General features: G+C 49.8%; 3 protein-coding genes across 8 annotated transcripts in view; 1 reads left to right on the top strand and 2 right to left on the bottom strand.

The window, feature by feature from the left end:
• The window catches only part of OTOA (otoancorin), a 56389-nt gene extending 21461 nt beyond the window's left edge, over positions 1–34928 (bottom strand). The window contains exons 1-19 of one of the 2 annotated variants that reach the window (XM_054714414.1): positions 34847–34928; positions 34014–34042; positions 33893–33923; positions 33763–33790; positions 32089–32176; positions 29682–29813; positions 26681–26916; positions 22240–22343; positions 17256–17356; positions 15781–15939; positions 14056–14217; positions 12564–12779; positions 9823–9990; positions 8109–8249; positions 7078–7133; positions 6805–6922; positions 4620–4693; positions 1503–1638; positions 289–479 (exon numbers count right to left, since the gene is read on the bottom strand). In XM_054714414.1, the coding sequence (XP_054570389.1) occupies positions 289–479; positions 1503–1638; positions 4620–4693; positions 6805–6922; positions 7078–7133; positions 8109–8249; positions 9823–9990; positions 12564–12779; positions 14056–14217; positions 15781–15939; positions 17256–17356; positions 22240–22343; positions 26681–26916; positions 29682–29813; positions 32089–32176; positions 33763–33790; positions 33893–33923; positions 34014–34042; positions 34847–34928 (2252 nt within the window). The remainder of the gene's footprint in view (positions 1–288; positions 480–1502; positions 1639–4619; positions 4694–6804; positions 6923–7077; positions 7134–8108; positions 8250–9822; positions 9991–12563; positions 12780–14055; positions 14218–15780; positions 15940–17255; positions 17357–22239; positions 22344–26680; positions 26917–29681; positions 29814–32088; positions 32177–33762; positions 33791–33892; positions 33924–34013; positions 34043–34846) is intronic. The other variant, XM_054714415.1, reaches the window with a different exon arrangement.
• Positions 34929–72096: 37168 nt separating this feature from the next.
• METTL9 (methyltransferase like 9) lies at positions 72097–121667 on the bottom strand. Of its 5 annotated transcripts, none has more exons than XM_028127383.2 (5): positions 121588–121667; positions 104603–104793; positions 94610–94819; positions 90932–91116; positions 72097–72738 (listed from the first exon to the last, which is right to left on the bottom strand). In XM_028127383.2, the coding sequence occupies exons 1-5, from the start codon at positions 121630–121632 to the stop codon at positions 72533–72535; spliced, it is 837 nt and encodes a 278-aa protein (XP_027983184.2). In that variant the 5' UTR covers positions 121633–121667; the 3' UTR covers positions 72097–72532. The 5 variants fall into 5 exon arrangements, with proteins under 5 accessions (XP_027983184.2, XP_008150967.2, XP_008150968.2 ...); XM_008152745.3 differs by lacking the exon at positions 121588–121667 and adding an exon at positions 117051–117436; XM_008152746.3 differs by lacking the exon at positions 121588–121667 and adding an exon at positions 117051–117436 and having other exon boundaries at positions 72097–72735.
• On the top strand, positions 74991–83173 carry IGSF6 (immunoglobulin superfamily member 6). Its single transcript, XM_008152744.3, has 6 exons — positions 74991–75089; positions 78404–78763; positions 80081–80187; positions 81274–81321; positions 81634–81714; positions 83031–83173. The coding sequence occupies exons 1-6, from the start codon at positions 75023–75025 to the stop codon at positions 83085–83087; spliced, it is 720 nt and encodes a 239-aa protein (XP_008150966.2). The 5' UTR covers positions 74991–75022; the 3' UTR covers positions 83088–83173.
• Positions 121668–143358: the final 21691 nt, after the last annotated feature.

Below are 143358 nucleotides of genomic sequence, written 5' to 3'. Positions count from 1 at the left end.
ACAATACCTCGGTTATTTATATTATCGCCGTTGTCACTATCATTATGTCATAACAACAACGCTTTCCCTTTCCGCCTGCCAAGCTGTGTGGGGACAGCCACGTGAGGCCTGAAAGCAGCTGCCATGGTGCTCACTTTCCAGGGAGTCTGAGGCCAAAGGAAGAAGCCAATTTGCAGAATAAATGCAAGTGTCAGCCTCATCCTGGGCAAGAGACTCTGTCCGCGGGAGGAGGGCAGGGCTGTGCCCCTCTGCCAGCCAGCCCGCCTGAGCTGCGCCCGACCCGCTCACCCGTGCTGCTCCAGCAGCCGCAGCCTCACCGCAGCCCCCTGCTCGGGGCTCAGGTCTGGGCAGGCCCTGAGGCCGTGCAGCGCCGTGGCCCAGGCCCTGGGGGACACTCCGTGCTGGATGACGGCCGCCGGCACGTGGCAGAGCAGGTTCCCCAGGATGTCCACGGTGTACTCGTCGGCAATGGAGCTGTTCTGAAACCGACAGGTGGCGCCATGGCAGGACCCAGAGGGGCCCAACACGGTGACCCTTGGAAATCACTTCCCATCCCCAAACCTCAGAAAACCCTGGGATCCTCCCACCCGCCCTGCCATGGCCAGTACAGATAGCCCGGGCCTGGCCTCGCCCCAGGAAGACCCGAGTCAGCTCTGGGGAGACCCACGGGAGCCAGTGTGGACAGAGGCCTGGCACGTGGTGAGGGGGTGAATGAGGGCTGGCATCGTTGCCACTGCGCTGAGGAGACCCCGAGCTGGAACCACTGTGACAACAGCACACGAACTAGAAAAGCAGCGCCAGTGCGTGTGGCCCGGGAGTCTTTCTCGGCGTGACGGCCGGGCGAGCTCTTTCTCGGCGTGATGGCCGGGCGAGCTCTTTCTCGGCGTGATGGCCAGGCGAGCTCTTTCTCGGCGTGATGGCCGGGCGAGCTCTTTCTCGGCGTGACGGCCGGGCGAGCTCTTTCTCGGCGTGACGGCTGGGTGGGCGGTTAGAGTGCTCGCTGTGCGGCCCCTGCTGGGTGTTTGCAGGTCTTGGCCCACGTCCATCTCAGAGTCACTGTAACCGCTAACAACACGCCGTGTAGAGATGAAGGCGCTGCCAGCTGGCGGCAAGGCCGGGTCCCGCTGGGCATCGGCACTGAACAGCCCCTCGCCTAGCCCGGGCCCTCGACAACTCTGTGCAGGGAGCGCTCAGCCCACGAGCAGACAGGGACTGGGGCTCGGGAGGGAAGGTGACTCTCCCACAGCCCGTAGACGGCCCCCAGCAGAGGCGGGTCTGGAGCCCAGACACTGTGCTGGGCCCTTCCCGGCCCCAGAGCGGCCTGCCCTCCTTCGGGCCCCAGCCCAGCAGTCTCCAGCACCAGGGACCGCCCCATGCAGCGGCTTCAGAGCCAGCTTCAGACCCACATCGGGCTGAGGTCCCAGCCAGATCGCCAGGGCTCCCCAGGGGCCCCGGGGGGGGGGGGGACATCAGTGAAAGTGTCGCCCAGAAAGGCTCCTTACCAGGCACTGCTGCACTTTCCTGAGGACCAGAGTCCTTTTGTGGGGATCTAACACCAAGGCTTCCAACCGAATCCTCCCCAGGCCGATCAGAAGGGGCACACAGCGGGAGGCTGGCACGGACGCCAGGTAGCGAGCCCTGGAGAGAGGTGGGGACCAAGGGCAGGAAGACGGTGGCTGCTCTGGATTGCCCTGGGAGCCAGGGTCTGCATGCCCAAGAGCTTATCACAGGGGGGGTCTTTAATGTGTGTTCTCCCCGTGACGTGGCTCCTTTGGGCAGGTTGCAAGCCTCCCACCCATCGTGCTTCTCTCCTTTGGATGGAAACCAACTCCCCATCTTGCTCCTCTTCTAGGGATGGAAACCAAACTTCCCATCATGCTCCTCTTCTAGGGATGAGGACCAAACTCCCCATCCTGCTCCTCTTCTAGGGGTGGGAACCAACTCCCCATCATGCTCCTCTTCTAGGGATGGGAACCAACTCCCCATCATGCTCCTCTTCTAGGGATGGGAACCAAACTCCCCATCCTGCTCCTCTTCTTGGAATGAGGATCAAACTTCCCACCATGCTTCTCTTATAGGGATGGGAACCAAACTCCCCATCCTGCTCCTCTTCTAGGGATGAGGATCAAACTTCCCACCATGCTTCTCTTATAGGGATGGGAACCAAACTTCCTATCATGCCCCTCCCCGACTGGCAGAAACCAAACTCCCCATCCTGCTCCTCTTCTATGCTCTAGCAGCATTGATCTCAGAGTAGTATCTCCATAAACATATGTTGACTGATGGACCAGTTGAGGAGAGATGAGGAAAAAATGAAAAGGTAAAGTAGAAAAAGGAAGGGACAAAGAGAAAAGAGAATAAAATAGAAAGTGAGAAAGAAACGTGAGGAGAGAGTGAAGAGAGCAAGAGAAATGACTCCCAATTCCATGTCTCCAGCAGAACTGCCCCCTCAGCTCTGACTGTGTGTCCTCGGCAGGCGCAGTATCACCCCCCGGGCGGAGCATGTTCAGGGCAGGAGGGGAGGGAGGGAAGCTAATGTTGTTACAATGATCTGTGACCCACCAAGCTCAGCCCTGCTCAACAAAGTTATTACTCACCGTTTCTCTCACTGGGAGAAATTAAAATGTCCTCCTTGGGGAGGCGATAACGAAATAAAGGTTAAGAAAGACTGTTCTAGACCCAGGTGCCCTAACTCATCGCCACGTGACTCTTTCAAAACTAAACTTGACATTCTTCCTCTATGCCATCCCAGACTCCTTTTTCCCTTTATCCCAATGTCACTGCACTCGCCTTAATATTATTCAAATCTCTCTTGCCTCTCCATTCCCGGTTCCATTTATTTCTTCATTCATTCACTCACTCACTCGGCAGATATCTGCAGAGCATCTGCTGTGTGTCAGGCACTGTGCTGGCGGCCAGCGACACCATCAACAGGACACGAGGGCAGGCCCCTGCTCGCAGGATGCGTCATTGTAAGGGGGAGGCCCTGCCACCAGCGGGTAAGACAGGAAATTTCAGCGACTGACACACGTGAGGGGACAGTGAATGGCTCTGGAATGGAGAGTGCTGGTGGGCAAAGCCTCCGCAGGCGGTGCAGGTCGAGCTGAGGCGGGCCAGCGGAAGGAGACAGGCAGCCAGGCCCAGGTTACAGAGACCAGCTTCTACGCCACACACACACACGCACACACACACACACACATACATACACACACACATACATACACACACACATACATACACACACACACATATACACACATATATATACATACACACATACACACATACATACATACACACACATACATACACACACACACACGCTCCCGCTGAGGCCCTGCTTTCTGCCACGGGGCAGCGGCGATGGCCTTTCTGAAACATAAATCTGAGGGCGTTCCCAGGACACAGTGAACCCTCAGGGCCCACATAGCCCTCCCCGGTCTGACCGTCCCTACCTCTCCGGCCTTCTCTCTGACACCGACTCTGCAGATCACAGACCCTGTTTCCCAGGGCTCTTCCCTGCACGTATCCCTGCTGGGCGGAGCCCCTGGTGTCCCTGCCCGGAGTGTCCCTCTTAAACCCATCAACCCACCTCATTCTTCAAGCTCTGACTTCCCGTCTGAAGAAAAGACTAGTATTCCCTCCTCTGCTCCAGTGCCCGTTACCCATTCCCACCTGGCTTTCTCGAGAATCACCCCTTCACTGTAAGACCCGGTGCTTTGGGGGGTGCCCATCCACTCTCAGCTCCGGTCAAGTTACCCATCCTTCCAAACCCGGTGACTGGGTCAAGAGGAGCAATGTAGGCCCATGAGAGTTCGACCCAAGTCTTATTGAGAAGAGCGGGAAGAGAATGTCTTTCTTTTCCTCCAACATGACAGCCAGGAAGATGTAACCTTGGATCTGCCAGGGGCCACCACAGGGAAAGACTGTCTGACAGAGAAGCCCACAGAGGAAAGCTGGGCTAAGAGACAGATGACATAATTTTAGCCCCTGGATCTAGCCATGCCTGAAATCCATCCCTGGACATTCCAGCTACCTAAATACAAAACTGCCTTTTATTGCCTAAGCCAATTTGAGTTAAGATTCTATCACTTTCAACCAAATATCAACTTGATATTATAATTCGTGCTTACCTGTTTTTCCCCTCTGAGCTTGTAAGCTCTTTATGGGGGAAATTTAGTTATTTCTAAGAGCTAGTACGTAGTAAGCGTTCAATAAATATTTTTGAATGAATGAAGACAATAACAGCAAGAGGAGAAAAACAGAAACCGTGTCCAGACCGTACTTTGAAAGTAGGCCTGCCCCCAGGATTGAGTGCCCACACATAGCAGGCCAAGCCCCACCGCTCACCCAGCCCTGCCTGCTGGAGCGTGGGCACAGGGGAGGCCCGCCCAGGCCGGATCTGCTTTGGCTTCGGTTTTTAAATAACAAGAAAAAGCAAGGGTCTGAAATTTCTGTGGGACCCAGAATTTACACCCTGCGTCTCGAGGGCGTCACTGTCCAGGGCACGCTCCACCCCGCCTCTGGCTCCTCACAAAACCCACAGGGAGAGGAGACTTTGGTTTGGGTGGGTCCCCCCATCCTATTGCCGAGCCAGAAAGGGGCCCACGTTCACTCACGGGAGCGCAGCCAAGAGGAAGGGCTGCATGAAGGACCTGGAAACCTCCCAGGCTTTCCACGCCAAACAATTAACCTGAAAGATTGGAAAAGTTGTAGCATTTAGTGAAGTGGTAAGAAGAGCAAGCAAGATTGTGCTGTCTGCTCCAAGCACTGCTCTAAGCCCTTCACAGGGGTGTCTTGTTTACAGAACACCCTAGGGCCGTGGTCGGCAAACTGCGGCTCGCGAGCCACATGGGGCTCTTTGGCCCCTTGAGTGTGGCTCTTCCACAAAATACCACAGCCTGGGCGAGTCTATTTTAAAGACGTGGCGTTAGAAGAAGTTTAAGTTTTAAAAATTTAGCTCTCAAAAGAAATTTCAATCGTTGTACTGTTGATATTCGGCTCGGTTGACTAATGAGTTTGCTGACCACTGCCCTCGGGTGTAGGGACCACCATTGTGCCGGTTTGTGCATGAGGAAACTGAGGCAATAGCTTAAAGATGCACACAGAACTTTAAGTCTAAGAATGCTCCCCGCGGTTTTGTTTGTAATGGCAAAAAGGGAAGATACACCGTCATGGCCCTCAGTGGGGGCTGCCTGGTTAGGTAAATTATGGGATAGCCATACAGCGGAACGCTGCACAATTACCTGTTTCCGCAGGTAGAGTTGCACGTATTAATATGCAATGATGTCCATGCCCTATTTTATACATATACAATGTGTTGTATAGCAAGTTAAAGAGAACAGTGTACACAGTATGAGCTCACTTGTGCTTTTTAAGTCACATGTAAGTGTGTTTTATACACGCCCCCTCCCTCAGAGCCAGGAGCCAGCGTTCCCTGCAGTTGCCCATGGAGCAGTCTAGCCGAGCCCTGCTGGTCCCGGGGCCGGGGGGCCACGAGCTGGGCACTGGCACGGGGAGGGGGGTTCCCGTGTGCTGGACGCTGCCGTCTGCATTCAGGGTGTGAAGCTGCAGCCCTGGCCCCCACACACTCGATGCCAGGAGCACCTCCCCTCAAGTGTGACAGCAGAACTGCTGGAGACCACTGTTCTAGGGAAATTTTACTTCTTTCTATTTCTTATATGATAATTATGTGTTTTTAGCAAAACATGTAAAGAAAAAAGGCAACTTTTCTGATGAAGTGGTATTTGAAGGTTGAAGAACAGGAGAGTCCGGGAGAGGAGGTGTTTGGCGAGCTCTGCTCGGACACCAGGCCTCCTCCAAGCGGCTGGCCTCCCCCAGCCCCCGCCTCTGCCTGGCGGACGCTCACGTGCCACTGGGGGACATTGCCACCAGGGAGCGGTGAGGAGGTAGCCCACAGGGGTCCCCCAGACCTGCTCTAAGAGAAGGCCAGCAACCTATATTTTTGACAGTTTTATTGAACTATAATTGTATGCAAAGCACTACACTGTATTCGATGCGTTTGGACGTATGTGAATACCCGCGAAGCCATGACCTCAGTCAAGGCCAAAGACATGCCCAGCTCCGAAGTGTGCCTGCGCCGTGTTTGTTTGTGAGAAGAGCACGTCACAGGGACCTTCCTCACCTCTGAGCGCTCAGCGCATCAGCGCGGGCACTGCCGTCTCCCCAGAGCGTGGGAGAGCGTCCGTGGCATTTGGAGAAGGAAGTTTTAAGTGAAAAGAAAAGACCCTTAGAGCAGCGTCTGTGCTGGCCACCCTGGCCGGGTGAGCATGTGGCTGACGGAGCGGCCTTCGGCCGGGGACGGGACGGTGAGCGTGCGACGCTGCGCCTGCCGGGTGCGCCTTCAGGCTCGGAGCAGAGTGTGAAATGACCAACCTGGGAAAACTCTGGCTTTGAAGGCGGGGTATTCGGAGCATCTAAAAAAGAAACTGGAGCCCGGCGGCGCGGCTCATGGTTGAGCGTTGACCTATGAACCAGGAGGTCACTTTCGATTCCCTGACCGGCACATGCCCGGGTTGTGAGCTGCATTCCCAGGAGGGGGCGTGCAGGAGGCAGCCGATCACTGATTCTCTCCCATCACCGATGTTTCTCTCCCTCTCCCTTCCTCTCTGAAATCAGTAAAAACATACTTTTTTAAAAAGGAAAGACACTGGAGAAAGCCTGGCTCGGTATTTGGCCCCACACCACCATTTGCACCAGAATATTGCCGGCATCACTATCTTCCGAGCCAGTCAATGCAGGGTCGGCTCCCGGGCAGAAAGAGGAGCAGAAGCAGAAAGGTACCTGATACGGTGAAAGCAGAGCGAGGTTGTTCTCAAAATACTGGGAGAGGGCCAGGAAGGAGTCGGCGCTCAGGGCGTCGATGTGGGAGCACGCCATGCCCTTGACCAGCTGCCCGGCACTGCAGAAAGACAGGGGCGGGGAAGAGCGGTTGGGTGAGACGGGGAAGGAGGAGAAGAGAAGGCATAGCCCACGTGGCATGGGCTACAGAGGGCCGGCCCAGCTCTCCCTGCGGGGAAATCAGGCTCCAAAGAGCTGGCGAGCTGCGCTCCCTACCTCAGGAGCTCGGCGGGCCTGCTGGTCTGGGACAGCAGCTCATACAGGAACAAGGCCTGAGGGGAGAGAACAACGCCAGCTGCGGGGGGGGGGGGCGGGGGTGTGGGGGGCATCCACCGACGAGCCCGTGCTGGGCCCAGCACCGGGAAGCCCTGTGGGGAAGGCACACACGACCCATTTTACAGATGGGAAGACAGAGGCTTCCTGGGCTGTGACCTGCCCAGGACCACACGGGTGCTAAGGGGCAGAGCTGGGAGGTGAGGGGTGGCAGGGCCGCGCCCCCACACCAGGCGGGCCCCGCAGGGAGGAGGGAGAGCCGGCTGCAGGGAGCAGGGCTGCCGCTCCTGCCTCTGCGTGGCCAGGCCCACCTGGTAGCTCCTGGACTCAGGACACCCAGGGAGCAGAAGCGGTGAAGCCACTCTGTCATCAGAAGGTGGGACTTTCAGGCCGACCCCTGACCTCCAGGAGGGAGGGAGCTAGAAGCTCAATGGCCGCTGGCCAGCGAGCTAATCAATCACGCCTGTGCGATGCCGCCTCCACAAACACAAGGGACAGGGTTCTGGGAGCTTCGGGGCTGGTGGCGGGGGGGGGGGGGGGGGGGGGGGGGGGGGGCACCTGGGGGCACCTGGACGCAGGGAAGCTCCGCCCCTTCCCCACGCTCTGCTCCCGCCTCTCCCCCACGGGCTGTTCCGTCACATCCTTCCCTAAAAGCCAGTGGCCCAGTGAATAAAGCGCCGCTCTGAGTGCTGGGAGCCGCTGCAGCAGGTGAACCAAACCCACGGAGCGGCCACCGGAGCCCCAGCTGCAGGCGGGCGGGCGGGCGGGCGGCAGCACCAGTGCCCTGGACAGCGCCTGGCAGCGCGGAGGCAGGACTGAGCCCTTCCCGGGGCTCCCTTCCCCTAGCTGGTGTGGAATCGAGGTCATCGTAGGCCCTCCCCAGCCAGTGTTGGGAAGGCCTTGCTGGTGGGGTTCGCTGGCGTGGGGAACCCCTCATACACACCGGAACCGGTGTCCGACCTCAGCAGTCATACCTGACCCCTCCGAAGCGCCTTCTCCTTTAGGACAGTGGAGTTGAGTCCGAGTTCCCTCCTCAAGTCAAAGAGGGACACCTCCTCAAAGAGAGCCCCTGGGACTTCCGCCACAGCCGGGGCGCCCGCTCCCGCTCCGGCCACCTGCAGAGCGAGGACACTGCCTGACCGCGCCTGGGAGGCGCCGCTTTCGGCGAAGGCCAGGCACTGTGCCAAGTGCTTCCCCAGCACAAACCCATCCGGGGAACCGTCACTGCCCCATTGTACAGCTAAGAAAACTGAGGCTTCATGAGTAACTGGTTGATAGTGAGATTCAAGTCTGTCTTATTTCCAAACCTTCGCTCTTTGTTTAACCCTCAGTGCTCCTGCTGCCCGCAGGGGTTGACGTCGGGGCAGACCTCTCGTGTTTGGTTTCTAAGGGATTCTGCGATTGGAAGAGGCAAGTCTGAGGGAAGAGGGGGCCCCCAAGGCCCTGCCGAGAGAGGAGGAGGAGCTGGCGGGACTTGAACCGGAAGGACTCTCGGAAGCACTCCGGGGACTTCAGACTCACTCTGAGATTGGAAATCAACCTTTAAATGTTATTTTATCAGAAACCTAGTTTAAGAAGAGTCCTCCAGGTGTGGTTGGCTAGGGAGAGCAGTGGGGTCTGGGAAGAAGTACAACGGAGCCAGGGACCCTCTGGAGGGAGGGGAGGCGGCAGGAAGAAGCCTTCTCCGGGCTCGGACACCCTCCCCGGAGGAACCCCCTCCCGGAGAAACCCCCTCCCCGGAGGTACCCCCTCCCAGAGGAACCCCCTCCCGGAGGAACCCCCTCCCCGGAGGAACCCCCTCCCAGAGGAACCCCCTCCCCAGAGGAACCCCCTCCCCAGAGGACCCCCTCCTGCAGGAACCCCCTCCTGGAGGAACCCCCTCCCCAGAGGAACCCCCTCCCCGGAGGAACCCCCTCCCCAGAGGAACCCCCTCCCCGGAGGAACCCCCTCCCCGGAAGAACCCCCTCCCCAGAGGAACCCCTTCCCCAGAGGAACCCCCTCCCCAGAGGAACCCCCTCCCCGGAGGAACCCCCTCCCCGGAGGAACCCCCTCCCTGCAGGAATTCCCTCCCGGAGGAACCCCCTCCCCAGAGGAACCCCCTCCCGGAGGAACCCCCTCCCACAGCAACCCCCTCCCGGAGGAACCCCCTCCCCAGAGGAACCCCCTCCCGGAGGAACCCCCTCCCACAGCAACCCCCTCCCGGAGGAACCCCCTCCCTGCAGGAATTCCCTCCCGGAGGAACCCCCTCCCTGGAGGAACCCCCTCCCGGAGGAACCCCCTCCCCGGAGGAACCCCCTCCCTGCAGGAATTCCCTCCCGGAGGAACCCCCTCCCCAGAAGAACCCCCTCCCCAGAGGAACCCCCTCCCTAGAGGAACCCCCTCCCTGCAGGAATTCCCTCCCGGAGGAACCCCCTCCCCGGAGGAACCCCCTCCCCGAGGAACCCCCTCCCCAGAGGAACCCCCTCCCCGGAGGAACCCCCTCCCCGGAGGAACCCCCTCCCAGAGGAACCCCCTCCCCGGAGGAACCCCCTCCCGGAGGAACCCCCTCCCCAGAGGAACCCCCTCCCCAGAGGAACCCCCTCCCGGAGGAACCCCCTCCCGGAGGCTGGGCTAACCCGGCCCACTCACAAACCCCAAAGCCACAGGCTGTGAGCAGCCGCTGGGCACCCGCGGGACCTGCCCCCTCACCTTGCTGAGGATGCCTTGCTGCTGGGCCGGCGACAGACTGGACACGTGCAGGGAGCCGGCGCTTCTCAGGACCTGCGCCAGGGCCCTGGGGTCCATGCCCGAGAGGGCCTGGGCGCCGACGCCCGCCAGCAGCACGCCCATCTGGCTGACGCTGTGGAAGGACAGCACCTGGGGGGACCGGCAAGAGGGGCGAGGCTCTGCGCAGGCCTCTCGCCTGCAGGGCACTGGCCAGGCCCACTGAGTGCCGGGTGGCAGGGCGGGCACCAGGGGCGGGTGTGCTGCCTCCCAGACCTTCCTTCCTCTCTCAGGAAAGAGAGTAAATGTCAGAACGGAACGGAGCAGTACCAGCCCCCGGGGGGTGGGGGGGCACGGGCGGGTACTCTGCTGCCTGAGGCCACAGCACAGTACCTGACGCAGCCCGAGCGCCGCCCTGGCCGCCAAGGGCTGCTTTACGAGTACGTTTCGTCTGAACTAGCTGGCATTTAACATGTGGGGCATTCCCACAAAAACCCAGGTGAGTCTCTGGCTTTTTAAAATCTGGGCCCACACGGGCAACAATGGGCAAGGACGGACCAGCCGCTGCCGCCGGTGGCCCCAGGCTCTCAGGGGCCAGCCCGGCCCCTCTCGGTGCTGGAGGCAGCCCACGCTCGCACCCTGTCCCCTGGCACGCAGCCGGCAGGGCCAAGCCCACGCTCAGCTACCTCCAGGCAGAAACTCCCTGAAATAGAGACATGCTTCAGTCCCAGCCGGTTTGGCTCAGTGGATTCAGCATTGGCCTCCGGACTGAAGGGTTCCGGGTTCCATTCCTGGTCTGGGCACATGCCCGGGTTGTGGGCTCAATCCCAGTAGGGGGCGTGCAGCAGGCAGCCGATCAATGATTCTCCCTCATCATTGATCTCTCTCTCTCTCTCTCTCTCTCTCTCTCTCTCTCTCTCTCTCTTCCTCTCTGAAATCAATAAAACTACATTTTAAAAATAACAAAGGTACGTCTCAGGATATGAGTCTGATGCTTTATGACAGCTATGTCTGTCTGTAGCTGGCACCCCTCAGGTTGTGCATGTTCCCGCCTCATCCGGGCTTCCCATATAAGCAGGCGGGTTCCTTGGTTCTACAAAGGCTGGGTGCGTGGCTTCCCTCAGTTGTGCTCTGAAGGATGGAGCCTCTAATGCTCCCACCGAAGGCAGAGCTGGATCCCTCGGCTCCGACACCATTCGCAGGGAAACGCCAGGTGAGCCCCGTGTCCCCAGTCCACGCAGGCCAGAGCTGCCACGCCTTCAGACTGAGGTCGCCACGAGGCCAGAAGGGACAGGTGGACGGCCAGCCTTGGCCTGGAGGCAGGAGAGGACGGGCTGGCAGGGGTCCCGGCGCCATGCCGAGGCTGTCGGCCAGGAGCTGAGCGAGCAGGCTCCGAAGCCAGGTGCCCGGGCTCAGTCCCAGCTGAGTGCCTTTCCTGCGGCCGCGGCAATGCCCGTCTACGCTGTGTGCCGCACAGGAATGAGCGGGAGAATCAGTTAGGACTCTATCCACCCCGGGGTCCTGGGGGACCAAATGATTAGCTCACTGAGAACAGAACCTGGCTCAGGGTAAGCGCTTAGCGAAGGCTGTTGTCATATTGGAACTGGCCCCAATCCGATCCTCAGGAGCCGCTTTGCTTCCTGGGAAGGGCTGGCTGTGAGCTAAAGAGCGGGACCCACACTGTGCAGGGCCCAGGGCTCTGGCCCTGCCTGCTGAGCCCAGCACAGAGACTCACCCCCAGGAAAAAGGCCCGTCCCCACCCCAGAGCTAGAGCGTGAGCCAGGGCCACGTGCAGGAGACAGGGCTGGGACTGCCCTAGCCCCCTAAGCAGGACGTTCTGTGGGGACAGTTCCCATGTGCAGCCCAGACGGGAATGAAGAGCACTATCCCTGACACGGGGTGAGCGGTGTGTTCGCAGCCTCAACAACTAGCAAGGAAGTCCTGGGGTGACTCTCCAGCTTTGCTCAACGAGGGCTCACACCCATCGAGCGCACACGCGGGGCCACGGGGTGTCCCCATCTCGTCCCGGGTACTGACTACATAATCCTTGCGGCCCCTACGGAATAGATGTGATGGTTACCCATCTTATGTTACAAATAGGGAAACTGAGGCAAAGGGGAGTTAAGCCAATTGTCCAAGGAAGCAAACATCCAGCTAGCAAATGGAAGGACAGGATTTGAACCCAGGAGTCCTCGGCTATCCGCCGTGTGCATAGAACTGGCCCTTGGATGCCAGGCATTGAAAAGAGGTCAGAGCCCTGGCCAGTGGCTCAGTGGTTAGAGCATCGGCCTTCACACAAAAGGGTCGATAATTCCATTCCCAGTCCAGGGCATGTACCTGGGTTGCAGAGTCACCCTCAATGGGAGGCAGCCAATCAATGTGTCTCCTCACCCAAATGTTTATCTCACTCTCTCTCCCCTTCTTTCCCTCTCTCCCACTCTCTGAAAAGCAATGGAAAAAATGTCCTCAGGTGAGGATTAACAACAACAAAAGGAGTTCAGCCCGGCTGGCGTGGCTCAGTGGTTGAGAGTCAACCTATGACCCAGAAGGTTATGGTTCGATTAGCACCTGCCTGGGTTGCGGGCTTGATGCCCCGTGGGGGGCATGTAAGAGGCAGCCAATCAGTGATTCTCTCTCATCACTGATGTTTCTCTCTCTCTCCCTCTCCCTTCCTCTCTGACATCAATAAAAATATTTTTTAAAAAGAGTTCAGAGTTCCCACTGACCTTCTCATGGGCCAGGTACTTGGCGGACAAGATGAGCACCTGGCTCTTGGCCCAGCCTGACACCTGGCTGAGGGTGGAGATGGCGCCGTGCACAGCCTCGGGGGACAGGGCCTCCAGCTGACTGGGGGTCAAGCCCACGACCGCGTCCGACAAAGAGCCCAGGGTCTCGTTGAGCGTCTGGTTCTCCGTGGCAATGCCCAGGAGGTCGGCCTTGAGCTGGCAGGGGAGAAGCTGCAGTGAGGGTCGATAGCACGTGGGACAGGAGTGCCCTCTGGCTGCCTCCCGGCGTGTACGGCTCCACGCCGCCTCCAGCACCCCGCCTCGCCGGGGGAGAGGAATCCAGCCTGGGGAGGGACTCCTGCCAGGCCAGACAGCCAGTCACCCTAATGAGAACACCGCCTCCTCCGGCCTTGACCTTGCGCTTCATTTAAATACTAATCTGTTACTAAATGAGCCTGAAAGCCCGGCAGGAGGAGGCCGTCCATGTCGCCCACAGTGCCAGCCGCTCTCACGGCACCTGTTTCCTGTGTGACCCTGACTCTACCGCGGCGCACATGCTGTCTTCCTTCCCTGAAATGCCCAGGGGCTTACGATAACGCGCAGTCTGTGTAAGAGTAATTCCCGGTGGAACACAAAGTACGTCTCCTGGACATCCTGCCTCACCCAAATAACTATCGGCTGCTAAGACCTCTGTGCTTTATAAACATGTACTTTATAAATAAACTAAGTACATATTTTTACATAATTGGAATATGAACAGAAGTGTACTTTTCTATGTTTTTCCCTTAAAATGATATCTTACAAAACCCCACGCTTCTGTGACCACCCGGACAATTACTTTATGTCTGCCTAGCGCTAGTCAAGTGTTTCCCAATTGCTTCCACGTTACCACCTGTAACGTGACCTCTGCACAAAAGGAAAAAAGCAAGCACGGTTCATGTTCTAACACCTGAATCTGTATGAAGAGCCTATGGATTCACTTGAGAGGTGTGTGCCCGTGTTCCAGGCCGTCCTGAAACGGCCACTGGGGGGCAGCAGAGAGGAGTGAAAGAAATAGCTGTCCCGCTCCTGGTCCCCACGCAGCCGCCTGCCTGCCTTCGCGGGCCCTCAGCGTCCACCTCTGCTCCACGTCTGCCCGGAGGGCACTAGAGCAGCGCCGCTCGCGGGTGGCCTCTGGGCACAGCGCGCCACCTGGGCGCAGTTAGACGCGCAGCCGGCCCCACCCGCGGCCTCAGAAGCTGCCTGACCGGCCCCCAGTGACCGGCACCTCCAAGCTCGCGGTGGCCACGCGGAGAGCTTTGATCTAACCAAACCTTTTCCTAGTTTTGTGTTGCTCCTTCCCACGTCCAGCTCGTGTGTTTGAGACACCTTCTACTCTGGCTGGATCTAGGTCCCAATAACCTTCCGTGTTTCTCTCAAAGCCGGGCCAGACTCCCCATTTCTCTGGCCAGTAAAACTGAGGCCCGGCCCGGGCCCTGCACCCCATCTGCACCTTCTGGACACGAGCCTGGAAGCCCCGGAGACGGCTGCACTTGATCATCTGGTGGAGGAGGACTCGGGCCAGGGCGGCGTCCAGCAGCTCCAGGTCTCCATGGAAACAAACGAGCAGCCCCAGCCTGTGTGAGAGGAGAGGGCCTGGCACCGGGCGCAGGGCCTGGCAGGACAAGCAGGGGGCCCGGCTTGGGGCTGGTCAGCTGTCACTCTCCTCCCGGGGGAGGGGCCTGAGAGCAGCCGGTGCAGTTTGCCACAGAAACGCCCCCCTTTCCACTGGAGACACGCCGCTGCCCGCCAGGGGTCTCTGGGGCCCAGACTCATGCCCAGGATGCTTACAAACCACACCCCAGGTGACAATGACTTTTCAAAAGGAAAGGAACCCGGGAGACAGAGAGGTGTCGGCGGCCGTGGGCTGTGACCCTGGCCCAGCGGGGAGACAGAGAGGTGTCGGCGGCCGTGGGCTGTGACCCTGGCCCAGCGGGGAGCACCGTCCCCGGGGTGAGGAGCACAGCTCAGGCGGCGGACTCAGCAGCTACCTGACCTCCCTGCAAGGCTGCTGCCTGCCGCCCATCTGCCCGAGGCTTGAAAGGGGAGGTCTGCTGTGCTATGAGCACGTCGTCGTACGTGCGATGGGTGTGGCACTGGGGACACTGAGCGTGAGGCTGGGCATGCTGACGGTCAGCACACTTCCCGGCGGGGACGGACGCGCGTCAGTCCCGGCTGCTCTTAGCGTCCATGCTATCTCCTGCACGTGGCGTGGCTGACCGCCCGCTCGGCCGTGCTGCACCTGGCTCCGCCCTCCCAGGACACGGACATGCTCAGACGTGTCCACAGGAGAGCAACCGGGTCAGGGAGGGTCTGACGTTTGTCTAATGAGGAAGGTGACGGGAGGCGAAGGCTGGATATGAATGAGCGCTGAGAATAATAAGGTTTCCTGAGCACATAACTGCGTGTCCCGTGTGCGGTCCTTACAGGGACCTCAGTGCGGTGGCAGGCGGGCTCCCCTTTCTCAGGCAGAGGAAGGGTGGCACGGAGCGGGGCGTGAACACGCCGAAACCACTCGGCGTGCACGTCACAGAGCCAGGATCAAACCAGGAGGCCTGGCTCAGGTCCCACTAGCTGTCCTTTGCGTAACCATAGAAACACGGGACCCCGGCTGCTGGTGAGAATTTCTAGGGATGGAGGAAGAAGGGGTAACACCTTTATGTAAGAACATTCTCACAAGTGAGTTTGGAAAACTTTAAGGAGATGTTGGAGGAGACAGCAAGGCCCTGGAGATCCCCCCACTGCATGCCCAACCCCAGCCCCCCGACATTCGGACTCTTCCTGGGCTCAGCTCCTGCTGGGAATGGCCCCTGGAGGATCCCATTACAGCCCCTAAATTCTAGAGCCTAACCCCCGCCTGAGAGTCTAGAGAACAAGGGCTCACAAGTACGGGGGCCCAGCAGCTGTGTCCAGCACCCCCCCCCCCACCTCGCTGGGATTGCACCTTTACCTTGGGAGGGACAGCGAGCCGCGGTTAAACCCGGAGCGTGACAAAGTTGCATAAATGCCTGGCACCCAGGAGACCCCAGAAAGCCTCTGTCCCCCTCAGGCCTTGGAGAGGTCTCTGGGGAAGCCCCCCTCCCCAGGCTATTCACGGACGAGCCACCCCCCTTCCCTCCCGGAGCCTTTGCTGCTCAGAGGAACCTGCCGCTGATGTTTAACCCCAAAAACATAAAGCATAAGCTCCGAGGCCCTGCCTGTGGACGGTAGAGGCGTTCCTCATGTCGAAGCCGGAGGAGCCGATCCGCTCCAGGAACGCCTGGGCCAGCTCCGGCGTGATGTCATAGACCGTGTCCAGCTGCTTGGTGGCGTTGTCATAGCTGATGAACAGCCCCATCTGGTGGACAAGCACAGAAAGGTCAGGGGGGCGGACGTGGCCAGCGCCATCCCAGACACGGGGTGCCGGTCCCGCCCCGTGGGCGTCCTCAGGCCCCTGGCTGCTGGGTGCCGCCTCCTCAGAGAGGCCCGCTGGTGTTAAGGAAGCATTACTTTTCATATCCATGAAGCTGAACTTTTTTAAGCTGATATTGGCACATTTACTTCTAGATTTGTTGTATTGAGGTTAGAGAATGTGGCCCACACATTTCCTGCTTTGGGGAATCCGTTTTTTGATAGATGAGTGAGTTTACAAATGGCCTCGGGCAATGAAAAACATGTATTCTTTGTAAGATTAAGAAGTGAACTAGAATAGAATCTGAGTAGCAGATCTTCCTTTTCCTGCTCACTTTTTGCCTGTGTCCAAGGCTGTCCCATTAACGCCCGTTTCAATGCGCTGTTTTCTGAGCTTAAAAGCCTCCGACAGCTCCTCTCCCTCGGAGACTGCCCTTTGCCCGTAACACGCCCTCGGCGCTTCCCCCGCCCTCCCCATCCTTCCAGAAGGAGAAAAGGTGCTTTTATCGCGTGCCCCCACCCAGCTTCCTCGGAATCTCACCTGCCTCGTCCCGGACTCGCCCTGGGAGGGCAAAGCGGGTCAGCCCACGTTGTAGTAGGGTGACAGCATCGAAGACATTCAACCCGCGCCCGCCTCCCAGGTGGGAAGGGGAACCCGGTGCTGCCTCCCATCTCACAACGCCCAGGCATTGTGGGTCGGTGGCCCTTGAACAAGCCTCTCGCCTGATGCAAAGACTTCTCTCAGGGAGGGCCAGGGGCGGCGGGCACTCGGGGTGGAAGCGGAGGCGAGGGGCCCCCCCCCTCGGTGAAGGCCTCGGGCTGGCGGCGCGCTCTGGGGGCTGCAGGGTCACTGGTCACCCCAGGAGAGGAACCGCTGGCCGCGGGCTAAGCTCCTCGGGACAGAGCTCAATGCTGCGCCTCCACGTTGCCTTCCACGTGGGCTCATGCCTCCTGGCCGGGAAATGCTAGCGCTATTTTCCGGGGCCTTTCTTGCGGACAAAAATACTCCCGTGATTTCTGGTTCACAGACAGCCTCCTGTCACGTTGGCTCAAGTCAGAGCTGTCTCCGTGGCCACAGCGCCCTGTCCTCGGCTCGTCGGCACGAGGACACCGTCGGGGCTGACGGCGGGAGGCCCTTCCCCGGGTTTTCTTACAGCCCCGGCCGCCCTACGCTGGTCGGTGTCCAGGGCCCAGGGCCCCTCGGCTGCTGGCTGACCTCGCCCCGGGAGTCAGCAAGGGGGACAGTGAGCGTGCCCGACTTACTTCCACAGGACTGATTTTCGTAATTTCTTCCAGGGGCAGGTGGACCATGTATCTGCCCAAAATCCACAAGTTTTCTGCGCTGACCCAGGAAGTAGCCCCATCTGCAAGCAAATAAATAAATGGGTTAGCGCGTGCGTGCGTGAATAAAAGCCTTGCGCTGCGGTGGGACTTGATGGCAGGACCTCCTTCCTGCACTCCTTCACCCGTTAGTTCATCCGCTGACCTTCACCGGCAGCACCCTGCCCCCGGGGCGCACGCCGCGCTGGGAGGCGCCGATGCCGCCGACGGGGCTTTGCTACTCAACAGTGTGCGGCGGTGGCACCAGCCCCACCGGGAGCTGTTAGATGCAGATCATTTGTGAAGACCTCCGACCACAAAAGACAGCTGTGGGTTAGCTCACTTCGTTAGTAACCTGGCAACTTCAGATATATCTGGCTCTTTCACTACTAACAACAGTTATCATCCTTGTTGGCTATCGCCAAACTCTGCCTGCTTGGGCCCTTCCTGTGAGCTAGAATGCCTTTCACCTAACCAGGGGTGGGGAACCCCTGCCCAGCGCCATGTGGATATTTTTAACATCATTCTCGGGCCCTACAAAATGATCACCTTAAAAATGAGCCTGCTCTATTTGGTCAAACATTTAATTAACTTACCCCTAATGCCTTGGCAGGGCCAGACCACATGATTTTGAGGGACTTACATGGCCCGCGGGCCGACGTTCCCCGCTCCTGATACCCTTCTGCTTCCAAATCCTACCTTCGAGATTGAGCTCAAACATTTCCTCCTCCCGAAAGCCGGCCTTGTCCCCAGCCAGCAGTACTTTCTCTCCCCTGAACTCCCAGAGGGCTCGTCACTCTGTCTGAATTTCCCCACCAGTGGGATGTCAACAGAACTTGAAGATTGGTGCAGCCACTATGGAGAACAGTATGGAGGGTCCTCAAAAACATAAAAATAGAATGACCTTCTGACCCAGCAATCCCACTCTGGGGTATTTATCTGAAGGAAATGAAAACACTAATTTGAAAAGATATCTGCACCCCAGCATTATTTACAATAGCCAAGATAGGGGAGCAGCCTAAGTGTGCATCAGTAGATGAGTGGATAAAGAAGTGGTATGTATCTACAGTGGATATTACTCAGCTATAATAAAGAATAAAATCTTAGAAACCATCAACAAAACAACAAGAAGCCCACTGCATGGGAGAACATATTTGCCAATGCTATTTCAGATAAGGGTTTAATCTCCAAAATTTACAGAGAACTTAACAAAAGGAAGATAAACACTCCAATCAAAAAAATGGGCATCGGACCTAAATAGACACTTTTCAAAAGTGGACATACAGAAGGCCAAGAGACATATGAAAACATGCTCAAAGTCACTAATCATCTGAGAGATGCAAATCAAAACGACAATGCGGTACCATCTCACACCTGTCAGAATGGCTATCATCAACAAATCAACAGAAGACAAATGCTGGCAAGGATGTGGAGAAAAAGGAACCCTCGTGCACTGCTGGTGGGAATGCAGACTGGTGCAGCCACTGTGGAGAATAGAATGGAGTTTCCTCAAAAAACTAAAAATGGAACTCCCATTTGACTCAGTGATCCCACTACTAGGAATATATCCCAAGAAACACCAATCAGAAAGGATATATGCACCCCTATGTTCATAGCAGCACAATTCACAATAGCTAAGATTTGGAAACAGCCTAAGTGCCCATCAGCAGATGAGTGGATTAGAAAACAATGGTACATCTACACCATGGAATACTACGCTGTGGTAAAAAAGAAGGAATTCTTACCATTTGCAGTAGCATGGATGGAACTGGAGAGCATTATGCTAAGTGAAATAAGCCAGTCAGTGAAAGATAAATATGACATGATCTCACTCATATATGGGATATAATGATCAACATAAACTGATGAACAAAAATAGATCCAGAGACAAGGGGCGGGGGGGCGGGGAGGGTTAGAGATCAACCAAAGGACTTGTATGCATGCATATTAGCATAACCAATGGACACAGACACTGGGGTGGTGGGGGCCTGCCCTTGGGGTGGGAGTGGCCGGGGGGGGTCAATCGGGGGGAAAGGAGACATATGTAATACTTTAAACAATAAAAAAAAGAATAAAATCTTGCCCTGGCTGGTGTTGCTCACTGGTTAGAGCACCCACTTGCACAACAAAGGGTCTCAGGGCACAGACCTGGGTTGCAGGTTCGATCCCCGGCTCCAGTTGGGGCTCCATCGGGAGCCAACCAAACAATGTGTCTCTCTCACATCTCGCTCTTTCTTTCTCTCCATTTCTCTCTCCTCTCTCTCCTTCCCTACCCTCTCTCCTTCCCTACCCTCTCTTCTACTGTCTCTAAAAATCAATGGAAAAAATATCCTCGGATGATGTTTAACCCCAAAAACATTTGTTTTAATTTGTGACAACATGGATGGATCTGGAGGGCATTCTGCTAAGTGAAATGTCAGAGAGAAAGGCGAATACCATGTGATCTGACTTACATGTGGAACCTAAAGAACAAAATAAATGAACAAACAAAACTGAAACAGACTCATAGGCACAGAGAACAGACTGATGGCTGCGAGGGGGCGGGGTGGGCGTGGTGAGGGGATTGGCAGTACAGGTTGGGAGTTATGGAGTGGTCACGGTGCACAGTGAGCACAGGAATACGGTCAGTGGTACTGCAGAGCTCTGTGCGGTGCCGGAGGTGCTGACTTGCTGGAGGGACCACTCGGAAGGTGTAGAATGTCTGATCGCTGTTGTACATCTCACACTATTATAATAGTGTGTGTCAACTCTGAATGAAAAAAATGTAAATATGTTTTTATTGATTTCAGAGAGAGGAAGGAAGAGGGGGAGAGAGATGGAAACATCAATGATGAGAATCATTGACCAGCTGCCTCCTGCATGCCTCCTACTGGGGATCAAGCCTGCAACCCGAGCATGTGCCCTGACCGGGAATCAAGCCATGACCTCCTGGTTCGAGGGCCGACACTCAACCACTGAGCTGGGCAGATTGAAAAGTTTTTTGAAATTTTTAAAGAACACTTATGCCCAGGATCCAGTTTCAAGTTTCCCTGAGCTAGAACTGGCCCCATGCTCCAGTCTTTCCGTAAAAGACTTTCATAAACAACAACATTCATTGTTGGCGTTTGGGGGGAAGACGGGGGCAGGGGGCCTTTGCGGGGTGCAGTGAGTCGTCACCAGGAGCGACGATGGCAGCCCTGCTGGGGGGCTGAGTCATGTGAACAACAGGTGACCCCCAACAGGAACCAGAGCTTTGGGGTGAGCACAGGATCCCCCAGATGGGGCCTCGGGACAGGTGACTTGGTGATTAGCAGAGTGGCTCCAGCAGGATAGAGAATTGGGGGAGGGGGGCTCCCCACACTCCAACCCCACAGGCTCCCTCTGTCCCTGCAGCAGGGCCCACCCCCACCCACGGCTTTGGCAGAGCCGGCAGGCCTGGCGCCACCCCCATTTTGGAGGGGAGGGACCACGCATTGGGATCAGTTGAAATGCTAGGTCTCCCCGATTCCCTGGCCCAGGGCCTGCAGACCACAGCCCACCCCCTGCGTTTGTCCCACCTGCACGCTTGGTTCTTACGCTTTCCAATCGTTGAAAGAAAAATCAAAAAAGAAAGACTATATTGTGACCCATGAAATTCAAGTTTCAGTGTCCCCCAGTAAGGTTTATGGGACACAGCCAGGCCTCTTCGTCGCCTGCCTGTGCAGCTTTCGCTGCAGCACCAGAGGGGAGCCCCGGAGGCAGAGACCGAGGGGCACAAAGGGTAAACTGTTCCTCTGTCCCTGTGTACAAAATGTGCGCCTGGCCTGGCGGTCTCCCCGCTGCCTCCGGAACCGCCATAGCTCCGCTCAGCCAAGGCCGTCTGGCTCCTCGGGGTCCCCGGGGCCCACAGAGGGGAGGCTTTCTGAAAGCGTTAAAGCTCGTCGGTGTGCACACTAACACTGAACACCCCACAAGCTGAAGCTACCGGAGGAATTGTAGGCATTGCTCATCCCCAGAGCGTTCTTTTTCTGCATCGCTCGTTCTCACTGTGGTCAAATGCACCCCCGTAACCCTTCCGTCTGACCAGCCTGGTGCCCAGCGCGGCGCCTCCGGCACGCCCACTGCTGGGGCCCCTCCTGCCTCCACCGCAGAACTCCCGCATCCGGCAAAGCCCGACCTCTGCCCCCTAAACGGAACCTCCCCGCCCCCAGCCACACAACCAGCACGCTACTTCCTGTCTCTGGGAGCTGGACTCTGTGCCCCCAGAGGGACGTGGCAGGTTTTTGATAAACATCTTCCAAATAAACGGATCCTGACCTATTTCTGCTCTGGTTGCCAGGAAGCTTAGGGCTAAACTTCAGTGCTTTATTTCCTAGGTTTTATTTTTTATTTTTTAAAATATATTATTTTTCGTTTCAAAGAGGAAGGGAGAGGGAGAGAAAGATAGAAACATCAATGATGAGAGAGAATCATTGACCGGCTGCCTCCTGCACGCCCCCCTACTGGGGATCGAGCCTGCAACCCAGGCCTGTGCCCTGAGCGGGGATCCAACCCTGACCTCCTGGTTCATAGGTTGATGTTCAACCCCTGAGCCACGTGGGCCGAGCTAGATTTTATTTTTAAAGGTTACCTTGTGCCACTTTAACACAGGTTTTCATACAGATTTTGAACCTGTGACCTCACTCTAAAGGCTCTCATCAAGTCTAGGAGGCCACCCACTTCCATCCCTCCAGGAACCCGGGGCGCGCCGTCCGGGAGACACGGATGCGGCCTCGTTTCAGGCCTGCGCACACGGAAAGTGCGCTGCCGAAGCGGGTGCATTTCATTCCCCGAGCCACACAAACCCTCCCGCCGTTTGGGGCGGGACAGGTAAAACCCTAAGTGACACAGAACTCGGAGCCCCGCCCTCAGAGATGCGGCAGCCTTTTCTGAGGATGGACGGCCTCGGGCGGTGCCCGCGCAGGCTCACCGGTGGCGCTGGAGGACGCCCGCAGCTCGCCGGCCATCCAGGAGTAGAGGGCTCCCTGGGTCCGGGCCGAGGTTTGGTCGTAGAGGTCTCTGAACACCGCGGACCTGAAGGACACAACACACAACACAGGCGTCCGTTCAGGAGCAACAGGTGGAGGCCGCCCTGAGGGGCAGCGGCTCACGCCCCAGCCCGCCCGCTCCGGGCAGGACGGAGCCTGATTCCCATTCCCCCTCGGCCCTCCTCCGTTGGATCCTTCCCAAGACTGGTCTCCACGTCCTCACCTCAAGGCCACTGTTTTGGTAACATCTTGATTGAAATTGTAACTCACACACCATTTCCCACTTGAAGTGTAACTGATGGTTTTCAGTGTAACCAGAGTTGTACAACCATTACCACAACCAACGTGAGGACATCTTAAGCACCTCACGGAGAATCCCCGTGCCCTCGCCTTCCAGCACCCCCACCCCTACAGACCCCACATGAACTTCCTGTCTGTGGCTTTGCCTCTTCCGGACATTTCAGATAACGGACTCAGACGAGGCGTCGTCCCTAGGACTGGCTTCTTTCATTCGGCGTCATGTTGCCAAGGTTCATGCATGTCAGCACGTCATTCCTTTTCGTGGCCAAATAACATTCCACGGCACGGACAGACGCGTTCTCTTCATCCATCCGCCGGCTGGGGACGGGGGCGCCCGCTTTGTCTATGACGGCCGAGCCGCTGCAGCCATTCGTGTGCAGGGTGCTTGTGGACACATCCTGCCGTTCCTCTTGGACGCATGCCCGGACGGACGTGGCTGGGGCAGGTGGCAGCCGCTGTTAGCCTTTTGAGAATCGGCAGACTGTTTTCCGAAGCACTTGCCCGTTTTACGTTCTCGCAGCAGCGTGTGCGGGCCCTGGCCCTCCGCGTCCTCTCCACGCCTGTCACTGTGACGCGCCGCTGACAGACCCGCTGGGTGCGCAGTGTCCGGGTCCCTGTCGGCCACCCCGCTCCTGGGACCCACGGCACCGTCACCTCCTTGCGATCCCATTTGGCCCAAAGATGAGTTGACCCTTCCCAGCAAGGCGCAGCTCACCACCCTGTTCCACCTGCAGAGCAGCTGGGTCTCCTCTCCGGGGTCCCCCTGCCCCCCACCCACCCACTGAACCAACTCCCCAGCGGACCGTGCCCAGCCCTTCCAAGCTTCCTTCCCCCGGCCGCTCTCCCAGTCACGTCAAGGTGAGCAAGCAAACTGTCCCTCAAGTCCACCTCAACATCTGCTTCCTGCGAGTTTGCTCCCACTGCTTCTTTGGTTTGTGGTGGTTTCCCAGGCCTGAGGGGGTGGGAGGGCGGCACACCGGGTTCTGGGCAAACGGGGAGCCTCCTCCATGGGAACCTCGCCCATCGGTCCCTGCAGTCTGACCTGGGGGTTCATCTCTTCGTGCCTCGGGGTCCCCATCTGGAAAAGGAGGAAGATTAAAGGCCTCCTCCTCACAAGAAGGGGGGCGGCGGGGCAGCGTAGGAAAAGGACAAACCTGGCACGAGTCAGGCAAGCCCCCGGGGGCCACCCACCGTGGGTGCGTCTCCTCGCTGGGCCCCGGATTCTTTATCCATAAAGAGGAGGCTGTTTAGAGGCCCCGTTAGCATGTCTTCAGGGGACGTGGGGCATATTCCGGACCCCCCCTCGAGCGCTGAGAACCGGGATGTTAGATGGGCATTATTCCGTTGTCTTTCCGTCCGCGAGATCGGTAACCTTTCCCCACTCTGATTCCGGGTCCGTAGCAGTTTTGCGGCAGCCACTACACCCCTTTCTCACAAGGCGCCTCGATGGCTCTTGGAGAAACAGTCCTCCCATTCCTGGTTCACCCAGGAGCTCGAGTGGGACTGTCACCCCATCTAACCACTGAGCGTGTTAGGTCCATTTACAGCCGTGACCGGACCAAGACCGGATGTGACCCAGTCTGGACCAGTGAGAATCAGGTCGGGGCTTGGCTTGGACCTGCTGGGAAGAGACTTTCCCCTCCGGACTGGGCGCTCCGAGGACGGGCGTAAGGCCTCGCTCGCAGGGGAGGGAGCCTGCCTGACGCAGGCCCATCAGGACGGCAGAGCTGGGGGACAACAGTCCACAGGTGTTCCTGACGCCGTGGGAGCTTCTGGACTTAACTGCCTGAAACTGTCCAACTACAGGGTCCCATCATTCCCTCTGGGAGACAAGAGCTTCGACAAAAGTTTGAATGGGTGTTCTGACACGTGACTCAGATGAGCAGCGGCCATAACACCCCTCTCCCAATCGCCTTCTCTCCGGTCCACTCCACGCACATCAGCGGGGAGCGGGGAGCGGGGAGCGGGAGCGGGAGCGGGGAGCGGGGAGCGGGAGCGGGAGCGGGGAGCGAGCCGAGCGGACTGTGTAAGGGCACAGAGCAAAGGGCCCAGGACGGAGCCTGCGACGGGACGAGGTCGGCACTAGTTCAGCCTGGGTCCCCGCCGCCTTCGGAGCTGAAAGTAAACACACAGACCCGCCCACGCTGCTGTCACGGTCCTTCCCGTCTCCTAAATCATTTCAGGTTGGGAAAGGCGCTTCAGGGCCATGAAGGATGTGATCAGTAAAGGCAGCTGACAGTGGAGGCAAGGCCCAGGGCCTGTCAAGTCCGGGACACAACCCTCTAACTGGCATCCCGCACCCAAGGTGTAATTTCTCATGACGAGGTGCTGCCCCCTCCCCCCACCCCCACCCCGCAGTGCCCACCAGCCCCCCACACCACTCCCACCCCCCACCCCGCAGTGCCCACCAGCCCCCCACACCACTCCCACCCCTACCCCCCACCCTGCAGTGCCCACCAGCCCCCCCACACCCTACTCCACACCCCGCAGTGCCCACCAGCCCCCCCCACCACCCCCCCTACCCCAACCCCACAGTGCCCACCAGCCCCCCCACACCCCTCTACTCCACACCCCGCAGTGCCCACCAGCACCCCCACACCACCCCCCCTACCCCAACCCCACAGTGCCCACCAGCCCCCCACACCACCCCCCCCACCCCCACCCCGCAGTGCCCACCAGCCCCCCCACACCACCCCCCCCCTACCCCCCCACCCCCACACCACCCTCCAGTCCCCCCACACCACCCCCCCACCCCAACCCCGCAGTGCCCACCAGCCCCCCCACACCACCCCTGCCCCTGCCCCTACCCCCCACCCCCACAGCACCCTCCAGTCCCCCCACACCACCCCCCGCCCTACCCCCCACCCCCACAGCACCCTCCAGTCCCCCCACACCACCCCCGCCCTACCCCCCACCCCCACAGCACCCTCCAGTCCCCCCACACCACCCCCCCCCCCCACCCCGCAGTGCCCACCAGCCCCCCACACCACCCCCGCCCCTACCCCCCACCCCGCAGCACCCGCCAGCCCCGCCCTCGGGAGGAGGGTCGGTGGGAGGGCGCCTTCAGGCCCAGCTCCTTTTCACCGACAGGAGGCCGGGCTCAGGGACTCGGGCACCGGGAGCCGCACGCGTCGCTGGCATTGAGTGGCACCGTTTTTTGCTATCGTCTTTACTTTTACGACTACTTTTACTTAAGACAAATAATACTCATTTCCCATTTGCAGTAATGATATCAAATTTTCTTTTTAAATAAATACTAAGGAAAAACTGAGTTCCTATTCAGAAAAACAGGAAGGAAATAACAGCACAGATGGGTATAGATACGGCAAAAATCGTGAGGTCCGGAATGACTGGAATTTGGAAGCTACTAATCAAACCATCTCTAAACTCCACAGGTTCCAGCTTCTGTTCCAGACCTCACACACTGACCCGTCCCACCGCCTTTCCCTCGGCCCGTACAGGGTGTCCCAAAACATGCACCCCGCTTTCACAGCTGAGAGCCCCACTGATGCTTCTTTCTTTTCAGCCAGGCTAAGCTCTGAACAAAGGAAATTCATCCTAAATGCTCCTGGACGTTTGAAAATGCAGTTGAAGTACGAACATTGCCTTCATATCTAAGTGTGTATAAAAATGTAGACACGCTTTAACAGCGCATAATGCGCTCAATTTTCACTCCGTTTCAGGATTAACCGATTTGAATTAATAGGTGAAGCCAGAATAAGCTTTGAACAAAGAATTTATCCACTAGACTTTTTTGTGTGGGGAGACATAAGAGATAAAGTTTAGGTACAAAACCGGCAACAGCTGACGAATTGAGGGCGCAGGTACCGCACGAGGTGACTTGATGTGGGGATGCCACTGCGTTACCGGCAGTGCCTGGACCAGCCGGGTCACCGGGCGGAACAGGCCCTGACAAAACGTACTCGTTTCTGTCGATTCTTCTAAAGGCTGAAATGAGCGGCTGTCAGCAAACACTGGCTTTACCATCCGCAGTGCGGGTGCACTTTTGGACACCCTGTGTCACCTCCTGGACGCTCACAAGACCCTGCGGCGGGGAGTGGAGTGAGAGGGCGGGGGACTCACAGGTTCCTGAAGGCGTCCTGGCGCAGGCCGGGGGGCAGCCTGGCGGGGAGGCCGGGCTGCAGGAAGCTGCCCGGGGACCCCCGCAGCAGCGCGCCCAGGACCTCCACGCACTCCAGGGCGCTCAGCTCCTGGAAGCACCTCTCCAGCGCGATGAGAAGCAGGCTGCGGTTCACGCCCGGGCTCTGCAGGGCTTGTCTCCGAATCGCTCCCAAGTCCACGACGATGCCTTCCAGCTCCTAAAGGCACAAAGGAAGCGGCAGGGGGGGCGGGGAGAAGAGGAGGAGGGGTCTTGAGCGCGGAGTCTCTCGATGCGGAGGCACTGAAGGGACCCCATTAGCAGCAGCGAGGAAAGGAAGGACCACTGTGTAACCCCACGCTGCATGGCAAGCCTTCTACCACCTGCCGTCGCCTCCAGGACCAAGTCAAGGCCGCCACCTGCTCACCCACCCGGCACGGCCTGTTCTGAGATGCCCGTGACTGCCGCACCCCGGCCCTGGCTCCAGCCGGAATTCCTCCCAACTCCTTCCCCTACTGAAACCCAGCTCCTCCTCCAAGGCTGAGCTCAGGGGCCACATTAATGTCCTCTCTGATCTCCTCCTGCTCAGTCAGACCAGTCCGCCCCCAGCACGTGCTCCTAGGAGCATCTTGAGGCAAACTCTCTGATGCATTCGAGTTGCTCATGGGCAGCCTCACTGGGCAGGCGCCCAGCACCATTGGAGCATCTGACTTCACTGGGGTGGGCTGGAGCCCTGGCACCTGATTCTAGTGTGGGGTCGATCCAGGGGCGTCCTTGAGGCCCAAGCCATGTGTCCAGTAGAATGCCTGCTACGTAGACAACCTTGAGAAATAAGCTGTTGAATGACTGACTGAATGAATGAATGAGTGAATGAATGAATGACTCCTGTGAGCCACAGAACCCAGTAATGCTGACAGGGCTGTCACACCTGATTGGGCCCACTGTCCTTCACCCAACACACCCTCCGAAAATAACAGCCGCCATTTACTGAGCACTGACCACGCACCACGCACCGTGCCTACAGTGTGTCTTCTCAGAGATGCCCCCGGCCCTCCTATAGGGTAAGCCCATGCGTCCGAGGGCCAGGCATCAGATTCAACCCCAGGCCCTGCGCTTACTGTGTGTGTTCCTAATCGCTTCACCCTTAAGGTCTGCGTCCCTCCTCTTTAATGAGAGAGAATCAGTGCCTACCTCTAACCCACCTCGAATGAGATAATACATGTAAGGTGCTCAGGAGACATGCCACAGAGGTTATATTTACACATTTTGATGAATGTATTTCGATAGAATTGGCTTCCTTTGTCGCCATTGTATTTTATTTTACAGATTTAACACATTACTCTGAGAAGGCCCATGGCTCAGCCGAGGCCAGCAGGCTCTCAGCAGGCCTGGAGGCCACGCCTTTAAGCACAAGGTGACGGCCCAATCTCTCCCCGCCCATCTCCTCCTCTGAGTACGGACACGGTAAGATTCATAAGGCCCCATTTCAGGAGGCCCAGAGGGAATCCAGCGCCCGCACAGGGTCCGTCCTGAGAGCACTGCTGGCAGACCGCGGCCCACAAGCCCCTGCCCGCTCCGGGGACCGTGTTACAGGAGCACGTCCAGCCCACCCCCTGCCACCCGTGGCTGCCGGCCTGCTCCGGGCACGGTGAGCCGCAGCAAACCGCACGGCCTGCAAAGCCTCACACACCGATGCCAGGCCCTTTCAGAAACAGCTTCCGGGCCAGTCCCTGGGAACAGGCCTGGCACCTGGTAAGCCCCAACGCACATTCATCAGTATCGTTTTCCTGGAAATCCCCATTTTGCCTAAACTGGCACTTCCTTTTCTGTTATTTACTCTGTATCTTTTAACAAACCCTTTTTTACAAAGTTCAATTCATTTCAGAAGGAAACACTACATTTCTACTGCGAAGCTCACGGGTTCCATGTCTCCATTCTATTTTAATCACAGACGTTAAAGTAAACCCGTGATGGTGAAAATGTGTAAATGGTTCAACTCCTTCTGGGGACACTGGCCCACGACCTGCCTCTGACAGGGAATCTCAGCCTCGAGGTGCCGGGCCGGCCCATGGGCTCTCTGGGTCTGAGGCCGGGCCCACGGGCTCTCTGGGTCTGAGGCCGGGCCGGGCCCACGGGCTCTCTGGGTCTGAGGCCGGGCCGGGCCCACGGGCTCTCTGGGTCTGAGGCCGGGCCCACGGGCTCTCTGGGTCTGAGGCTGGGCCGGGCCCACGGGCTCTCTGGGTCTGAGGCCGGGCCCACGGGCTCTCTGGGTCTGAGGCCGGGCCCACGGGCTCTCTGGGTCTGAGGCCGGGCCCACGGGCTCTCTGGGTCTGAGGCCGGGCCCACGGGCTCTCTGGGTCTGAGGCCGGGCCCATGGGCTCTCTGGGTCTGAGGCCGGGCTTTGCTCTCACATCACCAACTTTTGTGAAAATGATCTGCTTTTTGTCTCCACTCCAGACTGTCAACTCCTTGAGGTCAGGGACACAGTCATTCATCTCTGAACCCAGTGTTCCTGGGGGCATAGCACCCATTCACACGTGTTCATTAAGCCAACCCACTGGAGGCCCTCCATGCCATGCGAATGTGAATCAGACGGCTCTTCCTTTGTTCTTCAGAGAAAGTGAGAAACTGCCAGGGGGTGAGGAGGGAGAAGGAGACAGGAAAGGTCAGGGCCGGCCTGGCCGGGGTGGCTCAGTGGTTAAGCGTCAACCCAGGAACCAAGAGGTCACTGGATGGATTCCGGGTCAGTCAGGGCACATGCCCGGGCTGCGGGCTCCATCGCGGGTGGGGCGTGCAGGAGGCAGCCGATCATGGTTCTCTCTCATCATGGATGTTTCTATCTCTCTCTCCCTCTCTCTTCCTCTCCCTCTAAAATCTATAAAAGCATATTTTTAAAAAAGAAAGAAAGCTCAGAACCTGAATCAGGCTCAACTCGCGTCAACTCAGCACGCACGGCTGGCCCTGCCTCCCCCTCGGAAGCCTCACCCAGCGGTCCTTCTTGTCCTCCCAGACACACTGCATGGCGGTGCGGAACTGCTGGGCGTCTGCTCCCCGCAGGTCCTCCCGCAGCTGCTGGGGCCGGTACAGGCGCTGCTGCAGGTGCTGCTCCACGGCTGCCTGCACATGGTGTGAGGAGGTGCGTGAGGGCGGGAGGGAGCGGCAGCACACAGCGCGGCCAGCCCGCCGCCTCCTACCCTGCAGAGGCCGCAGCAGGAGGCGTCATCGGCTGCCAGCATTTAGAGAAGGGCGTTCCCACAGCAATTCAGACCGCCAGCTGCTCTCGGGAAACACCAAGGTTTGGCAATGCTGGGCGCGCCCCGCCTGGACACCCAGCTCGCTGCCCACCAGCCAGCCCCCTTCCCTCTGCCTGCCTGCTCCCCGGGGGTGGGGGTTCAGGTCCAGACAGTTTACCCCCAGGTGGGCACTCGCCAGGCCCCAAGCTAGAGGGCAAGACAAGCATTCCGGGAGCAAGAACACGTTCCTCCGCAGCCTCTCCGGCCAGATTCCCTCCGCTCCTGGGGAGTTCCTCCTCAGCGCCCTAAAACAGCCGCTCCAGAAAGGCCAGGAGCCGGTGGCACGGGCAAAGGTGGTCTCCGGAGCCAGACAGCCCATGTGCACAGCCCCACCTTGCCACGTCCTAGCTGTGTGGCCATGGGCAAGTTACTTCACCAGTTTGCTAGAGAAAACTCAGGATGCCCAGTTGAGTCTAAATTGCAGGTAAGCAACGAATAATTTTTTTAGCATAAGCATATCCCAAATATTGCATGGGACATACTTATACTTTTTGTTTGTTTGTTGTTCAATGATAGTATTATAGTATTATCATTCATTCGCTCACTATCTAGTATATTTACATATACATGAAGACAGGTAGTATAATACTAATATGTATATATGTATTTCACGAGAAACCACATGCTAGAGACAAAGGGTCAGGCATTTCTTGTCTTAATTGCCTCAGACTGATGAGCAGCAGAGATAACGGTGCGGGCGGCGGTCGCTGCCGGTGCCTGGTGAACGGCTACCAACCAGCTCTCCGAGGCATGCAGCTGCGAGTGTTGGCTGATATTTTTGTTTTCATCAAGTAAACATGGAAACAACAGAGATGTCAGAACGTCACTCATCCATGACATGAATTCTTTACTGAATCAGAGAATTGCTGGAAGCTGCCCATTGCCTTCACTGGCAGAGAGGTGTGGACAAGGAACCCGGAAGGCTGGTCAACCTTGAAGCTCTGAAAGGTCAGAGCCAACCACCCACTGTCTAGTTGAGACAATGGTAGCTGAAGCAACTTCCACCTTTTAGTTTTATGTCAATCCTTGCTGATTGGCTATTATTGGAATTGCCGGCCTAAGGGCTATGGGGGATCCCAAAACCTGAATAAAAGGGAGAGCAGGGCCAGAGCGGGGTGGAGTCCTTCCCCTTGAGTTGGGCTCCCGCCTGGCCCCAATATTTCCAAATTAATATTTTCTAGTCTCTTTCATTTCTGTGCGGCCTCCTCCAGAGCCCGAACCCTGAACCTGAACCCTGAACCACGCGGGACGTGGCGGGGACACTCGCAGAGAATAGTTCTTGAATCCGGGGAGAGTATCCCTCCATTTCCTGTGTGAGCTCTTCCCAGTGCAATGGCAGACCGGCGCACCGGCCCCTGCCACCAGAGGCACAGATCCACGGCCACCGAGTAACATGATTTTGCTTGTAGTTGAGTTAAAAGTGAAGAAAAATATTTCTTGGATGCATGACCGAGATACTGATACTTATTCCCCCGTTGTTCCTTTCAGCATTAGAATCCCACGCGTCCAAGCCTCTGAGAAAGGCCTGCAGTAACGTGACCATGGACTGGGAGCGAAGGGAGGTAAGCAGAAGGAAGTGTGGGAGTGCAGGTCACATCCTTAAAGGAAAAGATGCCCACCTTCACTTCCTGCCCGCCCTCCCCCCCTCCCCTCTCCCCCAGCCTCCCCAGCCTCCCCGCCTCAGGTGGAGAAGGGGTGTGCTGCTTCAGGACGTGGGCGTCAGCCCTAGAGAAGGACAGCGCGGTAAGCTGGAAGGAGCCTGGTCTCTGGACGGTCTTTAGAAATATCCGCTCTGGTCTCCCGCTTAGCTGTGGACTATTGCAGAGACAGAAATAAACTGAATTGTCTGAGCGCTGTAATTTGGGGTCTCTTTGTTACGGCAGCTCAGCTTATACCCTAATGCACCGTGTCTCCATCAAAGATGGAAAGACAAAAACCACTGTAGACAAAGAACTTGTGTCGTGTTTTAAGAAAAACTGGACAGAACCCGTTTCCTTGGGGGCGAGGACCAGCTCTACACCGGGCCCACTCCCCACTTCCCTGGCCTGCGGCTGCACCCCGAGCACAGGGAGCGCATGGGGGTGGGCATCGGCACTCACCTGCAGGCTGGGGGCGGTGAAGGCCGCGTTCCGCGCGTTCAGGTAGGCCAGGACTGCGTGGGGCAGGTCTGCCGTCCACGGGTGGGAGCTTCGGTCAAAGACAGACGGGGAAGGTCACCAGGCAGCTCCCCTCCCCCGTGACGGCAGCTCTCCTGCTAGCTGAGTGACCCGGGGCGGAGTCAGAGGATGGTGGGGGGGGGGGGGCCTGGGGTGCTAGAAACTGTGTGTGCGGAGGAAGGGGACACAGTGGGTGGGGCCAGGGGGAGTTTCCAGTTTAGGAATCCGCCTGGATCCCCTTCTCCCAAGGACAATGATCAACCTCTGCGCTGTGAGCAACATTCCAGCTCCCACAGTGATCCCCCTAAACCAACTGCAGCTCAAACACACTAAATTAAGTTTAAAAACAGGCCCTGGCTGGTGTGGCTCAGTGGATAGAGCGTCGGCCTGTGGACTGAAGTTCAATTCCAGTCAGGGCACATGCCCAGGTTGCGGGCTTGATCCCCAATGTGGGGCATGCAGGAGGCAGCCAATCAACGATTCTCTTCATTGATGTTTCTATGTCTCTCTCCCTCAACCTTCCTCTTTGAAATCAAAAAAATTATTTTTTTAATTAATAAAAATTATAACAATAATAATAAATGAAAACAGGAGCGGTGTGCACCAGGAGAGGCTGGAATAGCATTGCGGAGCGTGGGCTCGGAACCCAGATTTGAATGCTGGCTCAGTCACTCAACTGCGCGGCCTTCAGCAACTCACTGACTTGTCCTGTGCCTCGGTTTCCCTCTCTGTGTTATGCATTGTCAGGATTCAATTTGCTTACACAGGGAGAGTGCTTCAAACGGTGCCAGCTCAGAAAACGCACAGTTCCATTCGCGACAGCCACACGCTGGGAACAGCTCACACCCAGCAGTCGGTGCAAGGCCAGCGAGCCGGCGTGCGCCCAGCGGAGGGCCACTCCCCACCGAGGCGGACGGCCAGGCGCCTGCTCCGACAGAGGCGTGCCTGCGGCGGTGAAGCCTCCTGCTGGAAGCCACTAGAAGGCCTTCATAAGCCCGTTTTTGTTATAAGTGACGAATGGATAACAAATTAATAAATCAACATTTTAGCCTGAAAAAACATACCCCAAACTACCCCTTGGAGCCGTCTTAGGGAGGAGGGTTTACGGGCATCCATCACATTAGCTATTGGGCGCCCCGTCGGGAGGCCCCACGGCCTCCGCTTCTCCCTCAGACACTCCCGGCAGAACAACTATCTGCTGGCGGTTGTCCTTCCACAGGACCCTGCCTGTGCCCCAGGCGTCTCACACGCCATCCGCAGCACGGACGACACCACGGTGAAGGCCATGGGTGGGGCTCCCCCTCCCTCTGCGTGGCCGGACGCACCCCCGGGCCTGGGCGTCATCGCTCCGCCCCGTGGGACAGCCGCAGGGCCCGGGGGCTGCAGGGCCGGCGTGTTTCTGTGATAAAGCACTTGGAGCCGCGAGCACTCAGTAGACGCCAGCCCCTGCGCCAGAGCAGAGGAATAAGCTCGGGGAACAACGGCGTCTGCTTAAAACACACTCGTGCTTCGGTTGACATTGTTTGTAATGCATGTGCATTACTTTTTACAACTGAGAGACTTCCATAAAGAACTTTTACTAAAAATCTACCCCCGCCCCCCCCAAGGGCAGGTTACCTTTGAAACTGTATGAGATCCAGAAATGCTAGAATGGGAATAAAATGAAAGATGCTTAAAAACGAGTCGCTCCAGAGAGATCGGGCACATTCTGTGTGAAATTCTTAGAAGCAGCAGGTGGGGACATTACCATTCAGATAGTTTCCATCTATTACTTCTTCCTAAAAGGCAAAGAGACAACAGTTAAGTATAACATCCAAAACTGGAGAGGAGGTTTGGGTTAAAAAAGAAAGAAAGAGAGGAATACTCACTGCCATTTTCTGCAGCGATGGATGCAAACCTGTAAGAAAGCAATGAATGCACAGCTAGAACTGAGCTGTGTAACCTTCCAAGATACAAATGTGGGTTTGGATAAGCGTCCCCCTAAAAGCCGTGGAGGAAAATTACAGGGAGTTTTAGTCACACCTGCACCTATATGTGCCCAGTGTGAGAAAACCTTGGTTTGAAAACCCCGTTTAGAATAACTGGGGAAACCCTACAGGTGCTCCTGCACGCACACCTGTGCACACACACCTGTACACACACACACACACACCTGTGCACACACACCTGTACACACACACACACCTGTATACACACACCTGTACACACACACCTGTACACACACACACACCTGTGCACACACACACCTGTACACACACACCTGTATACACACACCTGTACACACACACACCTGTGCACACACACCTGTGCACACACACACACCTGTGCACACACACACACCTACACACACACACACCTGTGCACACACACCTGTACACACACACACACCTGTGCACACACACCTGTGCACACACACACACCTGTGCACACACACCCGTATACACACACCTTTACACACACACCTGTACACACACACACCTGTGCACACACACCTTTACACACACACCTGTATACACACACCTGTACACACACACACCTGTGCACACACACCTGTACACACACACCTGTGCACACACACACACACACCTGTGCACACACACTCCAGAATACCTTCCAGCAGCAAGGACCTAATCCGGCCCATCCCCTCTCCATCCCCTAGGATGTGTGGAAACCAGGAGAGGTTTCCTCCCTTGGGACTCACCCTGGCTGGAATTTGCACTGAGACTTGCCACTCCATGGCTCAGAAAAAGGAAAAGGACATATGTCCTAGGTTCCAGAGACATCCTCCTGTAATTAATTCAAGCATAATTGTTATCTAATCTAATAATAGACAAATATGCAAATTGACCATACCTCCGACACACCCACAAGCCACGCCCACGAGCCACGCCCACCATCCAATCAGAGCGAGTATGCAAATTAACCCAAACCAAGATGGCTACAGCCACAGAGAGCAAGGTTTCCTAGGTAACAGAGGAAGCCAAGCTTTCTGCCAGCCGTTGCAGGCCTAAACCTCCATTCAAGCTACAAAGTTTCAATTATAGAAGGTAAACAAATTCAAACAAATGGCGGCAGAATGGAGCTTGAGAGAGCAGGCCAGGGTTGCCGGCGGCAACAGGGGAAGCAAAGCTTTCTGCACACCCTGGCCGGGCCCACCTGCTTAAGGCAACAAAGTTTCAATTATAACCCCAACACAAATGGCTGCGGGCCCTCGGAGGGAGCCCCAGGCTTGGCTCTGCTCCAGGCTACAAAGTTTCAATTGTAGAAGGAAAATAAATTCCAGATACCAGGGCCTCCGCTTGCGTTGCCAGGGGGCGTGGCTGGCCTGCAAATCACCACAGGCCCCTCACTCAAGCCGCCCCACACCCCAAGGGAACCCCACCCTGATCAGGGACACCCTTCAGGGCAAACCAGCTGGCCCCACCCCTGTACCAGGCCTCTATCCTATCTAATAAAAGAATAATATGCAGATTGATCATCACTGCAACACACAATATAGCTGCCCCATGTGGTCAAAGATCCTGCCCCCATGTGGACACAAGATGGCCACCACAAGATGGCCAGCAGGAGAGGGCAGTTGGAAGGCACCCGGCCTGCAAGGGAGGGCAGTTGGAGGTGATCAACCCTGCAGGAGAGGGCAGTTAGGGCTAACCAGGCCGGCAGAGGAGAGAAGTTGGGGACAAACAGGCTGGCAGCAGAGTGGTTAGGGGGTGTTCAGGCTGGCAGGCAGAAGCGGTTAGGGGCAATCAGGTAGGCAGGCAGGCAAGCAGTTTGGAGCCAGCAGTTCTGGATTGTGAGAGGGCAGTCGGACAATGGGACTCCCTTGAGGGGTCCCAGATTGGAGAGGGTACAGGCTGGGCTGAGGGACAACCCCCCTCCGTGCACGAATTTCGTGCACCGGGCCTCTAGTATATCAATAATTCCAGTTTGATTACTTAAATATATTTAAAAGATTCAGCAGACAAAAGGGGAAGACAAATATACCCAGAATCCCTTGAGGTTTTTTCAAAATAATTTTAAAATTCCATCTACTTTGCCCATCTAAACCCCTGTCCTAGTCTAAGACACAAGCCTCTCTCTCCTATTTAAAGTCTTACCTTCCCTCCCATTCCCCTCAATCAAACAAGAGGAGTGCTTAAAATCAAGGACTCTGTTGTATCTGACAAAGAATTTATGTCCAGGATATAAAAGAACTCTTGCAATTCAGTTAGAAGAAGATAGCCAATGGGGGGAAATGTAGAAATATATAAACTTTATTTAAAAAATACAAATCGCCAATAAGCACATTAAAGATGATCAACATCATTAGTTATCAGAACATGCAAATTTAACCCACAATGAGATACCATTACATACCCCCTAAAATGGCTAAATACACTGAGTGGCCAGATTATTATGCGTTCAGAGATCATGATAATCTGGCCACTCGGTGTATACTGGTCTCTGTTCCTGGCTCCTGCACAGAGCCCCAAAATCCTTGTAATTTCCTGGGTGACAAGAGCAGACAGGAAGGCGATTCTAGGTGGCTCCTGGACGGCTCCCGGATGGGAGCTGATCACCGGAAAGACTAAGCCATGATATAAAGCCTGGAATGTTCAGGCCTACCCCACCCTCCAGAGAGAGGCTGGAATGGAAGTTAATGGCTGATCAGCCAAAAGGAGGGAGATCCCAATAGTACATGGTTCAGACATCGCCCAAGTTGGAGGGTGGGCACCCTAATGCCACATGACAAAAGTTCCTGGACTCAGAACCCTCCCAACCTCTCCCTGTGTAGCTCTTCACCTAGCTGCCCATTGTATCCTCTTTCGTGTCCTTTAATAAACTGGTCACTAAACATGAGTATTTCCCTGAGCTCTGTGAGCTGCTCTACCAAATTCATCACACATCAGGAGCGAGGTGGGGACCTCCGATCTGTAAGCAAGTCAGACACAAGTTGTGTGTAACCTGGGGACCTTCCACTCGCAATTTGCATCGGAATGGGGTAAAGAGGTTTGGGGGGACTGAGCCCTTAACCTGTGGGGTCTGACATTTTCTCCAGATAGTGTCAGAATTTAGTTAAAGTGTAGGACACCCACCGGCATCACAGAATTGCCTAGTGTGGGGGAAACCGTCACACATTTAGTGACCAGATGAAGTGTTCCGTGTGGAGTGGTAAAGGAGACACACAGGTGACAGGCTCACAGGAACAAACAAAGAAGGGGAGAACTGGGCTTCTCCCTACTTAGGTTTTTCTTTACACTTAAACAAACGGAGTTCTGCAAGTTCTCCAGCTCACTACCTGGGGTCTCCACACCTCAGCACAAGGAGGGAGAATCCCAACAGAGCCTACAGGTCTCACTGAACTGAGGAGACAGTTGGGGACACTATGAAACATCTAAAATGCATGTAATTAGAGTCCCAGGAAAAAAAGAGGGCGGCAGAACAAATATTTAAAGAAACAATGGCCAAAATATTACCAAGTTTCATAAAACTATAAACCCACAAATCCAAGAAGCTCAACAGACTTTGAGCAGAAGAAACAAAGAAAACCACACTAAGGCACATCATAATCAAACTGCCCAAAAAAAACAATGGCACGCGCGCACACACACACACACACACACACACACACAACAATCAATTTAGAATACATAAAGAACTCTCAAAACTAAACCGTTAAAAAAATAAACAATCCAATTAGTCAATAGGCAAAACACATGAGCAGACATTTCACCAAAGTGGATATCCAGAAGACAAATAAGAACATGAAAAGATATTCAACATCATTAGCCATTAGGGAAATAAATATTAAAACCGTAAAATCATTATAGATCTACCATATGGCAAAAAAAAAATGTTTTAAAGTGATAATGCTAAATGCTGGAAAGGATGCAAAGAAACTGAATCCTCATACATTGCTGGTGAGAAAATAAAATGGTGCAGGTACTCTGAAAAATAGTTTATGTTTTTTCTAAAACTAAACATGCATTTAACACATAGCCCAGCAACTGCACTCTTGGGAGTTTATCCCAGAGAAATGAAAATCTATCCTAATATACAAAAAGCCAGGGTCCGTAACGACCCACCGAAGGCTCAACCAAACACCAGAAGTCAGTCCTGCAGTCAGTGCTGGGTTGCTGGGTGACCCCGCCTCTCTGATCAGGCCTGGAAATAGGCCCGGAGATGCTGACTGGCAAAGAAACTGACCAATCAGAACCAAATCTGGGTGAACTGTGAGGAGCCAATGGCTGCCTAGGAGGCAGACCTTTTGACACTGACTGGCATAGAAACCAACCAATCAGAACCAAATCTGGGTGAACTGTGAAGAGCCAATGGCTGCCTAGGAGGCAGACCTTTTGACACTGACTGGCATAGAAACCAACCAATCAGAACCAAATCTGGGTGAACTGTGAAGAGCCAATGGCTGCCTAGGAGGTGGATCTTTTGACGCTGACTGGCATAGAAACCGACCAATCAGAACCAAATTGGCCAGCAGGGGAGGGAAGTTGGGGGCGAGATCAGGCCTGCAGGGGAGGGCCATTGGGGGCAACCAGGCCAGCAGGGGAGGGCCATTGGGGGCAAGATCAGGCCAGCAGGGGAGGGCAGTTAGGGACGATTAGGCAGGCAGAGACAGTTAGGGGTGATCAGGCAGGCAGGCAGAGAGGTTAGGGGCAATCAAGCAGGCAGGCAGGCAGAGGCAGTTAGGGGCAATCAGGCAGGCAGGCAGGTGAGCGTTTAGGAGCCGGCAGTCCCAGATTGTGAGAGGGATGTCCGACTACCAATTTAGGCCTTAAACCGGCAGTCAGACATCCCCCAAGGGGTCCCCGATTGGAGAGGGTGCAGGCTGAGCTGAGGGGAATCCCCCCTCCATGCACAAATTTCATGCACCGGGCCACTAGTATTCACATAAAAGCCTGTACACAAATGTTTATGGCAGCTTTACTCATTATAGTAAAAAACTGGGACCAATTCAAATATCCTTCAATTGGTGAATGATTAAACAGATTGTGGTATGTCCACGCCATGCAATACTATAAACTATGGATATGCAGTAATTTGAATGGACCTCAAGGGAATTATGTTGAGTGAAAAAAAGGCAGTCACAAAGGTTACACACCATAAATTTGCAGGATTGACAAAGATCAGTGTTGGCCATGGGGAAAGAAACGTGTGGCTATTAAGGTGCACAAAGGAGTCTGTGGTCATGGACCAGTCTGGATCTTGAATAGGGTAGTGGTTACATGAATCTACACGTGTGACAAAACTGTAAAAACTGTGTACAAATGCAAATAAGAATCAGTGCATGTACAACTGGTGAATCCCAGTAAGTTCTATGGATTAGACTATACCAATGCCAGTTTCCTGGTTTTGCTCCTATACCAGTTATGTAAGATGTAACCATGGGGGAGTTTGGGGAAAGAGGACATGTGGGTCTTAACACTTTTTCCGCCTTTTGCAACTTTTTGTAAATCTATAATTATTTTTAAAAAATACATTTTTAAAGCATCCAAAGAAAAATATCACATTATAAGCATAGCAAGAGGAATAAACTAACTTAAGTAAGAATATGGATGCCCTCAAAAATGTAATCCAAACAAAAGCCAATCCCAAAGAGTACAAATTGCATAATTCAATTTATATGAAACTCTAGGACAGACAAAATAATCTACAGTAACAGAAAGCAAATCAGGAGTGCCTGGGACACAGGGATGTACAGTGGGAGGAGTTTATTGCAAAAGAGCACATGGAAACTTTATGGGGTGAAATTACTATATCTTGGTGGTGGTGGCTGTTATACAGATATGTACAAACGCTTATCGAATCTCACTGAACTGTACACTTTAGGTGGATGTATTTTATTTTAATATCAATTATACTGCACAAACGTTTATTTCAAAAGAGAAAAGAAAAGCACGGACTGAGAAGCCAGATGCCTGGTTTGAATCTCATCTCCACCACTTACTAGCTGTGTGATGTTGCACAAGTTACTTAATCTCTCTGGCCTCTGTTTTCTCATCTGTAAGCTGGAGTAAATAATGGTACCCACATCATAGTGTCATCTGAGGATAAAGTAGCTAATAGTACATCACTTACATAGATTGATAGAATCAAAATAATTAGAATGTCTATACTACCCAAAGCAATCTATAGATTCAATGCAATCTCCATTAAAATACCAATGGCATATTTCAAAGACCTAGAAATTCATATGGAATAAAAAAAGACCCTGAATAGCCACAGACAGAAGAACAAAATTAGAGGGATCACAATACCAGATATCAAGCTGTATTGCAAAGCCACTGTTCTCAAAACTGCCTGGTACTGGCATAAAAACAGACATATAGACCAATGGAATAGAACAGAGAACCCAGAAATCGACCCAAACCATTATGCTCAATTAATATTTGACAAAGGAGGTAAGAGCATACAATGGAGTCAAGACAGTCTCTTCAATAAATGATGTTGGAAAAACTTTACAGGTACATGCAAAAAGGTGAAACTAGACCACCAACTTACACCACACACAAAAGAAACTCAAAATGGATAAAGACTTAAATGTAAGACGGGAAACCATAAAAATCTTAGAAGACTCCATAGGCAGCAAAATGTCAGACATATGTCCTAGCAATGTCTTTACCGATACTGCTCCTAGGGCAATGGTCCTGGCCTCCTGATGGCCTCGCCAGCAAGGGGTCAGCAAACAGCAGCCCAAGGGCCGCATTCTATCAGCTGCATGTCTCGTGAGCTAAAAGGGATTTTTACCTTTTTAAATGGTTAAAAAAATCAAAAGAAGAATATTTCTCAGACATGAAAATTTCATGCACCAACTTTAAACGTCAGTGTCCATGAATGAAGATTTGTTGGCACAGCCAAGCTCATGCATTTAAAGTTGAGGGAGAGGAAAGGGCGCCCGATAGGCAGACGTGCGGTGCACCCGTCCCAGGGCCAGGCTGGAAAAGCAGCTAAATCGGAGGAATTAGCCCGGAGACCCAGCGGAGGGGACAGGAGGCCGCCGGGGAGGGTGGCGGGTCTGGGCGGGGGAGCGAGCCGGCCAGAGGTGAGAGGGGCTGTGCCCACGGCCGGCCGGGCGCGCCCCTCGGCGACAGGCCGACGTCCACGTGGACAGGAAGCCACGGCGCGGGGGGGCGAGGGGGGGATCTGGGGCGCGGGGCGGGGGGGACGCGGGAGGGGGGGGCGGATCTGGGCGAGAACCGCGCGGCTGCTCTCAGACGCCAGCGGAGAGAAGCCGGAGGCTGCGCCCGGCTGAGGCCGCAGGCCCGCGGGGAGTTCACAAAAGAAACGCGCTGAGAGGCGCCTCCAATGATGCGCCGGGGAGGGCGGAGCGGCAGGCGGGCCTCCATGAAAATGTTGGCTCTGGGTTGACAATGGGAACTGGGTGGTGGGTACATCAGGTTCCCCACATTCTTGTGTCTACCTTTGCATGTGTTTGAAATTTGGCACATTAACCATTTTTTAGAACAAAATGACTGCTGTGTTTTTAATGAAAGAGGGTGGAGGCGCCCCCCACCGGCACCTCCGGACCGTGCACCTAAGGGAATGCCCAGGGACCCGCGCCGGCAGCTGGCAGCGGCGGGATTGCACCTCCGCGCCCCCCGCCGCAAGGGGCCGCGCCCCGGCCACTCCAGGAGCGCGCGCCTGGAAGGGTTCACAGGTCCGGCCCGAAGGGGCTGCGGGGGTGGCAGCGGCTAGGCGCCAAGCCTGGGGCAGCCTGGGCCCAAACCCACGTGCACCCCGTCCAGCGCCCCCCCCCCGCCCCCCCCCCCGACCCTGTGCGTCCACAGAGGTCACAACCCAGACCCGGGCCTGCAACAGACACCGCGGGTCCTCTGCGCGCCTGGCACGCACCCAGCCTGAATCTGCGCGCCCCATGGGGACCCAGCCTGGACCCTGTGCCAGCGCTGTGCGACCACCACTGACCCACCTCCACCGCGGCTGTGCAGCCACCGCTGCCCTAGGGCCCAGCTGCAAGGCTCCACCGCCGGGGCTGGGGGCAGGAACCAGGCGGAAGGCTGGGGGGGGGGGGGGGGGGCTGGGGGGGGGGGGCGCCTCCCCTGCCCTGGACCTGCTAGGACCTGAGGAGACTGAAGAGGCTGCGGACTGAGAGGAGGCCCGAGGGCACTGGCTGTGGAGACCGGAGTGGGTGCAGCATGGAAGCCTGGGCTGCGTCCCTGGGTAGAGCGGCGCTAGCACCCCACCCTCCTCAGCCTGGGAAGCCCCTCTGACCGGTGGGAAGGGCCGGGCAGTGGAGCTCAGGCCCAGCCTGCACTGGAGGCTCCTGAAGGACACACTGGACATTGAATCTGGGGGCCCCTCTATTTCTTGGATGAACTCGTTTGGGTGAGCAGAAAGGGGGCTGGTCAGTGGGTCAAGGAAGGAGGATCACCCTGCCCACCTGGAACACAGGGGAGGTCCCCTCTTTCCCGGCAAAACAGCTGCTTCTGGCCCAACCTGCAGGGACCCGAGGCAAGAGAACAGCCGGGGCAGGAAATCTGTGCCCCTGCAGGTGGCAGAGCGGAGGTGCCAGCAAAGCAGACAGAGCTGAGGCATTAGAAGGGGGGGGAAGGGCCCACCCCCCCCCAAGCTACTGGCACCACCCCCCACACGAGTCTGATCAAACCATCCCAGCCAAGACCAGGCTACCCGGCAGAGCCCAGCTCTATGGGGGAAGGGAGTGCAGCTCAGAACAGGTTGTGAGACTCAAGGCAGCCGCGGCCTCTGGGCTAAGGAGTCCCCGCCCACTGCACTACTAGGGGCTTCACCCTCTGGGGAGGGGGGGGGGAGCCCAGGATAGATGCACCAAGGGACCAGATTCAACATCAGAGCAAATCCAGCGAGCTCCACAAATAGCAGACCCAAAGGTTTTGAGTGTGTGTATGGGGTTTTGTTTTGGGGTGTGTGTGTGTGTGTGTGTGTGTGTGTATTTTTTTTTGTTTTTTGTTGTTGTTAGTTTCGTCCCTTTTTTTCCTTTCATCTCTTTTTTCTTGCATATATCTAATTTCTCTTTCCTTTGATTCTACTTTTGCCTATTCTTATTGTTGTTAATTTTTTCTTATTTTTCCCTCTTTTTTCTCATTTTTTCCATTTTACTTTTCCTATCTATATCTTAATATATCTATTATTACTACATTTTAAATTCATTATTATTTCATTTCTTTTCTGTTTCCTTTTCTTTTTTCTTCCTACACCAGTTCTTTTAGCTTCCTCCTTGCTTCCATGTAGCCATTTTTTTTTCCTTATTCTTTCTCCCTTTTTCTTTATATCCCCTCTAAGTCTTTGGTCACATGTCTTTTAGTATTCTTTTTCTTTTTTATTTGCTTTGTTTTTTCTTCTTTTTCTTTCTTAGTCTTTCCTGTTGTTGCATTGAGTAGCCTGATTTCCGTGGTGTTTTTTGTTTGGTCCTATTGTGTCTTATTCTGTCCTGTCAGCACCTGTATAACAGGCTGGCACAACAAGGCTGGGGTGGAGCCTCACTGGCAGCAAGTTGGAGCAGATATCCCTCCGACAAATGGGACATCACCAGTCAAGCCCCAATTCCAACAGGAGAGCCCAAAGAATGCACACAAGGGGCTCCTAGAGCAGCCAGTTCAGGAGATCAAGAGACTGCACCACTGGACCCCGCAAGACACTTTCCACATGAGGCCATCCCACGGAGACGGGGAGGCATAAAACTTCCATCTAGTACAGAGAAGCAAATACAGAGACAGCTAAAATGGGGAGACAAAGAAACAACTGCCAAATGAAAGAAAAGAAGGAGTCTCCGGGGGGAGGGGGGAGGACAAAATGAACTGGAGGCAAGCAACCTATCAGACATAGAGTTCAGACTAATGGTTATAAGGTGCTTAAGGAGTTAGTGCAAATTACAAGGAACTCAGGGGAACTACAGCAGCATGAAAAATAAAATAGAAACCATGAACCAGACCCAGACAGAAATGAAGAATAACATATCTGACATCAAGAACACACTGGAAGGAATTCAAAGTAGATTGGATGAAGTAGAGGATCAAATCAATAATTTGGAAGACAAGGTAAAAAATAAATGCCCAATTAGAGCAGCAAGTAGAAAAAAGAATTAAAAAACAGGAAGATAGCTCTGGGATAACATGAAATGTAACAACATCTGCATTATAGGCATACCAGAAGGGAAAGAGGATGAGCAAGGAACAGATAACCTGTTTAAAAAGATAATGACAGAAAGCTTTCTCAACCTGATGAAGGAAAATGTCACACAAGTTCAGGAGGTGCAGAGAGTCGCAATCAAGATGAACCCACAGAGATTAAAAATAGCAGAAGAGTAAGTGGATGCTGCATGGACATGCTCCCAGGAACAAACTGGAATTACAACTAAAATACAGAAAAACTTCCTGAATAATCAACGGAAGACTTGCTGGAGAGAACCCTGACACCCGAGGACTGAAAGTGGGGACCACATAGAGACTGGTAGGAGGGCTGGAGGCGCGAAAGGGCTAGTCGGGTGCCCACAGACAGCAACTAAAGTCCCAGAGAGATATCTCAACTGAGGGGGGCTGCCACTGAGAACTCTTGCATCTAATCCCAAAGCTGGGCTCCCCATCAGAGAGCACCAGAACTGAGAAGGTTACCCACATAACACCTGGCTGTGAAAAGCAGTGGGGTGCTGTCTGCCAGGGAGTGACAGCTGAAAATACAGGCACCCTCTAAACCTTTTGCACTCGGATGTCGAGTGTGACTCGACACGGTTAGCATTAAAATAAAGGAATCGAGAAAAAAGCAAGCGAGTGCAAAGGGTTAAAGGACCAATGCACAAATTTCCCTGTGGAGCCACCCACCTTGTGCTCGTCAGAGGGAGGGTGGAGTGAACTGGAGCTGTGTGAGCAGAAGCCAGGATTGGGGATTTGGGGGTTAGAGGTCAGAAAGCAGACAACCCAGTTTCCTGTGCTGAGCCATTCCCTCACACAGCAGAGGACATCTTTCCCACACAGACATTTGCCTTGCCTGGAGAGAAAACACTTGACCCGCCCTATTGGAAAACACTTTGCCCTGAGGCCACTTAAAAATAACAATTAGCCTCCGGCAGAAGCAACTATCCCACCCTATTGAAAAAAACTCTCACCACATCTGAGGATGATTGCCTGGGGCAATTCAAGTCCTATCAGTCTGTAGACAGAGGCGGTCTCTGAAGGCTTTGAGTCTTTGCCTGTTATAATTAGATTGAGAGGTGTAGAGGATCTACCTAATACATAGTCACAAACCCAAACAGACAGCCAAAATGAGGAGATAAAAAAACAACCCCAAATGAAAGAACAAGAGAATTCTCTAAAAGAAGAGGTAAATGAAGCAGAAATAAGAAATTTATCTGAAACAGAGTTCAGAGTAATAATGGTAAAGATTCTCAACAGCATAAAAAAAGATGAACCCTCAGAAACCAATACCTAGACACATTATAATTAAAATGGCAAATATTAAAGACAAAGAAAGAATCTTAAAGGCAGCAAGAGAGAGACAGCAAATTACCTACAAAGGGGCTCCCATTAGAATGTCAGCTGACTTCTCAATAGAAACACTTCAGGCCAGAAGAAAATGGCATGAAGTCTTCAAAATAATGAAAATCCAGGGCCTAAATCCAACACTATTGAAACTAGCAAGGCTATCCTATATAATAAAGAGGTAATATGCTAATTTGTCTGTTACAGTGTCCGAGTCATGACCAGTCAATGGGTCGAGAACACACAGGAGCTGAGGGATGGGAACGGGGGTGGGGACTTCTGCCCCCAGTGGAAGCACGCCCAGGCCTACCCAGCGCTAACGTCCCGCCCACACTGAGGGTGAAGCTGCCTGCCTGTGTCCCTGACCTGGGATGTGACCCTGCCTGCCTGTGTCCCTGACCTGGGACGTGACCCCTGCCTGCCTGTGTCCCTGACCTGGGACGTGGTGCTGCCTGCTTGTGTCCCCGCCCCCTCCCTGCCCCCCTGCCAGCACAGAGCTGCTTTGGTGTCTCGGTGAACTTTTCAACCAACCCAAGGAGGAAACCAAGAGGGGAGAGGCTGGGAGTTGTGGATTCCCAGTGCTTTAGTCACTTGAAAACAGCCCTGCTTGGAATGTGAGGTGGCTGTTCGGTCAGCTGAGAAGTGAGGGGGCTGAACACCACCGTTGCTGGGCTCCAGTCATTCCAAGGCCCGAGTGTCCACCACGAGAAGGAAAAAACAGAGGGAGAGGCCCGGAGGAAGGGAGGACAATTGAAGGAAATGTGTCTAGACTTTCCCCAGCCCTGTCCCTCTTTCCACTGCCTACAAAAGCCCCAGGCCTGGCCACAGTTCTGTCTCCACCTTTTAGTCCCCTGTTCTCCAACCACAGAGGAAAGAAATAAGGAAGGAGTCCATGCTGCCTCCAGAAAGTATCTATATACCTGATTGGCCAGTCACCTCCCACAGAGGGAGGCCAGACTGAGGCTTAGGCCCACTCCCCATTGGGAACGGGCCTAAACCATCAGTAGGACATCCCATGAGGGCTCCCAGACTGTGAGGGGGGGCAGGCCTGGCTGAGTGCACAAATGAGTACATTACCACCAAATCAGCAATGCAAGAAATGTTAAATGGACTGCTTTAAGAAGAAGAAGAACAGGAGAGAGAGAGAGGATCATAGGTGTAACAAAAATAAAAGTGGCAATAAATAAATACATATCAATAATAACCTTAGATGTAAATGGATTACATACTCTAGTCAAAAGACAGGGTGACTGAATGGATAAGAAAACATGACCCATACATATGCTGTCTACAAGAGACCCACCTCAGAAGATACACAGAGACAGAGTGAAGGGATGGAAAAAAATATTCCATACAAATGGAAAGAAAAAAAAGCTGGGGTAGCAATACTCAATCAGACAAAATAGAATTCAACACAAAGGCCATAACAAGAGACAAAGAAGGCCACTACATATTACTAAAGGAAATGATTCAACAAGAAAATATAACCCTTATAAACATATATGCACCCAATATAGGAGCAACCAAGTACATTAAAAAAAAAAAAAAAAAAAACTCTTTTTTTTTTCTTTTTAATCCTCATCCAAGGACATTTTTCCATTGATTTTTAGAGAGGGTGGAAGAGAGAGGGAAAGACAGAATTATCAATGTGAGAGAAACACCTTGATTGGTTACCTCCTGCACGAGCCTTGATTAGGGCCCAGGCTGGAGAGAAGCCTGAAACTAAGGTACGTGCCCTTGACCAGAATCGAACCCAGGACCCTTTGATCTGCAGGCTAACACTCTATTTACTGAGTCAAATCAGCCAGGGCCATAAAAAACTCTTGATGGACTTTAAGGGAGAGATTGTCAGCAATACAGTCATAGTAATGGACTTTAACAGCCCACTGACATCACTGGATAGATCTTCCAGATTAAAAAAAAATCACCAAGGAAACAGAGGCCTTAAATGACACACTCGATCAGATGGATCTAACTGATATTTACAGAACATTTCACCCTAAAGCAACAGAATATACATTCTTATCAAGCGCACATGGAACATTTTCAGAGATAGACCACATGTTAGGGCACAAAACCAGTCTGTACGAATTCAAGAAGATTTATATAATACCAATCATCTTCTTGGATCACAATGGCATGATGTCAGAAATCAATTACAATAAAAAAAATCAAAAACATTCAAATATATGGAGGCTAAATAGCATGTTATTAAACAATGAAAGGGTTACCAATGAGATCAAGCAAGAAAATAAAAACTTTCTGGAAGCAAATGAAAATGAAAACACAACCACCCAAAACCTATGGGACATGGGGAAAGCATTCCTGAGAAGGAAGTTCATAGCACCACAGGCCTACCTCAAAAAATAAATAAATAAATAAAACAAGAAAAGCACTATAAGCTATCTAACCCTACAACTAAATGAATTAGAAAGAGAGCATCAAGAAAAGACCAGAGGAAGTAGAAGGAAAGAAATAATAAAGATCAGAGTGGAAATAAATGCACAGAGAACAAAAGATCAATGAATGCAAGAGCTGGTTCTTTGAAAAGATAAACAAGATTGATGAACTCTGAGCCAGACTCATCAAGAAACAAAGAGAGAGAACCCAAATAAATAAAATCAGAAATGAAAGAGGAAATATAAAAACAGACACCACAGAAATACAAAGGATTGTAAATAAATACTATGAACAACTATATGCCAACAAACTGGACAATCTGGGTGAAATGGACAAATTCCTAGAAACATACAATCTTCCAAGACTCAATCAGGAAAAATCAAAAACCTGAGTAGGGCCATGACAACCAATGGAATTGAAGCAATAATTTAAAAATTCTCAACAAACAAAAGTCCTGGACTCGATGGATTTACAGGCGAATTTTACCAAACATTAAAAGAAGAACTAACACCTGTCCTCCTCAAAATATTCTTAAAAATTCAAGAAGAAGGAACACTTCCAAGCTCTTTTTATGAAGCCAGTATTATCCTAATATAAAACCAGATAAAGGCACCACAAAGAAAGAAAATTACAGGCCACTATCCCTGATGAAAACTGATGCTAAAATTCTCAACAAAATATTAGCAAATCAGATCCAGCAATATATTAAAAAGATCATACACCACGCTCAAGTGGAATTTATTCCAGGGATGCAAGACTGGTACAATATTTTCAAATCAACAAATATGATACATCATTTAAATCAAATGAAAGTTTAAAATCACATGATCATATCAATAAATGCAGAAAAAGCATTTGACAAAGTTCAGCACCCCTTTTTGACAATAACTCTCAGCAAAGTGCGAACAGAGAGATCATACCTTAACATAATAAAGGCCATACGTGACAAACCTCCAGCAAACATAATACTCAATAGGCAAAAACTAAAACTGTTTCCCTAACAACAGGAACAAGGCAAGGATATCTGCTTTCACCACTCTTACTCAACATAGTACTGGAATTCCACAGCAATCAGACAAGAAGAAGAGATAAAAGGCATCCAAATTGGAAAAGAGGAGGTAAACTGTCATTATCCGCAGGTGACATGATATTGTACATAGAAAACCCTAAAGACTCCACGAGGGAACTACTAGACTTAATAAATGAATTAGGGCCCAGCTGGTGTGGCTCAGTGGTTGAGCGTCGACCTATGAACCAGGAGGTTGTGGTTCAATTCCCGGTTGGGGTAGATGCCCGTATTTCGGGCTTGATCCCCAGTGTGGGGCATGCAGGAGGCAGCCAATCAAGGATTCTCTCTCATCACTGATGTTTCTATCTCTCTCTCTCCCTCTCCCTTCCTCTCTGAAATAAAAAATATATTTTTAAATGAATTAGGCAAGGAAGCAAAATGCAAAATCAACATCCAGAAATTGATGGCATTTTTAAACACCAATAATGAACTCTCAGAAAGAGAAAAATTTTTTTAAATCCCATTTACCATTGCAACAAAACAAACAAACAAAAAAGATACCTAGGAATAAACTTAACTAAGGAGGAAAAAGACCTGTACTTGGAAAACTACAGGACATTGAAAAAATAGAGAAAAGTACAAAGAAGTAGAAATGTATACCATGTTCATGGATTGGAAGAATTAACATCATTAAAATGTGTGTACTACCCAAAGCAATATATAGATTCAACACAATCCCTATTAAAATACCAACAGTATACTTCACAGAACTAGAACAAATACTCCAAAAAATGTATATGGAACTATAAAAGAACCTGAATAGCTGCAGCAATCTTGAGAAAGAAGAACAAAGTTGGAGGGATCACAATACCAGATATCAAACTGTACTACAAAGCCATTATAACCAAAATAGCCTGGTACTGGCACAAGAAAAGGCATATAGACCAATGGATCAGAACAGAGGACCCAGAAATTGACCCACACCAGTGCAGTCAATTAATATTTGACGAAGGAGGCAAGAACATACCATGGAGTAAAGACAGTCTCCTCAACAAATGGTGTTGGGAAAACTGTACAGACACATGCAAAGAGATGAAACTAGACCACCAACTTATACCATACACAAGAATAAACTCAAAATGGATAAAAGACTTAAATGTAAGGCATAAAACCTTAGAAGAAAACATAGGCAGTAAAATCTCAGACATCTCGCATAGCAGAATTTTTGCCAATACATCTCCTAGGGAAAGGAAACTAAGGAGAAAATAAACAAATGGGACTACCTCAGAATAAAAAGCTTCTGCACAGCAAAGGAACCATCAACAAAACGAAAATGGAGCCCACTGTAGGGAGAACATATTTGGCAATGATATATCTGATAAGAGTTTAATATCCAAAATATATAAGGAACACATACAACTCAACAAAAGGAAGACAAACAATCCAATTAAAAAATGGGCAGAAGACCTGAATAGACATTTCTCCAAAAGGACATACAAATGGCCAAGAGACATATGAAAAAATGCTCAAAGCTACTAATCATCAGAGAAATGCAAATTAAAACCACAATGAGATATATCACCTCATACCTGTGAGAATGGCTACCATCAACAAATCAACAAACAACAAGTGCTGGAGAGGATGGGGAGAAAAGGGATCACTAGTTCACTGCTGGTGGGAATGCAGACTGGTGGAAAACAGTATGGAGTTTCCTCAAAAAATTAAAAATAGAACTTCTGTTTGACCCAGGGATCCCACTTCTGGAACTATACCCTAAAACCTCCAAAACACCAATCAGAAAGAATATATTTACCCCTATGTTCATAGCTAAGATTTGGAAACAGCCCAAGTGCCCATCAGAAGGTGAGTAGATAATAAAGCTGTGGGACATTTACACAATGGGATACTATGCAGCTGTAAAAAGGAGGTGTCTCTTACCCTTTGGGGCAGCCTGGATGGACCTGGAGACTATTATGCTAAGTGAAATAAGCCAAACTGAGAAAGACAAATATCACATGATCTCACTTATTTGTGGGATCTAATAAACAAAATAAATTGACCAACAAAGTAAGACCTGAAGCATGGAGGCATGGAACAGACTGACATACCTCGGTGTGGAAATGGGGGGACAATAAGACATAAACCAAAGCGCTTATATTGTTACTAGAGGTCCGGTGCATGAATTCATGCACAGGTGGGGTCCTGCCAGCCCGGCCCTAATTGGGGTGGGTCGGGGGTGGGCCTGTCAGGAGGAGGAGACAGCAGGAGGTTGTCCGGAGGCCTGCCAATCAGGGCTCAATCAGGGCCGGGCCATCTGGGGGAGGGGCCTTGGGAGGTTGGCTGGTCAGCCCCACCCCCAAATGAGGTGGGGGGACATCAGGGGCGAAGCTGGCTGGGTGAGGGGCCGCAGGCAGTTGGCCAGCCGGCCCCACCCCCAGATTGGCCAGTTGGCTGGCTCCAGTGGGCATCATAGCCACTGGTCATTATGGCGTTCAGGTCCCTGGCTTTTATATAGAGAGCTATGCATAGCCCATGGACCCGGGCAGTAGGGTGGGGAAGACCTGGGCAGGTGGGTAGGGGCTTGGAGAAGGGGGATTATGGGTGGGGTGGAAATTGGAAACATCTGTAATACTATCAACTACAAAAATGTATATATTTTAAAAATGAAATAAAAGAGGGTGGATAGGTGCAGAGGAATGGGAATGGGGGCTGTGAGGAATGGGCAGAGGGCTAAGAGGAAAGCATGAGGATGTGGTGTCCTCAAGGTCAAGTGGAGAAGGGGGACCACTCCGAGCTGCTCCCGGGTCAGGTCAGGTGAAGTCTGGGAATTACACTATGCTTACACCCAAATGCAGACACCCCCTCTTATCAGGAACTTGACGGGAACCCCAAATGCACAACTTTCCAGAGTGTTTCAGAGGCATCCAAGTTCTTCCATGGGGAGTTCCCTGGTGTGGTCTAGCCTGTTATGCAAACAGATTCTTTATCCCCCAAGGGGCTTCCACAACCAACTCTGCAAACAGTGATGCTCTTTTACCGCCAGAACAAAACAAACTGAAACCTCGGAGACCTCCAGACACCAAAGCTGCACCTTCCACGTTGGGTTTCAGAGCACTTGGTAGATGCGCTTATCCACCCATCCTGCCCCAGGACGTCTTCCCAACCTCCCACAAGCCCGCTGGGTTTGGGTCTCTTTGGCTCCTGTGTTCGCCCTGCCCTTTGGTCCGCTGCCCTAGGCACTGGCCTCAGCACCTCCTCCAGTTTCCCAGACAATGAGCTTCTTGTGCGTCTGGCACAGCCTCCCGTACTGCAGGGAAGTTTACCATTACTGACCATTACTGACGAGCCCATTCCAAGGAAACCCAGCCGTGGGCTTGAATGGAAGTCCTGTGGATCGTTCTCATTTAGGAGATTGGCCAAGAGGACTGAAAGGCCGAGCAGGGCGATGGTGATTAGGGAGTCAATGGCTTTCTCCCTGCACCCCGCCCCTCGGACCCCCCATTGGCTGCGGGGCTCGGGAGGGGGGTGGAAATCAGGCAAGCAGGACCACCTGGTTAGAACCTAAAATGAAAGCGCAAAAATAACCACAAGCCTTAAATGAACAGTTTCCTGAGACACTACCAGCAGCCCAGTTCCACCCCCCCACCCCCCACCCCGGGACTGTCAGCGGGGAGCCAGGACCCGTCAGTATACCGGGAGGTTCTGCCACCGCTGGGCATTCCATCCCAGACGCAAACCAACAACTCACAGTGACATGGAGTTTTACTGCCTGCGAAGCGGCTCTGCCTGAGATCTGTACCACAGACACCTACGTATGGGCCTGCAGATACCAACCTGGAGATTCCCTCCATGCCCCCCACCCCCAAGAAAAGTTACCAATTTCATTACTATAATGCAAAATGCGCTAACTTGTCCAGCTTGTAGGATACCGGGCTGATTGAACTGGATTTGGATTTTATTTCAAACCTTGGTGTTGGAATGGCCAGGCTCACCCGGGTGTAGAACTCCAAGGGTGAGCGCTTTCTGAACTAGGGGCATGGAGCCTGCACGCCTGTCCCAGCCCGGCCCTGACGGTGACACTCCGGACAGCCAGGCCTCTTCCTCTCAGCCTCCGGAGAACAAATCGGAAGGCTGGAGATTCCACAATGAAAGGAGGAGAGAGAGAAATGGTCTCACTGAGCATCTTCCAGGGCCCAGGCCCTGCCCCCAGCTACTCTTTCCATCGGCCCCGAGGGTTGGAGGGTTCGTCTCGCAGAGGAGTTCAGGCCTCGCAGAGATCACCCAGCAGGCAAATGGCAGGGGAGCCCAGTGCGTGGCTGCCTCACTGCCGGGTGAGCATATCCCAGCAACCACTGCACAGGAGAGAGCGCGGTATATGCCCCTCTACACCCTTGTCACTTCATCCTTGCAGAATCTTGGAGGCAAATATTACCATTCTCTATTTTACAGCGAGGAAAGGGGCTCTAAGAGGCCCAGTACCTGCCCCAGGTCACAGCTGTGAAGCGTCAGGGCCCAGGCTACACGATGCCAAGCACTTACCCGCTCTGCTCTCTGTCCTCTCTGCTCAGCAGCCGTGAACCTGAGCCCCAGGCAGCTGGCACCGCCTCGGGAACAGGAGCCGGGCTTTAAGCGGGCCACCCTTTAACAGCTGTGTGCCATTGGGCCTACCCCTAACCTCTGGGCTCTCGTTCCTCCTCTGTACACGGGTGGCCACGGTAACTCCCTGCGAAGTCTGCAAACATTACTAACGTTCAGGACAGTCTCCGGGCATTTGCTCTCCCTGCATTCCCCGTTTCTTGCTGACAAAAGTCTGAGGCAAACCAGGTAACATGTCAGGATGAGCCCAGCCCTGGCACACATGACTTAACGACCAGTAGCCACTATCATTGTTCTTGCCGCAGGAATATTACAAAGTTTCCGTCATTGCTGTTCCTAAGTGGGCTCGCACCCCTTTCCTGGACGTTTCATCTCACACACACACACACACACACACACACACACACACCCCTCCCAGGGACGCCACCTTCCCGGGACCCCTTAAAGCCCCTGTCACCTGCCGCCCCCCCCCATGCATGCTTTGTGCCCCCTCCCCGGGGAGACCCTGCGGCGAACCCCCAGCCCGCGTCCCCTGTGCTGGCCCTGGGGGGTCCTCCTCCAGGGCTGCAGCGCGCGCCTCACCTGCGGTGCCTGCTCCCCAGCTCTGAGCACCGCCCTGGGATGCGGGGCGGGGCGGGGCGGGGCGGCGCCGCCGGCGCAGGTGGAAGCCGAGGCCGCTGCGCGGGTCCCAGGCCCCGCCCGCCTGGGGCTCCCTCTCCAGCCCCCCCGGCCCCCAGCCCCGTGCAGACACCATGCGCCCTGCTCCGCTGCGGAGCTGCCCGCGGGGAAGGAGGGCGGGCGCTGAAGACAGGGCCGCGCCTGCACCGCTGGCTGTTCAGTGTTGGCTTTCAGGTGTGACAGGTGTCCTGGGGCTTCTTAAAGAGCCCTTCTCTGTTAAGGGTGTGTGTTTACAAAGTTGGGATGTGATGGCTGGGATTTGCTTGGAAATGACGGGGCCAAGGAGTGGGGGGTGTGTGGGTGGAACAGGATTGGCCACGTGTTGGCAATGGCTGAAGGGTGAGGAGGGGTCTAAGACCTTTCTTTTTTATGTGCTTGGAACTTTTCATGCTAAGAAGATATTTTTAATAAGATCTATAAAAATGTTCAGACCCCTGTTCAGTAAATGTGACCAGATTATCTGAGAGAGAAAAAAGAGAACTCCTCAGAAGTAAAAATGGTTTGTGGTTTGTGCACCAAAATATTTGCTGCAGCAACATTACATAGTATATAAACCAAAAAACAGTGGTGGCGGCAGAAAGAGACCCAAACTGAGTGTGCACCATAAAGAAATGGATGCGTAATCTATAACACATCAACTCTATGGGTTACACACCTATTAAACGGGCATTAACAAAGACCAAGCAATAGTACCACAAAGAAATGATTTTATATCCAAAAAGCCAAATGTTAAGTAATCCATTTGAACGCACTTTATTTTTTTTTTTTAATTTCTTTATTGATTAAGGTGTCACATATTTGTCCTCATCCCCCCATTCCCATCCCACCCCTCTCCCCACGCATGCCCCAATCCCCTGTTGAACTTAACCGTTGGATAGGCTTATATGCATGCATACAGGTCCTTTGGTTGAACTCTCCCCCTCCCCCCACCCTCCCCCTCCCCTCCCCGATCCTCCCTCTGAGGCCCGATAGTCCGATCGATGCCTCCTTGCTTCTGGTTCTGTTCTTGTTCCTCAGTCTATGTTGTTCCTCATTTCCTCTAGATGAACGAGATCAAATGTCACTAGATATATACTAATAAGAACTGAATGTGAGACGAGCAATAATATTTATGCTGACAGGCAAATGAATCAATCTGTAGCGAGCTTCCCCCTGGACCAACAGTTCTTTTGAGACCCAATTTCGATGTCCAGTAGTTCCTTATGTGTACATGTCAGCACTGACCCCTCAGCTCTGGATGGTGGACAAATGGTGGTAATGGAGGTCTGACTCCCTCTGGTTTGGTCTCGGCCGATCCCAGGGGGACGGCGTCACCTGGACTAAGGGGCACGTGGCCTCACCCATACCCAAGGGGCGCGTGGTCTCACCCGGGCCTGGGACCCAGCCTCACCCGGATGGATCCAGGGGCGCACGACCTCACCCGGACCCAGGATCTGGCTTCACCCGTACCCAAGCTTGGCCTCTCCCAGACCCAGGGGCACGTGGCCTCACCCGGGCTTAGTTGCACAAGGCCTCACCTGGATCCAGGGACACATGGTCTCTCCCGGACCCAGGGACGCTTGGCCTCTCCCAGACCCAGGGCCACTTGGGCTCACCCGGGCCTAGGTGCACGAGGCCTCATCCGGATCCAGGGACGCATGGTCTCACCTGGACCCAGGGACGCTTGGCCTCTCCCAGACCCAGGGGCACGTGGCCTCACCCGGGCCTGGGTTCACGAGGCCTCACTCGGATCCAGGGACACATGGTCTCACCCAGACCCAGGAACGTTTGGCCACTCCCAGACCCAGGGCCACTTGGGCTCACCCGGGCCTAGGTGCACGAGGCCTCATCCGGATCCAGGGACGCATGGTCTCACCCGGACCCAGGGACGCTTGGCCTCTCCCAGACCCAGGGCGACTTGGGCTCACCCGGGCCTAGGTGCACGAGGCGTCACCCGGATCCTGGGACACATGGTCTCACCCGGACCCAGGGATGCTTGGCCTCTCCCAGACCCAGGGCCACTTGGGCTCACCCGGGCCTAGGTGCACGAGGCCTCACCCGGATCCAGGGACACATGGTCTCACCCGGACCCAGGGACGCTTGGCCTCTCCCAGACCCAGGGCCACTTGGGCTCACCCGGGCCTAGGTGCACGAGGCCTCACCCGGATCCAGGGACACATGGTCTCACCCGGACCCAGGGACGCTTGGCCTCTCCCAGACCCAGGGCCACTTGGGCTCACCCGGGCCTAGGTGCACGAGGCCTCACCCGGATCCAGGGACGCATGGTCTCACCCAGACCCAGGAACGTTTGGCCACTCCCAGACCCAGGGCCACTTGGGCTCACCCGGGCCTAGGGGCACGAGGCCTCACCCGGATCCAGGGACACATGGTCTCACCCGGACCCAGGGACGCTTGGCCTCTCCCAGACCCAGGGCCACTTGGGCTCACCCGGGCCTAGGTGCACGAGGCCTCACCCAGATCCAGGGACACATGGTCTCACCCAGACCCAGGAACGTTTGGCCACTCCCAGACCCAGGGCCACTTGGGCTCACCCGGGCCTAGGTGCACGAGGCCTCACCCAGATCCAGGGACGCATGGTCTCACCCGGACCCAGGGACGCTTGGCCTCTCCCAGACCCAGGGCCACTTGGGCTCACCCGGGCCTAGGTGCGCGAGGCCTCACCCGGATCCAGGGACACATGGTCTCACCCGGACCCAGGGACGCTTGGCCTCTCCCAGACCCAGGGCCACTTGGGCTCACCCGGGCCTAGGTGCACGAGGCCTCACCCGGATCCAGGGACACATGGTCTCACCCAGACCCAGGAACGTTTGGCCACTCCCAGACCCAGGGCCACTTGGGCTCACCCGGGCCTAGGTGCACGAGGCCTCACCCAGATCCAAGGACGCATGGTCTCACCCGGACCAAGGGACGCTTGGCCTCTCCCAGACCCAGGGCCACTTGGGCTCACCCGGGCCTAGGTGCACGAGGCCTCACCCGGATCCTGGGACACATGGTCTCACCCGGATCCAGGGATGCTTGGCCTCTCCCAGACCCAGGGCCACTTGGGCTCACCCGGGCCTAGGTGAACGAGGCCTCACCCGGATCCAGGGACACATGGTCTCCCCCGGACCCAGGGACGCTTGGCCTCTCCCCGACCCAGGGCCACTTGGGCTCACCCGGGCCTAGGTGCACGAGGCCTCACCCGGATCCAGGGACACATGGTCTCACCCGGACCCAGGGATGCTTGGCCTCTCCCAGACCCAGGGCCACTTGGGCTCACCCGTGCCTAGGTGCACGAGGGCTCACCCGGATCCTGGGACACATGGTCTCACCCGGACCCAGGGATGCTTGGCCTCTCCCAGACCCAGGGCCACTTGGGCTCACCCGGGCCTAGGTGCACGAGGCCTCACCCGGATCCTGGGACACATGGTCTCACCCGGACCCAGGGACGCTTGGCCTCTCCCCGACCCAGGGCCACTTGGGCTCACCCGGGCCTAGGTGCACGAGGCCTCACCCAGATCCTGGGACACATGGTCTCACCCGGACCCAGGGACGCTTGGCCTCTCCCCGACCCAGGGCCACTTGGGCTCACCCGGGCCTAGGTGCACGAGGCCTCATCCGGATCCAGGTACACATGGTCTCACCCGGACCCAGGGACGCTTGGCCTCTCCCAGACCCAGGGCCACTTGGGCTCACCCGGGCCTAGGTGCACAAGGCATCACCCGGATCCAGGGACACATGGTCTCACCCGGACCCAGGGACGCTTGGCCTCTCCCAGACCCAGGGCCACTTGGGCTCACCCGGGCCTATGTGCACGCAGCCTCACCCGGATCCAGGGACACATGGTCTCGCCTGGACCCAGGGGTGTGTGGGCTCTCCCAGACCCAGGGGCGCTTGGCCTCGCCCGGGCACGGGATCCAGCGTCATCCGGGTCCAGGGGCACTTGGCCTCACCCGGACCCGGAGTCCGGCCTCACCTGGACCCAGGGGCATGTGGCCTCACCTAGACCCAGGGACGTGAGGCCTCACTTATACCCAGAGGCGTGTGACCACACCCGAGTCCAGAGGCGCGCAACCCCGCCCGCACCCTGGTCTCAGCGGGGCCCCGTCTTCCCGATCCCAATTCCTGCCGGTCAATCCCCCCTCAGCAATTCCCCTGGCCATCCTTCCAGAGCTCCAGTATGGCTGCTGCAGAACTCGTCGGGCGGCGGCTCGGCGAAGCTCCGGTGCACCCGGTGCATGGCGGTGGGCCAGTCTGGCGTCGCTGCGTCGGCCCTTGGGTCTGCATCGGTGGCCGGTCGCCGAGCATGCGCACCTGGCCGCTTCCGGGGCGTTGAGATTCTTGACGGACTCAGAGGTCAGCAAGCGCGGAGTCTCCCACCCCATGTCTCATAGGGGCTCGTCTGTCCGTGCTTGGCTGCCAGTGGAGCCGTCCCCTCAGCCGGAGACCGCCGGGGGAACTGCGCCGAGCACATTCCAGGCCGCTGTTGTATCGCCTGAGCCATAGTTCTTTTGTGTCGCCTGAGCTGTAGTTCTTAAAGTGTGGTCTTTGGGTCGCCGGCATCAGCATCATCCCACATACCCCTCTTTTATTCTAGTTGTAGAGCATCTACTCAGCCAGCCCTATGGTGGTCTTGGATGGTGTCTGCTCTGCTCTCTTGTCGTAGTCTCAAAGTTGTTGTGGTAGGCAACAATCAGGCTTCCGCCCTATGCCTCCATCTTGGTCCTCCTTTGTATAGTTAAGTCTTGATTGTTGTTGGTGTCACTGGGGGGGCTCTCTTTGTCTATAAAGGAAGAGTTGCTGTGCAGGAGACACGTTTATGGGCCGGGTCTTGGTGCAGCAAAGCTTTGGCGCTCACTGAATATTCCCGTTGAATGTGTCCCTTATGCACGTGGTTGAAATCTGGTGTCATCTCCCACAGACCACTAGATGCCCTCGTTTCTGGGTCTCCAATGGGGTGTAGATCAGCTACTGCCTTAGGCACTCAGCAAGGATTACAGCAAAAACTGTAGTTTCTTCCTCCTGTCTCTGAACGCACTTTATAAAAAACCGAAAGGAAATACATTGAAATATTAGGTTTTCAAGGTGGGATTAGGCCTCCCTGTGTTCCCTCTTTTCTAATGAAGATGTAACACTGAACTCCAGCGGCTGCTCTGCAGTCCTTCACGTTCAATGAAACATCTCAATTCCTGAGAACGTCTAAGTAATGACTGTATTTACCAATGCTGGCGTTTTATGTGACAAAATTAGACATTCTCTTCAGAAATTGCCAACTGTACTGTTTGTTCTGTTGCTCATCTGGCAGTTATTTATATTATTTATAAATAGTTACAATACCAGCATCCTCACCAACACCCATTCTCCCCAGGCTCTCAGGTGAATCCTTTTAACAAAAGTTACTCTCAAGCCCTAAATGATGTCTTCCAGCTTTGTCCTTTTTTTATTTAGAAAATAGTTGTTTATGAATTTCACATGATTCATCTTGGAAGAATAAAAGTACCTTTTCATTTTTCAATTTTTTAATGTTAAAAGTTTGCAAATTTATATTGTGGGTACATATATTCATAGAAAAAGAGTGGATGGGTATATATCAAAATGTTAATAGTGGTGTTGTCAGGGTTATGGGGAAGGTAAAATGTATTAGTATTTTCTTCTTTTCACCTGTATTTTCTACTTTTTCTATAACAGACATGTATTTATAATGCTACTAGGGGCCCGGCACATGAATTCATGAACCTTGACAGGAACTGTGGGCTGTGAGGCTGCAGTGGGCACATCCTCGGCGCCCCCGCCCGGCCCTTCCCGCCGTGGCCCCCCGACCCACTGCCACTCCCACATACTGAGGCGCCAGCCCCACTCGCACCCACTGATGGTCACCCTCAGGAGCAGGGGGAGGTGGAGAAGTCCTCAGGGGCAATCGGGGCAGGCAGCCTCCACCGCACCCGCTGACGGTCCCGAGCGATCGGGATCAGCGCCGGGTGCCTGCAGCGGGTGAGAGCGGGGCCAGCGCCAGCAGCGGGTGAGAGCAGGGCCAGAGCCAGCAGCGGGTGAGAGCAGAGGCTCTGGTGCTGGCAGCTGCCTGCCCCGATCACCCCTCAGGAGCAGGGGGAGGTAGAGAAGCCCTCAGGGGCGATCAGGGCCAGCAGTCACCGCTCACACCTGCTGATGGCACTAAGCGATCAGGCCCGGCACCAGGCGCCAGCAGTGGATGCGAGCGCTGGGTGGGACTGCGGCACATGGGAGCAAAGAATTTTCAGTAACCACCAGAGGCTCGCCCTATGACAGTGACCGGCGCCCCGCCTTGGTCTGGTGCCCCCGCTCACCTGCTCCACCATCCCACCGCGGCTGATGCCCACCATGTTCGGCACTCTACTGCCTGCTGCTGACACCCACCATGTTCTGCATGCGCCCCCTGGTGGTCAGTGCACGTCAACGGTTGTTCTGTTGTTCCACCATTCAGTCTATTTGTACATTAGGGTTTTATATATATAGATAACTGGTAGGACTTTAGATCAGTCATAGCCACCTTGTAACTAATAAATAATAAAAACAAGATGGCAAAATCCAGTGCAGGAGACCTGCTCTGTCCTGCTGAGTAGAAAGGGACTGCTCAACCTCCTCGACACTGCTACTTGGAAAGTGCTGAGGGGTCAGAGGCCTTTAAAATCAATATTCTGTATTGACTCCTGAGAGGATGTAAGAAAACAGCATTTGGACGTTCTATTGGTTTTTAATTACTTTCCAGAACTTAAGAAATGCAGGTGTATGACATTCCAGTTTTACATAGTCATTCACATGTACTAAAAGTAATTTATAAATGGCCTTGTATTTAATCCACATGAATACAGCTTACTGACTGCAAAATCCAAAGGGAAATCTTAAGTCCTAGTTATGTAATACTATTCTTCTAATTCTCCAAAAGTGTAAAATTTTATAGCTAAAAAGAAGTATTTTATGTCAGTGAACACTGGCTCCCATTCAGCGATTATCGATATAAGAAGCAAGCTAAATTACTAGTAAATGAAGCCAATGCCATAAAGTTGTGTTATAAAAACAAATATTAGAGAAATGCAAATCAAAACCACAATGAAATACCACCTCACACCCATTAGGATGGCTACTCTAAAGAAAAGCAGAGAATTACAAGTGTTGGTGAGGATGTGGAGAAATTGGAAACCTGTGCATTGCTGGTGGAGCTATAAAATGGTTCAGCCACTATGAAATAAAGTATGGAGGTTCCTCAAAAATTAAACAAAGAATTATCATATGACCCAGCAATTCCACTTCTGGATAAAAACCTGAAAGAAGTAAAGCAGCCACTCAGAGGAAATATTTGTACAGCCATGTTCACAGCAGCATTATTCACAGTAACTAAAAGGTGGAAGTAACCCAGGGGATTACAGACCAATGAAAGGATAGGCAACATGCAATTTCTATGCACAGTGGAGTATGTTTAAGCCATGAAAAGGAAAGAAGACTTCCAGTCAAGATGGCGGCATAGATAAAGGCAGTACTGGCATCCTCCCACAACCACATCAAAGTTACAACTAAACTATACAACAACCATCATTCAGAACCACCTGAAACTGAGCTGAATGGAAGTTCTACAACTAGAGAATAAAAAAGAAACCACTGTTGTTTCCCTTGTCCTAGGAGATATATCAGAAAATATATATATATATTACTACAAGAAATGTCCAAGACTTTACTGCCTATGTTTTCTTCTAGGATTTTTATGGTTTTCGACTCTAACGTTAAGTCTTTAATCAATTTTGGGTTTATTCTTATGTTTGTTGTAAGAAGGTGGCCTAGTTCCACTTTTTTGCACATATCTGCCCAGTTTTTCCCAACACCATTTACTGAATAGGCTGTCTTTCCCCCCTTGCATGTTTTGCCTCCTCTGTCAAATACTGGTGCCTCTAAAGGTGTGGGCTCACTTCTGGGCTCTCTGTTCTGGTCCACTGTCTGTTTCTATGCCCGTGCCAGGCTGCTGTGATTACAGTGGCCTCCTAGTATAGTTTGATATCAGTAGTGTGTGATCCTCCAACTTTGTTCTTCATTCTCAAGATTACTATTGCTATTCAGGTCTTTTGTGGTTCCCTATAAATTTTTGGAATATTTGTTCTAGATCTGTGAAATATGCCTTTGGTAGTTTAATAGTGATTGCATTGAATCTATATATCGCGTTGGGTAGTATGGATATTTTAATGATGTAAATTCTTCCAATCCATGAACACAGTATATGCTTTCACTTTTTTGTATCTTCTTCAATTTCTTTCTTCAGTGTCTTATAATTTTCTGAGTACAGGTCTTTTACCTCCTTGGTTAAATTTATCCCTAGGTATTTTATTCTTTTTTAAGCAATTGCAAATTGGATTGTGTTGTTAGTTTCCCTTCCAGAGAGTTTATTATTGGTGTATAGAAATACAACTGATTTCTGAATATTTATTTTGTATCCTGTTACTTTACTGAATTCATTTATCAATTATAGTAGTTTTTGGTGAAATATTTAGGGTTCTCTATATGCAATACCATGTCATCTGCAAATAATGGCAGCTTTACTTCTTCTTTTCCAGTTTGGGTGTCTTTTATTTCTTCTTCTTGTCCAATTGCTGTGGCCCAATGTTGAATAAGAGTGGTGAAAGCAGACATCTCTGTCTTGTTCCTGATACTAAGAGAAACATTTTTAGTTTTTTCCCATTGAATATGATGTTGGCTTTGGGTTTGTCATATATGGCCTTTATGTTGAGGTATGTTTCCTCTATTCCCATTTTACTGAGAGTTTTTATCAAAAATAGGTGCTGAATTTTATCAAATGTTTTTTCTGTATCTATTGATGTGATCATGTGGTTTTAATCCTTCATTTTATTTATGTGGTTTATCACATTTATTGGTAAGTGCGTATTGTACCAACCTTGAATCCCCAGAATAAATCCCACATGATCATGGTTATGATCTTTTTAATATATTGCTGGACCCAATTTGCTAATATTTTGGGGGGGATTTTAGCATCTGTGTTCATCAGGGATAGTGGCCTTTAATTTTCTTTCTTTGTAGTGTCTTCATCTGGTTTTGGAATTAGGGTAATGCTGGTCTTATAAAATGAGCTTGGGAGTCTTCCTGCCTTTTGAATTTTTTTGAATAGTTTGAGAAGGATGGGTGGTAGTTATTCTTTGAATGTTTGGTAAAATTCACCTGTGAAGCCATCCAGTCTGGAGCTTTTGTTTTGGGGGCAGTTTTTAGATTACTACTTCAGTTTCACTAGTTGAAATCTGTCTATTCAAATTCTCTAATTCCTCTTGGTTCAGTTTTGGAAGATTGTATGTTTATAGCAATTTATCCATTTCTTCCCGATTGTCCAATTTGTTGGCATATAGTTGTTCATAATATTTCTTACAATCCCTTGTATTTCTTTGGAATCAGTTGTTACTTCTCCTCTTACATTTCTGATTTTATTTAATTGTGTTCGCTCTCTCTTCTTTCTTAATGAGTCAGGTTGAATGGGCAAAAGGCCTGAAGAGACCCTTCTCCAAAGAGGGCATACAGTGGCCAATAGACATAGGAAAAGATCCTCGTTACTAATCATCAGGGAGATGCAAATTGAAACCACCACAAGGTATCACCACAGCCTGTCAGAATGGCTGTCATCAATACATCACCAGACAAGTGCTGGCGAGGATGTGGGGAGAGAGGAGCCCTCGTGCACTGCTGGTGGGAATGCAGACTGGTGCAGCTAAAGTGGAAAGCAGAATAGAGTTCCCTAAAAGAATTTTTTAAATGGAACTGCCTTATGACCCAGCAATTACACTTCTGGGAACTTATCTGAAGAACCCAAAACACTAATTTGAAAGAACGTATGCACCCCTATGTTTACTGCAGCATTATTTACAATAGCCGAGATCTGGAAGCAGCCCAAGTGCCCACAGATAACGAAATAAGAAAACTATGGTTCACTTACACAGTGAAGTACTCCTCAGCCATCAAGAGAAATCTTACCCTTTGTGACAGCATGGATGGATCTGGAGAGCATTATGCTCATTATAAAATAAGCCAGTCAGAGAAATACAAGTACCATATGATTTCACTCATTTGTGGAATCTAGTGAACTAACAAGCAAAATAGACAGACTCGTAGATGGAGAGCTGGATAACAGTTTTTGGGGAACGGGTTGGGGGAGTGGAGAGATTGAGTAAAAAAGAGAAAAAACCCATGGATTCAGACAACAGTGTGGTGATGTGGGAGGGGAGAGGAAGGGGATGGAGTGGAGGGAAATGTGATGAAAGGAGGGAGACTTGGTTTGGGGTGTGAACACACAATACAGGGTACCAATGAGGTGATGTATAATGTTAACCAGCATCACCCCCAATAAAAGAAAGAAAATACTGCCACAAAGCAAGGATTGTCCATTTAACTGTATTTACAATAAGGAGCAGAGTGTTTATGTAAAGCAAGCACCTAATAAATACCAGTGAATTTTGCTGTTTCCTTTAATATTTTCTTTAAAAAGCCCTGCCTGGGTAGCCCAGTTAGTTGGAGCATCATCCCAGTACACCAAGGTTGCAGGTTTGATCCTCAGTCAGAGCACATACAAGAAGCAACCAATGAATAAGTGGAACAACAGATCTCTCTCTCCCTCTCTCTTTTGCTCCCTCTCTTCCTCTCTCTTTCAAATCAATACGTTAAAAAAAGAAAAAGGCAGGCAGGCAGGCAGGCAGGCAGGCAGGCAGGAAGGAAGGAAGGAAGGAAGGAAGGAAGGAAGGAAGGAAGGAAGGAAGGAAACAAAAAGAGAGAGAGAGAGAGAGAGAGAGAGAGAGAGAGAGAGAGAGAGAGAGAGAGAGAGAGAGAAAGAAAGAAAGAAAGAAAGAAAGAAAGAAAGAAAGAAAGAAAGAAAGAAAGAAAGAAAGAAAGAAAGAAAGAAAGAAAGAAAGAAAGAAAGGATGAAGAAAAGGAGTAAGAAAAAGAGCCCAGCCAGCATGGCTCAGTGGTTGAGCATTGGCCTATGAACCAGGAGGTCACAGTTCATTTCCCGGTCAGGGTACATGCCCAGATTGCGGGCTTGAGCTCCAGTGTGGGATGTGCAGGAGGCAGCTGATCAATGATTCTCTCTCATCATTGATGTTTCTCTCTCTCTCTCCCTCTCCTTTCCTCTCTGGAATCAGTAAAAATATATATTTTTTAAAGAATAAGAAAAAGGGAGGCAAGTTGTATTTTAAAAGAAGAAGCCACAACCTAACCAGTTGGCTCAGTGGATAGAGTATCAGTCTACAGACTGAAGGGTCCCAAAGTTTGATTCTGGTCAAGGACATGGACCTTGGTTGCAGGTTCGATCCCTGGCCCTGGTTGGGGCTGGTGTGGGAGGCAACCAATTGGTGTGTATCTCTCACATCAATGTTTCTCTCTCTGTCTCTCCTCCTCCCTTCCACTTGGATGAAGATTAACGAGAGAGAGAGAGAGAGAGAGAGAGAGAGAGAGAGAGAGAGAGAGAGAAGCTACATAGATATTGGTAGGATGGGCAGAGATACGGAACATGCTGGTCCCACACCCATGTGTGGCAGATAAAAATCAGGAGGGATATCTCAGCTAAAGAGGTTCCCCCTGAGGAGTGAGGGTGTCCCAGCCCCAGACCAGGGCCTCCCAGCTCAGGAATCTAGTGTGGGAAGAGAAGGTCCCATAACTTCTGGCTGTGAAGACCAGCAGGGATTATGACTGAGTGACATGGAGGCTGCTGGAGTCCCAGGTGTTCCTCTTAAAGGGGCACACACATGGACTTACTCAGACACTCCCTCTGAGCTCCAGCGCTGGGCAGTAGCTTGAAAGGCACCAGGGACACACAGGGAGGAGCCGAATTGTCTGCCATCAGTCAGAGAGCTGGGAGACAGCTTTCTGCCAGATAAAAGTGCTGGCTGAGGCCATTTCCCTTTGATCAGCTCTCCCCCACAGAGCCAGAAGGCAGGCATCATACCTGAGGCTCCATCAACCTGGCTAACACTGTTTGCCCTACCCTGGTGATTCCCTGAGATCCCCACCCCACCCACTTGTGGGCCCACCCAACCCATTTCCAGGGGTTTTTTCCATAAGGCCTGTCTTGGCTCACATTTCAGACTTTCCTAAACTTTATGAACAAGCAGCATCTGGCCTCAGCATGCTTCATACCTCTCAATAAGTGGTTCCAGGCCCAGCACTAGCATCAGCCATCTGCAAATTGCCTTGTATCTCATGCTGGGTGGCCCTGCACAGAGCACAGGCAGTGACTGACGTAGGCCTGCACCTCCCGGAGGCCCCAGAGCCAGCACAACCAGTGGACAGTTTCAGAACACATCGAAGCATCACCCAACCCACCTCCACAGTGACACACTCAAGGGGCAGACTCAGCATGACCAGAGCTCTGTTGAAGTTAGTCCTGCTCTGTGAGATGGGCTCCTGCACAGCTGATCCTCCACAGTGGTTGGTGGTCGCAGCCAGTCCTTGCAACCAATCAGCCTGGGGATAAACCCCTCCCATTGACAAGCCAACAGCAATCAAGACTCAAGTACACAATCTACACAGTGGATGGACCACAACTGGAGTGCCCAGATCAGGTAATCAGGAAGGCTGTGCCACTGGACCCTAGAGGACACCTACTACATTAGGCCACTCTACCAAGTCCAGGAGACATAGAAACAAACACAGGGAGACAAAGAAACATGACCCAAATGAAAGAATAGAACAAAACTCCAGAAAAAGAACTAAACCAAAATGGAGACAAGCAATCTACTAGAGGCAGAGTTCAAAACACTGGTTATAAGGATGCTCAATGAATTTAGGGGAAGAGTAGATGAACTTAATGAGAACTTCAATAGCATAAAAACAGACATGGAAACCATAAAAAAGAGCCAGTCAGAAATGAAGAATACATTAACTGAAATGAAGAATAATTTACAGGGAATCAACAATAAAGTAGATGAAGCTGAGAATTAAATCAGCAATTTGAAACCTAAGGAAGTAAAAAATACCCAGTCAGATTATTACATCAAAAAGAAAAAATAATCCCCCAAAATGAAGATAGCATAAGGATCCTCTAAAACAACTTCAAGCAAACCAACATTCTCATCATGGGGGTACCAGAAGGAGAAGAGAGCAAGAAATTGAAAACCTATTTGAAAAAATAATGACAGAAAACTTCCCTAACCTGGTGAAGGAAATAGACATACAACTCCAAGAAGCACAGAGTCCCAAACAAGATGAACCCAGAGAGGTCCACACCAACACACCATAATTAAAATGCAAAAGGTGAAGCCCTGGCCAGTGTGACTCAGTTGGCTGGAGCATCATCCCATACACCAAAAGGTGACAGGTTTGATTCCTGGCAGGGCACATACCCAGTTGTGGGTTCAATACCCAGTGGGGGTGCATGTGACAGGCAACTGATCGATGGTTCTCTCTCACATCAATGTTTCTCTCTCTCACCCTCTCTCTAGAAAATCAATAATTTTTTTAAAAAAATGCAAAATGTTAAAGACAAAGAGAGACTCTTAAAAGCAGCAAGAGAAATGCTGTTAGTTACCTACAAAGGAGCTCCCATAAGACTGTCAGCTTATTTCTCAACAGAAATATTGCAGGCCAGAAGGGAGTGGTGAGAAATATTCAAAGTGATGAAAAGCAAGGACCTACAACAAAGATTACTCCACTAGGCAAAGTTATCATTTAGAATTGAAGGACAAAGAGCTTCCCAGGCAAGGAAAAGCTAAAGGAATTTATCACCATCAAACCAGTATTACATGAAATGTTAAAGAGTCTTCTTTAAGAAGAAGAAAAGAACAATAAAATGGCAATAAATACATATCTATAATAATAAAAGCATAATATGCTAATTAGACCAGAAGTCCTTTCAGACGAAGCTGCGGTGGCAGGGGCCGAGGCAGAGGTGGCCACAGTGGCAGTGGAAGCCAAACCCTTTGCATGAATTTCGTGCATCGGGCCTCTAGTCTGTCAATAAATGAATCTAAAAATAAATAAATAAATAAATGAAAAAATAGGACAGAAATAGACTCAGATACCGAGACCACTTTGCCGTTTGCCATTGGGGGGGATGGGTGAAAAAGGTGAAAGGATTAAGAAGTACAAATTGGCTATTACAGAGTAGTAATGGGGATGTAAAGTATAACACAGGTAATACAGTCAATAATAGTCTAATAACTATATATGGTGTCAGATGGGTGTGAGATTTATTGAGATGATTACTTAGTAAGTTATGTGATGTCTAATTATGTTGTACACATGAAACTAATATAATATTGCATGTCAACTGTAATTGAAAATAAATGATTTTTTTTAAGGAAAGAAATTCTAGCACAGTCTACAGCAGGGATGAGCCTGGAGAACACAAAAGGACAATATTGTGTGATCCCACTTACGAGGGACCTCGAGTAGTCAGAGCCATAGAAAGGAGGTGATGGTGCCATGGGCTGAGGAAAGAAGGACTGGGCCACAGCCAGTTGCTTAGTGGTTAGAGCATCAGCCATGGACTGAAGGGTCCCGGATTTGACTCTGGTCAAGGGCAAGTACCTGGGTTGCAGGCTCGATCCCCAGCCCAGCTGGGGCACATGTAGGAGGCAATCAGTCAATGTCTCTCTCACATAGATGTTTCTGTCTGTCTCTCCTACTTCCTTCCACTTTCTCTAAAATCATGGAAAAAATATCCTCTGGTGAGGATTAACAAAAAAATAAAGAAAGAAGGAATGGGATTTGTTTTCTGTGGGGAGTTTCGGGTCTTTGAGATAAAATGGTGATGGCTATACCCTGAATGTCCTAAATACCACTGAACTATACACCTGGAAATGGTGAAGATGGTAATTTTTATGTGTATTTTACTTGAATAAAAAATTGGAAGAAAAACAAATCATGGTACTGTTTCAGTAAACTAACAATTCTATGCTCCGAGAGGTCACAGTTCAATTTCTAGTCAGGGCACATGCCCAGGTGGCAGGCTCAATCCCCAGTAGGGGTCATGCAAGAGGCAGCCAATTGATGTTACCCTCCCACATCGACATTTCTCTCTCCTCCTCCCTCTCTAAAATCAGTGATAATAATAATAAATTTTTTAAAGTAAGCAATTAAGTATGTTATCCTGAATCCCCTCCTAAAACAGAAAAGTTTATTAGTAAAAAAAATGGGCCAATAGCTTGTAGTGTACTTAATATTAATGTACCAAAGTTAATTGCTTAGTTTTGACATATATACCATGACTACTAAGATGTTAACATTAGGGAAACTACATAAAGGGCATACAGGAACTGGTTGTACTATCTTTGCAAGATTTCTCTAAATCTAACATTATTCCAAAATAAAAGTTTATTTTAAAATGAGTTTTAAAAAGCAAGCAACAACTTTAAAGTTAGAATTCCTACACAGAAGACAAAGACAACACAAATATATTAGAATTGACTAAGCAAGCCCCAAAATATGAACACCTCTACAGACAGCTACAGTAGGTGTGGAATGTTATTGTACTGTCCACTGCTGCCTAGCTATTATCCCAGAACCCACTAAGTGCAAAAGGCAGGCTGTTGGATTCCATATGGCAGTCCTAGTTCCTTATCGACCTGGGTGCTTTTCCACTTGGGTCACACGCGTTTCTCACTGCAGATACAGTGTAAACCTCCTTCTGCCAGCTCGTGCTTTTACATCTCTGTAGGCTGGTTGTACGTTTGTGAGTGTCCTCTTCGGAGTAAACAATGAACCCAGGCCCTCGGCGTACCGCTCCGACCAGACGGCCTTGACGGGCGGTCCGCCTTCCGGCTTTCACACGGTGCACAGACGGAAGTTTGTTTGGAAGCATACGGGCACCTGCACACACGTGGGGGTCACTTCAGCCACTGGAAGCCATGTTCAATGTGCTGTCGCTGTCAGAGGGAAAAGACCATGAAGCTTCATCGGTCACCGAGTGGTGGGAAGCAACTGGTAGAAACGTCTTGCTTTATTCTGCGTCTATTTGAATCCCAGGCTCAGAACGAAGGGGGAAAAAGCTTTCCTCAGAAAGACGCCGTGAAACACGGAGGTTCTCTTTCCCAGCCGGCCTCTTTTGTGTCAGGCCAACTATGTAAAAGCTGATCCGACTCACAGAAGCTGAGGAAATACACTGTCGCTTTTAACTACTCTGCCCAAGGGAGAACCCATTCAGGGCATTGTCTCTCCTTCCCCCCCCTCTCCAAGCAGGTGCCAGGAGCTACAGCTGCAGGTGCGGCTTGCATTTCCCTCCTCCACGACCTAAGGTCAGATAGTTAGCCTGCTTTGACCACAAATAGAGCTCTTAATTTCTCTAGCACAACCTGAATTTGATACGAAGCACTTACACAAAGAATGGTGCAGACAAGAAGGCAGCTTTATTGTACTTTGGGAGGGAAAACAGGATTCCATTTAGGGAAGGGAAAAAAAAGCCATTGACACTGAGTGGGCAACAGCGCCATCTAGTGAAATGGTGGGGCACCACCAGGCTTCGGAGACCAGCTAGGAAAGGTGAGATTTGCTAGTGTAAATTTTCACCACAAAACATCAAAGATAATTAGGTCTTCAGAGAATGTAATTTTAAGAAACGATTTTTATCTTCGAAATGCATAAATGTATGTGCTTTCTCTGCTTTTCTGAGTAACAAATGAGTTTTGTTTTGAACAGACCATCAAATTAAGTCTCAATTTCAAAGTTATGAAACACTGGGGCAACCCGCCTCTTTGAACATCTATCACTCTTGCACTCTCGTTCAACAGTCTAATAGCAACCCTGGTAATGACAGACAGTTCAAAAAGGAGCAAAACTCAACTGTACAAGAACTACATTATTTACTCATTTCCGCCTTCTATTCTTACAGCCTATGGTGCTAAGTATTTGCACTTCACTTATTTGAATACCTGGAAAAAAGCTTTAGAACGTACCAACAATTTTGTATAAATCACATAACCCAACTCTTATTATGACTACACCATGACAGCGGGAGACCCGGGCGAGAGGATGTGGGAGGGCCGCTCCTAATGGATAATGAAGCCATTCTTCTCAAGGCCTCGGCGCGCCTTTACACCCAGCTGTTGCAGTGAACGTGTTGATTTGATGACTTCTATGAGCATATAAATGGGGATATTTAGTGAAACACCTGGCTGGGGAAAGAAATAAAGTTGTAACAATAACATATTGTTTATAAACAGCAATCTCAAATCGGCATCTCTGTGGTTACGAGATTTTAGATTCTGGGTTAGTGCTCTGCTCTTTGGAATATCCACAACGGTTACTGACCAGCTAAGGAGTTCCTGCATTGCAACATTTCTGGGTGGAGGCACTCACAGATTCTAGAATGCACAAGTCCGACACAGTCTTCATCAACCCATATGCTTGGCAACTAACAAATTCAGGGAAGGATTTCAGGATGAACCAAGTTCTGGGAAAGAGGTATACAAGTGTAGGGGAAGAAGTGGAATTAAAACATCTTTAGGCTCCGTTTTTTTTGGTAGACGTAACTGAATGTTTCAGTTCTGAGAACCTGAGATTGTCCAGAAACACGAAGTTCTGAGTGTAGGACGTTAGCTACCACAAAGGCAGACGCAGTGTTTTGCATTCCCCAAAGCAGCATGAATTGGGGAGTGGGTGGTAGTCCCTGAAGTACTGTATCCAAGTGAGGTGGTTCTCTTGACGGCCGGTCTGACTGCCTCAGTGTTCACAATTCACAGCCCCCCCCCCGCCCCCCGCCTCAGTCCTTCCTGCAGCCGCATCTTCCACATAACGTGACTAGTGGGGTGTCCCTGAAGTCAAAGCAGTGCAAGGTCCTGGGAGCCTTTCATGAACTCAAACCTGATACCGAAGCCATCGCCAAAAGCGTTTATTAGCATGATTAAAACATTTTCTTGAAGGACAGAAAGATGTCTAAACAGGAAAGAGTGCCCGTGGCTACACCTTACAACCAGTGTTTGCAACTGAAGGACCCCTTCACCGCCAGTCCTCGCTCCGTCAGAAACAACCCGCACCTGCTGTTCCCATGAGAAGTCGTGACTATTGCTGGACGGGAAGGAGTCCCCACCGCAACTGAGTATAAAAATACCTCCTGTAACTGGAGTGAGACCTGCACACTGAGTAAGAGTGGATAAAATCACCAAAGAGTTGGGTTGTTTTTTTAAAAAACATTCCTTTTACACACTACAAAGAAATAATTAGTATTTTGGCTTTTTAAATTCCTACATGATCTTTAGCCCGACAGTCCCCAGCTCCTCCCCTGCGTAATGGAGCGCGCAGGCTCTGCGGGTTACACGGGTTTGAGAACAAAGACAGCGTCGTCCAGGACGTAGTAGTCATTGTACATGTCCCCTTCGCACAGGTACGGCAGCCTGGTGAAAGCCTCGATAACAAAGCCCGCTTTCCCGAACACTTCCGGCAGACTGTTCACCTGCTCTTCCCAGTTCTGTCCCTTGATTTCCAAAATTTCTGACGGCTTCTCCCACTTGCCACCTACTAAAACAAATAAAGCATTAAGTTAAATTCTTGAACAAACAAGTTGTTGGAAGAGGGAGGGAGGGAAGAGGGTGCCAAGCGCTGGGTGCTCTGCTGACCCCTCCCAGGCCCCTGAGGTCGGGGACAGAGACAAGGAGCAGACGGGGCCAGGCTGAGGAGCCCGGCTGGCAGGCCAGCGGGTGACAGAGCAGCAGGAGCGCCGGGTCCCGCCCCAGAGCTCACCAAGGCCTGGAACACTGAGGCAGGAGCAAACGTGACACTGGAGAGAGGGCTTTGGATAAATACAAGGACACACCACTGCTGTCGTAAACTTATGCAACATATTAATGAGAGAGGTTTATTAGGCCGAAATAAAACTAGGTTAATACAGGATTTTAATGTATGAAAATAGATAATCAGTGTGCTTTTCAAGAGAAGTTGATCCACTCCCTAACTTTTCTTTAAAAATATATATATATATATATCTATATAGGCCTAAGTGACCATCGCAACCGAACGAACAACTGAGCAGGCTGTGTGGGGCGACCAGGCTGGCAGGGGGGTTAGTGAGGGGCAACCAAATGACCGAGAAGCAGTCTGTGTGGGGTGACCAGGCCAGCATGGGAGGCAATAAGGGGTGACCAGGCCAGTGGGGGGGCAGTTAGGGGCGACCAGGCCAGCGGGGGGGGGGCAGTTGGGGGCAACCAGGCCAGCAGGGGGGCAGTAAGGGGTGACCAGGCCAGCAGGGGGGCAGTTAGGGGTGACCAGGCCAGCAGGGGGGCAGTTAGGGGCAATCAGGCAGGCAGGCAGGTGAGTAGTTAGGAGCCAGTGGTCCCCAGGATCGGGCTTGAACCAGCAGTCCGAGGGGTCCCAGATTGGAGAGGGTGCAGGCTGGGCTGAGGGGACCCCCCCATATATATATATATTTATTATTGATTTCAGAGAGGGAGAGAGCGATAGAAACATCAATGATGAGAGAGAATCATTGATTGGCTGCCTCCTGCACGCACCCAACCAGGGATCGAGCCCACAATCTGGGCATGTGCCCTTGACTGGAATTGAACCTGGGACCCTTCAGTCTGCAGGCCGATGCTCTATCCACTGAGCCAAACCAGCTAGGGCCACTCCCTAACTTTTCAAAACAACTTCATAAAAGTAAAGCTCCAGGACCACAGACAGAGTGAGAACGGGTGTGTCCCGCATTCCCTGCACTGAAGCCGTGTCAGCCTCCTCCACATCTGAGCATCACAGGGGCAGCGGGAGGTCTTCAAGTTCACATACATACCAAGCATCGACTAGAGAGACACACACATAATGTAAATTCAGGGTGCTTGTCGGCACTATGGTGATGTAAAATAAACACACAAAAATGAAGTGTTACAAATGCAGATGGGGAAAGCGTTCTGTACGCGGGACACTGTCACTGTCAGTGCCCAGAGCACAGGCACCGAGAGGGAAGGTGTCACAGGACGCACTCTCCTGCCTCTCCTGCCACCAGCGCCAGCACACGCGCTCGGCCCTGGCATGAAGAGCTGCTGCCCCAGGAGTGAGGACGGAGCCTTCCCCCCCTCCCCGGCCCCTGGGGGTGGAGCAGTGGCGGGGCGCCAAGGCTGGGGCAGCACCGGTCAGGTGCTTGGCAGCAGCGTGGGCTTCAGATCAGCTTGATGGAGTGACCGGGGCATTCTTCTTGGCTGCAGCCCACATGCGATTCTCCGTCTTCCCAGCGGCTCTGGGACCCTCCATCCTTTCCTTAAATTCCCTTTTGCTTAGGTCAGCAGAGTCCGTTTCTGTTGCTTAGAAAGAACCTGAGCAGGAGGGGGCGGGAGCAGGGCTGGGAGGTATGGATGACAGGTTCCACACACCTGCTTCACCGACACAGGAAAAAGGGGTCACACAAAACTGGCACGCCACTTAGGGCACACAGCGCATTGTTCACTACACTGTGATGGGTTTACTGTCCACTAACCTCGCTCCGCTAGACCCAGCAGTGACCCCCAGGCCCGGAAGGAACTGCGCTGGACATTGACCTAATACTCTTTCCCGGGACACGCACAATCCAGGCTCACTCAGGCCATCTAGCACTGAGAGGCTTTGTAAAAAGCCGAGGCGAATGAATCATGTGAACACCTAGAAATGTGCTCCAGGCTCAAGTCCCAACTTCAAATGGCGAAACTGCATTACAAACAACATTTACACAATTTCAAAAAGTTCCTGATTGTGGTTCCTTAGTAAGAGTTCCTCTCTTCGGTTCTTCCTTTCTGAAAAGAGGAAAAGACGGGCAGCGCTCTCCACCCCGCACACAGACATGGAGGCTGTGGACGCGGCCAGGGCCCTCCTCGGCCTGGAAGTCGGTCTGATCCTGTGCTGTGTCGGTAAGCGGCTTTTTCTCCTCCACTTGACTTAAATCAATTGCTCTTTTTTGCCAAATGCATTTATATTTTAATTAAATACAAAATAATTTTCAAACGTGTAACATGATGGAAATTGTCTAAAGTGGTAGGTTTCCTTTCCCCCAGGGAAACAGGTGATAAAAGAGCAGCTGAGGAGGTTTCGTGTTAGCACTGAAACATCCCTTTGCTGTTCGCTGCTCTACAGAGAGGACCTCGCCAAAGGGTGAGCGTCCTGCAGGTCCAGGTGCCGGCCATCAGGGACGGGCTCCCACCCCGCACAGGGGGACAGAGCAGCTTCTGAAAAGCTGCGTCTGTAAATGAGAGAGAGAGAGACTCCGGGGGGGGGCGGGGGGCAAGGGGGGGGCTGCTTCAGCTCCTTTCCCGAGAATAACCACCCTCTCACAGACCTGGGTTTAAATTCTGCTGCTTCTGTTTTCATCCATGAAAGTGGTTCCCACCTCGCAGCTCTAACAATCTCATCAGAGTTTTGATAAATCTAATGATCACAGTTTTGCCCACAAAGTTTGAGTCGTAGGGCACAGAAGGCAGCAAAAGCTCTTAAAATTAACTTTTTACTTGTTAAAAATAAATATAAAAATGTTAACAGTGGTTATTTTGGGTGAAAGACCTATATGGGTGATTTCTCACTTGTACTCTCAATATTCTATTTTTTCTGTTAGGTGCACCTTATGTTTGTAAGCTTGTCACTGGTGTAATTTTAAAGTAGAACCCTGCTCTTTTAAAGATGCTCCCCGAAGGCGGGCGTGGGGCGCAGGTGGGGGCGCCGCGGCCGGGAGCGCACTGGGCCAGCTGCTCCCGCACGCTCAGACTGCCCCAGAGGCTTTCTCAGGGTCGGAAGTTCGCTTTTATCTTCTAGTTTTGTTTTTCAAAACAGTAAAATAACCTTTTTAAATTCCCCCCACCAAGGAGATAAACTTTCAACCTTTTCAGAGGGCACTGCCTTTGAAAAACCCTCCAGAACATGAGAGCTTACTGATCAACTTTCACAGCAGCAGGCTGTGTGCACATCATCCCAACTTCTCTTTTTCTGGAGACGTTGCTTCACTGGGCAGGAAGAAACACAAGTTTCCTCACACGTCTGCTCTCACAACTCAGGAAACCCTACCACTGATTTGCTCCCACTCAGACCCATTTTGCAGAACTGAAAATAGGCGGAGATATAAAACTCCAGAATTGCAAATATTTCTTTTATCCTGGGCATTAGTTCTCCAAGGAAAGTGCTAAAAGTCAGCTTCTCTTGCCCTGGTTGCTGCTCAGTGCTTAGAGTGTCAACCTGTGCACAGAAGGGCCTCGGGGTCAATGCCTGGTCAAGGGCATGTACCTGAGTTGCAGGTTCGATCCCTGACCCTGTCAGGCGTGTGTGGGAGGCAAGCGATCTATGTCTCTCTCTCACACACTGATGGTTCTCTCTGCCTCTCTCTCTTTCTTTCTCTCTCCTCCTTCCTCTATCCCTCTTTTCCTCCCTTTCTCTCTCCCCCACCCCTTTCCCTCCTTTTCACTTTCTCTAAAACTCAATGGCAAAAATACCCTCAGGTTAGGATTTTTTTTAATGTATTTTTATTGATTTCAGAGAGGAAGGAGAGAGAGAGATATATCAATGATGAGAATCACTGATCAGCTGTCTCCTGCACACCCCCTACTGGAGATTGAGGCAGAAACCCGGACATGTGCCCTTGACTGGAATTGAACCCAGGACCCTTCAGTCCGCGCAGGCTGATGCTCTATCCACTGAGCCAAACAAGCTAGGGTGGGTTAGGATTTACAAACCAAAAAAAAGCCAGCTTCTCTTTTAAGAATCCCTTCCCACAGAGGACTTGTAACTGAAACATTGGTTAATCTGTTACATTCCAACTGGCCCAAGTCCAAGTCAAAGCATCCAAATAAAATGATCACTCGCTGAAAGTCAGTGTTCGCTAGCGTCCGAGGTGACGTGTGGGCCGGAGGCGTGCGCTGCCGCTGAGCCTGTGCAGCCTGCCCGTGCCAGCGGGTGCCTGGTGACCGGACCCTCTCCCACGGCTCCCGTTGATGAGGTCACTTAAAAGCTCCCAGCTCGTCTCAAACTACAAATGCTGAACTTAAAACGCGGCGAGAACAGCTCTGCCTCCCAGCCAGGCCTGTAAGAAAGTGCACGTGAACAAGGCCCGTCCGGAGCTCGAGCACCTGACCAGCTGGTCTCTCTTCCACTTCATTTGCCGACACAGGCCACTTAGAAGCATACAACCAGGCAGAAGCCAGACTCCAAGTGGCCACAGTCACTCTACTGTGTCAGCCAATGCTACTGCAGGTCGAGCTCACCCCACGGGCTGTGGCAGAATCTCCACTTATAAACGCCTGGTGGCTTCCCAGCGTCACACGCCGGGTAGGGTCAGGGTAGGGTCAACCTGCATGACGGGAAGCAACACGACACGGTGGACGGCATGGCCTGGGTGTCCAGTCCCAGCCTGCTAACACCGCTGGGACGCCCGCAAGTATCTCTCAATGGCGGGGGGCACTGTGGAAGCAGGAAAGCAGCGATATCTCCTTTTCTGAAACATCCTTCTGCATCAGTGGTCTCAGCGGCCCCACGAGGGCAGGATGCTACCCCCGTTCTGCTAGTGAGGACGCTGGGCCACACCCCCCAGAGCAGGCAGAGCCAGGACCCCACCGCAGGCCTGTGCCTGTCGCCCCAAGTCTCCATCCAAGCAGCGGCCGTGGCCGGGGAACCAAACTTGCTGGGCCCGGCAGGCCTGGCCCGTTAGGCTCTGCCCAGCAGCGAGCCGGCGGCATCCCCGGTGTGCTTCTTGCCTGGCACAATGCTGCCCACAGAGACAGCCCAGCTCACAAGGGGGCAACTGTGAAGGCCCCTGAATTCCTAGCAATCCCACCCCACAAGGCAAACCCCAAATGCCCCGGCTCACTGGCTCCGTCACGGCAGCGACGCCCGCCTGAGGCTCTGATCCCAGACCGCACTGGACCCCAGTCCTGCGAGGCGGGTTCGGAGGAGGAAGCAGGCCCCGAGGTCCCAGGGAAGCGTGTCAGCCAGTCCGCCGAGCGTGATCGCGGGGACCCCGACGTTCTGCTCGGGCAGGCCGACCCCCTGGAACTTCTCCGGGGCTGTTCCCAGGAACCAGACGCGGCTGTGAGCCGCCGGCCAGGCCGGCCGGGAAACATGGGGAGTTGGGGAGTGAGGGCACTGGTGTCTGGTGTCAGTCTGGTTTGTGCCGCGTGAGGTAAGAAGGAAGCTGGGTTCCCAGGCCCACAAATGCCGAGATCAAAGCAGCGCTGTCTTCCTCCAGGTGCCGCGGGCGGCTGCACCGTCTCCGTCTCGCAGCCGCCTGTCCTCGAAGTAGACGACGCGCAAGGGGCTGTGACGGTGCCCTGCTCCTTCTCCACCGTGGGCTGCCCTGCCGAGCCGCCCAGCAGCCTGTGGTTCCGCTATGGGGCTCACCGGACGGAGACCCTCTGCGCGGACGGGTGCACAAGTGAGGCCGACAAGTTCACAGTGCGGAAGGCCCTGGCACAGAACCAGGTCTCCCTCACGGTCAACCGGCTGACGCCCAACGACAGCGCCATCTACGTCTGCGGACTCGCCTCGCCCAGCTCAGAGGACCCGAGGGCCAAGCAGGCCGGAGCGGGGACCGTGCTGGTGGTGAGAGGTCAGTGGTCACGGCTGTGCTCCAGCACACGGCACGCTGGCGGCCTTTAAACACGCTGCCCCCTACACTCGGCGCCACAGCTCTGCGCCTCAGTGCCCTGGCCGGGGAAGGCCCTGGCCCGAGCACAGGCCAGCGCACGGGGTGGCTGGAAAACCCCTGGGAGCGCCCCTCCAGCCGCCAGTCGGCGGTATGTCGGTGCCCGACCTCTCCCCACGCCCCGACGTCACTAGTGAGGGTGACCCTCCTTGTGTGGCGGTGAGGGGTGGAGCGCCCATGCCTCGCTAACCGCCCGTCCTCAGGAACTGGCCTGTATCACACCATCGAGAACAAAGCACTGCGGGGCGCATGGTGATCGATAACCGGGGCCCGGAGAAAACATGCATCGTGGGGAATAAACACTAGTCTGGGGAGAGGCCAAAGGGTGGCCCTGACCCTGCCATTCCGTGTGGACAGACATGGAAAGTTCCTGCCTTTTCCGTAGAACTCCTAATTTGGCACTTGAAACATTTTTTAAAAGTTTTCCCACTATAGTTAATTGGTTCGTTTCAGAAAAAATACATACATTGTATAAACTGAGTTCACAGGATAAGCATCTACAGGTATGTAATTGAAAAGTACAGGTTATTCAGATAATGATTACAAATCAAATTGTATTTTGTACTTCAAATAATCAAGTGCTTGAAGACAGCGTGTTACCCCACCCCTAGGAGAGCCCAGCACACCTCCTGCAAGGAGGGAGAATTCAGAATGTGAAACTGGACTCAATAATTCTCCTTCCAAGACTTCATGAGCAAGAAGGGGCGCGGAACAGCAGCTGTCTTTTCAGTGTGTAGCGAGCACTGAGGCCCCACGCCAGATGGCACTAGTCAGTGGCGTTCTGAACAGCTCGAGGCAGCAGCGCTGACAAGCACAGGGACACATCTGCACCCACAGACAGACTCCCAGACATGCACCCATCTCCACCAAGGGCACCCTGCATGCCCGTGAACTAACTGTCTTGAAATACCCACCTAACTTTAAGCAACGCTTTATATAAAAAGTGATTCTTACCTTTATGACAATTGAATTTTAAAACTTCTTCGTTTTAAAAACAAGTAACATTTTCAGTATAATACATTTTAAAAAACTGATGAACAGGCTTTAACTAGATCACATACTTGAATATCTTTAAAATCAAGAGACCATAAATACATTGTTATGGATTGCCAAGCGGAGTGTGTGTGTTTTACCTCTACATGCAGCTTCAGTTGAGCCTGAAATGTGTGTCACAGCAGTAAGTGCCCACTGACTGGCTGTCTCTGCTCTGCCCTTAACCAGGAGCGCGAGGCCCGGGCAAGGGCCTGCGGGGGCTCCTGGCGGCCCTGCTGGCTCTGCTCTCCCTCTACGTGGTCGCCGTGCTCGGGGTCTTCGTCCTCCTCACCAGGGTAAGTCCAACTGCCTTGCACTGGACCCCAGAGCCTTGACTATCATCACAAGGAAATGACTCCCCCCTCCCCACGCGGAGCTTCGGAACAGCTCCCCTCGTGACTGTGACCGTCTCCCTGAGTGGCGGCAGGAAATGCCGCCTGCTGGGGAGTCGGAGAAGCAAGCACATTTTCATCCCAGCAATCGTCACTGACCAGAGGGCCCGATGTTTTCTCTTTAAAACCTATAATACTGGAGTAAGGACCCTTCTTCAAAACCATCTTATATGTTATCTGTCTGCTGCAGGGGGAAGGGGAGAGTTAAGAATGAGCAAAAAGGGTCTGGCCAGGGTGGCTCAGCAGTTAAGCGTTGGCCAATGAGCCAGGAGACTGGGACACATGACTAGGCTCGCTCCCCAGTGGAGGGTATGGGAGGCAGCCAATCAGTGCTTCTCTCTCATCACTGATGTTTCTATCTTTCCCTCTCCTTTCCTCTCTGAAATCAATAAAAATATATTTTTTTAAAAAAGAATGAGCAAAAAAGAGTTAACAAAAAGATTAGGAGTTGCCTAAATATTTTTTAAAAGCCTAAAGTTTTTTAGAAAGTACCTGTCTCGCCGAAACCGGTTTGGCTCAGTGGATAGAGCGTCAGCCTGCAGACTCAAGGGTCCCAGGTTCGATTCCGGTCAAGGGCATGTACCTTGGTTGCGGGCACATCCCCAGTGGGGGGTGTGCAGGAGGCAGCTGATCGATGTTTCTCTCTCATCGATGTTTCTAACTGTCTATCCTTCTCTCTTCTTCTCTGTAAAAAAATCAATAAAATATATTAAAAAAAAAAAAAGAAAGTACCTGTCTCCTGGCTGCTCATATGCTGCTATCAGAGGGGATCTATGTGTGTGATATCAGGGTTGCTATAAATACAACAATCAATATAAGTCTGAGTTATTTTATTAATATAATAAAAGCATCTCAGAAACGGCATGAAAATGACTAACTCTTACTGTACAGCATTAAATATTAAGTTAGCTCCATCTTATGGTAGGTGCCCACCGCAATTGTTTTGAGTACATAAAATATCTCCTAACATTTTCCTTTTCTTTCTGACAGTCAAAATCTAACACTCTAAGAAACAAAGAAAAAGAAGATTCACAAAAGGTCAGACCAATGCTTGTAAAGTATCTTTTACACTCTGGCTGGTTGTAACTATTTCAAATCCGAAACAGTTTAAGAGACACAGAGAGCATCATGGCAACTTTCAACCACCGCTACTGTCTCCTATTGTTGAGAAACTCAATGATAATCTCAAATGATAAGCTGAGATTGAAACTTGATAGTTCTCGGCCATAAATTCTACTTAATATACTAAAGATATCAGAGTTAATGGTAGGAATAGGTATGCTGGGGGCGGGGGGCACATCCAGCACTTCCGGTCCTAAGACAGGCACTTTTTCTCGTTTGCATTTACAGAAAAAGAGTGCCAGGCGTATTTTTCAGGAAATTGCTCAAGAACTTTATAATAAGAGACATGTGGGAACAAGTCAACAACCTGTAAGTATAAAGTCTGAGAAAGACGTCATGCCATGATACAGCATGCTTGACTGAGCACTGAGCTGCCAACACGCCATCGATAGGACGGTTTCCTGCCGAGCTTCCAGATGCAGGGAGTTCTCACTCGGGGCCTGTCCGGGTAAACGCCGCCCAATGCCGCCCGGCACGGCAGAGACCAGCAGGCGCCTCAGTGACGTGGGCTCTGGGAAGCACAGTGGCTACCGGCAATGCTTCCGTGCAGACGAGGGTGGTGGGGCCAGCGGCTCCTCTGTACAGTGTGCAGGAGCAGACACCACATCGGTGCCGCACACACTTGCGGATCGAGCCATATAGTAAACATTATTTGTTGCCAATAAGGCAGACAGAAATTCACAGCTGAAAAGACACAGCTAACGGGAATAAAAGCTGGCTGTGTCTTCAGTCTCGGGGCTGGGCGGCAGGAAGAATGCCCGGCCACCTTGGCCAGCGTCTCTCCGGAGCCCGGTGTGAACAGGTGTTTCCAACAGGACGCTGCTGCACAGCCCGCACAGCGATACTCCGGTCCCTGACACACGACCAGACGCTCAGATTTGAGTTAAAATTAAAAAATACTGAGCTTATGTACTACTAAGGATGTTTTCCTCCTAAACAGCAGCTAAAGGGCAAATGTAACAGGTTTCTGAAAGAGGTGTTTTTTAAAAATCACTTTTAAAAAGAATTTTCATGCAGGAGAGAATATCGCAGGCGTCCTCAAACTACGGCCCGCGGGCCACATGCGGGTGTTTCTGCCGTTTTGTTTTTTCACTTCAAAATAAGATATGTGCAGTGTGCATAGGAATTTGTTCATAGTTTTTTTTTTAAACTATAGTCCGGCCCTCCAACGGTCTGAGGGACAGTGAACTGGCCCCTGTTTAAAAAGTTTGAGGACCCCTGGTGTAAGGAATCATTTCATTCTGGCGTATCTGCCGAGCTTCCACATGCAGGGAGTTCTCACATGGAGAACTAAGAAGTGGAGTGCCCGCCAGAGGTGCCGCTCGCTCTGAATAATGCTAACGCCCGTTCACCCTTTTCTTAGTGAGGCCGGCATCTGTTCCGGCAAAGGGGCAAAGGGGCCTGCAGAAGGCCTGGGAATCGGAACTGCAGCACGTTTCAGCCAGGGCTGTGGCAATGGCATCTGAACAAGAAAAGTAACGTTCAGTTCCCACAACGTTGCTAAATACTTGACCTTTAAAGTACGGGAAGGGCACTCAGGAACCAGAATGCAAGATGGTATATCTGTTGCGTTCAGTGTGCATCATTGGTTATGTAACCTTAAACATGGCTTATGACTATTGCAGGAGAAAGACAACACCTATGAAAACAGGACAGCACTGGACAACTATGAACGACCATAGGAATTATTTAACCTTCAATTACGTCACTGAAAATTCAGAAGTTATGGCAGTTTTAATGGATATATACCCACCAGGCTTTAAAAACACAAACAAAGATGAATGGAAAAGACAACTGGGCACAAGGAAGGATGCTGGGTACAAGAAACTACAACCACAGTAACTACCGAACACTCCAACTCAACGGAACTGCACACCCCGGCCTACCTCGCTAAAAGAATTCCAAGCATTCTAACACTTTCCAGAAAGCTCGTTTTATACCATGCATCCCATATGTGCTTCATTCAATATGAGGTGCGTGATGACGATTACCCGGAAGATCTGAAGTCATACCATATGCCTCAGTCTTGAGTGGAGGAACCGTCTATGGGTTGTACAAGTGGTGGCCCAATGAGATTAAGCTGGAGGGAGGGAGGGAGGGAGGGAGAGAGGGAGGGAGGGGGGGGAGGAGGGGTCAAAATCTGAGCTGGAGAAAAATCATCTCACAAAGTACCTTGGAGCAAAAATCATCTCCTTTATACTGCCTCAGGGAATAGCATAGTGCACATTCTCGGCCTTTAAAGTACGGGAAGGGCACTCAGGACCCAGAATGCAAGATGGCATATATGTTGCGTTCAGTGTGCATCATTGCATTCAGTGTGCATCATTGGCCAGGTATGCAAAATGCTACCAACAAAGAGTGAGACTAGCATAGAATACAGAGTAAGAACACGGTAGCTAGAATATAGAAAATCCAAAGCAGAAGGTTGAACAGAGAAAACCTCAGAACTGATCACCCCAGCCAACTCTGCATGTCTACATTGTGCCAAGAAAACAGGTTATGGATTGTTCTTTGAAGGCTACTTCAGTGCAAAAAAATTTATTTAAAGTGCCTGCAAGTGTACACTCACTACTAAATATGAGTTACAGCCTATTGTTTTTACTTCATTAAAGTGTTTCTTTTAAAATGGCATTAAATAAGTGTACTCTTATTTTTAAAACCCAGATAGAATTTAAATATTTTAAGATCCCTTTGAAAACGTTTGGCATGATGGATGACTTAAATCCATAATCTTCAATCTTTCTAGTTACACATGCCAGAAGAAATGGAAAGAGGAGGGGAGCGTGTAAACACATTTTATTTGTGTGTATAAATATGTTGTGTATGTATGCTTTGTTAAGTACAGTGTATGTGTGAGCATGTATGTGTGTATCTTAGACATCGAAATAGAAATTAAACAACTGGCATAAAAAGTAATATACAGTTGACTCTTAAACAATGCAGGAGTTAGGGACACCAACTTCCTCTCCCCTGAGCAGTCAAAAATACACTTATAACTTTTGATTCCCCAAAACTTAACTACTAACAGCCTACTATTGACCAGAAGCCTTACATAAACAGCAAACACATATTTTGTATGTTATATATATTATATACTATGTCCTTACAACAAAATAAGCTAGATAAAATGTTATTAAGAGTGCCTGGTATATGTATAATGTGCATTCTTTTTTTTAATATGTATTTTTACTGATTTCAGAGAGGAAGGAGAGGGAGAGAAAGATAGAGACATCAACGATGAGAGAATCATCGATCGGCTGCCTCCTGCACACCCCACACTGGGGGTCGATTCCCAGGAATGTGCCCGACCGGGAATCGAACTGTAACCTCACGGTTCACAGGTCGATGCTCAACCACTGAGCCCCGCCAGCCAGGCTAATGTGTATTCCTTTATTCATCCATCATAAGCCAACAATACTTACTGAGCACTTTATGAGTGCAAGCTGAAGGCCTCTGCGCACTGCCCTGGGTCCTGCCGAGCGTGCCCTTCCCAGCCCCCGTCCACGCTCTCATGCTTCTTTTCATGCTGTTCCCTCTGCCGAGCAAAAAGCTTCACAGAAACCAACACAGCTCCCGTGTCACCTCCCACAGAAACACACAGTACCTTGTCACATTTCCTATCAGACTACCCTGCACTGTCCCTTTACATCTGCCTTCGGTACTATTCTGTGAGTGTTGTAAGGCTAGAAGCATGTTTTCATTACATCTTTGCATGTCCACTGTCTCGGCAATGCCTGGTATGTAGCAGGCTCTCCGATGTCATTATATGAATGCAACTGAACAATGTTTCTATAGAAAAATACTTTTTCTGCACTTCAATGAGCCATGACGCACATTCACTGCTTAGCCATCGACCCTCACACCCCTCCATAAAGACTGCTACTATCTGAGCACCCAGAATAGGCACTGGAAAGATTACGTGACAGCTTTCTGTGAGATTACGTTTCCCATGACAATGGAAACAGAATGATACTGAAAGAACTAAAGAGGGAAACAGACAGAGCCGTGGTTCCAGGGTCTACACACCCTACAGGGCACTGAAGCCACACGGGGAAAGATGGTGGTGGGCTTTCAGAATGAGCCCCCTCCCCCTGCTGTGTAAGAGGAGAGCTGCACCTCCCCAATAGGAATGCACTTGAGTCTCCGTGGAGCAAGTCACATAAACCCATGCCAAGTGCCAACTCTGAGCTGAAATCAGAAAGCAGGATAAAGACGTCAGGTTATGATCATTATTGTTAAAGGCGCTCGACAGGCAGGTCTAAAGGACATTGACAAATATTTCAGACTGAAGAACTGTGAACAAATATGGTCAATGAAGCCACAAATAAAAACCAAGTAACAATGGGGTGGGATAACATAACTCTGGCATGGCAAATGCCAGTGCTGAAACAGACACCGCTGAGCACTACCCTCCACATCAGATTATTTAATCCTCACGGCGTACCTCCAGGTAAGTATTAGCCCATTTTACAGATGAAACACTAAGCTTAGTGAGAGGCCCAGGTAGGAGGGGATACCCACGTTTCTAACTCAGGCTGCCCTCAAAGCCCAAGTTCTCCCCGGAAACAGCCCGCCAGTCTTGCTCGGTCTGTTTAGACAGATGGGAACTCTTCAACTAAATGTGTCTAATTTAACTACAACAATCAGCACGGAAAAAGTGAGAAAGCGCCAAAGGCTACTTTCCAAACAGCTGCTGTCACCGGAGAAAACTACTAAACTTCAGTAGATAACCACGTGCCATTTAAACTGTTGGAGGGCATAAAACCTTCCAAATCAGTTTTTACAAAGCCAGCAGAACACTGATACCAAAACATGACACAGATAACACCCACCAAATAAACACAGACCAAACATCATTCACCAGCGTTAACGCTCATATTTTACTTAGAATTTTCAAAAAATAATCCAGTGATGCGTTACAAGTCTATCCAGTCTAAACCCAGAACTGCAAGGCTGGATATATATAAGAAAAGTGCTTTTAGTTTATGAAGTCAAAGGAGAAACTCAGCATAACCACACCTCCATCGATGTTGAAAACACCAGTGAAATATTCAATAGTGATTCCCGATTTTTTAAACTCTTAATAAAATAGGATTTTTAAAATATGTAGCTCAAGGCAAACAACATCAACCTCAAGGCAAAAGATAGTATCATATTTAAAGTGGAAACATTTCATTAAACTCAAAATGAAGACAAAAATGTCCACTGTTTTTTATTAACATTTTCTGGAATTAACTACCAATTCACTTGGACCAAAATCAAAAAGTCTGAAAATGAAAAGTAGCAAAATTATTTGCAGATGCTGTAACTGTGTATCAACAAAACACAAGAGAATCTATTAAAAAAATTGTTGGAAACACTAAGAGAATTCAGTAAGATAAAGATAAAAATATCAACTCCCTACGTATACACGGTATTATTCCTTCTAAAACAGAATGGAAGAGCCTCTTGCAACTACAGGAACAAACCTGGAGGACTGGTGCTCAGTGAAGTGGGTAGATGCTGTATGATCTCACTCATGTGTGGGAACTAAACGAGCCAAACTCCTAGACCAGAGAGGACAATAGTTGGCAGGGGCAGGGGTGTGGGAAAAGTGGGGAGATGCTAGTCAAACTGCCAGATGATGACTAGGTCTTGGAGATCTGGTGTACAGCAAGTGACTATCCTAATATATAAAAAGCCAGGGGCCTCACGACCGAAACAACCAGACAGACGACCGAACAGCAGGCTGCGTGGGTGACCAGGCTGGCAGGAGGGTTAGTGAGGGACGACCAAATGACTGAACAGCAGGCTGCATGGGGCAACCAGGCTGGCAGGGGGGCAGTTGTGGGCGACCAGGCCGGGGGGGGGGGGCAGTTGGGGGCAACCAGGCCAGCAGGGGGGGACGGGCAGTAAGTGGCTACCAGGCCGGCAGGCGGGGGGCAGTTGGGGGCAACCAGGCTAGCAGGGGAGCAGTGAGGGGCGACCAGGCCAGCAGGGGGGGCAGTTAGGGGCGAACAGGCCAGCAGAGAGGGGTAGTTGGGGGCAACCAGGCCAGTGGGGGGGGCAGTTGGGGACGACCAGGCCGGCAGGCAGAGGCGTTAGGGGCAATCAGGCAGGCAGGCAGGTGAGCAGTTAGGAGCCAGCAGTCCCAGATTATGAGAAGGATGTCCCAGATTGGAGAGGGTGCAGGCTGGGCTGAGGGGACCCCCCAATACACAAATTTCGTGCACCAGGCCTCTAGTCTATATGTATATATATAAAAGCCAAGCAACTGGAACGATCGATCACTATGAAGTGCACTGCAGCTGGCCAACCGGCCTGATCGGGGGCAGGGTCAGCCAGCCAACTTCCTGCAGCCCCTCCCCCCCAAACTGGCCCAGCCCCTGATTGGCCCCCCGCGCCCCAATCGAGGGCAGAGATGGCTGGCCAACTTCCCGCAGCCCCTCCCCCCGGCTGGCCCCAACCCCAATCAGCTCCCCCACCCCGATCGGGGACGGGGACGGCAGCCAACCTCCCACAGCCCCTCCCCGGGCCGGCTAGTCTATATATATAAAAGTCCAGCAACCTGAACGGCGAAAGACCAGAATGACCGGTGGCTATGACGCGCACTACAGCAGCCAACCAGCCTGATCCGGGCCCTGATTGGCGCCCCCCGCCCTCCGCCAAGCCAGCCCAGCCCCCGATCAACCCCAACACCCCTATCAGGGGCGGGGCTGGCTGACCAACCACCCGGGGATGAGTCTGGGCCCCCATCTGGGCAGGCTGGCCGAACCCCACCCCTGCACAAATTCATGCACTGGGCCTCTAGTAGTTAATAATACTGTATAGTATACTATATGAGACATGCTAAGAGAGTGGGTCCTAAGTGTTCATATTCACACATACAAAATGTAACTATATGAGGAGGTGGATAATCACTTATATAATATACATATATTAAATCATCACATTGTGTACCTTATATACAATTTTTTAAAACTTTATTTTTATTGTTGACACTATTACAAACATCCTCATTTCCCTCCATTTTTGCCCACCTCCACACAGGCCCCACCCACCCTCCCTCTGGCCAGCACCACACTGTTGTCTGTGAAATAGATACAATTTTTATTTATCAACTATACCTCAATGAAGCTGGGGAAAGTTTAAAAATAAAAAATATGATAGAAGAAAAATTCCTATTTAAAATATCACACACACACACACACACACACACACACACGATTAGAAAACTTTATATTACTACTTAGAAAGACACAATTTTGCATTTTTTCCCAATTAACCTAAGTAACAAAATCACTGCGGTTCAATTTTGAGTCAAATAAAAATTACACACAAGGAATAACTTAATATACAATGGCTTTTTGTTAAAAGATAAATTGAGCCAGGTATGCAAAGCAGCCCAGTATCCATGACCTCACAGAGCAAGATCATCTCGCACCTCCCAGTCCTCAGTGCCACTTGGAGAGCATCAATCAGAATCTAGTACTCAGTGGCCTAGAGAAAGGAAGCCATGCCAGAGTGCGAGGAGCAGTCTGCAAAACTGACAGCGCCTCCAGCACCCCAGCACCCACGCTTCTCATCTCGGGTGCTGTGTGTCACGCAGACGCCTGGCATTCAGCGGGCATCCCTTGTAGCCACCATCAAGGAGCTTGTGTTAGTCCTTACTGGAAACCGCCCTCTTGCCCAACGTGACTTCCTCTCAATATTTAGTGTCGGAAGCACAAGGAAATAAAAGTCATGGTCAAACTGGTATTTCTCCCCCTGTGCTTCCACCTCCCCTATGCCAGGAAGTTGCACTCAAGTTTCTGTCGAGTGGTTGCCCAACAGGACCCAGCAAGCCAGGCTTACACCTGATGACCATGACTGCCGCAGAGGCGGGCTGAGGCTCAGTCACAGGCGTGGCACAGAGTCACCCCGAGGACACTCACTGTACAGCACCCGTGTATGATACAGGGGCACTCATGCCTACAGCAGCTTTTCTTTACCATGACAAACAGTTCAACAACAGGGATGTAAAAATAGACATGGGGGAGGGAACATATGTCTGTTTTCTTTCCCACCCTCCATTTTGTCTATCATCAACACAAATCTAAAACCGTTTGGTAAATGTTAAGACAAGCATTAAATATACAGAGTCAAACCTGAGGGGGGAAATAAAGACAAGAAGAAATTAAGGAGCTAGTCAGCGGCAACACAGATCCACAGATCTTCACAGACATCCACTCACCACAATGCTTACAAAATAATGGGTTTCTTTAAAATGTCTGCAAGCTCTTAGAGGTTTTGAACCCAGGCTGAGCTAGGCAGTAAAAAATAAATAAATAACCTAAAGATTTAAAAATATTAACATGTATTACTTATACAATAAACTAGAGGCCCAGTGCATGAATTCATGCATGGGTGGGGTCCCTCAGCCTGGCCAGTGATCAGGGTCAGACAGCCAGGGGGAGGGACCGTGGGAGGTTGGCCGGCCACAGGAGGTTGGCTGTGGGAGCGCACTGACCACCAGGGGGCAGCTTCTGCTTGAGCATCTTCCCCCTTGTGGTCAGTGCGTGTCATAGTGACCGGTCAACAGGTCGTTTGGTCAACCGATCATTTGGTCAACTGGTCGTAAGAGTCGCTTAGGCTTTTATATATATAGATAATTTTATATTACTGTACATTAACTTACAAAAATGCAGGAGAGTCTTCAAGTCATATAACTTTCAACGTGACCTGAAACGCAAACCACACTAGCTGAAACTGAGTCAGTGTGAACTGCTGCCACTAGCCAGAGCGCATCTGAACGAACAGAACCAAACCACTTCTCATCTACTCTCCCTTCAGTAGTGCTGAAGAACAGACCAACAATGGAAAAACCAATGTTACACAAAGAAATGATACAAGCTGCAACACAAAAAGGGAAAAACAGGTGACAGCAATTATCATTTTTAGAGTCTGGGACAAGAAATTTAAAATACAAAACAGCTACAACATTCTGCAAGTATATATGGGAAGATTTAAGGCATCATTTATAGCTTGACTCAGCTTATAAGCTAATATATGGTGCAAGCTCCATTTAAAAGCAGAAAATATGGGCCACAGTAGGCTTCCCATGTGGAGTGGGCTGACCCAACTGAGTACTAATTATTACCACTGCAAAGGGACTAGAGTTCTATGACAGACACATCAATCCCTGGCTGGTAGCGAAGTGGTTAGATCACCAAACCCATGCACCAAAGGGTCATGGGTTCGATTCCCAGTCAAGGGCACGTACTTGGGTTGCAGGTTCGACCCTTGGCCCCAGCTGGGCCACATGCAGGAGGCAACCGATCACTGTATCTCTCTCCCATAGATGTTTCTCTCCCCACCCCCCTTCCACTCTCTCTGAAAATCAATGGAAAAAATATTCTCGGGTGAGGATTCACTACAAAACAAAACAAAAAAATCCACATCGAGATGAACACTCATCAAGGAAGTATTTTCCAGGCCATTCCAAGAAACAGAATCACAAACACCAATAACCACCTATGCTGGGGAAGCACGGCCTGACCACACTCACCGTTTTCCACATAGGGATGGAAGGGCAAGACCAGGGCAAGGATGACCCTGCCTCTAGTTGGCTCCAAGACACTTCTGATATCTTTTAACAAAGTCAGGGGCTGATCACAGCGGTCCAGCAAATTCAAGCAGCTGATGACATCATACTGGAACCCTGTATTCTGCCATTCATTTATACCGAGCACTCTGGAAAAATCAGAAAGAACTGGATTGATACAAACTCCCTTACAGACACCTTTAAAAATAACTGCGATGCCAGTAAAGGCTCTAACTTTGTCTTCTAATTCAAAGTGAATTCAAATCTTCATTTATAACCTATGTTTGCAGAAATAAAAGGGTCAGGGCAAGAGAAAAATAGCTACCATATTTCCTTAAATTTAGCATTTCACCTATTTCCAAATCTCAAAACATATAAAATTTTCTTTTCAAGAGCTAATCATTATTTAATAATTATGACAATATGATAAAAATGATTATAAAACTAAAGCATCAAATCCTTGAACATCAGTTAATGAAGAAAGAGTCCTACTTTCTACATAAACTGGAATTTAATCATAAAATACATATTTATGGCTTCTATTCCTAGTGTCCCTCCTATTTAAAAAAATGTTTTTTATTGTTGATAGTATTACAGATGTCTCCCATTCCCCGCTTTATCCCTTCGTCCCAGTTACTATCCCCACCCAGGTCTTCACCCTCTCCTAATTTTAAGAAAGGCTGGGGGTGGTACAGATAATTCCCATTTTCAACCTATGACCTATTGAGCATATCTGTTCCCAGAAGAGAGATACGACTTCATACTTTAAGATTTTCACGTCTAAATCCCTTTACGGAAGAGAAAGCACAGGACACCCCATTAAAGCCGTGAGCTCACACAGAGCACAGTGCACACACCACCCTCAGTCTCTCCCTCCCCTCTGCCCCCTTTTTCTCAAAGCACACTCCTAGTGCTTTACCATGTTTATCCATAGAAAGGGGGCGATCTTATAGCAAGAGTCTTATAGCAAGAGTCTTTTTCAGCCACACCATCACGGCATTTTATATCTTCTCCACTCCTCCTGCTTGGTTATAGCAATCAGAATGTGGTAGGTCACCAAGACTGGTTTGGCTCAGTGGATAGAGCATCGGCCTGCGGACTCAGGGGTCCCGGGTTCGATTCCAGTCAAGGGCTTGTACCTTGGTTGTGGGCACGTCCCCAGTGGGGGGTGTGCAGGAGGCAGCTGATCGATGTTTCTCTCTCATCGATGCTTCTAACTCTCTATCCCTCTCCCTTCCTCTCTGTAAAAAATCAATAAAATATATTTTTTTAAAAAAAGAATGTGGTAGGTGATGCCTGTTACAACAGACAGGAAAAGGATCCCCAGCCCTGGCCGGGTGGCTCAGTTGGTTGGAGCGTCGTCCCACACACCAAAGGTTGCAGGTTCACCTCCCGGTCAGGGCACATACATAGGTCCAATCCCCTGTTGGAGCATGTGCGGGAGGCAACCAATCAATGTTTTTCTCTCAATCTTTCTCTAAAGATCAATGAACATGGCCACGGGTGAGGATTTAAGAAAAAGGAGTCTGGTAAACAAGTCTTTCATGATGCTGAGCAGATATAGCAGAGATAACCTAGAAAATTCTAAACATATCTTGAGGGCTGCTTGGGGAAAACTCACTTTGCTTCCCACACTTACTTTCAAAACACAGATTTTTTTTAAGTGGGCGGAGAGTCAGGTTAGGAATTTCAGCATGACTTAAGCTACTGTTATAACAAAGGTCAGACATGTGAAACGGTAAATTAATTTCTAACTGAAGGAATACGGTTTAATTATCACCACACAGACCTAGGAGGATTTATCGGCGACAGATAGCTGGAGCTAAGGGAGGTCTTATGAATCAGTCCTGTGACATCCCTGACCACTTTTTAAACTCTGAGGATGACAAGGACTTGGATGCTGAAGCTGGGAGGAAGGTCAATCTCCTTGATCTCTAATTCAGCTTCTAAGGCCCAGTTGTGCCGGATCATACACACACGTGCTCCCTTCTTCCGTGAAAAAGCCCACTGGAGATCTGTGTGCAGTAACCTTCCCTCCACCCCCTTCCCACGTGGTCTCCTCTGCCCCAGGCTCAACATCTCCGTGTTTTGCCAATATTCTAAGAGCCGCTTTGTCCTGCTCTGGGAGCGACGCTGACACACTGTATAAGCAGAAACTTAGGTGGATAGGAAAGTGAGTATGTAATTCTTTCTCCCTTCTAAGGCGAAGCCCAGCTTCTCTTAGGTGCCCCCCACTTCCCATCTCCCCATTCTATACTCAGCCCCCTTTTCTCCCATTCAACAGAAGCCATACTGAACAAAGAGCCTTCTTCCTAAGTCTCCCAAGCAATGGATGGTCTTAAAACCAAGATTTGACACTTCATATTCATTAGGAGGCTATTATAAGAAAGGAAAGAAGGAAGGGAGGAAGTGGGGGAAGGGAAAGGGGGAAGGAAGGGAGGGGGGAGGGAGGGGGAGAGGGAGGGGGAGGGAGAGAGGGAGGGAGGGAAGGAAGGAAGAGGAAGGGAAAGAAAGAAAATAAGTATTGGCGAAGATGTAGAGAAACTGAAACTCATGTACACTGCTGCAAAATGGTGTAGCTGCTGGGAAAAAATTCCTTAGAAAGTTAAACAGCAACCAGTGCGGCTCAGTGGTTGAGCGTCGACTGATGAACCAGGAGGTCACCGTTCGATTCCCAGTCAGGGCACATGCCAGGGTTGCAGGCTCCATCCCAGGTTGGCTGGGGCACATGTAGAAGGCAACCGATCGATGTTTCTCTCTTACATGGATGTTTCTCTCTCTCTCTCTCTCCCCCCTCTCCCTTCCTCTCTGTAAAAATCAGTAAAAACATGTCTTTCTCAAAAAAGTTAAACATAGAACTACCATATGACCCAACAATTCCACTGGGCATACACACAAAAGAAGTGAAAGCAGGCTCTAACCGGTACGGGGACACCCAGGTTCACAGCAGCATTACTCACAACAGCCGAAAGGTGGGAACAGCCCAGGTGTCCACTGGCAGATGCAGGGGTGCAAAAGGAGAGGTTTCTGACACCGGCTACACATGGATGAGCTCTGAAGGTACTATTTTAAGTGAACTAAGCCAGTCACAAAGGAACAAATACGGTAAGATTCCTTTCATTTGAGGACCTAGAGTAGTCAAATATGTAGAGACAGAAAGCAGAACAGTGGCTGCCAAGGGCTGGGGAGAAGGAGTGGGAGTTCAGTGTTGAATGGGTATGAAGCCAGCTTGGGAAAATGAAAAGGTTCTGATGGTTACACAACAATGTGAATGTGCTTAACCCCACTGAACCACACACTTAGGAATGAACAGAACAGTAAATTCTATATTACAGATTATTACAATGAAATTTTTTTTTCATTAAAATATTTCAGAATGCCAGATTCTAACCAGGGAACATCTGATCTCTTTCCAGGCTGGCTCCCACCTGCTCTCTTCCGCCCAGTAGTCCCAACTCTGCCAAGGAAAGCGGACTTCTCTCGCAAGTCCACTTCACTGTAATGTGGAAAGTTGTTCTTTTTAGTTCCTAATCATGGAAAATTGTTTCTGATGCATATCATTAAATAATATGCTCAATAATATGTGTCAAGAAGACACCTACAATCAAGAAAAGTAGCCCAAATCATGTCTAAAAGTTATACCTGTATTTCTTCTTCTGAAGCTGCCATATCATCGTTTCAGACAGCTCAGTGGCGTAAATTTCTTCAAAATGCGGGCTCATGATTTTTGTGACTTCTCCATCCCCAGCACCTAAGTCGAGAAGTCTATGGGTTTTCCAGTCGGGGTTAATTCTCAGCAGCCTCTGAAACTGATCTGGGGAGAACACAAACATGGAGCCTCTTCCGAGCAACCTGGAAAAAGGACAACGTGGAAGAGTTAACACAGGTAAGCACTGCCCATACACACACACACACAGAGCGGCCGTGGGACTCACACCAACAGCTCTTTGAACTTACAAAATGTTTAGTTTATATGATTATGTGATTGAAATATAGATCCTATTTTATATGATTTATATCATGGTTAAAGAGCAATGTTTGTAAAATAAGGAAATACCTCCAGGTAGCATCATTTGCCTTTGAGGTTGCAAATACCCCAAAAGGAGGGGGGCAAGGAGAGGAATAAAAGGTGAAAGAGAGGCCGTGGCTGGTTTGGCTCAGTGGATAGAGCGTCCGCCTGCAGACTGAAGGGTCTTGTGTTCGATTCCGGTCAAGGGCACATGCCTGGGTTGCAGGCTCGATCCCCAGTAGGGGGCATGCAGGAGGCAGCCAATCAATGATTCTCTCTCATCACTGATGTTTCTATCTCTCCCTCTCGCTTCCTCTCTGAAATCAATAAAAATATCTTTTTTTAAAAAAAGATGGAAAGGGAAAAGAATGAGAGGGGAAGAGAAGGGAAGAGAAAAATGACTAAGAAAAGATGAATGTGAAAAATTTATATCAAAATAGGAAGGAGTAACAGAAAACATGTTTATCAGGTTAAAAAGATGGCAGACCAACAGAAACAGGCCATAACACTAGCCAACAATACAAAGCAAAAACACCAAATATGAAAAAGAAGCCTTTATGAAACTAAACAAATAGTAAGAAAAAACAGTTGTAGTATGATTTATTTTTAAGACAAAAGAGAAAAAGAGTGGTCCTTGTAATATCAGTTAATTTGCATTAAGAAAGTAGATTCATACTTGTGTCAATTTATATACAATTGGTGGGGCCTATTATTTCTAAGGACCCTAAAGAAACTCTCAAAATCATAGCAATGCCTTTGGAAAACAGACTGAGGCGTTAAGGTGCAACAGAACCCTGGAAAGAAGGCACAGCTTACGCCAAGCCTCCTGGAAGCCTCGTGGAAATAACACACTCCAATCAGAACTGGTTTTCTGGCTCTCAAACCATGGCTGGTCTAGAGCAGGGACTCACACTTTCTTACATGCAGTGGAACCCACAGACAGTGCACAGCGATCGGGAGCCACCTGGAGAGGTGGAGTGCGATCTGGGTGCCCCAGGGCCTTTCTGTACGGCCAACAGCTCCGGAGCCACTTCCCCTCGGCCGGGACCCACTCTGAAAGCCCTGGGCTAGGAGACAGCAGGGAATCTGCCCTGCACTGGCACTTTCTGGAAACACCATGAGGCACAATACTTTGTTATACCGAGACTGGAAAGATGCAGGCAACTTGGTGCTCCTGGTAAGACCAGTTTCAGGGGGAACATTACCTGTGGAGTGGATATAACAAACCCCCCTCCCATTTCCTAAGGCCATAGGAGAGTTTAACCAAATCTAATAGTGTGTGACCAATAAACCTCCACTTTTTAACAGAAATGTTAAAAAAGGAGGTGGGGGATCAGAGAGAAAACACAACGCGGCTCACAAAAACTGCTCACTAGAGAAAACAGTATTCTGGAAAGACACGTTTTTAAATTTAAATTCTAATTTTATTTTCCCATTTATTTTGAGAGTGAAAGAAAGAGATGTAAAAGAGAAACACTGATCAGTTGCCTCCTGTACATGACCGGACCAGGGAATCAAACCCACAAATTAGGAATGTGCCCTGTGCGGGAATAGAACCTTTTGGTGTATGGGACAATACTCCAACCAAATGAGCCACCAGCCAGGGCAAGACAAGTTGTTTCTACTATTTTCTGTCTGTCTTTTTTCTTAATCTTTATTATTGAAAGTATTACACAGGTCCCTCTTTTTCCCCCATAAACCTCTCCAAGGCCGATCCTGTCTGCCCCCAAACCATCACTATCCCATTGTCTGTGTCCACAGGTTATGCATATGTGCATGCAAGTTCACTGGTTAATCTCTTCGCACCCACCCTCCCCTGCCTTCCCTCTTGTCAATCGTCTGCACATGCTTCTATGTCTCTGGGTTTATTTTTGTTCATCAGCTTATTTGGTTCATTAGATTCCACATATGAGATGATGTGATACTTATCTTTCTCTGACTGGCTTATTTTGCTTAGCATGATGCTCTCCAGGTCCATCCATGCTGTTGCAAATGGTAAGAGTTCTTTTTCTTTTATTGCTGTGTAGCATTCCATTGTGTAGATGTACCACAGTTTTTTATCCACTCATCTGCTGATGGGCACTTAGGCTGTTTCCAAATCTTAGCTATTGTAAATTATGCTTCTATGAACATAAGGGTGCATATATTCTGAGTGTTTCAGGTTTCTTAAGGAATATTTCCGGAAGTGGGATTACTGGATCAAATGGCAGTTCCACTTTTAATTTTTTGAGGAAACTCCATACTGTTTTCCATAATGGCTGCACCAGTCTGCATTCCCACCAGCAGTGCACGAGGGTTCCCTTTTATCCACAACCTCGCAAACACATAGTTTGTTGATTTGTTGATGGTGGCCATTCTGACAGGTGTGAGGTGGTACCTCATTGTAGTTTTGATTTGCATCTCTGGGATGACCAGTGACTTGGAGCATGTTTTCATGTCTCTTGGCCTTCTGTATTCCACTTTGGAGAAGTGTCTGTTTAGGTCCTTGGCCCATTTTAATTGGATTATCTTCCTTTTGTTCAGTGGTATGAGTTCCCTATATATTTGGGAGATTAACTCCTTATCAGAGATAACATTGGCAAATACGTTCTCCCGTGCAGTAGGCTCTCTTGTTACTTTGTTGATGGTTTCTTTTGCTGTGCAGAAGCTTTTTATTTTAATGTAGTCCCATCTGTTTATTTTTCTCCTTAGTTTCTATTGTCCTAGGACAGTGATGGCGAACCTATGACACGCGTGTCAGCACTGACACGCGTAGCCATTTCTGATGACTGAAACATTTGCGAAATAATGTTTTTTCCTCAAAGTGACACACTACCCGAGTTATGCCCAGTTTTTTGGCGAAGTTTGACACACCAAGCTCAAAAGGTTGCCCATCACTGTCCCAGGAGGTGTATGTATCGGTAAACATATTGCTACGAGAGATGTCTGAGATTATTTTGGTGCCTATGGTTTCTTCTACGACTTTTATGGTCTCATATCTTACATTTAAGTCTTTTATCCATTTTGAGTTTATTTTTGTGTATGGTGTAAGTTGGTGGTCTAGTTTCATTTTTTTGCATAGACCTTTCCAATTTTCCCAACACCATTTAGTGAAGAGACCGTCTCTGCATCATTGTGCTCTTGCCTCCTTTGTCAAATATTAATAGAGCATAGGGGCTTGGATTGATTTCTGGGTTCTCTGTTCTGTTCCATTGATCTGTCTAGCTGTTCTTGTGCCAGTACCAGGCTGTTTTGAGCAGAGGCTTTGTAGTATAACTTGATATCTGATATTGTGATTCCTGCAACTTTGTTCTCTTTTCTCAAGATTGCTGCAGCTATTCAGGGTCTTTTGGGGTTCCATATAAATTTTTGGAGTGTTTGTTGTAGGTCTGTGAAATATGCCTTTGGTATTTTAATGGGGATTGAATTGCATCTGTAGATTTTAATGATGTTGATTCTACCACTTGTATCTTCCTCTATCTCTTTTTTGAACGTCTTATAGTTTTCAGAGTACAGGTCTTTTACCTCCTTGGTTAAGTTTATTCCTAAGTATCGTAATTTTTTGTTGTTGTTGCAAAGGTAAAGGGGATTATTTTCTTAGTTTCTCTTTCTGAGAGTTCATTATTGGTATATAAAAATGCTATGGATTTTGGGGTGTTTTGTATCCTGCTACATTTCTGGATTCATATATTCAATCCAGTAGTTTTTTTATGGAGTCTTTAGGGTTTTCTATGTACAATATCATGTCATTGAGAATAATGAGAGTTTTACTTCTTCCTTCCCTATTTGAATGCCTTTTATTTCTTCTTCTAAGACATGTTGTTTTTCTACTCTGTCTTCTAATTCACTGATCCTATCCTCAGCTTCCCCTAATCTGCTGTGTATCCTTCCAATGTGTTCTTTATTTGTGCTATGTCATTCTTTATTTCCGTTTTTATAGTTACTATTTGTGGCCCAGCAGGCGATATCATGCACAGGAGCTGGTGGGAGGGAGCGTGCTGCTTCTACGGAAGGCAGGAGCAAGCTGTCAGCACCCAAGGGAGGAGCGCGCTGACTCCGCAGGAGGTGGGTGGGAGCTGGGAGGGAGCTGAGTCAATTCCGCAGGAGGCGGGTGCTTCAGGGGTGCTGACGAGTCGTCACTGGCGTGTTACTGTCGTGGGAGCCCCTGGCAGGGGGTGAGCCGGGAAGAGATCAGGAGTCGGAGGTGCAGGCTGTGGCTACCGCTGAGGCTGGGTCTTCTCCCTGTCTGTTCAGCCTCCCCGTCCCCCCCGGGGGTGCGGGGCCCAGGGTAGGGTGTCTGTGCAGGGGGGTTGGAAGAGCTCCCCATGACCGCTTCCTCTTCCTTCTTTGCAGTCCGGGCTCCTGTCAGGCACTCTCCTCAGACCCCCAGGAACTTAGCTCTAGCCTCCCCGCCCTCCGTGGCTCCCTGCAGCCCCTGCCCTACTCTGCTTTCCCCAGCCGCCCACCTGTCAGGAGGCTGCCAGGGCGCCCTGCTGCGGGCAGGGTGGTCCTGGGGCAGGGGGTGGGGGTGTAAGGGAGCAACTCCAGTAAAGTTTAGTAAACCCCAGGTCGGCATCGGGATTCAGCTGCGGGGTCTCGGGGGAGTCTGCCTGGCAGGATGAAATCATGCTAGACCTGGAGTCTTCCCCCGAGGCCCCGCAGCCCCACAGCCCCACCCACCCTGTGAATAGTCGTGATGTGATGGTATCCCAGATAATTTGCATATTCCTCTATTTTATATATATACTAGAGGCCCGGTGCACAAAATTCGTGCACGGAGGGGGGTGTCCCTCAGCCCAACCTGTACCCTCTCCAATCTGGGATCCCTCTCACAATCCAGGACTGCTGGCTCCCAACTGCTCGCTTGCCTGCCTTCCTGATTGCCCCTAACCACTTCTGCCTGCCAGCCTGATCACCCCCTAACCACTCTGCTGCCAGCCTGATTGATGCCTAACTGCTCCCCTGCCAGCCAGTTTGCTCCCAACTTCCCTCCTCTGTCAGCCTGGTCACCCATAACTGTCCTCCCCTGCAGGGTTGATCGCCTCCAACTGCCCTCCCTTGCAGGCCTGGTCCCTCTCAACTGCCCTCCCTTTGCAGGCCTGGTGCCTCCCAACTGCCCTCCCCTGCTGGCCATCTTGTGGTGGCCAACTTGTGTTCACACAGGGGCAAGATCTTTGACCACATGGGGGCAGCCATATTGTGTGTTGGAGTGATGGTCAATCTGCATATTACTCTTTTATTAGATAGGATAAGAGGCCTGGTGCACAGGTGGGGGGCAGCTGGTTTGCCCTGAAGGGTGTCCTGGATCAAGGTGGGGGTTCCCTTGGGGCGTAGGGCGGCCTGAGTGAGGGGCCTGTGGTGGTTTGCAGGCCAGCCACGCCCCCTGGCGACCCAAACAGAGGCCCTGGTATCTGGAATTTATTTACCTTCTACAATTGAAACTTTGTAGCCTGGAGAGGAGCCAAGCCTCCTGCTCGCTCTGTGGCTGGCAGCCATTTCTGTTGGAATTTATTATCCTTCTATAATTGAAACTTTGTAGCCTTAAGCGTAAGCCTGGGCCGGCCAGGGTGTGCAGAAAGCTTTGCTTCTTCCATTGCCGGGGGCAACCCTAGCCTCCCGCTCTTTCCAGCTCCGTGGCTGCCGCCATTTCTGTTTGGATTTGTTTACCTTCTATAATTGAAACTTTGTAGCCTTGAGTGGAGGCCTAGGCCGGCAAGGGCAGGCAGAAAGCTTGGCTTCCTCCATTGCCTGGGAAACCCAAGCCTCCCTCCTGCTCTCTGTGGCTGTAGCCATCATGGTTGGGTTTATTTGCATACTCGCTCTGATGGGCTGGTGGGCGTGGCTTGTGGGTGTAGTGAAGTGATGGTTAATTTGCATATTACTCTTATGTTATGTAGGATAGATACCTTTTCTCATACTGTTGAGCATCTTTACCATCATTATCTGAACTCTTTATCAGATAAATTTCTTATCTCCATTTTCATTTATCTCTTCTGAAGAATTTTCTTGTTCTCTCATTTGGGGGTTGTTTTTATCTCCTCATTTTGGCTGCCTGTTTGGGTTTGTGACTATGTATTAGGCCAGTGATGGGCAACCTTTTGAGCTTGGTGTGTCAAACTTCACCAAAAAACTGAGCATAACTCGGGTAGTGTGTCACTTTGAAGAAAAAACATTATTTCACAAATGTTTCATCCTCAGGAGCAGCAAATGTTTCATCCTCGGCATGCGGCCGCATGTCATCAGAAATGGCTACGCGTGTCAGTGCTGACACGCGTGTCATAGGTTCGCCATCACTGTATTAGGCAGATCTGCTATGTCTCTCAATCTTTAGTGCTGGACAGTGTCAAACGTTGTTTCTAACTAATTAGATCAGACAAAGACTCAAATCCTCCAGAGATTGCCTCTGCCTGCAGACTGATTGGATTCAGTCTTGAGTAGCCCTCAGGCAATTGTCCACACATGTGGCAAGAGTTTTTCCAACAGGGTGGGACAATTGCTTCTGCCTGGAGGCTAATTATTATTCTCAATATCTTAATGGGCCTCAGAAACTCCACACCATGGGGCAAGGCATTTTCCAATAGGGTAGGTCAACTGTCTACCCCCCCCCCCGCCCCCCGAGACAAAACCGCCTGAATAGCCAATGTCTGCGCGAGAAAGATAACCTCCACAGCATGAGGGAATGGCTCAGCCCAGGAAACCAGGGTGGTCTGCCTTCTAATCCCAAAGCCCCCAACCTTGGCTTTTGCTCACATAGCTACAGTCCAGTCTGCCCTCCCTCTGCCAGAGCACAAAGTGAGTGTTTGCACACAGAATTTTGTGCTTTGGCCCTTTAAGAGGGTGCCTGCATTTCCAGCCACCTTTCCCTGGAAGATAGCAACCCTGCTACTTTTCACAGTCAGATGTTATGTGGGCACCTTTCTCAGTTCTGGAGCTCTCTGCTGGGGGGCCCAGCTTGGGGATTAGATCCTAGAGCTCTCAGTGGCAAACCCCCCACAGCTGAGGTACCTTTCCAAAACTTCAGCTGCTGCCTGTGGGAGCCTGCCCAGCCCTCTCGGCCTCCGCCCTTCCTACCCATCTCCATGTGGTCGCCACATGCCCACCTTGGTTATCAGGGTTCTCTCCAGCTAGTCTTCAGTTGATTATTCAGGATGTTTTCTTTCTTATTTGAGTTGTAATTCCAGTTTGGACCTGGGAGTATGTCTGTGTATCATCCACTTACTGTGCCACCATTTTTCTACACTTAATTTTATCTAAGACAAGTTGTTTTTAATTGTCAATTGTTCATATGTTCTAGTGGGAAAACAGGCTGCAAAAAGCAAACCTGAGAAAAGGAACGGACTTCCTGAAATAGCTACACAAAGTCTCACTCGGGAGCCTGTCAGAGCACAGAGGTTGCTGAGGTAGCGGCAGCAGGGCTGGGCTGCATGTGGCCAGTGTTAGTGCTGACTTGCAAAGGACCAACAGTCAATTGCAAAATAGTTCTTTGGCTTAAATGTTTCCAGTTATAAAACAACATGCTTCCCTGGCCAGGGATGCAGCAAACCTTAACAGAATAATCATAAAATTCTAGAGATAGAGGTCACCTGAGGTCAGAGCTCAGGAGGTCATCTCACTGGTCTACCTCTAAAAAAAGGCACCAGAGAGAGAAGCACTGCCCTACTTCCAAAGATCACCAACTGAGGCTCCACAAAAAATTAAAACTGTGAAAAAGAAATCAAAATTCATTGAGCCCAGTGTTTCTCAACCAAGACAAACTTTGCCCTCCAAGGGTCATTGGGAGAAGGGGGTAGACAAGACCAGAAAAGTCAGACTTCCTGCAATGTGTGGGACAGTCCCACACAATGAAGAATTATCCCCCTTAAAATGTCGAGACACTGACGCAGCTCAACCCACGTTTCCAGCAAATACTAGTACGTGTCATGGAGAGGGCTGGCTCTCTATTTTGCCTTTAATCGCCAAAGTTAGTGATGTCTATGTGATTTTTTTTTTTTTTGAAGTGTTGAATAAGCATCCTAGGTTCTCTGGTCACAATCGAAGTTCCTTCCAGACTCCAGAATCTGAAGAGGAGGTGAGCCTCCTTATAAGTATCTTCCTTATAAAATCAATGCCAACACAGCCACCAAGTCTCTCCTTACCTGGTCTTCCCCTTCCATCACAAAGGAAGGTTGATAAGCATCTCATCTTCTTAATTCAAGAAGGTGCCATAGCAATTGTTTCTGAGAGATCCACTCATGGTAACAATCTAGCACTATAATGGATGGAAGTACCAAGGGACTAAAAGTAAGCTTTCAGCTGAGAATAAGGACACAGGGCAAGAGTGGTTTTTGTTTTGAGTAGGGAGGGGATGAGGGTTAAAAAGAAGGCTAAGAGCTATAAATAAGGGAAGTCAAAAAGGATTTATTAACTGCACTCTCTCACTTTAACCAAACCGAGAAGTTCCACATGCAGGGAATTTTAAGCAGAGTCCCATAGGGTAGAGGGAGGGGGAAGCAGCTCAGAGTTTGAAATTACCCCAAATCACATGCAAAATGTTGAATGTAAGGACTATGAAAAGAGGATTCCTACCTTTTATAGCTTTCAAAGAGGTACAGGACCCCGAAAAGGTTAAAAATCATTGCTATAGTGACTTGTCTGCTTTTCAATGAAAAGATAAATGGAATAGAACAGAAATTCAATGCAGCCAATCTTAGAAACAAAATGTCAGACCACATTGTAGAAATTCAACTACCAATACAAAAATAACAACTGTTTGCTGAAGCAAACTTCAGCCAATTTCACATAAGCGATGAAGAAAACCAAGTAAGAAATCTTCAGAAATGACTCAAGGTGCCTAAAAACATATTTAAGGACCAGATGATAGACTGGGGATGCAGACATTCAGTAGAAGCTTGCTCCAACCTTCAGTGGGGAAAAACAACCATAAAAAACCAGTAGCTTTAAATGGTCCCACAGGCTTTTCTCCTTGGCGTTCTGGGTTCTTGGGCGTTGTGTTGTTTAAAAACGTGGCCAAGAGAGGGTAAAAAACATTCCTAAGCTTTTTCCATAAATTTCAATGAGAGAGCCACTCTAGGAATAGAGACTTCCATAGTAAGTTTACAGAAGTCTGCTGAGCCTAGACATTACCAAGAACAGATACAGACCTTCACTTGGAAGAAGCCATCACCCATGGGTTGGGGTAGATCAGATGCCCCCAGGAACTTGCTCCTGGCACATGTGCTTAAGGCCAAGATCTGACTCCTCAGCCCGTCTATGACAAGGGCTTGGGGTCAAGCATCGTGCTACACCCCTTCATCAGCAGCAGCATCACCCATTAGAAATGCAGACTCTCAGGCCCCACCCAAGACCTGCTGACTCCGGTTTTGCATTTGAACCAGATCCCAGGTGAGTCCTGCGCACCTCAGAGTTGGGAAGCACTGCTCTCGGTACTTCCCAGAGGAGAAACATGTACCAAGTCGAACCTCTCCGAAGATAATGAGGCTGTCTATCAGGTTGTGGTGAACTTGAAAAACAAGGCTGAGACACTGGACCTAGTGCCAAGGATTTTGACTCACTGCCGAGGTGGTCAACGTCCTAAACAAGATCTCCTCCCCTTTTCTTTTTCTTTTTTTAACACAAGGGTAAAGAAAAAACCTCCAAGATTCACTTACCCATTGATAGATGTTCTAGACATAAACAGACTAAAAACAGATGACACAAAGGAGTGATACAGTTGGATAAACAGCCAGCCCGATTTCTCAATGCTGTTGTTTAAGAAGATCTGTGTTCCTTGGTCGAGGTAACTCTGAACAAACACATCCTGGAGTGATTCGCATAATTTCTCTCTGTTGCACACGTACCACTGAAAAAAAAGGAAGAAGAAAATGAAAACACACAACTGTACCCTCTGGACTCTGAGGTCAGGGAAACTCTGCTGGCCTCTCCTGCCCTGGGACGCAGCACAGAAGCCATACCCAGCACTGTGGACCTGGTCCTCAGGTCAGAGAGCAGTCACATGAAGCAAGGCTTTAACTCATTTAACTCAAAACCACCAAACAAATCAGTGGCAGAATAAGCAGCAACATTTAACCCTCTAGAGACCAGATTATGCTGCCTTTTCTTCCTGTGGTCTATATACACACCATTAAAATATTGAGTGTGCTTTACCAGATCATAAGACATTCTCACAGACAGGGCAAAATGTGCTTGAGAAAGATTATGCAGTTACTCAAGGCCACACTGTGATCAATAAGAAGACAACATAATCACATGCTAAGAATCAGATTTCCAGGAACATACTTTTCAGAACAAAATTCAAGAATTTTAACTGTGTCTGAAACTTAATCTTCCATAATAAGTGTTTTCCATTTGCATTTAGAGTTAGTGAACCAGAGAAGGGGGAATAGACGGGCTCTGCCATTTTTTTTTTTAATTGATTTTGAGGGAGAGAAGGGAAAGTGAGAGGGAAGGAGAGAGAAACATCTATGTGAGAGCAAAACATTGATCGCCTGCTGCCTCCTACATGCCCCCTCCCGGGGATCGAGCCCCTGAGTGGGAATCCAAATTGGCAACCACAGGACGACAACCAACCAACACTGGCCAGGGCTGGGTCTGCCATTTTTGTATGAGCTCAGACAACTCACTTAATCTCTGAGCCTCTATTCATTCATCCGAAGACTAGAAATGTTACTAGTATCTGTCCTGGTACTGAGGGGACAGACAAAACCTCAGTCTAGGACTAGACACAAAGAGAATCCTGAATAATAGCAATGTGATTCCTCTAACAAGGCCTGATAAATAACAGTAAGCCCATTAAGTACAATGATACAACCCAATACTATTAATCCATTATGAGCTTAAAAAGATAATCCATTTTTCTCAATAAAGAGCCAAAAATAATGTATTTCCCCTGACAAATATGACTATTTACCAGCTGTAATGTTCCATAACTGCTTGCACAGTTGGTGGGCCAATTTCATAGTTATCCTAAACTCGCTAAATATCGAATGAACTCTTGGGTAGTTATAAATCCATACAAACAAGCAAATAGGCACAGAAGTTTCAAAGACTACCTAATCTTTTTACAAATCCTGTAACCTGAACTGGACAACCCAAATCTTTCCAATTGTTGACTGATTTGTGTTAATTTGCCATTTAAACAGTTATCAAGACTGCTTACCCTTGAAGATGAGTTTGTTTTTACTACTCTATATGACAAGCTCTGAAGCTACTTAAATTCACTCTTTTCCTTGGTCTAAAATGTTCACCCTTAATCACTAACTAGTTCTTAATATTCACTGTGCCTTAAGGGATGCCGAGTGCAGGTCATAAACTGTTTTCTCTTATTCTCATGGCCTCCTGGTGCACATTCTGAACTCTGTAACACTAACGCCACTCTGACATTGATTTACTTATTGTTCTCTGAAATGACTAATCAAGATGAAAGCCATCTCCTTGGTAATAGGAGACATTCTATTAATGTGGACAAGAAGTTATTCAGATGGAACTGTGGGGCTAAGATAACAATTCCTTGCATCCACTTATAAATGGAAACTAGAACAACAGACTCTGACTTCCGGAACTATAGCGAGAAGTAGCACCATTAACTGCAAATGCCAAAAGGAAAACTCGACTTTTTAAGAGCATTTCCCTCAATTCATCAACATTAGCACGTGTGGTTAAACCTTTCCTGCTACATGCATCTTTCAGAAAAGAAACTACTTCCTGAACAAAATGTGCTGCAGGAGTAAAGCTCTCTTTAAAGACAAGGGTTGAAGTGCATGTCCCTCCAGACCCTTTGCAGCACTTACACTTACCAACTGATGATCCACAAGATGTGATTCATCCATAAAAGACCATATATATAATTCAACCATAACAAGAAAGGAATACCAATTCATACAACACGGATGAACTTAACATAATAATCCGATCACAAAAGGCTACAAGTTATATGATTTCATTTACTGGAGTTATCAGAAATAGGCAAATCCCAAGACAGAAAGTAGATTGTATCACATGATCTCACTCATATGTGGAATCTAATGAGCAAAATAAACTCATGAACAAAATAGATCCAGAGACATAGAAGCATGAAACAGACTGTGGAATCTCAGAGGGCGGGCGGGGGTAGGAGTGTGGGGGAAAGGGATCAACCTAAGAACTTGTATGCATATATGCATAACCCATGGGCATACAATAGGCCTGGGGCGGGCTAGAACTAGTCAAAGGGGACAAATGTAATACTTTCAACAACAAAGATTAAGAAAAATAGATTGTGAGTGCCGAGGGCTGGGGGAGGGGCCGTGGGAGTGCCTGCTAATGGGCAGGGGGCTTCTTTTTGGAGCGATGGAAATGTTCTGACATTAGAGAGTGGTGATGGCTGCACAACACCGTGAATGTACAGCACTGAAGAGCACAGAACTGTATATTTTAAAAGGATGGACCTTATGGTATATGAAGTATATCTCAATAAAGCTGCTATTTAAAAAAATACACATATAGACATCTGGGTTTTTATTTCCAGAAATTAAAAGTATTTTGAAATTTGAAGTGCCCAAGCAAACTACTTTAAAAATGCAAATTTTTAATCCAAATCTGATCATGTCACTTCCCAGAAGTCTTCGGATAAAACCCAAAAAGCTCAATCTGGCTTAGGAAGCTCTACATGATTAGCCCATTCTGCCACAGCCTCCCCTCAGGACAGTCCCTATCACCCATTAACACCTGGGAGGCTCCTTGCCCTGCGGCCTCACAGGGCACCTGTTCTGTTCCCTACGCTTTTCACCACCCCTGCTCCCCTCCTCTTCACCTGGTTAATTCGATTCATGCCTAAACATTTCAACTACGGTTCCTTTGAACTTCTATGCTAGGTTGGGAACCCCATTCTAACACCCTCTCCTCAGTAACATCTATGACCGTTGAACTAAAAAAAAAAAAACTACATACTTGCATGTTCAGTGTCAACCATCCCAGGTAGACAGAAAGTTTCAAAAAATCAGGACAATGAATGACTTCAGTGCCTGGCACGGATACAGATGAATCATAAATGTCCATCACATGAACTACTGTTCAAAATCACAGGCAGTCCAACAGATAGAATGTGGACTTTCTAGAAAAATCCTAGAGGGAACCTAAGGACCAGCAGCTGTCACTGGGCTTCTGTCGACTCCTAAAGCTCCAAGGGTTTTGCACAGCCTTGCTTACATCCAGTTCTGCAAGGAGTGGCTGGATCCACCCGCCCACCACCAAACTGTGTCACCATGAGCAAGCAACGGACACTGGCTGAGCATCTACCTTGTACCAGCCCCAGCCAAGCACTTCACATTTCACTCTGCACCTCCTGGCTTCCGTGTGGGGCAGCTGGCTCCCGCGGGCTCCCGCTCCTGGTCAAGGTGCATGCTTTAGAAGGAGTTTCTTTCACAGAAGCTTCCCTTCACCTCCACCCAGTTTGTCTGCTTGAGACTCACGTTAAAGAAGAAAAGCAGGACTATTCCGCCCAATTAAACTGGACTGGATGAGCTTAGAGAAGAGGTAGTCTCCTCTACACAGCAACTAAGTCATTACAGGACAGGGCTTCTCAACTCAACACTCCTGGCATCTGGGCCGGATGACCCGTCACCAGGCCGTGCTGGGCACTGCAGGGTGTTTAGCACATCAGACGCCAGTAGCACCCCCTCGTTGTGACAGCCAAAATGTCCCAGGCATTGCCACAGGTCCCCGAGGAGGCAGAATCCCCACTGCTTACGATCCCTACATGGGCTTGCACAGAAAATGTCATCGTTCTGACTTTCCAGCAGCGTTTCCTAACTATCTAAGCTTAACAGTGGCCTCGGGAACTTACGGTCCGGAGGGGGAATCAGAAACCAAAAGAAACAAGTAATGGGATTATGATGGTGGCCAGGCTTAAATGAGTGGCCCCTTGCCCTTAAAGCGAGATGCTGACGAGAGAGAAATCATTGTGGGAGCCCCTGCGACCTTGGGCAGTCCCCCGTGGGCAGTCCCCCTGGAGTTCCGCCTGAGACAACCAGCTTCAATGAACAGCTGTAATGAGCTCGCAGCACGTGGCGGCCCGTCTGCAGATTCCTGTGCACTTTCAAGCCTGTGAGTCCTTTGAATGTGTGTTCCTCCAAGACCACAAAGACAAAGGTGCGCAGATAAGAACAAAGATTATGCCTGTAAATTTTCACACTGGAAGGAACGTGTGCCAGGCTGGACTCCCCATCTGGGGATACCCACAGTATCTGAAAAAGCCTCATCTTGGCATCTTCCTTTAAAGCTCATGCCAACTTTGTTCAATCTAAATAAATAAGTAAATCTTTTAAATAACAAACTCTAATCAACCCAGAGTTATGCTATGCGGTCATCTGCTGATGCCAAGTATAAAGTGGGGTTGGCTGTGATAACTAAACATAACATCTTCTAAAAATGACAGCAACTAGCAGTGTCCTCCCTACTTTCAACAAGACTTCAAAGACTCTAATAATTAGCCAAACAATGAACAGCCAGATCAGGTAGATGACATAGTTCTGGAGGTACTGATGGTAAAAATCAAAATAATAAAGTACTGCCTGCTGAATCACTCCTTCAAAGTGTAGAAACGCAATTTTCCTACAAAACTATTAGAGGCCCGGTGCACAAAATTCATGCACGGGGGGGGGGGGGGTTCCCTCAGCCGGGCCTGCACCCTCTCCAATCCGAGACCCCTTGGGGGATGTCTGACTGCCTCTCACAATCCAGGACCACTGGCTGCTATCAGCTCACCTGCCTGCCTGCCTGATCGCCCCTAACCACCTCTGCCTGCCTGCCTGATCACCCCTAACTGCTCCCCTACCGGCCTGATCACCCCTAACTGCTCCCCTGCTGGCCTGATCGCCCCTAACCACCCTGCCTTGCCCCGCACCCAGGACCCAGGATTCCCTCCTCCGGCCGGTCGCAGGCACCCGGGACCCAGGCTTCCCTCCCTCTGGCCGGCCGCAGGCACCTAGGACCCGGGCCGGCTTCGCACTGGCTGGCCGCAGCCACAGGGGACTGCGGGGCAGGCAGCTTGTCCCTCTCCCAGCAATAGGCACAGGAGCAGCCGCTGGCATCCAGGACTGTGGGGTGGGCAGCTCGTCCCTCCCCCGGGCCACAGGCACAGCTGCTGGCACCCAGGATCGCAGGGCAGGCGGCTTGTCCCTCTCCCGGGCCACAGCCTGGCTGGTCCCATTCCTCTCTCGCGAGCTCATTTGTGCCTGTCTGGTCCCCATTCCTCTCTCCCCAGTGTTGAGTGTCTGAGCAGTTCCGGCTTGAGGGTGTGAGGGCATGACAACCATTTGCATATTAGTTCTTTATTATATGAGGATATTTGCTTATCAGACTGAGGGATAGTTAAAAATTTTTCTGAAATTATTTTTTGGAGTTCAACTAGTCAAACATGAGCTATATGACATAATGGTCTTTTATTCCAAAATATAAAGGATTTGAGCACATAAGAAAGAAAATTACTTTTAAAAACCAACTTCCTGATGTTTGGTAATGTGGTATAATAAAAAATAAGTATTTGGTCTTTATCCCTGGTTCCAGGCAGAGCCCCTAAAACTCTTGAGTGCTAAGAGCAACTTCTTTTTTTTTTTTTTTTTCAGAGTTGTCATCATTATATATATATATTTAAGTATATTTTATTGATTTTTTACAGAGAGGAAGAGAGAGGGAGAGAGAGCCAGAAACATCAATGTGAGAGAAACATCGATCAGCTGCCTCCTGCACACCCCCCACCAGGGATGTGCCCGCAACCAAGGTACATGCCCTTGACTGGAATCAAACCCGGGACCCTTGAGTCCGCAGGCTGACGCTCTATCCACTGAGCCAAACCGGCTTTGGCTAAGAGCAACTTCTGTAAGCTAATGAGATAGAGTGTGGAACTTTCAGCCCAGCCCCCAACCTCCAGGAAGGGGCAGGGGCTAGAGACTGAGTTCAATCACTAAAGGCCAATGACATAAATCACACCTAATTATGAAACTTACACAAAAGTCCCAGCAACAGGGTTTGGGAATTTGTGCTGCTGAACGCACTGGTGAACTGGGAGGGTGGTGTGCAGGGAGAGGGGTGGCTCTGCCCTTCCCCCGCCCACCCCAGCCCTGCTGTCTCCTGTGTGGCTGTTCCTGAGTTGTACCCTTTTAATAAACCAGTAAACATAAGTGAAGTTTCTCCTTAAACTCCATGGGAGTCTTTCTAGCAAATTACCTAACCTGGGGACCCCAGAATTTGTAGTTGAGTGGACCATGACCGTGGGCAGCACCCGAGGCGAGGGCAATCGGTGAGCGGACGCGAGCTCCAGTCACTGATGTCAGAACAGGACTCACCTGCAGGACATCCAGTTGATGTCGGAGACCTGGAGAATTGGTCGGTGACAGAAAAAAAGGCACCACAGGTAAGAATTTTTTCCTGACATTAAACTTGATGAAAAGCATACAAACTGGATGAAGGCCAGCACTCAGAGCAGTTGTCCCACCCTTGTTTGATGAACTGCAAACACTGCAGCTGGTATTTCTGCACACCTCGGCATAACTTCCCATCCACACGGAGGGCCACAGAAGCCAGGCCATTTCCTATTGCGAAGGCAACCCGTTTCACAGGTTTCCTAGGCAGGGCATCATGAACAATGGAAAAAGCAGACAGACCGGGGCTCAAAACCCAAGTCCGCCGTCCTCGGAACTGTGCTCTTGAGCAAGTCTGTAAAGTAGGGGTGTGCCACCTACCTCCCAGAGTTGTCAGGAGGATTAGAGGGGATAACGCATGTAAAGGGCCTGGTACACAACAGAAGGCAGTAACTATAGATGTCCTTCCCTTTCCTGTCCAAGGTCCACAAAATCCGGTCGGTCAGAGGAGAACTGAAGTTCAAGGGGATGCCTAAAATCACACTGTCATTGGTCTGGGCATGTAGCCATTCTCAAAAGCAGTAAGTAACCAAAGACCTGAGGTATTCAAAGCCACTAAAATCCATCAGGAAGGCTCCACTGATGGGGTCCTTGAACACAAAATCTTTTCTACTACAAGGATAGCCAGATCAAGTCCAATGACATTGACTTGACAGTTAAGGACTCAAAAATCATATTCTACATTTTTGCAAGGCAAACCAATGCACACATCTCATCATTGACACCTTCGTGCATCTAAACACAGCACAGGCAGCCCCCGGCCGGTGTGGCTCAGTTGGCTGGGCACTGTCCTGTGCACCAAGAGGTCACTGGTTCGATTCCCCATCAAAGTACATGCCCAGGTTTCGAGTTCAGTGCCCTGGCGGGGTGTGTACAGGGGACAACTGATAGGCGTTTTTTTTTCACAATGATGTTTCTCTCTCTCTCCCTTCCTCTCTCTGTAAAATCAATAAAACCATAATAAAATAAACAAACACAGCACAGGCATAAAGAGTCAAACATTCATTATTTTTCTACTAATGGTACAAACCGACCCAAGGCCCCCACACATTCATGCAGGGGAACAATTCACACCGATTAGATTAAGTTGCTTCAGCTTTGCTTTCATAAATAATTGTCAATTATTCCTTTCAGATAGTCAGTGTTAGCATTTTATAATCCTCAGATGTGAACAAAGCTTCAGAGGGTCTAAAGAACAGTCTTTTGCTAGAAGCTGCCATCCTTGTTTAACTCACCACCTTCAGCCGGTGTTTTAGGGCAGTGTCTTCACCAGTGATGGGCAGCCTTTTGAGCTTGGTGTGTCAAACTTCGCCAAAAAACTGAGCATAACTCGGGTAGTGTGTCACTTTGAGGAAAAAACATTATTTCGCAAATGTTTCATCCTCAGGAGCAGCAAATGTTTCATCCTCGGCATGCGGCCGCGTGTCATCAGAAATGGCTACGTGTGTCAGTGCTGACACGTGTGTCATAGGTTCGCCATCACTGGCTACACAGAGCTGGCTTTGAAGGTCTCAGGACATTTTATATGCCCTTTGTGGCCCCTGGCATATCCAGCAGGAGAGAGATCCATGCTCCAGGAAACCGGAGCAAACGCTTGTTTAGGGTTTCAGCACAGGTTACGGGGAAGGAAATGACCCCTTTTCAAAGTCTCTTTGGTGTCCAGCTGCACAGGCCTCCCGGCCCTCGAAGGCAGCACCGAGGACAGGGGTCCGCCAGCGGCTGTCTGGCTAGCTGGCTGCCTGCCCTGAGCACTAACTTGTGCCTGACTTCAGTCCACCCCCACAGGTGAACGGAGAGCTAGGTTTCCGAATCTGTCCCCTAGCACAACCTCTGACCTCTGGCTGTAATATCCAAGTATTTTTCCATTTAGGAAAAACCCCCAAATCATATCAATTCTATCTTGAATCCATCATCACTTGCATAGCACAGTTCTGAGCTTATATTATGTGAAAACAAAGTCAAACATACACATACTTGCAATTTTAGGTTACACCTTAATAATTGCAGATATTGAATGTTGTCTGTGCTTGTAAAAAACCATACAGCATGTCATCTGGAGAAATTCTCTTGGCTTTGGCTCTGGGGAGTTCTATAGTAATTCTCTTTTCACTCCATCAATTAAGAAGCTATTGAGCCCTAGCTGGTTTGGCTCCATGGATAGAGCATCAGCCTGCAGACTAAGGGTCCCAGGTTGGATTCTGGTCAAGGGCACGTGCCTAGGTTGCGGGCTTGATCCCCTGTGGGTGGGCATGCAGAAGGCAGCCAATCAATAATTCTTTCTCATCACTGACGTTTCTATCTCTCTCCCTCTCCCTTCTTCTCTGCAATATATATATGCTATTGAATGACTGTTATTTCCAGGAACCTAGTTGGTGGGGCATAAGGGTCCTTTCAAGTTTCAACAGGTCTATAATATTTTCATTAACTTAAAGTACTAGATGCAATACATAGAAAAGACTAGATCCAAAGTTTCTGTTGTCATTTGCTTTTAAAGTCCCAAGTCTGCCAATACAGAAAAGTGATATAACTAGTTTTTCCCCAATAAGTCAATCTATCTGCCTTGCAACCTGTAATTAAGAATGTTCTGATTAAGGAAGCTGAAATTTTTCTCTGGGAAAACTCTTTTTTCGGTAAAGGACCAAATAGTACATATTTTAGGCTTGCAGGTCACAAAGCAGCAATTACTACCCTGCTGTTGCAGACGGCAAGCACTCACAGACAACAGGTAAATAAATGTAGTTGCTCTGTTCCAACAAAACCTTATTTGTGGACACTGAAATTTGAATTTCATATAAAAAATTTTCATGTTACAAAATATTGTCTTTTTTGCAACCACTAAAAAATATAATTTGCTTCACACAAAAATAAGTGAGCCTAGTTTGGCCCACAAACCATAGCCTTGCTCTAAGGTAAGTCAGTCCTTGCTTCTCGCTTGCCCAAAGCGAAACATGATCTGAGTTTTGAAGCAAGCACACCAAACCAAGTTACTAAAATGGCGCTGCTACTGTAGTTTCAGAGCTGCTGTGGCTCAAAGGAGCCTGGCATCTCTAGCTCTAATAATATAGCAACAGCTAATGACTAAACATTGCCCAAGTGGAAGAGGATTCTTTTACCCATAGAATCCTCCATCATAATTTCTTAATAAAAGTAACCATAAGGAAAACGGTCTAAGTATGGTCCAATCAAATCCATAACCCTACTTTCCTGCAACTCCAAAAGAATCAGAGGTGACTGGCTATGGAACCCACACACACAAAGGAACACCGGAAGACCTGGTGTTAAACCATTAATTTGAAGGGGGTAAAAAACACTAGAGTTGAGTTACTTCACAAGCAACACAGTTTATAAAGTAAATCCAAGATCCCAGAATATGGGGGGGGGGGGGGGTTGGGAGGCGGGGAGTAAGTTTACAGTTGTTTATGTGGTTTCTATACCTATGTTTCTTGTGCTCATTTTAACCTTATTCATGGACATCTTCATAATGTAGCTGTATCATTTCAAAATAATGTCAAGACTGATTATTCTAAGGAAAAGAGCTAATCTCCCCCTAAATATACAGAAGGCACCAAATCAAGTCTTCACCTTGGAGAAATTAGCTGCCAAACTGTTAGTGGAACTGGTTAAAACAAACACACACACATGCACACAAACACACATGCACACTCATACACACAAAAAAACACATGCACACATGAGCATCTGCGAAGCATAACGAAGTAAATGAAGTATCTGAAACCAATATTCGTTTTCCTTAGAACCTGACACATTAGACAGCATGGAGGGACCTGGGGAATAGTACGCTGAGTGAAATAAGCCAGTCAGAGAAAGACAAATATCACATGATCTCACCTACATGTGGAATCTAATGAACAACATAAACTGATAAACAGAGTAAGTCCAGAGATATGGACACATGGAACAGACTGACAGATCTCAGAGGGGAGGGGCGTGGAGGTGGGGGGCAGAAAGAAATTAACCAAAAAACTTGTATGTATACCCCGTGGACACAGATGATAATGCAGTGGAGGACTGTGGTGGGGCCAGGGCCGGGTCGAGGGGGGCAAAAGGGAAAAAATGGAGAACATCTGTAATATTGTCAACAATAAAAATTTTTAAAGGTACACCACTAAAAAGGCTCTATTCTGAGGCTGTATCTTCGGCTATAATTGTACCCAGATTCCATAAAAATCAAAGAACTGAAACAGTTTTTCACTTTTTACATTCCATCCAATTTTATGAGCATTGAAGGCATCAAGCACGGTGCAGGAGCGGTCACAGGCCACGTGTTAGAACAAACACCTGCAGCTAAGGAACTCACTCACCCATGAGTGCATGGCATCGGAAATGAGCTGCCTTTGTACCCTATCCAGAGCAGCATTTCAACCAGCTGCTGAAAACGGCATTTCCAATTCATCATTTTACACCATTACCTGTGTTCCAGATGAGATGTGACATTTTGGTAAGTTTACATTATCACTACAGTACACCAGAGTTATCGAAAAATGACTAGCTATGTGACTGTAAAGCCACATTCTTTGCTTAATTCACAGCAAAGAATGTGGCTTTACAACTTAAGATCACCTAATAGCTTCATGTTCACTCCTAACAATATCATAGGAGTTATTTCACCTAACAAATGGCAATCGCTGTGGGATTACCCCCCCCCAAAAAAAATATGGAAATATATTATTTCTTTTAAAAGTAGAAAAAGAACCACTATAACTATTTGCTAATTAAGAACTAAATGCTGTTTTTCTAAATGAATTGTTTTACCTCCTTAGATAAATAACTCTTTACTTTCGTTAAAATGCATGAAATCGACCTGAGTGTAAACTCGCTGAACACCCGGCATAATAAGGAAAACAACAGAAGAAAATGAGAAGTCTATGAAAATGATGTGACACAAAATGGGGAATGATAGTTTCTGCTTTCCGGAATGGCAAACTGTACTATAAATGCTAGCTATACAAGCCAACATCTGGCAGAGTTCAATGAATGCAAACGGAACGACATTCCGGTCACAGGAAACAGCTCACCCCTAACCCTGCAGCGGACCTGCACGGGCTCCGCGGCCGGCCCCACTGCGTCCCACTCTTAGGTTCGCTCCGGCCGGGTCTGGTTTAGCTCCCTCCGTCCTCACGTCTTTCCGGTCAGACGCCCACAGCAAAGTTTGGAGGACACGTCGCTTAGGTGGAGGGGGGCTGGGTGGGGTGGGAGCGAGGGCCGGGCAAACCCATTTTTAGTGCTTCAGGCCAATGTCACCCGGATAAGCCATCCCGGAGAGGTGAGCGGCTGGGACACACGGTTACGTTTCTTTACGGCCCTTTGTATGCTGAGGTTCAGCCAGACAAAAAGAGGGGCGCCGGGCGGGGTACGGCGTGTAGCGGGCTTGGCCGCAGTCGCCACCTCAGCCCGGGCCAGGCGGGGGCCCTCGCCGGGCGCCGAGGTGGCCGAGCGTCCGCAGCCACCGCCGGGCGCGGGAACAATGCGGGGCCGGGGAGGGTCGGGGCGCCCGCGCTCGGGCCCTCGGCGGGGAGACGGAGGCCTCCGCAGCCGGGCAGGTAACAAAAGGCGTCGCGGGGCCGCGGCCGAGGGCCCGGCGGGGAAACTTTCCGAGGCGCCGAGGCCGCCGCCCCGTACAATGGCCGCGGCGCGCGCGAAGGCCGGGCCGCCACGCCCCCGCCCCGCCGGCCGGCCGTACCTGGTGGTCCTCCTTCCTGCCGCCCGCGGGCGCCGCCGGCCCGCCCGGGCCGCTCGTCATGTTCCCGTACAGCGAGCGGGTGAGCGGGCCCCGCAGCGTCCACATCCTCCGCGCCAGCCACACGGCCGCCAGGCTCAGGAGCAGCCAGCCCGCCAGCAGTCTCATCGGGGGCCGCGCGCTCGCTCCGATCACCGCCGGCGCCGCGGCGAGGAGCAGGACGCGCCGCCGCCTCCGGCCGCCGCCGCCGCCCGGGCTCGAGCCATCGAGCCCAACTCGCCCATCCAGCCCCCGCAGGGCCGAGGCGGGGTGGGAGGGGCGGGCCGCGCGCAGCCTTCCCGCCGCCCCTGCCTTTCCGCCGCGGAACGCCACCGCCGCCGGCACGCGTTCCCAGTCGGAGCGCGAACGAGTAGGCGCGCTCCTTCCGCCCAATCAGCGGGCCAGGCGGCCGGGAGGCGGGACCGGGGGCGCGCATCGCCCGGAGCGCGCCCTCCCGCGTCTGGGCCGGTGCTCCTCGGAATGGCGGGGGTGGTTTAATTCCTTAGGGTAGGTGCGATCCCTTCCGAAGGCGGTAGCTGAAGCCTCCAGCCCTTCCAAGGTGGTGGCCGCAGGACTCCTGGTCTTCCCTCGCCTTAGTGGCTGTCTCTGGGCCAGAATTTTACCTGGGTGTGCAGATGGGCCGGAACGAAGCAGGAGTCTCAGCTCCCCCGACACTCAGACCAAGGCCTTGGGCACGGACACTGCCAGGTCTTCGCTGTTGCTGGCTCAGCTGCGTGGCTTCCTATTTGCATTCAGAACCGACAACGAGCTAGACCCGCAACCAAAGGCGTCCACCCTTTGCCGGGGCTGCCCAATCATCAGACAGGAATTTGGGGAGAAAGGATACCACCTCGCCTGGTCCCCCAAGCCAGGCTAGTTGCAACTGGTTTCCAAGAGGCATCAATGAAAGCTCTGCCTTTGTTGGAAGCTGCTGCAGCTGAGGCAACCTGCAAGCCATGTTTCGGTGTATTGATAACAATTTACAATAGCTAGGATTTGGAAACAGCCTAAATGCCCATCAGCAGGTACGTGGGTTAGAAAACTGTGGTACAGCTACATAATGGAATACTACGCTGCTGTAAAAAGGAAGGAACTCCTACCATTTGCAACAGCATGGATGGACCTGGAGAGCATTATGCTAAGCAAAATAAGCCCATCGAGAAAGATAAGTTATCACATGATCTCACTCATTTGTGGAATATAATGAACAACATAAACTGATGAACAAAAATAGAAGCCAGAGGGAAAAAACTATCCTACATAATAAAGAGGTAATATGCAAATTGGCCATCACTCCAACACACAAGATGGCTGCCCCCATGTGGTCAAAGATGGCCACCACAAGATGGCCGGCAGGGGAGGGCAGTTGAGGGCTATCAGGCCAGCAAGGGGGGGGGGGGCCAGTTGGGAGGGACCAGGCCAGCAGGGGAGGGAAGTTAGAGGTGACCAGTTGGAGGGGACCCAGGCCTGCAGGGAAGGGCAGTTGGGGGGACCAGGCCTGCAGGGGAGGGCAGTTGGGAGGGAACCAGGCCTGCAGGGGAGGGCAGTTGGGGGGGATCAGGCTGGCAGGGGAGGGCAATTAGGGGTGACCTGGCCGGCAGGGGAGGGCAGTTGGGGTTAACCAGGCCTGCAGGGGAGGGCAGTTAGGGGCAATAGGGCCAGCAGGGGAGCAGTTAGGCATCGATCAGGCTGGCAGGGGAGTGGTTAGGGGGTGATCAGGCTGGCAGGGGAGGGCAGTTAGGGGCAACCAGGCTGGCAAGAGAGGGCAGTTAGGGGTGACCGGGCCAGCAGGGGAGGGCAATTGGGAGCGACCAGACCTGCAGGGGAGGACAGTTAGGGGCGACCAGGCCAGCAGGAGAGGGCAGTTAGGGGTGACCAGGATGGCCGGGGAGGGCAGATAGGGGCAATAGGGCCAGCAGGGGAGCAGTTAGGCATTGATCAGGCTGGCAGGGGAGTGGTTAGGGGATGATCAGGCTGGCAGGCAGAAGCAGTTAGGGGCAGGCAGGCAGGCAGGCAAGGAGGTGGGAGCCAGCAGTCCTGGATTGTGAGAGGGATATCTGACTGCCTGCTTAGGCCGGATCCCTCAAGGGGTCCCAGATTGGAGAGGGTACAGGCTGGGCTGAGGAACACACACACATAAATTTCATGTACCGGGCCTCTAGTTTTAGTATATAATAGGAGTAATCCTGTTATTTGCAGGTTTTTAATATTTCCTACAACTTTTATGATATTACTAGTATACTATGTTAGTACAGTTTTGGTAATATTATATTTAAAATCTTTTCTTGAAATATTAATGTTTATTCCATGTAACATTATTATATTTAAAATCATTTTTCTTGAAATATGTCTATTGCATGTAAATGGCTAATTATTTGTATCTACAATCTGGTAATAGATTTATTTTGTATATTGTAAAAAAAGAAAGAAAGAAAAAAAAAGCCATTGGAGGGCTAAAATACAGGGAGGGGGGAAGAAATATAAAAACAAAATAAATGAACAAACAAAACAGAAACAAACTCATAGATACAGAGAATAAATTGTTGGTAGCCAGATGAAAGAGGGATGGGGAGCTGGGGGAAAACGGTGAAAGGATTAAGTCAAATTAGCAGTTACAAAATAGGGATTTAAAGTACAGCATAGGGAATATAGTCAGTAATATTGTAATAACATTGTTACAATATTGAATTATCAGGGGATCACTTTATAAGTTATATAGATGTCTATGCTATATATCTAAAACTAATATAATATTGAATGTCAACTAATTGAAAAAATGTCATTTTAATTTTAAAAAGTCAAACATGTTAATGTAAAAAAAAAAACACAAACACTGAAAGGTACACTTTAAAATGTATGGGAATAGACTGTGAATTGTATCTCAATAAAAGGAGAAATGCAGTAATAGAAAAAATTTTTAAAAGAATGAAAACCCCAAATGAGAGTCCGGGGCTGCAACCAACAGAAGGAAGATGGCACAACACTCTTACAGAGCACTAAGCTCTGGGAGCAGCATTACCCGGATGTTTCTTTGGCCATTTATATCTCCTGGAGACCTAGCAACGTTTCAAAACTGAAGGATTACGAAGGGTTACGCTGTGTTCCTGTGTCTGAAGTTCCTGCTGCAACTGTGTTCAAGCAAGCTGCAACTAAGGGGCAGGGCCGTTCATGCAGTCCCTCACTATAACACATTCCTGGATTTGTTTAGAAAATGCTTTTAATTTAACCTCATTGGAAATAATGTACATGCATTTTATCCTAGTTCAAAAGAAATCAGCCTTTCTGTTAACTCCAATGTTGCACTTCAAAGGCTGTTACTTATGAAACAAAGTTGTTCTTTACCCACAAACACTTTTGTTCGCGTCTCAGAATCTCGGGTTGGCACCTTTCGCTAACGGGCATCTTGTTGCCGAAGGTCCCGGGTGGGGCCGGAGGGGAAGGTGCTTTGGGTTCTCTTTCCCCTGCACCCCCTGAGTGCTTCCTGCCACGCCCCAAAGACCTGCCTCTTACTAAATCTGGCTCAGACCTCTCATGGTCCTGGCCCAAGTCATCGAAGAGGAACTACAGTGGCCCTAGCCAGTTTGGCTCAGTGGATAGAGCAGTGGTCAGCAAACTGCGGCTCGCGAGCCACATGCGGGTCTTTGGCCCCTTGAGTTTTTAGCAAAGGCCAGCTTAGGAGTACCCTAATTAAGTTAATAACAATGTACCTACCTATATAGTTTAAGCTTACAAAATTTGGCTCTCAAAAGAAATTTCAATCTTTGTACTGTTGATATTTGGCTCTGTTGACTAATGAGTTTGCCGACCACTGGGATAAAGCATTGGCCTGCGGACTGAAGGGTCCCAGGTTCGATTCTGGTCAAGGGCACATGCCCAGGTTGCAGGCTCCATCCCCAGAAGGGGGCATGCAGGAGGCAGCTGATCTATGATTCTCATCATTGATGTTTAAATCTTTCCCTCTCTCTTTGAAATAAAAAAAATGTTAAAAAGGAACTATAGTAAGAAGTCCAAATAACTCAGTTTATTTACCATGTCATCTCTCCCTCCTGTCTCTTGGGATCAGTGTCAGATAAAGCAACTTTGTGCCCCAAACAAAACAAAAACCTTTAAAGGAGGTGGGTTGCGGGGAGGGCCAAAATTGCAAGAGTATATAAAATGACATATTTCATTTCTGAAAACAAAGGAGACAAATAGGTATGTCCCCCAACTATAAGCCTGATGAACTGCAGCTTAGAGACTGAGACGTGTCACATCAACAAGAAGCAACCAGATGGCTGCTGTCGTCTGAAGGATTGGACATCAGCTGACTGCCACAGCCTAGTATCTCAAAAGGAGCAGGTTTTCACTTTATACCTGAGCAGCGGGCCTGGAGAATTAACCGCTCACCCATTATAATACTCTGTAATAATCACAAACTACTCAAACACACGTATTTACACTTAGCGAGCCCAAGAAGAAACCAAAGCACAGTGTGATCAAATGAGCAAATTCAATAGCAGACCTTTTCATAGCGCTTGATATCCCAGCCCGTGGTCTTTCGCTCCATCTGAGAAGTCTCGCTGGCTCTCTTCAGAGAGCCTCCTGGATTACAAATGAAGAGGAAGGAGACAGCAAAGTAAACGTGCTAAGCAGAAGTTGTGATTGCCCTCCGGAACCGCCCCCTTCCTTCATCTACTAGAACTAGAACGCCACTACTGCATAGTAAAAACTTAATTATCCAGCACGGAGAGGGGAGGAGGCACATACAACACACAAAAACATGTGAGCCAATATCCTTTCTCATGTGGCTTTGGCATGCAGGCAGTGATATTCAAAAGACTAAATGACGCCCTCTGTGCTGAGCTCTGCCTAGCTTGAGTCACAGCACTGCACAGGCCCAAAATCTTGACTGGATCACTTTTCCATCTAGAGTTCTAGGCAAGGGAGATTTTGTTGTAATTGTTCCTATCAGCTACAAATTATGGCATTTTCATGTTTTCTTTTCAAATACAAAGTAGAGTGTAAAGAGAACCCCTAGGGAGAGAGACTTGGACCTCTAGAGACCAAAAAAAAAAAAAACATGCCAGGTACTGTTGGTCATTGTCCTCTCCCTGAGCATTAACAATCTAAAAAGAACTCGTGTAATCATGTTTTCGTTGACTTAAGTTTTTATGCTTCTTAACAATGTTGTGGAGTACCAGAGAAAGGAGCAAGTTTTCCTCAGTATATTCAATAGATGTGTCCAATGGTTATTAAGCAATGGCTACCTCTAAAAAAGGAAATCAGTAAATGTATTCAACAATTTTTAAATTAGTAAATGTAGAGGATTCTTATCTAGACTTGATTGATGTAATTTTAATCATATACAATTACATCACCATAGCCTCTGATTGATAAATTCTAAACTAGAGTGAAACTGTAATCTAGTTTTTAAAAATGGCAACAAAAAGTACCAGAATTGAACCAGCAGTTGGAAGACCCATAGTAGCAACAATGTATCTATTGGAGATCCCCCAGTGCTATTCATTAGCATAGTGGTTTATCCTCTGAGCTGGGGAGACAGACTGCCTGGGTTTGATGCCGGACTCAGCTTCTTGGTTATGCAATTTGTCGCAAACTTGACCTCTAGGTCTCAGTCTCCTCATCCGTAAATTGGGAATAATAATCATGGAGATGTGGTGAGGATTAAATAATATATTCTAAATATAAAGGGCTCAGTGTAGTGCCTCAACAGAGAATGAGCTCTCAAAAAATGTTAATTTGCCATGATTCTGAGCTGCTTACTTTACATACAATATGTCTGTGAGACTCAGACAATATGAAAGCTTCATACATAAACTGTGAAAACATCAGCCAAGGTTATCAGGGTAGTCCTGATGTGACTGTGGTCTCTGCAAAGTTTCTTTTCTTTCTTTTTTTTTTTAAATATATTTTATTGATTTTTACAGAGAGGAAGAGAGAGGGATAGAGAGTTAGAAACACCGATGAGAGAGAAACATCGATCAGCTGCCTCTTGCACATCCATCCCCTGCAACCAAGGTACATGCCCTTGACCGGAATCGAACCTGGGACCCTTGAGTCCGCAGGCCAACGCTCTATCCACTGAGCCAAACCGGTTTTGGCTGCAAAGTTTCTTTTCCATAGAACATTCCCTTGGAGCCCCTAATGGTTACCCCTCCTCATAATGTATCTATTCCCAGACCCTTTCCTGAGTCTTGAACTAAGGGAATGAGGATGGGAGTGGAGGGAAGGAATCTAAAATACAAAACTATGAAACTTTCAAACCTAAATCACAAAATCAAGCAGCAAACTCAAGCCCTGTCTTTGTCAGGAATGCCTGTCCGGTTAGCGGGAACGTCTCCCGCCTCTGGCGTAGGGAACGCTGGCCAGCTGGCTCATGCGTGTCCCTCGGTGTCAGCCACAGTGGCTCCCCTGCGCAGGAGCTGCTCAGCCCACAGCGTGGCTCCGATGGCAGACTCACACCTGCCACCGTTTCTGTCAGGAGTAACAGCAGAAAGTCAAAGAAATACCACTTTCACATAGTCAGGAACGACTTACTGGGTACACACTAGCCATCCGACTAAATGGATGGAAAGTAAAGAAACCCCGCAGTCAGCCTCACACAGCTGACTGTCCAGTGGGGAGGCAGACCTTCCAAGCAGCCACAGAATGAATGCGCAGTGCGGCCTGCTGGGTGCTGGAAGGAATGGCATGTTGTTAGGGGAACCAGACAGAGGAGACCCGGCTGAAGTGGGGTGGTGAGGGGTGAAGGGGTGCTCAGGGAAAGCTGCCCTGAGGAAGGGTGCTCTGCGGCCTCGTTCGGACCTCTCCTTGCTGCGCTGGCGAGCTTCCGAGTTGCCCAAGTTCCTCTCCCTGCAGCGCCCTCCTGACCCGGCGTGCCCTGCACTGTCTTAGGAAAGCTGTGACTTCACTTTATCCCCCACCCGTGCCTCCATTTCCCATCCACCCAGGCGGCCGCCTGTGTGCTCCTGTTGTGCCTACACAACTGCTTCCCTGATCTCTAAAATAAACACCATAGTTTAAGCCGCTTAAAGGAATATGTGGATTTTTAAAAATACATATTCCAACTCAGCAGGATCCCCTGATGGCAGGTCTGAGTCAGATCACTGAGGAAGGAAATGCTTCCTCCTGCTTTAAGTGTATTTTCAAACCCTCTTCAGTGTTGTCCCTGATGGATGTGGGTTTGGTGTCACGAATGGCTGCTCTCTCGCTCCACAAAGCATGCCAATGTGCTTTCGTATATTTGTGTTGAAATGATAAAGCCTTCTTATTTTGTGACTATAAAGCATTGAAACTATGGTTTCTATGAAATACATGAAAAAATTGCCCGGTACCATGAGCAAGCTTTGAAGACTTAAAATATAAATACCTTATAGTAGCCACAATGTGTGTGTGTGTGTGTGTGTGTGTGTGTGTGTGTGTGCACATGGACACGTGTGGGCCTAAAGGTGTTAGCAGAGAGGCCGCAGGGAGCCGCTGTTTTGCCTAAAGAAGGAGTTAGCGGACCACGGGGCCCCCTCTCCGCTGGCTCAGGGAGCCGCCGTTTTGCTTTTGCACAGCTACCCGCGGCCTGAGAATGAAAGAGGGGAGCCGAGCGACCAGCCCGCCTGCAAATCAGAGCCTCCCTGCCCGGCGAAGGCCGGGATGGCCTGCTGCAGCCACCCGGTGTGTGTCCGTGTCACACTCCGCCGGCTCTTCCCTGAACTGAGGCACAGACCCTCACGGACGGCCTGGGCCAGGGGAGCCGCAGAGAGCCTGCAGCCGCCCCGCTCGCCCCTCTTCCAAACTGACCGGGTCAACAGCAAACAGCTAGTGAGCCGCCCCCGGAGAGACTGCAGGCTGGAGTCCATTAGCTCTCTCTGCGCCTTTGGAGAAAGTGTTCCATAGGACAGGCGGGCGGGGAGCAGCTCTCCTCCCCACTTTGTCCTTCAGCCAAGGAGGCCCCCTCCTCCCGCCTGCCCTGCCTGAGGCCGGGACTCCCTGGGCTGCGGCGGGTGTTGGTGAAGGTGCAGCAGGCTGGTCTCCCTCCAGGGAGAGGCCACTCTACCTCCCAGACTCTAGGTGACCGCGGAGCCCGCCTTGCTGCTTTCCAGCGCCAGCGGACCATTCTGAAAGGTGCCGGTCACCCACATGCACTGTTTCCGCTTTCACAAGGGACAGGTTCGCAGGTAATCCTCGCCACGTCTGCCATGCGCTGGCCACGATTAGTCAGGGCAGTGAGTCTGCGGGGGACTCAGCCCTGAGCACCTGCCCACCTCTGGGCCGGGAGGTCTGCGTGGTTGCGCTGTCAGCGGCGGGGCCCACACAGGCGTGTTCATCAGCACACGTGGTAGAACTTGTATCTGTGTGGACACCAGGCTCAGGAGCACATGTATATTTTGACATGCCTGTTTAAGAATGTTTCAAGAAAAAAAAAATTAAGTCAGGCCTTTATGACATAATAGGCAGTACATGGGTTGATCATAAAATTGCCATAAAAAATGCTGGAAATAAAGAAAAATTTCTGAATCACACTTTTTAAAAAGCATGAATATAATGGATTAGAGCAAAGAGATGGAAAGTCACTTTAAAAAGGCAGGTCCCGTCCCGGATCCGGGTGAGGCCGCACGCCCCTGGGTCCAGGTGAGGCCACGCGCCCCAGGGCCCGGGTGATACTGGGTTCCGGGTCCGGTGAGGCCGCGTGCCCCTGAGTCCGGGTGAGGCCGTGCCCCTGGGTCCGGGCGAGACCAAACCAGAGGGAGTCGGACCTGCATTACCACCATTTGTCCACCATCCAGAGCTGAGCAGTCAGTGCCGACATGTACACATAAGGAACTGGTGGACATTGAAATTGGGTCTCAAAAGAACTGTTGGTCCAGAAAGAAACTCACTACAGACTGATTCATTTGCTTGTCACCATAACCATTATTGCTTGTCTCATTTTCGGTTCTTACAAGTGTATTTCTAATAGCACATGATCTCACTCATCTAGGGGAAATGATGAACAACATAGACTGATGAACAAGAACAGACCCAGAAACAAGAAGGCATCGATCGGACTGTCGGGCCTCAGAGGGAGGGTAGGGGAAGGTGGGGGGAGGAGGGAGAGATCAACCAAGGGACTTGTGTACATGCATATGAGCCTAACCAGTGGTTAAGGACAACGAGGGGGTGGGGGAATCTGTGGGGAGGGGTGTGGGATGGGAATGGGGGGATGAGGACAAATATGTGACACCTTAATCAATAAAGAAATTTTTAAAAAAATATAAAAATAAAAAGGCAGGTCCCAAGCCAAGACGCAGCTGCCGATTGGCTGCAGGAAGAGCGCACTCAGTGACCACAGCTCCGGCGGCGGGAGGAGCTGGGCGGCTCTGGAGCAGGAGAGGCGGGAGCTGATCTGGCGAATCTCCTTCACCGCCCGACACAGAACTGCTCTGCTTTGCAAGTTCCCCGTGTGGATGAGGATGATGGGAGCAGCCATTGCGTCATCCTCATCCATTACGTCTTCCCACGCGGCCAGGCCCCTCATCCCAAGCTCACCACACCCCTCCTGGGGGCGGGAATGTGTTGATGGGGGATAAGCATCTCAGTATAATTAGTAGGTTTGAGTGTTGGGGGGGGGGGCGTTGCATCGGTTTTCGAGTTTAATCCACACGATTGTGCCTGAGAGATGATTCCATCCCCAATGTACCACATGGCAAGTTTCCACCCAGCCAGCCCTCCAAAACGATGCATTTCTGCACATGACGCTGCGGCCCAGCCAGCCTCCTCGCCCAGCAGCATCAGGCCGGGCTGCCTGCGGAGAGCCATGGGCAGGAACGAGGGCTTTCCCAGGTGCCCGCGGGCCTTCCCCAAGCCTCTCAGTCCTCAAACCCTAGGTCAGCCATGCAGACCTTCCAGCCCACGAGTCTTCTTGATCATCAAACACAGGGTGAGCATTTGCATTAGGAGGCAGGAAACCCAAATTCTAGGGGCATTCCTGTTATTTTTCATGTGACCCTGGGAAATCACATAACCTCAACACTTTTGTCTGTAAAAATGGTCATTAACAGCCCGGCTGGCCTGGCTCAGTGGTTGAACATCAACCTATGAACCAGGAGGTCACGGTTCGATTCCCCAGTCAGGGCACATGCCCGGGTTGCAGACTTGATCCCCAGTGTGGGGTGTGCAGGAGGCAGCCGATCCATGATTCTCTCTCATCATTGATGTTTCTATCCTCTCTCCCTCTCCCTTCCTCTCTGAAGTCAATAAAAAAAATTTTTTTTTAAGGTCATTAATAAAGACCTGTACAAAGTCTCAGACCCAGATCAGAGACTTTTCAAGCTCCTTCAATGAGTCATAGGCTCCATTCCTTAGCCCGCTTACCTTCTTTAAGAAGTATGAAGTCTGTGGATTTTCCCATATGCTAATAAAAATAGACCTAGACTTATCCATAATAATAAAAGTATAATATGCTAATTAGACCAGACAGCCGAACGACCTTCTGAATGTCATTCTGGACATCCTTCCAGACAAAGCCGCAGCAGTGGCGGGGACCAAGGCAGAGGCGGTTAGGGGTGATCAGGCAGGCAGGCAAGTGGTTAGGGGTGATCAGGCAGGCAGGCAAGCGGTTAGGAGCCAGTGGTCCCGGATTGCGGGATTGGGCCTAAACTGGCAGTTAGACATCCCCCAAGGGGTCGCGGATTGTGAGAGGGTGCAGGCTGGGCTGAGGGACACCACCCCCCCCCCCCGCTCCCGTGCACGAATTTCATGCACCAGGCCTCTAGTATAGCCCATAAGAGAAGTGATATAATTCCCTGTGTTTTCCCTACACTCTTTAAAAACAAACCTCACAAATTCAGAGTTCCATAACACTCCATAAACCAGGAAATAATTCACTACAAACAGTACAGGCCTGCAACAAAGTTTCTAAGTGGAGATTTCTTTTGTTAGGAGAGTTGGGTCCTGGACAAACTGTCAGCTCGTTATGACCTGAAACCCAAACCCTCCCATTTCTTACTCTCCATATTCACCACCCTCCCCCTTGCTGCCATCTGCTGTTTCAGTATGAGGCTGGCCTGTTCCCTTGGGGATCACCCAAGAGGAAAAGAACTCTAGAAATAAAAGTAGACATATATTATCCCATGAAGAATTAGATCGGGCCACAGCCTTGTTCTCTATAAAAAAGAGCCTCTTTCTTTATGGATAGACTAGGGGCCTGGTGCACGAAATTTGTGCACTGGGGGTCGGGGGTCCCTCAGCCCAGCCTGCCCGCTCTCACATACTGGGAGCCCTCAGGGGATGTCCTACTGACGGCTTAGGCCCGAGCCCCACAGGGAGCGTACCTAAGCTGCAGTCTGGCCTCCCTTTGTGGGAGGCAACCGGGCTGGTCAGGGGAAGGCACCAGCCCCATCACCCCACTGCTGCAGCCACTGCCAGTCACCACAGCCACCAAGGTGTTTTCATCAACATGGACTCCAGTCCCTTCACCAAGAAAAAATGACAACTTTCTTTAGGCATTTTCAAGATGTGTCTTTCATAGGATACTAGAGGCCCGGTGCATGAAATTCGTGCACGGAGGGGGGTTGTCCCTCAGCCCAGCCTGTACCCTCTCCAATATGGGACCCCTCAAGGGATGTCCGACTGCCCGTTTAGGCCCGATCCCATCGGGCAGTCGGACATCCCTCTCACAATCCAGGACTGCTGGCTCCCAACTGCTTGCCTGCCTGCCTTCCTGATTGCCCCTAACCACTTCTGCCTGCCAGCCTGTTTGCCCCCAACTTCCCTCCTCTGCCGGCCTGGTCACCCCTAACTGCCCTCTCCTGCAGGGTTGATCACCTCCAACTGCCCTCCCTTGCAGGCCTGGTCCTTCTCAACTGCCCTCCCTTGCAGGCTGGGTGCCTCCCAACTGCCCTCTCCTGCTGGCCATCTTGTGGTGGCCATCTTGTGTCCACGGGGGGGCAGGATCTTTGACCACATGGGGGCAGCTATATTGTGTGTTGCAGTGATGATCAATCTGTATATTACTCTTTTATTAGATAGGATAGAGGCCTGGTACAGGGGTGGGGGTCAGCTGGTTTGCCCTGAAGGGTGTCCCGGATCAGGTGGGGGTTCCCTTGGGGGCATGGGGCAGCCTGAGCGAGGGGTCTGTGGTGGTTTGCAGGCCGGCCACGCCCCCTGGCAACCTAAGCGGAGGCCCTGGTATCTGGAATTTATTTTCCTTCTACAATTGAAACTTTGTAGCCTGGAGCAGAGCCAAGCCTGGGGCTCCCTCCGAGGCCGGCAGCCATTTCTGTTGGGGTTATAATTGACACTTTGTTGCCTTAAGCGGGTGGGCCCGGCCAGGGTGTGCGAAAAGCTTTGCTTCCCCTGTTGCCGGCGGCAACCCTGGCCTGCTCTCTCAAGCTCCATTCTGCCGCCATTTGTTTGAATTTGTTTACCTTCTATAATTGAAACTTTGTAGCTTGAGTGGAGGCTTAGGCCTGGCAAGGGCAGGCGGAAAGCTTGGCTTCCTCTGTTACCTAGGAAACCTTGCTCTCTGTGGCTGTAGCCATCTTGGTTTGGGTTAATTTGCATGCTCGCTCTGATTGGATGGTGGGCGTGGCTTGTGGGCATGGCTTGTGGGTGTGTCGGAGGTATGGTCAATTTGCATATTTGTCTATTATTAGGTAGGATGGATTTCTTTATTTATTTTTTATCCTCACCTGAGGGTATGTTTCCATTGACTTTTAGAGATTGTGGAAGAGAAAGGGAAAGACAGAGAGAAACAGATTGGTTGCCTCCTGCATGAGCCCTGATCTGGGCCATGGCCAGGGAGGAGCCTGCAACCTAGGTACATGCCTTTGATCAGAATCGAACCCAGACCCTGCTGTCTGCAGGCCCAGGTATTATCCACTGAGTCAAACCAGCTAGGGCAGAGTATGACATTTCTTAGCCCTCCAGCAGCGGACCTTCATTTTTTTCTCCAGAAGTGTGGTGGAAAAACCCTAGATCACCTTTTCGGATTCTTATTACCCAAGTTACTAAGAATATTACCAGTGGCATACAGGAAGCTTAGCCAGTGTGCAGTCAGAAAAGGTGTTTCCTCTATAGTTCACACCAATGGAGGGCTGGGCCCTGCCCAGGCCTAAAGCCTCTGGCTGTAGCTTTAGGCCTGGGCAGGCCTCTCCAGCTCCCTCTGATCACCAGCTCAGCCCCTGCCCAGGCCTGCCCAGACCAAAAGCCTCTTGGGCAGGAGTGGACCCCCAGCTCCCTGCGATCGATTGCAGGGGGTCCCCTCCTGCCCAGGCTGAAAGCAGACCCCCAGCTCCCTGCCCAGGTGATCAATCACAGGGGGTCCCCTGGTGCACCAGGCCGAAGCAACCCCCAGCTCCCTGCGATGGCAGTTAGAAACCGGCTAGGGCAGGATGTGACATTTCTTAGCCCTCCAGCAGCGGACCTTCATTTTTTTCTCCAGAAGTGTGGTGGAAAAACCCTAGATCACCTTTTTGGATTCTTATTACCCAAATTACTAAGAATATTACCAGTGGCATACAGGAAGCCACTGGTAATATTCTTAGTAACTTGAGTAATAAGAATCCAATCAAACTCAGCTTTCGATTGCAGGGGAGCTGGGTGTCCACTCATGCACCCGGCCAAAAGCCCCTGGCGCCTCTCAACAGCCGAATAGGCCCATTCCCCGCGCCCCTCAACAGCTGGATAGGCCACCCCGAGTCCCGCCCCCCAGCCTCACGCCGGCCCAATCGTGGGCATAGCGGAGTGATGGTTATTTGCATATTACCCTTTTATTAGGTAGGATAGATTTTTTAAAAATATTTTTATTGATTTTTTACAGAGAGGAAGGGAGAGGGACAGAGAGTTAGAAACATCGATGAAAGAGAAACATCGACCAGCTGCCTCCTGCACACCTTCTACTGAGGATGTGCCCGCAACCAAGGTACATGCCCTTGACCGGAATCAAACCTGGGACCCTCCCAGTCCGAAGGCCAACGCTCTATCCACTGAGCCAAACCAGTCAGGGCAATAGATTTTTTTTTTAATTGATTTCAGAGAGGAAGGGAGAGAGGGAGAGAGAGAGAGAGAGAGAGAAGAGAGAGAGGGGGGGGGAGAGAAACAGCAGTGATGAGAGAGAATCATTGATTGGCTGTCTCCTGCACAACCCCTGCTGGGGATCGAGCCTGCAACTGGGGCATGTGCCCTTGGCCAGAATCAAACTCGGGACCCTTCATTCCCCAGGCTGATGCTCTATCCACTGAACCAAACTGCTGTGAGAAAGAGCTTCTTTCAACACCACTGCAAGGGTACCACACGGCGCCACTAACAACAAATGGCCATGTTAGACCCCTTGGGATACGTCATCTTTTAAATCCTTATTGCAATCTACTGAGGCTGATACTATTGTTACCACTCCATCTATCTGTCATCTCTCTATCTATCATCTCTCTATCTATCTACCTATCATCTATCTATCTATCTATCTATCTGTCTGTCTATCATCTATCTATCTATCATCTATCTATCTATCATCTATCTATCTATCATCTATCTATCATCTATCATCTCTCTCTCTCTATCATCTATCTATCTATCTATCTATCTATCATCTATAACTATCTATCTATCTATCTATCTATCTATCATCTCTCTATCATCTATCTGTCTATCTATCTATCATCTATCTATCTACCATCTATCTATCTATCATCTATCTATTTATCTATCATCTATCTATCTATCATCTATCTATCTATCATCTATCTATCTATCTATCATCTATCTATCTCTCTATCTATCTATCTATCTATCATCTATCTATCATCTATCTCTCATCTATCTATCTATCTATCTATCATCTATCTATCTATATCTATATCTATCATCTATCTATCATCTATCATCTCTCTCTAGCTATCTCTCTATCTATCTATCTATCTATCATCTATCTCTCTATCTATCTCTCTATCTCTCTATCTATGTATCTATCTACATCTCTCTATATCTATCATTATCTAATTTACAGAACACTGCAGGCACAGAAAGTGAGTTGAGGCAGCGTTGGAGAGCACGCAGTCGGATTGCAGAGCCCACATCTTCACACGGCGCCCTGCTGCCCCCTAGTGTCCAGTGGCGATCCTCAGCTCACAGCATCGGAGGCCGGTGGTGCGGGTTACCGTGCTGCTGGGCGCCCCTGGCGCGCTGACCCAGAGCGGGCTGTAAAAAGGGCGTTTCAACCTGGCCCCCGGCGGGAGAAGACAGAGAAGAGGCCCTTAGCAGAAGCAGAATGCACTTAATTAAAAATATTTACAAGTCAGTCCTAACCGGTTTGGCTCAGTGGATAGAGCATCGGCCTGCGGACTGAAGGGTCCCAGGTTCGATTCTGTTCAAGGGCATGTACCTTGGTTGTGGGCACATCCCCAGAAGGGGGTGTGCAGGAGGCAGCTGATCGATGTTTCTAACTCTTTATCCCTCTCCTTTCCTTTCTGTAAAAATCAATAAAATGTATTTTTTTTAAATATTCACAAGTCATGAAATTATTTCTTGAGTGAGGTCATTATTTTTAAAATGTTGAGTTAACCTAAAAGAAGAAAATGGCATTTCTAAATAGCAAGTCAAATGGGTTTTGTGTAATTATTTCAGGACAACCTTCCAAAAGTAAAATGGAAACAATTTCTATGATCTGTACATTTTTTAAGTCAGGTAGTTTACCCTCAGTAATGTACACTATATGACTTTTAGCAAATGCGTACAACTGTGTAACCAGCACCACAATCAAAATATAGAATATTTCTCTTACCTAATAATATCCCATGTCCCTTTGTAATCCACCCCCCGCCCCACCTTCAGGCCCTGGCAACCACCAGTGTGGTTATTACCCCGATAGTTGTGTCTTTCCCAGAATGCCACGTAAATGGAACCGTACAGTGGATATTGTTTTGAGCCTGGCTTCTTACTACAGCATTATGCACTTGGCATAATTCGTGCTGTTGTATCAGTAAGTCAGTCTTTTTCGTTGTGTGTCCTATTCCGTGGTGTAGATGTGTCACAGTGCTTACCTGTGATCCAGGTGAAGGACATCTGCGTTGTTTGCAGTATTTATTGTTACGGTTATGAATAAAGCTGCCTAAGCCATTATATTCCTGTTTTGTGTGGACACCGTTCTCGTTTCTCCTGGGCAAAGAGCTGTAACGGGTTCTGGGTCATATGTTAAGTGTAAACTTAATTTTCTAACACGCTGCGAAGAGTGCGTTCCAAAGCAGCTGTGCCGTTTTCATTCTGTCCGGGATTTCATACGTCCTGGGTGCTTGCCAGCCTTGCCAGCCTATGGTATTGTCAGTTTTTACTTTAGCCATTCTAATAGTTATTTAGTGATATCTCATTGTGGTTTTGGTTTGCATTTTCCTACTGGCCAATAATGTAAAATACCTTTGCATGTACTTATTTTCTATCTGTATATCTTCTTTGGTGGAATATCTATGCAAATATTTGCCCTTTTTGTTGGATTGTATCTTTTAATTGGTTGTGAGTTATTTTTTAAATATATTTTTATTGACTTCAGAGAGGAAGAGAGAGGGAATGGAGATAGAAACATCAATGATGAGAGAGAATCATTGATCAGCTGTCTCCTATTGGGCATTGAGCCCGCACCCCTGGCATGTGCTCTCCCATTCTGTGGCTTATCTTTTCAACTTCTTTTTTTAAAATATATTTTATTGATTTTTTATAGAGAGAGAGAGGGATAGAGAGCTAGAAACATTGATGAGAGAGAAAGATCAATCAGCTGCCTCCTGCACACCCCCTACTGGGGATGTGCCCACAACCAAGGTACATGCCCTTGACCGGAATCGAACCTGGGACCCTTCAGTCCCCAGGCCGACGCTCTATCCACTGAGCCAAACCAGTTAGGGCTCTTTTCAGCTTCTTAACGATGTCTTTCAAAGATCAAAAGTGTTTTTTAAAATGTCAGGTTTATTAAAGTATGACTGGCAAATAATATACACATATTTATATTGTACAACACAGTTATTTAAAGGTGTACAATGCAATTGTTTAATATACATACAGTATACATTGTGAAATAATTATAATCAAGTTAATTAACACATCTATCATCTCACAATTCTCTTTGTTGGTGAGAATGTTTACGATCTTCTCTCTCTCTCTCTCTCTCTCTCTCTCTCTCTCTCTCTCTCTCTCTTAGTAATTTCAAGCATACAATACAGCCATGCAGCACGTAACGACCGGGAATGTTCTGAGAGACTCACCAGGCGATTTCTTTGTTGTGCGAACATCACACAGTGCACTGACACCCCCCCCCCCAGCTGGTACAGCCCACGACCCCGGGCCTATGGCACAGCCTATTGCTCGGGCTACAGGCCTGTACAGCATGTTCTGCACAAAACAGCACACTAACCCCAGCACAGGGCAAAAGGATGCCATCGAGACCTCGAGCTGGATGAAGCTGCTACAGATGTAACACAGAACACTGTTCCAGCAGAGTTTTTTTAATAATTAGAAAGAGCACGCTCTAAAATAATCATAAAAAGCTTACTACAGTAAACACATAACCCGGTAACAGTTGTTTTTGATAGTTATTAAGTATCACAGACCACATGGCGTTGTATGTGCTGTACTTTTTTTTATTAAGGTTAGTAGGGAGTGGGGTTTTTTGTTTTGTTTTGTTTTGTTTTGTTTTATTCGTTATTGAGTAGGGTATTTCATATGTGTCCTTATCCCCCCTTGCCTCCCCCACCCCACCCCCGCTCATGCCCTCCACCCCCCTGGTGTCTGTGTCCATTGGTTAGGCTTATATGCATGCATACACGTCCTTTGGTTGATCTCTCCCCATTACCCCCCCCCTCCCCTACCTTCCCTCTGAGGTTGACGGTCTGATCAATGCTTCTGTCTCTGGATCTCTTTTTGTTCATCAGTTTATGTTGTTCATTATATTCCACAAATGAGTGAGATCATGTGATATTTATCTTGCTCTGACTGGCTTATTTCACTTAGCATAATGCTCTCCAGGTCCATCCATGCTGTTGCAAATGGTAGGAGTTCCTTCCTTTTTACAGCAGTGTAGTATTCCATTGTGTAGATGTGCCAAAGTTTTTTAATCCACTCATCTGCTGACGGGCACTTAGGCTGTTTCCAAATCTTAGCTATTGTAAATTGTGCTGCTATGAACATAGGGGTGCATATATCCTACATCAAAATAAAAAGCTTCTGCACAGCAAAAGAAACCATCAACAAAGCAACAAGAAAGCCCACTGCATGGGAGAACATATTTGCCAATGTTATCTCCGGTAAGGGTTTACTCTCCAACATTTACAGGGAACTCATACAACTTAACAAAAGGAAGATAAACAATCCAATCAAAAAATGGGCAAAGTACCTAAATAGACACCTTTTGAAAGAGGACATAGAGAAGGCCAAGAGACATGAAAACATGCTCAAAATCACTCATCATCCGAGAGATGCAAATCAAAACGACAATGCGGTACCATCTCACACCTGTCAGAATGGCCACCATCAACAAATCAACAAACGACAAGTGCTGGCGAGGATGTGGAGAAAAAGGAACCCTCGTGCACTGCTGGTGGGAATGCAGACTGGTGCAGCCGCTGTGGAGAACAGTATGGAGATCTGGCCAAGAAAGGACATGAGCTGTACTTTTTTATACGGTTGGCAGTGCAGGTTTGTTTACACTAGCGTCACCACAAACACGAGACTTTACCGTGGCTCCGACATCACTAGGCAACAGAAGTTTTTCAGCTCCATTATAATCTTATGGATGATAACCGGATATGCGACTTATCATTGTAACTATAGTAACCATGTTGTACATTAGAGCCCCCGAACTAACTTATCCCTCTTATAACTGAAAGTTTGTACCTGTGAGCAACATCCCCCTCTTCCTCCCACCCCCGTCCTCTAGCAACCACTGACCCATTCCCTGGTTCTATGACTCAAGGGTTTTAAATTCCACTTGTGAGATCACACAGCATCTGTCTTTCTGATGCTGGTGTACTTCCATTGTCTTCTAGGTTCATCCATGTTGTTGTAAATGACAGGATTTCCTGCTTTTTATGGCTAAATAATACTCATATATTTATTTCTTTATCCAATCACCCATCAACAGACACTTAATTTGTTTCCATACCAGGCTATTGTGAATAATGCTGCAATGAACATGGGAGTGCGGATATTCTTCCAGCTTTACTGTATTAAGATATGATTGACATACTGCACTGTGTACGTTTAAGGAACGTAGCATAATGACATTATTTTGTGAAATGATTACCACAGTAATTTTCTTTAATATACATCTCACATAGACATAAAAAAGAATATGTTTCCCTTATGATGTGAACTCTCAGAATCTACTCTCTTAACAACCTTTGAGATGTACCACAGAGCAGTGTTAGCTGTCGTCATGCTGCACATCACATCCCCAGGACTCACAGAACCGGGTATTTGTCCCTTTTGACCACTTCACCCAATTCCCCACCCACCACCCTTGCCTCTGGCGATCACAAATCTGATCTCTTTTTCTGAGTTTGGTTTTTGTTTTCGTTTATTTGTTTGGATTGCATGCTTAAGTGAGACAATGTGGTATTTGTCTTGATCTGACTCACTTCATGTAAAATAACGCCTTAAAGTTCCATCCCTGTTGCAAATGGCAGGATTTTTGTGACTGAATAATGTTCCATTGCGTTCACCCACCGACGGGCACTCAGGTTGTCCCCAGGTCGTGGTTGTTGTGACTAACGCTGCTGTGAACGTGGAGAGCAGACGTCTCTTTGAGGCAGTGATTTTGTTCCTTCCGGATGCACACCCAGAAGTGGGGGTGCCGGGTCAGATGGCAGTTCGGGTTTCAGTTTTCTGAGGAACCTGATGCTGTCCTCCTTCGTGGCTGCACCGGTTACAATCCCACCCACGGCGCACCTTCTCCGCGCCCTCCGCAGCATTCGGCACTGCTTGTCTTTTTTCTTTTTTTAATCCTTACGGAGGATATTTTCCCATGGATTTTTAGAGAGAGTAAGGAGGTACGTGCCCTTGACAGGAATAGAACCCAGGACTCTTCAGTCCGCAGGCGGCCTCTACCACTGAGCAAACCGGCCAGCGCACCACTTAGCTTTTTGCTGATGGCCCATCTGTTTGTGATTTTATTGGTTTCTGACCTTTATCATTTCCTCCTGCTCATTTGGGTGTGATTTGTTCTTCTTTTTCTAGTTTCTTAGGTAGAAGCATATAGATGTGATACCCTTCTAATATAAGCATTTAATACCAGAGGTTTCCTTCTATGCACTGCCTTTGCTGCATTCCACAAATTTTCATGTTGCTTCCATTTTTGTTCAATTCAAGGTACTTTCTAATTTCCCTTGTGACTTCCTCTTACACCCATGTGTTATATAAAACTGTGTGCTTTTTCAATCCTCACCTGAGCATAGGTTTTTATTCATTTTTAGAGAGAGAGAAACATCGATCAGTTGCCTTCCATACGCGACCCTACTGGGGATCGAACCCAAAACCTAGTATGTGCCCTGACCGAGAATCAAACCCACAACCGTGTTGGTGTACAGGATGACGCTCCGGCCAGCTGAACCACCAGGCCGGGGCTAAAAGTGTGTGTTTAACTTTCAGATATTTGGAGGATTCTCCAGGTGTGTGCGTTATTGGTTTCTGATTTAATAGCATTGTGATTGAAAGACATACTTTATCTGATTTCTATTCCTTTACACGGGTCGTTTCTTTTATTGGCCAGAAGATGGTCTCTCGGTGAATGTTCCGTGAGGACTGGGAAAGAATGTGTGTTCTGCTCTCGTTGGCTGGAGTGCTCTGTACATGTCAACTGGGTCACATTTTTGGTTGGTGTGTTCACTTCTTCTATACTCGTAGTGATTTTCTGTCTACTTGTCCTGTTGTTACTAAGAGAGGTGAAGTCACACTAGCGTTGTGGATGTGTCTGTTTCTCCATTCACCTCTGTCCTTGCCTCATGCAGTTTGAAGCTCTGTTGTGAGGTGCACACACCTTTAGGACGATTATATCTTGTTGGTAAACGGACCCTTTTATCATGATCCCTGGTAATAAGTATCCCCTGTCCTGAAGTTGACTTATATTAAAGCAGCCGCTCCAACTTCCCTTAGATTCATGTTTACATATTATATTCTTTTGTCCTTTTACTTTTGACACATCTATGTCTTCATTTTAAAGTGGTTTTTACTAAAAAAAAAATAAAGTGGGGTTTTGGTACATAATATGTAGTTGGATTTTGCTTTAACTTATTCAATATAATAATTTCTATCTTTTAATTGGTGTATTTAGACCATTTGTACTTAATTTAACGTTGATATGATTGGATTTAAATCTACCCTATGGCTAGTTATTTTCTACCTGCTCCATTCTTTGTCCTTTTTCTCTTTTTCTGCCTGTTTTTGGATTGAGTGATTTTTATTATTTTATCTCCATTACTGGCTTATTATTCATGCCTCATTTGTAAAGAGATATATTTACTGGCTACCCTAAAGTTTACAATATACATCTTTAATTAATCATATTCTACCTTAAAATAGTAATATACTTCTTCCCATCTATACTAATAAAAGGATAATATGCTAATTAGACCGGATAGACTGGACGTCTTCCGGACTTCGTTCCGAACATCCTTCCTGACAAAGCCAGGGCCTGGGCAGCACCGCCTGGGGTCCCGGGTGCCTACAGCCAGCCAGAGGGAGGGAAGCCCAGGTCCCAGTTGCCTGTGGCCAGCCAGAGGAGGGACGCCTGAGTCCAGGGTGCAGGGGCCGAGGCAGAGGTGGTTAGGGGCAATCAGGCAGGTAGGCAGGCGAGCAGTTAGGAGCCAGCTGTCCCAGATTGTGAGAGCGTGCAGGCAGGACTGAGGGACCTCCCCCCTCCCGTGCATGGATTTTGTTCACCAGGCCTCTAGTATAATATGAGAACCATATAACAATATATGGCTAATTCTTTTCTCTCATCTTTTAGGCTATTGTCCTACATTTTATTTTTGCATATACTATAATTCCACAATGAATTGCTGCGATTGAAATTTTTATTGAGATAATTGTAGATTCACATGTTGTAGTAAGAAATAGTACAGAGTTATCCCACATAATCTCTACCCAGTTAACCCCAATGGTAACACCTTGCAAAGTATATACATGATCACAACCAGGATATTGACACTGATCTCATTCAGCTGTCCAGTTTTACTTGTACTATGTAAGTGGGGAGGCAGTGAGGGGGTCAGTGTGATACAATTTTGTCACCAGTCAAGATACAGAGCAATTCCATTACCAGGAGGATTGCTTGTGTTGTCTTTTATAAACCACACTCTTCTATTCCCTCTCCCCCCTCACACACACCCTCATCTCTAAACCCTGGCAACCATTAATCTGGTTTCATTTCAAAAAATTTCATTTCAAAAATGTTATAGAAATGGAATCATATTCAGCATAATTCCCTAAAGAGTCAACCAAGTTGTTTTGTGTATCAATGGTTAACTTTTCTTGTTGATATAACATATGGTTTATATGTTTGACCATTTACCTGTTGAGGGACATGTGAGCTGTTCTAGTTTCTGCTATTATGAATAAAGGTGCTAAGGATATTCATGTGCAGGTTATTGTGTAAATGTAAGTTTTCATTTCCCTGGGATAAATACCCAAAAGAGTAATTCTTAGGCTGCATGGTAGTTGTAAGTTTAATTGCATATAAGGAACTGCCAAATTTTATTCCAGAGTGGTGGCACCAGTTTACATTCCCACCAGAAATGTATAAATGATCCTCAATTATCGTTTTAAGTAATTTTTAAATTTTTTAAAGTAAGTCTTTGATATTTACCTTCATTTTAACCATTTCCAGAGATCTTCATTTCTCTGGGAAAGATACAAGTTCCTATCGCTAACTTCCCTGCACACCTCATATAACACAGGTCTGCTGGTAATTAATTCTTCCAGCTTTTGTTTGTCAGAACCATTTTTATTTAATTTTTTTAAGAAAATGTTTTCATTAATCACAATATTAAATTAACAAGACAACCCACCAGAACTGAACCAGAATAAATGGTGCTGTTATAAAATTTACATTTCTCACATCCATTTTGAGGAAAATGGTACATTTTAGGGCTTTTCTAGGTCTTATAAACTGATTTCAGTAAACCTTTTATTTTTTTAGTAGTAAACAGCAATCAACATGTATTCTCAAACTGTGCTAAGGAGGAGTTAGAAAGGCAACTATAAAATCTATAATGGCAACAGCTGGCAAGATTAGGACTGTTTTGTTAAGAATGTTAAGATGTTAAGAATCACATTTCTATTTTACCTGTTATATCAGTAGCATGTGTAATTTTAAACAAAATCTCAAATGAGTGATTTCAAGTTCCTGATTATTTCTAAATTTGTCTCCTGCAGATAAGACTCACAGATACAAAGAACTCTATGAAGTAACTAGTTATATGTTTGTAAGAGAGGATTACCAAAAAAGATCTATTTGTTAGATTTTATGGGCACCTGTGTACTAGTTACATTAATTGTCTTCAGTGACTTAAAGTTCATAGATCTTCTTAACCATATTTTAAAGCAATAGATTTAGGTAAAAAACTAAAGAATTTCTGAATGATACAGCATAATAGGTTATAAGGAATCTGTTTTGTCAGGTTCAGGATTTCTGATAAATACTATTTTCCTTATAAAAATGTTATTTTTTAAAGTTATGTATTAATTCTGTAAACATTGGCAAATTAAGGAGATTAGTTAGAACATACATTTAAAGTATGATTGGCTAGAGTAACCTATTGACTCTATTCCAAGTGTGAAATTCTTTTCATTTTTTATTTATTGTACATGTAACATTTAATTAGCAAGTCACTGTGCTCTACATTACATCCCCATTAAATCTATCTATATATCTATATATATAAAAGCCTAAGTGACCAGACGACCGAATGACTGATCAACCGGTCACTATGATGCGCACTGACCACCAGGGGGCAGACGTTCAACACAGGAGCTGCCCCCTGGTGGTCAGTGTGCTCCAACAGTGGGAGCGCCACTCAGCTGACCAACCTGTCCCAGCAGCCCACCAGCCCAGCAGCAGCCACTCACTCCCTCAGTAGTCCTCCTTGCAGGTCCAATCTCTGGAGAATGGGACAGGCACCAACAGACCCGGACGCCGCCAGCACAATCCTGACAGTGCCACCTGCCTCCTGGAAGTCAGCCTCGGGCACCACAGCCGATTCCCCTCCCTAGATGCTCCGCAAGAAATAAACGATATAAAAGCGGCCTCCAGGTGGCTCCCAACAACCAGCGTGAACATCAGCGGGATGGATCCCAGATCCCAGACCAGCAAGGACATCCTACCGCCTGACCAGAGGGCCGATTGCATCCCGGCCCCCCACACCCTCCTTGGGACAGGAGCCAGATGCAGGGCTCACAGCTGGTGAGGGCCGCTGCGGCGTGAACCTCTCCTGATCAGGACTGACTGGGCATGAGCCCATGGCAGGCGCAGCAGGGCCGGGATGAGCAGGAGCAGTGCAGCACCAGGCTCCTCCCTGGCCACCTGCCATTCAGGCACTACTTTGTGCTGTGTGGATCGACGTGGTCAGCGGGCTAGAGCCCGACGAGCTGGTGGGTAAGGCCGGGCTGCAGCGGCGTGGAGGTCCACTGATCCCTGCAGGCCAGGCCGAAGGACCACACTGGTGCACGAATCTGTGCACCGGGCCTCTAGTCTGTAATAGAAAAGGATTTATCTTATAATGGAATTTGTACCTTTTGACCACCTTCATCCATTTCACCCATTCCCCCCGCATCCCACTCTATCCCAAAGCATCCTGTGGACAGCATGAATGCGGCAGGACTGTGAGGCGGCGCCGCCACAAGGGGTCAGTGCAGTGCCTCATCCCTGACAAGCAGCTCGGTGGCCAGCTGTGGTGCTCTTGCTCTGTGTGCTTACACTGAGTGTCCAGATGATGATGATCTCTGGCCACTCAGTGTATATCCTATATAATAAAAGGCTAATGTGCAAATTGTCCCCTTGACCAGGAGTTCAACCAGCAGGCAGGCCAGCCAACTGCCCATGTCCCCTACCCCTGGCCAGGCTGGCTGGACTCCACCCATGCACGAATTCATGCACCAGGCCTCTAACACACACACACACACACACACACACACACACACACACACACACACACAGAGTAGCCAGATTATTATGCGTTCAGAGATCATAATAATCTGGCCACTTAGTGTATCTCCACCCTGGACTTAGCTCACTGCACAGGACTTCCCACCCACAAATGCCAGGTCAGCATCCAGGGCAGCATGTCATGCGACTCTATCTCCATCCCCAGTGTGCACCAGCACCTAGCAGGTGCTCCACAAAGGAGTGCTGACCAAAAAGCATCAGCATGCCCAGTTGGCCAAAGAGAAGGAGTATACTCCTTTTCTATAGTGTACGAGAATTCCATTGTTGTTTACTTTTTTGTGGAAAGTATAGGCTTCATTGCAATTTTTAAATAGGAGCTACCTGTGAAAAACAATTAAGCTGACCAATTTCTAATATTACCACGTTAAGGGCCTTACCCCCTATTCTTAGAAGACTGTACACACTGATTTTCTTGACAAAGCACCCCAGTTGTGAACCTCCATTAACAATAAACGTAATTTAACCATTACATTTACAGGCTGCTGAGTAGTATATCCTTGTGTCAATGAGTAAATATTAAACTTAGTAAAATAATCCACCCTGTAGGACCAACATATCTCAACTGTGTCAAGGAATCACTAACCATCTTTCCAAAATGGCAGAAGGAAGAATAATGCCCCTGAACTCTACAGTCCTGCCTGTTGGCAGGTATGAATCCACCTCAGATAGACGTGTGCTAAATTCGTCATGCTGGCGAACCTCAGAGCATGCTCTAATCATCTGACCAAACCCTGCTGCGTGTACACCTGGCCTCTGGACTTCAGTCGGACACTTAAGATTAGTGTTACCTAATCAAATGGCAAGCAAACATCAAATTATCACAGAGAAATGATACTCAGGCACCCTGATTAAGTTTGTGCCTCTAAAAACGCTACGGTGTCACAAGACTCGATTGCCAACGTGTCTGGCTGTCCCGCATCTGTGCCAAGTCTACAAGAATTGGTCTCTAGAGCTTTTGTTCCCAAGGCAGTAAATCTCGAGGTTGGCTACACGGGCTGCACAATGGAATAAGCTGGGAGCTTTAGGAGACACTGACACCGGATCTCACCCCAGAGGCTCCGATCTAGCTGGTCTAGGGTATGGTCAGAGCATCAGGACTTT

Source organism: Eptesicus fuscus, chromosome 4 (genome assembly GCF_027574615.1).
Source record: "Eptesicus fuscus isolate TK198812 chromosome 4, DD_ASM_mEF_20220401, whole genome shotgun sequence".
Lineage (NCBI taxonomy): Eukaryota > Metazoa > Chordata > Mammalia > Chiroptera > Vespertilionidae > Eptesicus > Eptesicus fuscus.
The sequence above is the reverse complement of the archived record's forward strand: the minus strand, read 5'-3'. Positions and strand labels throughout refer to the sequence as shown.

Bases quoted from the DNA above. Each gene is read 5' to 3' on its own strand.
- METTL9 (XM_008152745.3), bottom strand. From the start codon at position 117,215: ATGAGACTGCTGGCGGGCTGGCTGCTCCTGAGCCTGGCGGCCGTGTGG. The intron at 91,117-94,609 runs GTATAACTTTTA...TGATTTTTCCAG, and splicing joins CTTCAGAAGAAGAAATACAG to AGTGCTCGGTATAAATGAAT. The intron at 72,739-90,931 runs GTGAGTGTGGTC...TATTTGTTTTAG, and splicing joins CCATCCCTATGTGGAAAACG to TAGGTGGCAAGTGGGAGAAG.
- IGSF6 (XM_008152744.3), top strand. From the start codon at position 75,023: ATGGAGGCTGTGGACGCGGCCAGGGCCCTCCTCGGCCTGGAAGTCGGT. The intron at 78,764-80,080 runs GTCAGTGGTCAC...GCCCTTAACCAG, and splicing joins GACCGTGCTGGTGGTGAGAG to GAGCGCGAGGCCCGGGCAAG. The intron at 81,322-81,633 runs GTCAGACCAATG...TTGCATTTACAG, and splicing joins AAAAAGAAGATTCACAAAAG to AAAAAGAGTGCCAGGCGTAT.